Raw genomic sequence first — 102,500 nt, 5'->3', positions numbered from 1 at the left:
GACCGAGCTACCTGATGCTAAGTGTACTTCATGTTTTATTTTACGATCGATAAACTTACACAAACGCTTGGATTGCTTTCGCTGTAAAGCATCATTTCAAAATCTGACATGACATGTGGATTAACAAAAGGCTAAGCTGTATTTTCCTATATTGCACTTGTGATTTCATGAATATAAATATTTATAGTAATATTTATTGTATGTAGCGCTATGCTATTCAGCGGTTGTTGATGACACTTATCCCAATATCGGGATTGCAGCCATAACAAGATAACAGCCTCCACTCTTCTGGGAAGGCTTTCCACCAGATGTTGAGACATTGCTGCTGTGACTTGTTTCCATTCAGACACAAGAGCATTAGTGAGGTCGGGCACTGATGTTGGGCGATTAGGCCTGGCTCACAGTCTGCGTTCCAATTCATCCCAAAGGTGTTCTATGGGGTTGAGGTCAGGGCTCTGTGCAGGCCAGTCAAGTTCTTCAACACTGATCAACAATTTCCGTATGGACCTCGCTTTGTGCATGGGGGAATGTCATACTGAAACAGGAAAGGGCCTTCCACAAAATTTGGAAGCACAGAAACGTCTAGAATGTCATTGTATGCTGTAGTGTTAAGATTCCCCTTTACTGGAACTAAGGGGCCTAACCGAACCATGAAAAACAGCCCCAGGTCATTATTCCTCCTCCACCAAACTTTAGAGTAGACGCTATGCAGTCGGGCAGGTAGCGTTCTCCTGGAGTCCACCAAACCCAGATTTCTCAGTCAGACTGCAAAATGGTGAAACGTGATTCATCACTCCAGAGAACACGTTTCCACTGCTCCAGAATCTAATGGCAGTGAGCTTTACACCACTCCAGCTGAAGCTTGGCATTGCGCATGGTGATCTTTGGCTTGTGTGCAGCTGCTCGGCTATGGAAACCCATTTCATGAAACCTCCGACAAACAGTTCCTGTGCTGATGTTGCAACTGAGGACAGACTATTTCTACACTTGTCAGCAATGGGTGTGGCTAAAATAGCCGAATTCACTAATTTGAAGGAGTGTCCACATACTTTTGTACAGTACAGGTCAAAAGTTTGGACACACCCACTCATTCAAGTTTTTTTCTCATTTCTACTATTTTCTATATTGTAGAATAATAGTGAAGACATCAAAATGATGAAATAACATATGGAATCATGTAGTAACCATAAACCTATTAAACAAATCAAAATATATTTTATATTTGAGATTCTTCAAAGTAGCCACCCTTTGCCTTGATGACAGTTTTGCACACTCTTGGCATTCTCTCAACCAGCTTCATGCACCTGGAATGCATTTCAATGAACAGGGGTGCCTTGTTAAAAGTACATTTGTGGAATTACTTTCCTTCTTAATGCATTTGAGCCAATCAGTTGTGTTGTGACAAGGTAGGGGTGGTATACAGAAGATAGCCCTATTTGGTAAAAGACCAAGCCCATATTATGGAAAGAACAGCTCAAATAAGCAAAGAGAAAAGATAGTTCATCATTACTTTAAATCATGAAGGTCAGTCAATATAGAAAATGTCAAGAACTTTCTTCAAGTGCAGTCGCAAAAACCATCAAGCGCTATGATGAAACTGGCTCTCATGAGAACCGCCACAGGAAAGGAAGACCCGTAGTTAACTCTGCTGCAGAGGATAAGTTCATCAGAGTTACCCGCCTCAGAAATTGCAGCCCAAATAAATGTTCAAGTAACAGACACATCTCAACATCAACTGTTCAGAGGAGACTGCATGAATCAGGCCTTCATGGTCGAATTGCTGCAAAGAAACAACTACTAAAGGACACCAATAAGAAGAGACTTGCTTGGGCCAAGAAACATGAGCAATGGACATTAGACCAGTGGAAATCTGTCCTTTCCAAATTTCAGATTTTTGGTTCCAACCGCCGTGTCTTTGTGAGACTCCGAGTAGGTGAACGGATGATCTCCGCATTTGTGGTTCCCACCATAAAGTATGGAGGAGGTGGTGTGATGGTGTGGGGTGCTTTGCTGGTGACACTGATTTATTTAGAATTCAAGGCACACTTAACCAGCATGGCAACCACAGCATTCTGCAACGATAAGCCCAAACCAGATGGGATGGCGTAACGGGACTATCATTTGTTTTTCAACAGGACAATGACCCCTCACACCTCCAGGCTGTGTAAGCGCTATTTGACCAAGAAGGAGAGTGATTAAGTGCTGCATCAGATGACCTAGCCTTTACAATTAACCGATCTCAACCAAATTGAGATGAGTTGGACCGCAGAGTGAAGAAAAAACAGCCAACAAGTGCTCAGCATATGTGGGAACTCCTTCAAGACTGATGGAAAAGCATTCCAGGTGAAGCTGGTTGAGAGAATGCCAAGGGTGTGAAAAGCTGTCATCAAGGCAAAGGGTGGCTACTTTGAAGAATCTAAAATATATTTAGATTTAAAACTTTTTTGGTTACTACATGATTCCATATGTGTTATTTCATAGTTTTGATGTTTTCACTATTATTCTACAATGTAGAAAATTAGGCCAAATAAAATAAAACACTTGAATGATAGGTGTGTCCAAACTTTTGACTGGTACTCTGTGTGTGTGTGTGTGTGTGTGTGTGTGTGTGTGTGTGTGTGTGTGTGTGTGTGTGTGTGTGTGTGTGTGTGTGTGTGTGTGTGTGTGTGTGTGTGTGTGTGTGTGTGTGTGTGTGTGTGTGTGTGTGTGTGTGTGTGTGTGTGTGTGTGTGTGTGTGTGTGTGTGTGTGTGTGTCCCTCTGAAGGCCTCTCCTTGGTTGTTCTTTGACTATTGTAGCTAACTTAGCCGTCAATCGGTATGTCTCCCTTGTTCTGTGGGTTCCTGCCTGTGACTAGTTGTTCTCTGGCTTACTCCTTAGCTATGTCAACTGTGGTGGTTGGCTAGCTAGGCTAGTAGGCTAAAATAATGAACTTTAGTTGGCTAGCTTAGATAACTGGTTAGATGGTGTTATGTATTTCCTAAACGTTGATTTACTTTAATGTAGCTGTAAGCTAGGTGATTATAGCAACTGTCTGACTTACCCAGTGCTAATGTAACATTAGCAAGCTAGTAGTGCTAACGTTAGCAGGCTAGTTGGCTAGCAACCTTGCAAGATGATTTGTTACAATAAATTCATAAAGTATTTGCTGCAAATTAAATTGAAACCAGTAGTCATGACTATAAATGATTTGGTTTAATCTGAAGTTATACGTCACACCCCGCAAATGTTTTTAATGAAATTACTTCTGCATTCTTATCAGTTTTAGTACACATAACGTTTCTCCTCCAAGAAAGCCAGATTGCTTTCCTCTTAGCTTTGTGTGACAGACAGACCTTAAAAAACACACATTGTAAAGACAACGGTCGACATTCAGTCACAGAATGAAAGACAGACAGGTAATGTGTTGGTCTCCTACCTGTGGGGATGTGGTTGAGGGCAGACGTCTTCAGGACATCCAGCTGCTGCTCCTTGCCCAGGAGTCCTTCTGTGGGAGAGGGAGAGAACTCCGCTTCAAATATGGTCCGCAACATCGAGATAACCCTCCCGCAATCAACCGACAACTCTCCCTCAATCAACCGACAACCGACCGAACTTCACCTCTCTGAGAGGGAGCCACCACGGCATCGAGGCAAACAGCCTAACGGAGCAACCGTCACTTCGCTATGGACCCAGAGAGCCTGAATCGCCTGGAAACAGCAGAGAATCTACGCTGGGAGCTCATGCTGAGATGCCAGGGGTTCTCTGCCCTGAAGGAAGCTTAGTGGAATGGCACCGTTCATTCATCAGACAGTGTGTGTGTGTGTGTGTAGGCTGGTTGTTGGGCTCAGCTGAAACTGGCTGTGCTCAGCATAGCAAGTGTGGGAGAAAGAGATGGAGAGAGAAGGGGAGAGGGTGGGAGAGAAAATGAGGAGGGGAAAGGTAAAAATAACACTCCCTTTGGGTACAGCGAGCACGCACACACACACACACACACACACACACACACACACACACACACACACACACACACACACACACACACACACACACACACACACACACACACACACACACCTAGCTGTGTGCCCATGCCTCTCTCCCGTCTGTGTACGTAGCCACCGAGGCTGAAAGTATAGTGGCAACATGAAAAGGCTTTTGTACCAGCCGAGCCCTGGGAAGACAGGGCTATAAATAGACCAACCAGAGGAGAGGAGGGGGAGACGGAGGGGAAACTGGGTAGGGGCTGAGATGAAGAGAAAAGGAGGGGGAGGGAACAGGGGCTATAGAGAACATGATCAACAAGAAAAAAGGAGGGAAAGGAAAGAATCAGGGAAACGAGAGGCTACGATATTAGAGAGATCAGAGAGCATAATGACATGGCCAGGAGCAACAAAACACCTCAGAAAAGGACATGGCCTACAGATGCAAAAACTAAAAACAAATCTCCCCTCACAAACACAAACACACGTTTGCTGTCCAGATAAGCACACTTGGCAGTGGCGTACATAATGTTGCATCAAGCCATGAAGATGCTTTCTTTAATTTCTATAAAAACAGATAGGTGTCGAAAACAAAATGTGGGGTCCCTTCGGGGGAAAGAAACAGGAAAACAGGCAAGCGTCTTGCTGTGTTTGGTCTATTTCTGGAGCTCTCCCTGGACCAGACACACACAGAGGTTTAATTAGCTACCGGCCTTGGGCTATACCATGCAGTACTAACTCAACCGTCTGTGCGCGCGTGGAGGGGGGTATATTCTCAGCTCTAGCTTTAGGAGCCGTCTGTATGTCTGCTTCACCTTGCAGATCAGGGAGGATGAGGCAAAACATGGTGCAAAAGAGGCCATTTATGACAAATAACAATGTGATCAAAGCCTTGTAGAGTTTTTTACCTTCAGAGTTACAGTGAGCAGTCCAGGTGTGGCCAGTGAGAGAGTGAGAGAGGACAAATGGCAGACCCACACTTTACCTCTCAAATGACCCAGATTGACATCCAATGTTTATAGGACTACACACAGACACACGCCGTTAACACACACAGACACACGCCGTTAACACACACAGACACACGTCGTTAACACACAGACACACAGACACACGCCGTTAACACACAGACACACCGTTAACACGCCGTTAACACACAGACACACGCGTTAACACGCCGTTAACACACAGACACGCCGTTAACTCACAGACACACGCCGTTAACTCACAGACACACGCCGTTAACTCACAGACACACGCCGTTAACTCACAGACACACGCCGTTAACTCACAGACACACGCCGTTAACTCACAGACACACGCCGTTAACTCACAGACACACGCCGTTAACTCACAGACACACGCCGTTAACTCACAGACACACGCCGTTAACTCACAGACACACGCCGTTAACTCACAGACACACGCCGTTAACTCACAGACACACGCCGTTAAATCACACACTGCTAATACACCCAGACACACTGCTAATACACCCAGACACACTGCTAATACACCCAGACACACTTAACTCACAGACACACACTGTTAATACACCCAGACACACACCGTTAACCCAGACACACACCTAATACACCCAGACACACACCTTAATACACCCAGACACAGACACACTGACACACACCGTAATACACCCAGACACACTGCTAATACACCCAGACACACTGCTAATACACCCAGACACACTGCTAATACACCCAGACACACACTGTTAATACACCCAGACACACACTGTTAATACACCCAGAGACACACTGCTAATACACCCAGACACACACTGCTAATACACCCAGACACACACTGCTAATACACCCAGACACACACTGCTAATACACCCAGACACACACTGCTAATACACCCAGACACACAATACACCCAGACACACTGCTAATACACCCAGACACACACTGTTAATACACAGACACAGACAACAATACACACAGACACACATAATAATACACCCAGACACAAACACACACTGTTAATAAACCCAGACACACACTGTTAATACACCCAGACACACACAATGTTAATACACCCAGACACAAACACACACTGTTAATAAACACAGACACAGACACACACAGACACACACAATAATACACACAGACACACACAATAATACACACAGACACACATAATAATACACACACTTAAACACAAACACACACTGTTAATAAACACAGACACACACAATAATACACACAGACACACACAATAATACACACAGACACACACAATAATACACACACTTAAACACAAACACACACTGTTAATAAACACAGACACACACAATAATACACACAGACACACACAGACACAGCACACACTAATACACCCAGACACACACCACAGACACACACAATAATACACCCAGACACACTGCTAATACACCCAGACACACTGCTAATACACCCAGACACACAGCTAATACACCCAGACACACTGCTAATACACCCAGACACACTGCTAATACACCCAGACACACTGCTAATACACCCAGACACACTGCTAATACACCCAGACACAAACACACACTGTTAATAAACACAGACACACACAATAATACACCCAGACACACTGCTAATACACACAGACACACACTTAATACACACAGACACACACTTAATACACACAGACACACACTTAATACACACAGACACACACTTAATACACACAGACACACACTTAATAAACACAGACACATGCAAACCAATGTCAGATGATATCTCCGCAAATCACACCCAAATGATCCAGCTCCCTGCAGCCGGACTTTGCTATGGAAATTAGGTGGGTGTGTGAGATAATATATATATGTGACTATGTTACAGGTCGACCATGTAGAATTGTTAGCATCGCTACTAGAGTGAAGGGCCTGTTTTGCATGGCTGTGTGCTGAGGTTCAGGTAATGACGACACCTGTGTCTGTCTGCAGCCTGTAATGGTACAGCAGCTGAGGGTTATACCAGCTGGCTTAGTCTCACTCTGTAGGCTGTAGTTAGACACACAGAGAGACTCTCACTGGAAACCACAGCTGATACCTGAGACCAACAGACACACTATAAGTGGAAGGAGGAGATGAAGGTAAAGGAACAAACCTCCCCACCCCCTCCCTTCCAGCCCTGAACCAGGGGCTTCCCTACTGCACCTCAAGAGGGCGCTCTGGTCAGGGTATCAGTCTGTGGAGGTGGTGACTGTTCTTCAACACTAGTCCTGAGAACCTGATAGGGTGTACAGGCTTTTGTTCCAGCAAAGCACTAACACTCCTGATTCAAGAAATCACCTGTTCATCAAGACCTTCCACATGAAAAGCATCACATCTCCATGCTGTGCAGACTAAATATGAACACGTGTGTGTGTGTGTGTGTGTGTGTGTGTGTGTGTGTGTGTGTGTGTGTGTGTGTGTGTGTGTGTGTGTGTGTGTGTGTGTGTGTGTGTGTGTGTGTGTGTGTGTGTGTGTGTGTGTGTGTGTGTGTGGAACTGCTGGTAGGGGTTCTATTAAATGATGTGCAATCCTTTAAAGCAGAATTGAACCATGTGTAAAATGAATAGTATTTCAAAGACTGATGGGAGGCCAGAGAGAGATCATAGAGACCAAACTGGTAGTACTGTAGTCTAACTAGACCAAACTGGTAGTACTGTAGTAAAACTAGACCAAACTGGTAGTACCGCAGTCTAACTAGACCACACTGGTAGTACCGCAGTCTAACTAAACCAAACTGGTAGTACCGCAGACTAACTACACCAAACTGGTTGTACCGAAGTCTCTATCTAGACCAAACTGGTAGTACTGTAGTCTAACTAGACCAAACTGGTAGTACTGTAGTAAAACTAGACCACACTGGTAGTACCGCAGTCTAACTAAACCAAACTGGTAGTACCGAAGTCTCTAACTAGACCAAACTGGTAGTACTTTAGTCAAAATAGACCAAACTGGTAGTACTGTAGTCTAACTAGACCAAACGGGTAGTACCAAAGTCTCTAACTAGACCAAACTGGTAGTACTGTAGTCTCTAACTAGACCAAACTGGTAGTACCGCAGTCGAGCTAGACCAAACTGGTAGTACCGTAGTCTCTAACTAGACCAAACAGGTAGTACCGCAGTCTAACTAGACCAAACTGGTAGTACCGAAGTCTCTAACTAGACCAAACTGGTAGTACTGTAGTCTCGAACTAAACCAACGGGTCAGTACCGCAGTCTAACTAGACCAAACTGGTAGTACCGAATTCTCTAACTAGACCAAACAGGTAGTACCGCAGTCTAACTAGACCAAACTGGTAGTACTGTTGTCAAACTAGTAGTACTGTAGTCTCCAACTAAACCAATGGGTTAGTACTGTAGTCTAACTAGACCAAACTGGTAGTACCGTAGTCTCTAACTAGACCAAAATGGTAGTACCGAAGTCTCTAACTAGACCAAAATGGTAGTACCGTAGTCTAACTAGACCAAACTGGTTAGTACCGCAGTCTCTAACTAGACCAAACTGGTTAGTACCGCAGTCTCTAACTAGACCAAACTGGTAGTACCGCAGTCTCTAACTAGACCAAACTGGTAGTACCCAGTCTCTAACTAGACCAAACTGGTAGTACCGCAGTCTCTAACTAGACCAAACTGGTAGTACGCAGTCTCTAACTAGACCAAACTGGTAGTACCGCAGTCTCTAACTAGACCAAACTGGTCGTACCGCAGTCTCTAACTAGACCAGACTGGTAGTACTGCAGACTAACTAGACCAAACTGTCTGCAGTCTCACACATGGGAGGCCACAGCCACACTGTCCACTGTTATGTTTCTTCCCATGGGAAAATAGACTGGTATGGGATGTGTGTTGTACAATAAGTTGGTACTCATTAGGGACAGGACGGTACCAGGATGGCGATACTCTGTAGTATTGTGGCCAGGAAACAAAACAAAGTTGGTTTAAACTTTTTTAGAAAAACAGCCCTAATGTTGGAAACAAACATCATCAGTAACACTGTCCAATCTTAAGCACACAATGTTTTACATACAGCAGTTATTAAAAGACCAAAGAGTTTGATCTGTTCGCAATACTGGTAGCATCACAGCCCCAGTCCTCATGTACCCATTCGCAGTCCACGTTCATGCACTCCACACTCATTAGTAAATCACTCTCTCTCACACACACAGAGTCAGGAAGGATGCTCCTGTCTCATTACACTGGTTGCACTTCCCCTCCCCGCTGTGTGTACCATGGAGAGATCACACACAGAGGAACAATACCATCAACCAGACAGGCCTCTCCTTAGGAGACACTTCCTCTAGGGCCATCCCATTCACTTCCTGGGGTCAGCATCTGACGTCATAGCAACATGCCCACAATCAGTGACCCCTGACTTCTGGGGCAGGCTCTGACGTCCTGTCATAAAGAGAGACCCGTTCTGTGAACAGAGGCGACCTTTAGGTTCCCGTTCACACTGGGAGGAAGAGCAGAGAAAGATTGTGACGGTAATGAGTGGAGGAGTAGGCATGGATCTCTCTGTTTCCCAGCATCACAGAAGCCATTTGACATGGCATAGCATGGTTAGATAACATTTGACCTATATCCAATGCATATGAATGATTTAAGGAAAATTGCTAATATTAATTGAGGAGAAAAGTGAACAGATGTAATTGAAAAGTGTTGCCTTGGAAGACTGGCTCTAACTCTACACGCTTGGCTTGGTCTGAAAAGACCAACTTTGGTTTGACGATCAGAGAAGGGAAGTTTCCTAGTAAATAAGCACATCATTAACCTCACACTTCCAGAACCACCAGAACTCAAGAGGCACGAGCCTTGCAATGCCACTAAGAACCTCCTAGCTTCATGTCAGTCGGGCTTATAAGAGATACCCGCAATGAACAAAGAAAACATTGATAAAAAGTTAGCACTTCAACCAATCACGCATCCAGCCATCCATCCATCCATCCAGCCAGCCAGCCATCCATCCAGCCATCCCACTCACATCCCAGACTTTAACTTGATATCGTCGTCCTCCTCCCCTTGCCTGTCCTAAACAATGACAGGCCGTGTCAAAAGCCAGAATAGGTTTGCTTTCGTCTGTGTAAACTGTAATTGCGGCTGGCAGTACACCCTGTATCCGGTTTCTCTCTGTGTGGAGTTAGGGACATAAAGGCCTCGGGCGGCTCGGACACACAAAGAGACTCTTTCCTCTCATTATCTCCTTTCCCCCGCCACCGTCTCTAGCCTAATGCCAATTAAAAACAGAGCTGAGGAACAGGCAGAGGGACAAGGCCCCAGTATGGAGCCCATAATGGGGTGTTTGTTTAAGGGGGACGGGACGCTCAGTGGAGCCTACTCTGGACAGTCAGGTTGGATGGTAGGGTCCAGGGCGGTTTCACCCAGGCAGGACATAACCCCTGGTCCTGGATGTGTTGGGCTGGGGGAGGCTAGAGTGGACCAGGCCAAAGCAGGCCTAAGCCAATTCTTGGTGAGGGAGAGGACAATCTGTCAGGCTGGAAGGTCTGTCAGAAATGATTGTCAATGGTCATTGGGTGCAATGAGGACATTTGGCAAGAGAAGCTGAAGATGCGCATTTTGACAGAAAAAAATCTGGTTGGACACTTACCAGTACGTACAAATGCACACAAAGTAACAATGGTTCAGTTTCTGAGATGCTGGCCCGGCCATTCCTCAGTTACATCCCAGACTATACCACCTGTCCGAGTACAGCAGGGCCCTCTGTCTGTCCCAACCCACACCCCATTTCCCGGGACTGAATGACCTCACCCAACCACATCACCCTGTCAACGGTGTAACATGTTTATGTTATTCTACGTATACATATTCTCTGTCTTCACCTGTCTCAAGGGCAGACAAGGTGCCATCAGCACTAGACATCCACCAACACACCTGGGCTCCCACTGATAAGAGATGTGTGTCTACAGGGGTTTGACAGAGAGAGAACCATCTCTCCTCTACGGTCCATGCTATTGAAAGCTGTTGAGTTGCATTGACAACAGTTGCAAACAGAAGAGGAGTGTTTCTGTCATGTAGCCTTGTGTTCAGTGTTCTTGTTGTTCCATTTATAGGTCTGCTCTGCAGCACATGGCAGCAGCCACTGACAACTGCTCCATCATGCAGAAAATACACACACACACACACAAAGAAACCAGCAACAATGGTTGTTTGTTCACCATGCATTCACTCATGTGTGTTGCTATAAATAGCCTATGGATAAGTGAATGGCTCTCATGTGCAGAGTGGGAGTGATTTTAACCCCTTCACACTATCCAATCCAACTAGAGGTGAAGGGTTTAAACCACACACACTATCCAATCCAACTAGAGGTGAAGGGGTTAAACCACACACTATCCAATCCAACTAGAGGTGAAGGGTTTAAACCACACACACTATCCAATCCAACTAGAGGTGAAGGGTTTAAACCACACACACTATCCAATCCAACTAGAGGTGAAGGGGTTAAACCACACACTATCCAATCCAACTAGAGGTGAAGGGGTTAATTAGCCCCTTCACCTCTAGTTGGATTGGATAATGGACGGAGAGGGGATGACCGGAGGGTAAGGACACAAAAACAGTGTTTCGCTGTCACACATGCACACTCGCTCTCTTGAACACACAAGCTCACATTTAGACACACACAGTCAGTCTACTAGTTTCACCACTGATTCTATGAGGAAGAAGATAACATGAAGGTCAAACCCTCTGTAGTCTAGACCAGTCTACTCTGATCTGAAGCAGTAAGCCACAACCAGGTGTGCTGCTGTTCACCATATGCCTCATATCAGTGAGCCTATCAGCACCTTAAAGTTGTATAATACTAGAAACCATTTCCTCTTCGAACCCACATCAACAGGAGCCTTGTACTGGAGGACAAGGAGTAGCACGTTAAGTTCACTGGTTCAACCACATAAAACCCCCATGGAAACAGAGATAGGAGAGAATTGAATTACAGTAGGTTAAAGTCCTTTGTCAACGTGAATACATTGGACCAGCTTCACTTATCATCTGCTGGGCCAAAGATGTATTGGCTCAAAAAATGACATCTTTCCCAGGAAAAGATCAAGCTCAAAAAAAGCCACCGCCCAATCACTTACCGACCGTGCCTCTGCTCTGAATGGAACAGTGTGTGTGTCATGACTCAGTGCCGGGCCAGCTCTAGCTATGGTAAACATGTTTGCGGTGGTTCCAGGAAACCCTTAGAATCACTGAGTGGGATAACGTAAAACCTTGCCGGCTAGAGCCCACTGCTATCATTTCCCAACACTATCAATGTGCTGCCTCCTACTCTGCTGAAATATTAAGCCTATTTATGAGGCCCGATGGGATACTCGTTCAATATCTCTTCACGACCGCAAAAACAACGCTAGTCTGTGTGCTTCGACATTACGTTCAGTAGATGGTAAAGCAATCTCTGCACTGCAGGCATCCAACTGTTCCACGAGGAAGCTCTAAAACCTAGGAACAACACAGGATGTAAGGGCTAGGACAGGGGTATAACTCGGTACCAGATTAGAGGGAAACCATGACAATATGCAGTGGAACTAGCGTCGAGGTCCAGAGTTGAGTTTGAAAGGCTTAGGGCTTATGTTTTCTGAATGCGCGTGCATGCTTGCTTTGTGTATGACGAGTATTCAGACTTTTGTCAAAGTAAATCACCAGGAAGAAGACAAAAATCTCCGATAAGTTCTTCCAAACAAATGGAAGAATGGAGGAAGAGAAAACTAATGGGACAGCTACAGAGCTAAGGGAGTGACACACCCACACAGCGCTGTGATTGTGAGCAAGCAGGTCTCTTATCTACCGCCGCTAAACTGACAGGCACTGCACAGGGCAGCCCGGGCAGTCACTGCATCGCCATGGGAACTGATGATAAGCGTGCCCGTCTGACCAGTGACCACAACCACAGAGGGGCCACCGCCGAGGATCATGGGAAAACCACAGGGGCGTGACGGAGAAGACTGACATGTCCTGGCAGAGAACCACTGGGCTGTTTTTTATGTGGGATAACTGCAGCAACAGTCTAAAATACCTGGTAAACCCACTGTTTACACTAGGCCTGCAGATCCATTTCAGAGGCCTGCAGATCCATTTCAGAGGCCTGCAGATCCATTTCAGAGGCCTGCAGATCCATTTCAGAGGCCTGCAGATCCATTTCAGAGGCCTGCAGATCCATTTCAGAGGCCTGCAGATCCATTTCAGAGGCCTGCAGATCCATTTCAGAGGCCTGCAGATCCATTTCAGAGGCCTGCAGAACCCTTTCAGAGGCCTGCAGATCCATTTCAGAGGCCTACATGTCATATTCAGCTGTGTGAAGGTGTGCTCACCATGTGTATTAGTAGCTCCAGTCTAGCAAGGATCTACAAATCACATTGTTGAATGGGTATGGACGGTCTTTTAATGTGTGAGGACACACAAATGGATCTCTGTGTCTGCATCAGCTGATGGTCACCAGGCCAGGCTAAGCAGCTGTGCATATTGTTAACTATTTGTTTTCAGAATGTAGCACTAAGCATCTTTCAATAGAACATGGCTACTGTAGCCTGTGTGCGTTAGTGCAAGCTCAATGTTGAGCAGATGTCAACGGCTAATATGCTAAGTTCTCCGAGCAGATAATCACTTCTATGCAAACAGTCATATTTGTTCTCAGATATACCCTCATACAGACTGCACAGTGAACCAACTATCTGACTGAGCCTATTCCTGAGAACTAGCCTATCGCCCAACTTGTAGAGAGATGGGGGGGGGTTCTGAAAGATTTAGAGGGCCTCCCGGGTGGCGTAGTAGTTAAGGGCGCTGTACTGCAGTGCCAGCTGTGCCACCAGAGACTCTGGGTTAATGTGCGCTGTGTTAAGAAGGTGCGGCTTGGTTGGGTTGTGTATCGGAGGACGCATGACTTTCAACCTTCGTCCCTACCGAGCCCGTACGGGAGTTGTAGCGATGAGACAAGATAGTAGCTACTAAACCACGAAATTGGGGAGAAAACGGGGTAAAATTAAAAATTAAAAAAAGATTTAGAGGAAGTATAACATTTAAACTGAAGAGCCTGCAATTCCACAAATGATCGACAAAAAGGAGCAGTTATGGTAGGTACGAGTGTTTGATCAAATGTTATTTGTCACAAGACCTTACAGTGAAATGCTTACTCTTACAAGCCCCTTAACCAACAATGCAGTTCAGAAAAAAAGTGTTAAGAAAGTATTTACTCAAATAAACGGAAGATAAAAAAAGCCGCTGGAAGTAAAGCTGATAATGGACTCATAATGCCACGCAGATCATAGACATGGGAACAATCACACACATCTACAGTAGTTCAGTTTAAACTGAAAGAAGAATGGAGAGAGAAAAAGAAAGGGTTGGTATCACACCATACTCAGAGAAAAGGATGGAGAATCTCCAACAAGCATTAGGCTGGACTTAAAACTCTAAGTGTTGAGGCTAACTAATCCAGGCATCAACTAACGATGTAATGTGCTTACTTTGGCTTGGCTTCAGCTTGGCTGGGGAGTGGGGACTACCTAGTATGGTGTAGGCCTACCTCGAGGTTTCTCACAACTTAGGACAATCCTATATGGAACCCTATTCCCTATATAGTGACTGTCAAAAGCTAGTGCACTAGGCCTATCTAAGGGTGCCATTTAGAACGCAGACCAGTATGTATTCAGGTCAAATTTAAACATCATGGCCGCCACATGAATTAAGTCCAACTAACAAGACTCTTGAAATAAAATGGCCGATATCATAATATTTGAAGTACTCCAGGTACTGTAAGCCTGCCTTGGGCTCCTAGCAGATGTGGTCTCGGTGTGATTCCTGTATGAAACATTATGGAGTCTTAAAAGGAAGCCTGGGTAAGGCAAAAATGTCATAAATATGCCAACTTTGATTAATTATTTCTCAATTATGCTTTTATATACAAATGTCAAATATATGTCATCAAACCTTCCTCCAAAGGACCATCCTATGAATACAATTTTGAGAAAATCATGACATTTTCTTGTCCTGGTATCGTCAGGAATCATTCATAAGATATACTTCATGGCTAGAGGGGTTACCGCTGAGCCTTTGCAGGGGCACTCCAGATCTTACCTGGGTGATTATATTTATAGTGCACACATCCCCCAGTGTGTTAGGTAAACGCGGCCAATCACACCATGCACAACAGTAGAGACCTTTAGTTAGCCTACCTCTTTGTCATGGACGCAATTTGATGAACACAGGCGGAACAGTAGGACACTCCACAGCATCATACTGTATATTCAATCATGTGCACAAATGACATTTTCTACAGGACAAGCCAAAGAAACAGAAAAGAACCACAAATATTATTTTGAGTGAGTCCACGTCATGGTTTGTTATCGACTTGAATAAGATTCGACAGGGAGGTATTCTGAGATGATACAGCTATACAAAGCACACATTAGGCCTACGTGAGATGGATCCAGTGAGCATGGTAAGGGCTTACCTTGGTGAGTGTGTGATGTCATTGTTGACAGGATGGTCCTCGGAGAATCCACAGTAAAGTTTTAAAATATACGGCCTGGAGAGGAGGAGGACGGGATAGGTGGAGTGTGTGTGTGTGGGTCGGGGGGGTTATAGTGTGTGTGTGTGGGTCGGGGGGGTTATAGTGTGTGTGTGTGGGTCGGGGGTTATAGTGTGTGTGTGTGTGTGTGTGGGTGTTATGTGTGTGTGTGTGTGGTGTGTGTGGGGGTGTTATGTGTGTGTGTGTGTGTGTGTGTGTGTGTGTGTGTGTGTGTGTGTGTGTGTGTGTGGGGAAGGGGGCTGGTCTGATGTGTACCAAGATCAGGGCCACAACAGGAAACACAACCACCCACAAGTGTCTTCACTGGTCAGCAAACAGGAAACAGTCCTCCACCTTACAGCCTACTTTTCAGGTAATCCAATCAGAGACACCCGCTCACTTGTACCAGCCTTTTTTTTTAAACACAAAAAAGAGAGAAAGAATGACGCATTAGCAACATAAATCTGAGTTGGATTCAGAAACAATCATTCATTCTGAATCCCCCTACACTAACACAACATTAAGTGTACAGATGGAATGATTTCCCACAACAAACACAGACTACTAGACCACCCATCATGTGTAGGGCTAAGCTAATGGCCTGGAGGTAGGGAGGGAGGATGTGTGTTGAGAGAGGTGGGGTGGGGGGTTGTGGTAAGGCTTCTCAAGACAGAGGGGCAGAGTGTGGAGCTGCGGGACAAACCTCCAAAAGTCGGTCACAGCTGGCAGAAATTCACGCTTTGTGATGGAAAGGGGTTTGTGTGCGTGTCTGTGTAGAGGAGGGGGTAAACCCCTGGGGCGCTATTCCCCTGCACTCTCTATGGGCTTTGCTTGATGTGTGTGTGTATGTGTATGTGTATGTGTATGTGTATGTGTATGTGTGTGTGTGTGTATGTGTGTGTGTGTGTGTGTGTGCGTGTGCGTGTGCGTGTGCGTGTGTGTGTGTGTGTGTGTGTGTGTGTGTGTGTGTGTGTGTGTGTGTGTGTGTGTGTGTGTGTGTCCACGCTTGTCTGGCCCCATTGTCCCCAAACTGGTTGTGTGATACAGGGTGACAGATTTGCAGAGAGAGTCCCTCTAGCTCAGAGATAGAGGCCCAGGGCGTATAGCTCTAGGACCAATCTACAATATAATTGTTATTCATCTTCAGTACCTGGTAGATTTTTAATAACACGCTACATACACATCCTACACATTATTTAATTATGTATACATTTGGCATGAATGTTTTTAAAAAACTGCTTTCTGATGAATAAATAAAACGTAGGCATACTAAAATAATCAGTAGGATGTTGTACTAAAACACAATAGCTAAAATGCACTCCGTCTTTCGCTCTCTGACCACAATTTTACCAGCACGCCCCCCATTCACAAAAAAAGGTTGACGCATACAGCTACTTCACCACCGCCCATTGACAGACACAGCTGACTTTCCCAGTCATTTCTCCTTTAACATTGCGTAACATTACGATCTAGAACGGCAAAAAAAATTGCCGATACACTATCCCTATCAACATGTATGTGTAGCACTATCCACCGCCATGTTCTAAAAATAGAACACAGGAACAAATCAAGGCACGTCAGAGACTGTGCGTAGCTAGAAATTTCGCGCGCCAGATACGCATTTCGCGATCTAACATACATATTCTTCCGTACGCAGCACGTCGGACAATAATAATAAGCACTCTTTCTATATCCAACATATTGTGCTAATTCAATCTATTTTTTGTAGGAATAAGTATATTATTAGCACGAGCAGCTCAACTGGAAACTTCAGGCAGCAGACATTGTTTTGATAGGATTGTCCCCGCGCCCGTAATCGATGCATCATTGCCTAAGCAACATCCTGAATATTTTCCCACTTCAAAGAGCTACATTCGTCGAAAAGATAAACGATATGCTCACCTAGAAGCTCCAAGAGGCGGCCCTGTCCCGAGAAAGATGCAGAATAAATATGTTGACTTTATCACTAGGGAAGTCTACTGGCGAAATAATCATTTTCTGACAGATTCCGCCATACTTGATTTTGGTTACGGAGTCACGTGTCGCGTCTCTACATTTATCCAAGTATTGAGAGGCGTGGTTTGCTATCAATATCAAATTGTTAAAATGTTGCAGCTGTGATAGCAATAGTGAGCATTTAGAACTGTTCTAATGATATTATATTTAATTTGTTTATATATTGAATGTTATGGATTCAGTACTTAGTGAGTCTACTTACCATAATAGCCTACTTGTGTTATGGGCTGATACGAGAAAGGGCGTGTCTTGTGCCATTGACTACGTATTGTTATGTTATGGTGCCAAAATAGCTGGTATATCTATTGATCTATGGAATTGTAGCCTTTCTCTAGAATTACGTTTATTCATACTTTATCATTAGATTCACATAATCGATATTTATTCAATATGCCGACTAAACCAGTAGCATAACGACGTTTGTATGACAGCATTGTTTAACAATATTAGGCTATAACAGCTGGCTAACGGGAAAGTCTAGTACACCCCCCCTACTCTAATAGATAATACGGTAGTTTTTTTATTGCAATAAAGGTTCCATAACCTACCTGGAACACATCTCTCCGTCTACCTCTGGGATATTGTCACAACAACATTGTGCCGCATTTGACAGCATAAGCAATATGAGTTGGATGATTTATCCAATTCTGGCTCATTGCCAGATGAAAAGTGTTTCTCTCTGCAGCCGTGTAATCTAATAGTGTTTATTTCCATGACTTAATTCTATTTTGCGTCTCATCCACCCACAGACACAACACAAGGAGCGGTCAGCAGAGTTAACCACACTGCTGTTTGACTATTAAGGCCGCTGCTACTGAAACTGCCAACTGGAATCGGTCTATTCCCCATCATCAGACACATTTAGATATAGGACTGCTCAATCAGTATCTGTTTCCAGATCAGTTTTTCTGAGATGGGGAATAACATCCTAAAATCCTTATTTTACAGATGTGTTTATTTTGTTTTACCATTTAGGTGCAGTCCATAAAATGTGCATATTTAAATAACCCTTGTCTACGAAATATTTACAGTTGTTGGGCTCACTAACATGATTATATCATATTCTTCAAAAGAATCCAAGGTTGGGCATATTATAACTAATTACAATACACTATCAACAATCAGCATATCCATTCTGTCATGAAGACAGATTGTGTTATTCCATCTTTAACCCCCCATTTCCGAACACCAGTGATTGAATAGAATAGGACCCCTTTAGTTCAAGTAATTTATCCCGCCCAGCACAAATGAAGGCCTGTTGGGAAGGCTGTATCCATAGTAACGGAGGATTATCATTTCTCTGGATGAGCTACAGTGCATCAGTTATGTAACTGAGCGGTCTTGGAGACATGTCTCATGATGGCGAGCCTGAGAAAGATAAGCTCTTTAGGGGAAAGCCACAGGGATATTTTCCCCAGCCTGAGAAAGTAGATATACCAAAAGGGTTCTCCTTGGAACCAACGAGGGTTCTTCTATGGGGACAGCTTATGAATCCTTTTTGAATCCTCTTTTCTAAGAGTGTATGCTAGTCAGTACTAGCCATCTGGTGGCATTTTACTCACAATTTGCAAGACTTGAGAACTATTAGCAGGCCTAATAAAAATTGATTCTTCATGCACCTATAATTGTTTATCTGTCATCGATGGCTGCACTGGGTAAGGTTCATCACTGTCCTGCTACTGAACTACAGTGAGGCTTACCTCAACATCGTTCACATATCTATGCTATGCATTCTCTACATGGTAAATCAGGTATTTCAAGCAAAACATGACCTACATGTGAGAACATTTATGAAAATGCTATTTCTGTGAGATGTATGGAGGCCAGCTGTACTGTATCCAACCCATGTGACAGTGTTTTCACTATCTGATCATGAGATCAATCTTATCCTTTCAGAGCACTGGCATTAACATGACTTGCAGTAGTAGCCCTGCTTCCTGGAACAGACTGACGAAGAATGTGGAATTAAGTGTGTGTGTGTATATATATGTGTGTGGGCCTGTGGAACTACCTATACATGTGTGCCGGTGTGTAAGTGAGTGAGTGCATGCATGCACGTGTAAGTATGTGTGTGCACGTGTGTGTCTGGGGTAATGCCTCCCAGGTGTGTTGGAGACGTACAGATTGAGAGCAATGACGTCAAAGGAGCATCAAGATTGGTGTATACTATCTGGGGCTCCCTAAACTCAATGAACATCTGATTAGCATTTTGGTTATTATAGCATTAGCTGCTGTAACTGAGACTGCATGGACATCTCCAGCTCTTACCTGGGAGTTGATTGTCTACAATCTTCTTGTTCAGTGGTCCCTTAAAAAGAGATCAGCTGTGCACGTTATTCATATAGATTGTGTCTATATGCCTTGGAGGAAGATGCGTGGACTCATTTGCAAGTTCAGAGACATGCTAGAATTACTATAACATATTCTTACACAAAGTCTGTCAACATGAGAATATTGGTTAATAACAATCTTTTTATAACAAGCTTTCCATTGTTTTATCCAACGTCAACTTTGACATCTCTCTTTACACTGACACACACATACATTTGTAGGATCTTAATTTGAGCCAGTTTGCTACAACAGGAAAATAGTCCTGCAGCAACAGGACATGTGAATTATTACGTGTATTATAATTCATTTTAAAAATGTGTAGGGGTTGATCCATTTTTCGTTAGGGCAAAGTCTGACATTTTAAAGTGGAAATTGCTAACTTTAGAAGCCTTTTTTTTAAACCTCGAATAGACTACAAAATTGCATTCCCTGCTGTGCAGCAACAAAAGAGTGATCAAATGAAGATACTACATCTGTAAATAACCTCCATTTAGACAACAGTGTAAAGGATTTGCCATTTCTTCTGACAGCTAAATAATTTATTTTTTTAATATTTTTATTTCACCTTTATTTAACCAGGTAGGCAAGTTGAGAACAAGTTCTCATTTACAATTGCGACCTGGCCAAGATAAAGCAAAGCAGTTCGACAGATACAACGACACAGAGTTACACATGGAGTAAAACAAACATACAGTCAATAATACAGTATAAACAAGTCTATATACAATGTGAGCAAAAGAGGTGAGAAGGGAGGTAAAGGCAAAAAAGGCCATGGTGGCGGAGTAAATACAATATAGCAAGTAAAACACTGGAATGGTAGTTTTGCAATGGAAGAATGTGCAAAGTAGACATAAAAATAATTGGGTGCAAAGGAACAAAATAAATAAATAAATTAAATACAGTTGGGAAAGAGGTAGTTGTTTGGGCTAAATTATAGGTGGGCTATGTACAGGTGCAGTAATCTGTAAGATGCTCTGACAGTTGGTGCTTAAAGCTAGTGAGGGAGATAAGTGTTTCCAGTTTCAGAGATTTTTGCAGTTCGTTCCAGTCACTGGCAGCAGAGAACTGGAAGGAGAGGCGGCCAAAGAAAGAATTGGTTTTGGGGGTGACCAGAGAGATATACCTGCTGGAGCGTGTGCTACAGGTGGGAGATGCTATGGTGACCAGCGAGCTGAGATAAGGGGGGACTTTACCTAGCAGGGTCTTGTAGATGACATGGAGCCAGTGGGTTTGGCGATGAGTATGAAGCGAGGGCCAGCCAACGAGAGCGTACAGGTCGCAATGGTGGGTAGTATATGGGGCTTTGGTGACAAAACGGATTGCACTGTGATAGACTGCATCCAATTTGTTGAGTAGGGTATTGGAGGCTATTTTGTAAATGACATCGCCAAAGTCGAGGATTGGTAGGATGGTCAGTTTTACAAGGGTATGTTTGGCAGCATGAGTGAAGGATGCTTTGTTGCGAAATAGGAAGCCAATTCTAGATTTAACTTTGGATTGGAGATGTTTGATATGGGTCTGGAAGGAGAGTTTACAGTCTAACCAGACACCTAAGTATTTGTAGTTGTCCACGTATTCTAAGTCAGAGCCGTCCAGAGTAGTGATGTTGGACAGGCGGGTAGGTGCAGGTAGCGATCGGTTGAAGAGCATGGATTTAGTTTTACTTGTATTTAAGAGCAATTGGAGGCCACGGAAGGAGAGTTGTATGGCATTGAAGCTTGCCTGGAGGGTTGTTAACACAGTGTCCAAAGAAGGGCCGGAAGTATACAGAATGGTGTCGTCTGCGTAGAGGTGGATCAGGGACTCACCAACAGCAAGAGCGACCTCATTGATGTATACAGAGAAGAGAGTCGGTCCAATAATTGAACCCTGTGGCACCCCCATAGAGACTGCCAGAGGTTCGGACAGCAGACCCTCCGATTTGACACACTGAACTCTATCAGAGAAGTAGTTGGTGAACCAGGCGAGGCAATCATTTGAGAAACCAAGGCTGTCGAGTCTGCCGATGAGGATGTGGTGGTTGACAGAATCGAAAGCCTTGGCCAGATCAATGAATACGGCTGCACAGTAATGTTTCTTATCGATGGCGGTTAAGATATCGTTTAGGACCTTGAGCGTGGCTGAGGTGCACCCATGACCAGCTCTGAAACCAGATTGCACAGCAGAGAAGGTATGGTTAGATTCAAAATGGTCGGTAATCTGTTTGTTGACTTGGCTTTCGAAGACCTTAGAAAGGCATGGTAGGATAGATATAGGTCTGTAGCAGTTTGGGTCAAGAGTGTCCCCCTCTTTGAAGAGGGGGATGACCGCAGCTGCTTTCCAATCTTTGGGAATCTCAGACGACACGAAAGAGAGGTTGAACAGGCTAGTAATAGGGGTGGCAACAATTTCGGCAGATAATTTTAGAAAGAAAGGGTCCAGATTGTCTAGCCCGGCTGATTTGTAGGGGTCCAGATTTTTCAGCTCTTTCAGAACATCAGCAGAATGGATTTGGGAGAAGGAGAAATGGGGAAGGCTTGGGCGAGTTGCTGTTGGGGGTGCAGTGCTGTTGACCGGGGTAGGAGTAGCCAGGTGGAAAGCATGGCCAGCCGTAGAAAAATGCTTATTGAAATTCTCAATTATGGTGGATTTATCAGTGGTGACAGTGTTTCCTATCTTCAGTGCAGTGGGCAGCTGGGAGGAGGTGTTCTTATTCTCCATGGACTTTAAAGTGTCCCAGAACTTTTTTGAGTTAGTGTTGCAGGAAGCAAATTTCTGCTTGAAAAAGCTAGCCTTGGCTTTTCTAACTGCCTGTGTATAACGGTTTCTAGCTTCCCTGAATAGCTGCATATCACGGGGGCTGTTCGATGCTAATGCAGAACGCCATAGGATGTTTTTGTGTTGGTTAAGGGCAGTCAGGTCTGGGGAGAACCAAGGGCTATATCTGTTCCTGGTTCTAAATTTCTTGAATGGGGCATGTTTATTTAAGATGGTTAGGAAGGCATTTAAAAAAAAAATATCCAGGCATCCTCTACTGACGGGATGAGATCAATATCCTTCCAGGATACCCCGGCCAGGTCGATTAGAAAGGCCTGCTCGCTGAAGTGTTTCAGGGAGCGTTTTACAGTGATGAGTGGAGGTCGTTTGACCGCTGACCCATTACGGATGCAGGCAATGAGGCAGTGATCGCTGAGATCTTGGTTGAAGACAGCAGAGGTGTATTTAGAGGGGAAGTTGGTTAGGATGATATCTATGAGGGTGCCCGTGTTTAAGGCTTTGGGGGGGTACCTGGTAGGTTCATTGATAATTTGAGTGAGATTGAGGGCATAAAGTTTAGATTGTAGGATGGCTGGGGTGTTAAGCATGTTCCAGTTTAGGTCGCCTAGCAGCACGAGCTCTGAAGATAGATGGGGGGCAATCAGTTCACATATGGTGTCCAGAGCACAGCTGGGGGCAGAGGGTGGTCTATAGCAGGCGGCAACGGTGAGAGACTTGTTTTTAGAGAGGTGGATTTTTAGAAGTAGAAGTTCAAATTGTTTGGGTACAGACCTGGATAGTAGGACAGAACTCTGCAGGCTATCTTTGCAGTAGATTGCAACACCGCCCCCTTTGGCAGTTCTATCTTGTCTGAAAATGTTGTAATTTGGAATTAAAATTTCAGAATTTTTGGTGGTCTTCCTAAGCCAGGATTCAGACACAGCTAGAACATCCGGGTTGGCAGAGTGTGCTAAAGCAGTGAATAGAACAAACTTACTGCATGACACAAAAAAACAGACAGAGAGACACTCCCCAAAATGTTCTCTGACCCTGGAAACTAGGCACTCAGGAAAGCTTTATTGTTTACACGTGTGGGAGCCGAGGTTATAATAGTGAACTAAAACTAAAACTACTCATGAAAAACAATAATTAACAAACCCATTCGAAAAAAGAAAACTACACTGAATCTATTATCTTTGACTTCAAAACGAACATAAATTAAATAAAAATCATCATGAATTATGTTCAGTTTTAGTTGTTTTTTTCTAAACTTTGGGCAAAAATTGAAGGGTTCTTTTCAAGCTTTTTGGGTATTTTCAAGCTACTGAATCTGTCGGGTAGAGCCAGCAAGGATATGGCGATGTTTCAAATAGGCTTAGCTTGTGCATCACAAAGATACCGTTTGACGATAGGCAGAAACTGCTTCTACAATAAAAATCCCAGGTAATACTTGCAGGCGATGTCATGTGGACGTTAGCTAGCTATGATCATGCGCAGAACCACACGGTCTAACGGTCATCTCGCGCCGAACTGTACATATGCAGGCCGTCAAATCAAAGACACTCCCTCAATATAGTCGTTTTTTGACGAAAATTAAAACTTTCAGTTTGTCACTATCATAATGTCTTAGTCAAAACATATTTAACTACTGAAGACATTGGCTCGAATAGAGGCTGTGCCTTTAGATTTTGATATAATCTAAAGGCACAGCCTTTAGATTATAATTTTGATTTTTTTTTCACTTCCCTCATTGACTTCTGAAACCCCAACCCCATGCCTGTTCTGTTTGGGCTGTTTCACAAGCATTCCCGGATGTCTCAGGATGTTGCGCCTCTGGGTTTAGAGAAACTCTGTGCTTTTTATTGTGACGAGATTTGTCCTAGAGATAGTACTGAGCGATTTCCCCTTCGGCCAGCTGCTAAGTAAAAGTAGGCTATATTGTAAAACATTTATACAAACAGAAATTCGTTTTTTGGTCTTCATTTAAGGTTAGGTTAAGGCATTCGGGTTAGCAGTATAGTTCAGGTTAGGTTTAAAATCAGATGTTATAACTGGGTGGCTTTGCTAGCTAGAGACCACTCCACAGAGCTGCATCCAGAACAAGATTCATGCCGAAAAACGCTAACCGGTGGAAAAACACGGCTCAGTAGCTAACTTGATTATTCTTACATACTGTACATGTACTACTTAAGTTAAAAAGCATTGGACTGGTGGCAGGTAGTCTAGCGGTTAAGAGTGTTGGGCCAGAGCGACTCGGTGAAAAATCTGCCGATGTGCCCTTGAGCAAGTCACTTAACCCCATTTGGTCCCCTAAGTCGCTCTGGATAACAGCATCTGCCAAATGACTAAAATGTGTAAATATGGGTAAGAGAGTTTCGTCCTATCATATTTATTGCATCAGTCTCTGCACTATTCATTTTAATTCCAAGTCACACAAAAAAAACTGTACAACACAAATGGCGCCTAGCCAACCACACTTGCTTTCTGACCATAACACTAAAACTGAAACTAAATAATAGAAAAACGAAATAAAAATATTTTGATACAACTTAAACTAGAAAAAAACGAGGAAATCAGGTCTGAAAACTAACTGAAATTAAACAGAATTTAAAAACAACTAGAAAAATTCTAACTAATATAAAAACACAACACTATAATAACCTTGGTGGGAGCTATAGAAATAGTTATCAAAGTTAAGAACGGCCGTATCTACGGCCAATACAGTGTTAGATACACTTCAACTTAGCTGTTTCTGTCATAAGGGGTGAGGCCATACTTCTATTCAGTTAAATGTTTATTTTACAGACACGACCGTAGGCTCTTTGAAATGTTGTAGAGACCTTTATATTTGGAAGAAAATGTGTTCTAAATGCATTAGAAGCTCTCAGCTCTTATTAAATATAATAACTGACTTGGGATCAGTTCTTCCCACCACAGCTACGGCCAAACCACACTGAGTGAATAGACCCACAGTGTTCCAGGACCTGTGGTTATGGCTTTAGCAGTTAACCGCAGCAGTGAGAGCAGAGTCTATGGAGGAAACAAGGCCCCGTTTTAGTCTAACTGGCTATAAGTGGTTGCAAAGGGAAGTCTGTTCCTCACCCAACATCAGCCACAAATCACTGTCCCACAGTACACAGACCTCACTGATACTACAAAGGAGTTCACAGCTGAAAAAATACCTGTTTACATACCTTGTTAATATGTCAACTTGTCTTTTTTACAGAGTATGTTTGGCCCAGGAAATTAATATTGAATGAGTATAGTGGGTTATCTCCAAAATACCTATGCCTAGCATTGATGGGCCGGTCAGAGTCATATAGACCCATATCCACTATGTAAGACTGGTGTGAATATGTTTCACACCAACTAAGACAAGGGTTCTAAATTCCACCAACAATTCCCAACACCAGCTTCTGGCCTGCTCACACGTTACTGGCTAAATGTATTCTGTCCAGACATCAACTTGGCTATGACAGCAGTGAAGCAAAGAAGCCACAGTGAACTAGGCCATGCTCATTATTTGTAGCATGTGTCATACAGAACATCATGTGAGTGAAAAAAGGTGCCCTACATCAATAGTTGTCAAACCTCTCCTCAGAGACACCCCCAGCTGTTCCATGTATTTGATCTATTCCAGAGCTAGCACACCTGATTCAACTTGTCAACTAATTATCAAATCCTTCATTAGATGAATCAGGTGAGCTAATACAGGGCTACAAATAGTGAAACGTCTGTGGGTCCCCAGGGAGAGGGTTGAGAACCACTGCCCTACATAACAAGAGAAAATGAAAAAAATCAATCACCTTTATGTTTGCAAATGGAAACTAGGTTTAGAGAGAATGAAAGGGAAATGGGGGGCTGTAATGTGTTGAAACGGCCATAAAGTGTTCTTGTTAAACGAAAGCAGAGCAAGGCTTTTACAGTAGAGGCAACTAGTTCACAAGTTTCCACCAAAGGCTCCCAGACCTGCACACTCATTATGTTTCCCTCCCTCTCTAACAGCTTCCAGGCCCTAGAAAATGAGCCTGGAATTACAGTGTGTGAGTGTGTCTGTGTGTCTGTGTGCGTGTGCGTGTGTACGCGCGCTAGCTTATGTGCATTTGTGTGAGTGTAATGACACTACCGATCAAAAGTTTTAGAACACCTACTCATTCAAGGGTTTTTCTATATTTTTACTATTTTCTACATTGTAGAATAGTGAAGACTCAACACTATGAAATAACACATATGGAATCATGTAGTAACCATAAAAGTGTTAAACAAATTAAAATACATTTTATATTTGAAATTCTTTAAAATAGCCACCCTTTGCCTTGACAGCTTTGCACACTCTCGGCATTCTCTCAACCAGCTTCATGAGGTAGTCACTTTGGTTTAAGAAGTGGGTGGGACACATTTTTCACTCCAAACAGCCTACTGCTCGGAGGCAACCGACCGGTCCTAAAGCACACTATTTCCTTGTTTTGTATCACATTCCGATAAACCTGAGGGGGACAAAAATGCACTTTCAGAATGTGGTGGGACGGACATGTCGTCCCCCCCGTCCCCAGTGAAATTTGCGCCCGTGCTTGAAATGTACTATTAGTGCAAAATGTTTATCAATAGTTATGTCAGCTGTGATATATTTGTGTATGGTAATGAGAGGATTTCCAAAAGCAAAATAAATATAGGCAACATGACATGTATTGTTTCCATGGTTTCTCCTTCCTCTTTCTCAATCCATCTAAATCCCCAATCTGTCTAGAAATCACATGAAACAATGTTTTTCAGGTCTCTACTTTTGTCCTACATGCTCAGACATATGCGATAACTGAACTGTGGGTGGGCTTCTTTTTTAAACTGTCATAGGGAGGACATAACAGTCACACCAGAATCAGTCATAATTGACGTCAGTTTATCACAATTTGCCTGTTTAATATTGACACTGGGATGCTGTACCAACACACACACACACACATACTGTACATGAACATAAGAAAGCGTGCACACACACACTACCGGTCAAAAGTTTTAGAACACCTACTCATAAATGATTTTTCTTTATTTTTACTATTTTCTACATTGTATAATAGTGAAGACAACTATTAACAGGTGTGCCTTGTTAATTCATTTGTGAAATTTCTGACCTTCTTAATGCATTTGAACAAATCAGTTGTGTTGTGAAAAGGTAGGGGGGGGTATACATTTGATAAGACATGAAGGTCAGTCAATACGGAAAATTTCAAGAACTTTGAAAGTTTCTTCAAGTGCAGTCGCAAAAATCATCAAGCGTTATGATGAAACTGGCTCTCATGAGGATCGCCACAAGAAAGGATGACCCAGAGTTACCTCTGCTACAGAGGATAAGTTCATTTGAGTTACCAGCCTCAAAAATTGCAGCCTAAATAAATGCTTCACAGAGTTCAAGTAACAGACACATCTCAACATCAACTGTTCAGAGGAGACTGTGTGAATCAGGGCTTCATGGTCTAATTGCTGCAAAGAAACCACTACTAAAGGACACTACTAAGAGGAAGAGACTTGCTTGGGCCAAGAAACATGAGCAATGGACATTAGACCGGTGGAAATTTGTCCTTCGGTCTGGAGTCACGGTGTGGGTGAATGGACAATCTCTGCATGTGTATTTCCCACCATAAAGCAAGGAGGAGGAGTGGTGTGGGGGTGCTTTGCTGGTGACACTGTTTGTGATTTATTTAGAATTCAAGACAAACTTAACCAGCATGGCTACCACAGCATTCTGCAGCGGTACGCCATCCTATCTGGTTTTGGCTTAATGTGACTATGATTTGTTTTTCAACAGGACAATGACCCAACACACCTCCAGGCTGTGTAAGACCTATTTGCCCAAGAAGGAGAGTGATGGAGTGCTACATCAGATGACCTGGCCTCCACAATTCCCCCGACCACAACCAAATTGAGATGGTTTGGGATGAGACGGACCGCAGAGTGAAGGAAAAGCAGGCAACAAGTGCTCAGCATATGTGGGAACTCCTTCAAGACTGTTGGAAAAGCATTCCAGGTGAAGCAGGTTGAGAGAATACAAAGTGTGCCAAGCTGTCATCAAGGCAAAGGATGGCCATTTGCAAGAATCTCAAATATTTTGATTTGTTTAACACTTTTTTGGTTACTACATGATTCCATGTGTTATTTCATAGTTGTCTTCACTATTATACAATGTAGAAAATAGTAAAAATAAAGAAAAATCATTTATGAGTAGGTGTTCTAAAACTTTTGACCGGTAGTGTGTGTGTGCACGCTTTCTTATGTTCATGTACAGTATGTGTGTGTGTGTGTGTTGGTACAGCATCCCAGTGTCAATATTAAACAGGCAAATTGTGATAAACTGACGTCAATTATGACTGATTCTGGTGTGACTGTTATGTCCTCCCTATGACAGTTTAAAAAGCCCACCCACAGTTCAGTTATCGCATATGTCTGAGCATGTAGGACAAAAGTAGAGACCTGAAAAACATTGTTTCATGTGATTTCTAGACAGATTGGGGATTTAGATGGATTGAGAAAGAGGAAGGAGAAACCATGGAAACAATACATGTCATGTTGCCTATATTTATTTTGCTTTTGGAAATCCTCTCATTACCATACACAAATATATCACAGCTGACATAACTATTGATAAACATTTTGCACTAATAGTACATTTCAAGCACGGGCGCAAATTTCACTGGGGACGGGGGGGACGACATGTCCGTCCCACCACATTCTGAAAGTGCATTTTTGTCCCCCTCAGGTTTATCGGAATGTGATACAAAACAAGGAAATAGTGTGCTTTAGGACCGGTCGGTTGCCTCCGAGCAGTAGGCTGTTTGGAGTGAAAAATGTGTCCCACCCACTTCTTAAACCAAAGTTGTGCCCCTGATTTCATGTAATATTAAGCAATAAGAAAATACAAAATATGCCTCACTTGGTATAGCATTTACCTTGTGTACCAATAACTAGTCTACCCAGGTTACCTTGACTGGTTTTCCTTATCATGGTGCAGTACTGCAGTGTTTGTCCACGCTGAAGGTCTGCTCATCAGTGAAACCCTCCCGGGCAGAATGCCCGCAGGCAACCCCATGCCAGGCCTACCCCCTAGGATCAAAGACTCAGGAGCACAGAGAAGCCCATACAAAATACACAGACCTGAACAGTGAACAGACAAGTGCTTTCATTTATAGTCAATGGCAGCCACTTTTAGACATGAAAAGGAGCTCAATATAAAGTTTAAAAGGTCTGGCTAGCATGCGCAGGGAGAGAATCAAGCCAGGGCCAGTTACTCAATATTGATGCAAATTTCTCCTATTATTCTAAATTCTGTTTCCTCCATCCCAGTGCAACAGGGGTCAGTGTGCTGCTGAGTTTGCCATTGTCTGACTGGCCCATACTGGGCTCGAAACAGTGCTCCTCTGCATCACAACCCCTCTCTAATTAACAGTCCAAACAGGTTGAGCCACACAAAAGGATACAAAATTGGATGGCTCCAGCCATATTTGAAGCTAGCTGAGGGGTGCTCTTAAGTTACTTTAAAAACGCTGTTACACCGGCTTTTGGGTGGAAAAATAAACCATTACGATTCAGTTCGGCAATGCCCTAGTTTTTAAAACTGTCACTAGAACCCAGTTATGCACATGTGTTGGAGCAGCCAGAACACCACAATCCCAGGGTATTGGTTTTAGCTCATGAAACCAGCAGGCCTACCTCATTCCTTGCAGGGTTAGGGTCAATTCAAATTGAAGTCACTCAATTCAAATTCCTAGTCCAGTGAACTGGCATTATTTCTGTAACTTCTCAAACTGAGAAGCATTTTTTAAAAGTGTCAATGATTGAATTGAAAGCACTTCTGAATTGACCCTGATTTATGAGGTGTGAAATTAAACTAATGAAATATTTAAATAAAGCTTAACATAGGCCATGTCTGGACATTGCAGTGCATCAACTGGACAACACTAAAGATATTCTTTAAATTTGTTATTTTATTAAGGAAAACGGTGAAAGGGAGTTTGCGGTAAAAGCTTGTATGTACATTTTAAAACGCTTGAGACTGGACGTCATTGCTGCCGTCGTCTTTAGGTAGCTTGCTCTTCTTGGGAAGTAACACGGCTTGGATGTTTGGAAGGACACCACCCTCCGATATAGTGACCGCACCCAGCAGCGTGTTCAGCTCCTCGTCGTTCCGTACAGCTAGTTGGATGTGCCGTGGAGTAATGCGCGACTTCTTATTGTCACGGGCCGCGTTACCCGACAGCTCCAGGACTTCAGCGCAGAGATACTCCAGTATGGCAGCGAGGTAGACTGCAGCTCCTGTACCAATGCGGGTAGTATAACGTCCCTTCTTCAGCAGACGGTGAATTCGGCCTACAGGAAACTGGAGACCTGCCCTGACAGAGCGACTCGTGGAAGTCTTCGATTTGGAGACAGCTTTCTTTGCACGACCAGACATCTTGTAGAAACAAAGTACATGTTTTAGTGACTGTTGAAATTATTCAAACATTACCTCAAAAAAAAAAGCCAATATACAAGCCCTCCTGGGAAGAGTTGTGGATGCAAAGAAGCTAATGCACCTGCCCTTCAGCTGGTGCCCACTCAATCACTACAATCCCACAGGCACACTATTTACACAGTTAACAGGACTACCAGAAGACTTACACTTTAAATCAAAATATGGACAGTTAAGAGGACAAGGCATTTCACACAAATGAGAAGTTAGCAAAAAACGAAACATGTGTATACTCACGGCGACAGGCTGTTTGCAAGAACTAGAACAGGCCTAAAATGGAAATAACAGCAGCCATGGAGCCTTTTTTTATAGAAGGGAATAACAAGTTGCATTATTGAGGGGACCAGTTTTTCCCAAAGTCACATGTCGTAAATACTTATGTCTGATTGGATAGCCAATTAGATTAAAGATCATTCACATGGGGCCCAATTCCAAAGTGAGCCCTAGGCCCTACTCCTTACAACTCTGGATATATACAGTACGTTAGCAGATCCGATAGGGTAGGTGGAAGTTGTGCCATCTATCTTTCACCTATTATGTGTTCAGATAATTCACATTAGTCTACCAGAAAATATTACATGACAACAGTGTTTCCCAACTCCGGTCCTGAGTACCACAACAGTATATATATGTTTGTTGTACCCGGACAAGCGCAGCCGATTGTACTTGCAAAATAATCATCAAGCCCTTGACAAATTGAAAAAGGTGCTTTTTTCCGGAGCTACAACATAAATGTGTGCTGTTGGAGGGACTCGAGGACCGGGGTTGGGAAACGCTATATCAGAAGAGGGGAAGAATGAAAGCCAGTATGATGATAATGGTGTTATTGTGCCACCTAGTGAACAAGGACGGATGTTACTCTCCGATGAAGTAGTCATGTTGAAGAAGTTCCGCCCACTTTGGCATGGATTGGATGTTACTGGGAAGGGGTATGTCAAGCTTCAGGGCGAAATACCAATCGTATCAAATGTTTAAATGACGTCATCACGGAGCGCCAGAGGATTCCGGAGACTTTCCCACCATGTGAAAAAAACACGAGGACACTATTTAGATGTTTTTCTCTTTAGCTACTATTGGTTCTTCGGTCAGCCCCAAGAAATAACAATCTTTAGCATTTTCTTTGATTGACTTAACATATTTTCTTAACCTGAATTCGACATTTGTCGCGCTAGTAAACTTTTCAGCTCTCAAGTTAGGCAGATAATTTAAGTTAGCCACCTTGGTAACGTCTAACGTTAGCTAGCTATCATGGATAACTCGGACGAAAATTCGGTACAATTCCACGGGGATGAAGAGATTATAGAAGTCATCGACCTTAACGAAACAGAGCAAAACCCAGGTAATGATGGTTGCATGCCTAGCTAGATAACGTTAGTTGGTCAGAATCAGATGCTTCAAGGGGTGTAGTTTAGTTCATGTCCTTATAACTGTATGAGGACTTGCTACATGGACTGTCATTGATTGAGCAAAATAAGTTGTCTCTTGAACGCTTGGGGCATTGTCTTGGTTAGACCTTCTATGAGTTAATGTCGTGGTATAAAACTAAGAGAGGTATATGTGTCAAGTACAGTAATACCTCACTCTGACGGACAGATGATTTGGCGGAGGAGTTCGAGGACGTGGACGTCGGAGAGACTGAGGACGGAGACAATGAACAGGAAGACTGGGATACCGACGACGAGATGGAGCAGGAAAAGGAGCAAGATGACAGCGAACTCACCTTTTCCAAACACACGGGTACTAGCTAGCTAACTATACCACCTCACTTGTGCTTTTCTTTCAGTCTCTAAACAACTCAGTGGCAGTTGCCGGTAGTAGGTCTATCTCATTATCTTGTCCATCACCACCACCACTATGTGGATAGGATTTGACTGTAAAGGGTGGATGACTTTAGTCATTTCATGTAATCCAGGTATTGAAGGGAAGGAGACAGGGTGGAGGCTATTGGATAGGCCAGGGACATGTATGGGTCACTTTTTTTTCTGTTGTCACATTGACTTGTGTTTTCCAGGCTCCGTGTTCTGTGTGAGTCTGGACCCAGCCACAAACAGCTTGGCTGTGACCGGAGGAGAGGATGACAAGGCCTATGTCTGGAGAGTGAGTGACGGGGAAGTGCTTTTTGAATGTACAGGTGAGTCTCCATACTCTCCAAGCTGTCATCAATTAGTTGTTGTGCTTTTAATTTAGCTTTGACATCCCAATAGGACATTTCTTTATGCTACAGGATAGTTGAGCTCAGAATAAACAAGTATTTGTCCTTCTTTTTCCACAACCGTAGGCCATAAGGACTCCGTGACAAGTGTTTTATTCAGCCATGATTCTTCCCTGGTGGCCACGGGGGACATGAGCGGGCTGATCAAGGTCTGGAAGGTGGAGACCAAGCAGGAGGTGTGGTCCTTCGAGGTGGGAGACCTGGAGGTGAGGAAGAACACAGCCCGGCCCAAAACAGGGTGCACATATTTGTTGTAGCTCAGCAGGAACACACTGCCACACCTGATTTAGCCTGATTAAGCTAGGTAGTTAAATCAAGTTTTTTTTATTGTGTGTTAGTGGATGGAGTGGCACCCCTGCGCCCCGGTGCTGCTGGCGGGCATGGCGGACGGTAACGTTTGGATGTGGAAGATCCCAGGGGGTGACTGTAAGACCCTGCAGGGCCCTGGCTGCCAGTCGACCAGTGGAAAGGTCCTGCCAGACGGTGAGACTGTCTCCCCAGCCAAGCATAAAGGACAATTCAGTACAGAACACTCTACCATGATCTGTGCTGCCAGGTTGAACATGTAACAACTTTGTCTTTTCTCCACAGGGAAGAGAGCTGTGGTGGGCTATGAAGATGGGAACGTACGACTTTGGGACCTCAAGCAGGGAAATGCCACCCATGTGATTAAAGGTGAGTTTGGCCAAGTTGTCGCACGCCTGAACACAGTATGTGACCATCCCCACTACTGCCAGACAGCAGGATATGTGTCATGGTCACTGGGAATCAGTGTGGAATGTGTTTATTAGTGTACATAGCTTACTTTATATCTAGAGTAGATGACCAAACCCCAAATCCTAATCTTGACTTTTCTGAGGATAACACAGTAATAACTGCCACTGGACCAGCAGTAAGGAACAACTTCTATCCCCACTCAACTGTCTCCTCGCTTCTCTGGCCACCTCAGGTCATGATGGACACCAGGGGGCGCTGACGTGCCTGGCCTGTAACAAGGACGGCTCTCTGGTGCTGACGGGCTCTGTGGATGGCCGTGCCAAGCTCATCAACACTGCCACTGGCAAGGTGGGCAGCGGGCACTACTGTATTATAGAGAAATAACTACTGTATTATAGAGAACACATACATACATACTGTGTTATAGAGAACACATACATACTGTGTTATAGAGAACACATACATACATACTGTGTTATAGAGAACACATACATACATACTGTGTTATAGAGAACACATACATACATACTGTGTTATAGAGAACACATACATACATACTGTGTTATAGAGAACACATACATACATACTGTGTTATAGAGAACACATACATACTGTGTTATAGAGAACACATACATACTGTGTTATAGAGAACACATACATACTGTGTTGTAGAGTACACATACATACTGTGTTATAGAGTACACATACATACTGTGTTATAGTGAACACATACATACTGTGTTATAGAGAACACATACATACTGTGTTATAGAGAACACATACATACTGTGTTATAGAGAACACATACATACTGTGTTATAGAGAACACGTAACTACTGTAGGGTAGAGGACACATACATACTGTGTTATAGAGAACACATACATACTGTGTTATAGAGAACACATACATACTGTGTTATAGAGAACACATACATACTGTGTTATAGAGAACACGTAACTACTGTGTTATAGAGAACACGTACATACTGTAGGATAGAGGACACATACATACTGTGTTATAGAGAACACGTAACTACTGTAGGATAGAGGACACATACATACTGTGTTATAGAGAACACATACATACTGTGTTATAGAGAACACATACATACTGTGTTATAGAGAACACATACATACTGTGTTATAGAGAACACGTAACTACTGTAGGATAGAGGACACATGCATACTGTGTTATAGAGAACACATACATACTGTGTTATAGAGAACACGTAACTACTGTAGGATAGAGAACACGTAACTACTGTAGGATAGAGGACACATACATACTGTGTTATAGAGAACACGTAACTACTGTAGGATAGAGGACACATACATACTGTGTTATAGAGAACACATACATACTGTGTTATAGAGAACACGTAACTACTGTAGGATAGAGGACACATACATACTGTGTTATAGAGAACACATACATACTGTGTTATAGAGAACACGTAACTACTGTAGGATAGAGGACACATACATACTGTGTTATAGAGAACACGTAACTACTGTAGGATAGAGGACGCATACATACTGTGTTATAGAGAACACATACATACTGTGTTATAGAGAACACGTAACTACTGTAGGATAGAGGACACATACATACTGTGTTATAGAGAACACATACATACTGTGTTATAGAGAACATGTAACTACTGTAGGATAGAGGACACATACATACTGTGTTATAGAGAACACGTAACTACTGTAGGATAGAGGACACATACATACTGTGTTATAGAGAACACATACATACTGTGTTATAGAGAACACGTAACTACTGTAGGATAGAGGACACATGCATACTGTGTTATAGAGAACACATACATACTGTGTTATAGAGAACACGTAACTACTGTAGGATAGAGGACACATGCATACTGTGTTATAGAGAACACATACATACTGTGTTATAGAGAACACGTAACTACTGTAGGATAGAGGACACATACATACTGTGTTATAGAGAATAATAATAATAATATGCCATTTAGCAGACGCTTTTATCCAAAGCGACTTACAGTCATGTGTGCATACATTCTATGTATGGGTGGTCCCGGGAATCGAACCCACTACCCTGGCGTTACAAGCGCCATGCTCCACCAACTGAGCTACAGAAGGACCACACACATACATACTGTGTTATAGAGAACACGTAACTACTGTAGGATAGAGGACACATACATACTGTGTTATAGAGAACACATACATACTGTGTTATAGAGAACACGTAACTACTGTAGGATAGAGGACACATACATACTGTGTTATAGAGAACACATACATACTGTGTTATAGAGAACACGTAACTACTGTAGGATAGAGGACACATACATACTGTGTTATAGAGAACACGTAACTACTGTAGGATAGAGGACACATACATACTGTGTTATAGAGAACACATACATACTGTGTTATAGAGAACACGTAACTACTGTAGGATAGAGGACACATGCAGTTGAAGTCTGAAGTTTACATACACTTAGGTTGGAGTCATTGAAACTCATTTTCAACCACTCCACAAATTTCTTGTTAATCAACTATAGTTTTGGCAAGTTGGTTAGGACATCTACTTCGTGCATGACACAAGTAATTTTTCCAACAATTGTTTACAGACAGATTATTTCACTTATAATTCACTGTATCACAATTCTAGTGGGTCAAAAATTTACATACACTAAGTTGACTGTGCCTTTAAACAGCTTGGAAAATTACAGAAAATTATGTCATGGCTTGGAGGTGTACCTGTGGATGTATTTCAAGGCCTACCTTCAAACTCAGTGCCTCTTTGCTTGACATCATGCGGAAATCAGCCAAGACCTCAGAAAGAAAATTGTAGACCTACACAGGTCTGGTTCATCATTGGGAGCAATTTGAAAACGCCTGAAGGTACCACGTTCATCTGTACAAACAATAGGATGCAAGTATAAACACCATGGGACCAGGCAGCTGTCATACCGCACAGGAAGGAGACACGTTCTGTCTCCTAGAGATGAACGTACTTTGGTGCGAAAAGTGCAAATCAATCCCAGAACAACAGCAAAGGACCTTGTGAAGATGCTGGAGGAAACGGGTACAAAAGTATATATCCACAGTAAAACAAGTCCTATATCGACATAACCTGAAAGGCCGCTCAGCAAGGAAGAAGCCACTGCTCCAAAACCGCCATAAAAAAGCCCAGACTAAGGTTTGCAACTGCACATGGGGACAAAGATTGTACTTTTTGGAGGAATGTCCTCTGTTCTGATGAAACAAAAATATAACTGTTTGGCCCTAATCGTTATGTTTGGAGGAAAAAGGGGGAGGCTTGCAAGCCAAAGAACACCATCCCAACCATGAAGCACGGGGGTGGCAGCATCATGTTGTGGAAGTGCTTTGCTGCCGGAGGGACTGGTGCACTTCACAAAATACATGGTGTCATGAGGCAGGAAAATTATGTGGATATATTCAAGCAACATCTCAGGACATCAGTCAGGAAGTTTGGTTGCAAATGGATGATGACCCCAAGCATACTTCTAAAGTTGTGTCAAAATGGCTTAAGGACAACAAAGTCAAGGTAATGGAGGTATTGGAGTGGCCATCATAAAGCCCTGACCTCAATCCTATAGAAAAATTTGTGGGCAGAACTGAAAAGGCTTGTGCGAGCAAGGAGGCCTACAAACCTGACTTAGTTACACCATCTCCGTCAGGAGGAATGGGCCAAAATTCACCCAACTTATTGTGGGAAGCTTGTGAAAGGCTACCCGACACGTTTGACCCAAGTGAAACAATTTAAAGGCAATGCTACCAAATACTAATTGAGTGTGTAAACTTTTGACCTACTGGGAATGTGATGAAAGAAATAAAAGCTTAAATAAATCATTCTCTCTACTATTATTCCGACATTTCACATTCTTAAAATAAAGTGATCCTAACTGACCCAAGACAGGGAATTCTTACCGGGATTAAGTGTTAGGAATTGTAAAAACTGAGTTTAAATGTATTTGGCTAAGGTGTATGTTAACTTCCAACTTCAACTGTAACTACTGTAGGATAGAGTCCACGTAAGTACTGGAGCTACGGTAGAGACCACTTAACTGCTGGAGCTACGGTAGAGACCACGTAACTGCTGGAGCTACGGTAGAGACCACGTAACTGCTGGAGCTACGGTAGAGACCACGTAACTGCTGGAGCTACGGTAGAGACCACGTAACTGCTGGAGCTACGGTAGAGACCACGTAACTGCTGGAGCTACGGTAGAGACCACGTAACTGCTGGAGCTACGGTAGAGACCACGTACCTGCTGGAGCTACGGTAGGGACCACGTAACTGCTGGAGCTACGGTAGGGACCACGTAACTGCTGGAGCTACGGTAGGGACCACGTAACTGCTGGAGCTACGGTAGGGACCACGTAACTGCTGGAGCTACGGTAGGGACCACGTAACTGCTGGAGCTACGGTAGGGACCACGTAACTGCTGGAGCTACGGTAGGGACCACGTAACTGCTGGAGCTACGGTAGGGACCACGTAACTGCTGGAGCTACGGTAGGGACCACGTAACTGCTGGAGCTGGTAGGGACCACGTAACTGCTGGAGCTACGGTAGGGACCACGTAACTGCTGGAGCTACGGTAGGGACCACGTAACTGCTGGAGCTACGGTAGGGACCACGTAACTGCTGGAGCTACGGTAGGGACCACGTAACTGCTGGAGCTACGGTAGGGACCACGTAACTGCTGGAGCTACGGTAGGGACCACGTAACTGCTGGAGCTACGGTAGGGACCACGTAACTGCTGGAGCTACGGTAGGGACCACGTAACTGCTGGAGCTACGGTAGGGACCACGTAACTGCTGGAGCTACGGTAGGGACCACGTAACTGCTGGAGCTACGGTAGGGACCACGTAACTGCTGGAGCTACGGACCACGTAGGGACCACGGTAACCACGTACTGCTGGAGCTACGGTAGGGACCACGTAACTGCTGGAGCTACGGTAGGGACCACGTAACTGCTGGAGCTACGGTAGGGACCACGTAACTGCTGGAGCTACGGTAGGGACCACGTAACTGCTGGAGCTACGGTAGGGACCACGTAACTGCTGGAGCTACGGTAGGGACCACGTAACTGCTGGAGCTACGGTAGAGACCACGTAACTGCTGGAGCTACGGTAGAGACCACGTAACTGCTGGAGCTACGGTAGAGACCACGTAACTGCTGGAGCTACGGTAGAGACCACGTAACTGCTGGAGCTACGGTAGAGACCACGTAACTGCTGGAGCTACGGTAGAGACCACGTAACTGCTGGAGCTACGGTAGAGACCACGTAACTGCTGGAGCTACGGTAGAGACCACGTAACTGCTGGAGCTACGGTAGAGACCACGTAACTGCTGGAGCTACGGTAGAGACCACGTAACTGCTGGAGCTACGGTAGAGACCACGTAACTGCTGGAGCTACGGTAGAGACCACGTAACTGCTGGAGCTACGGTAGAGACCACGTAACTGCTGGAGCTACGGTAGAGACCACGTAACTGCTGGAGCTACGGTAGAGACCACGTAACTGCTGGAGCTAGCCACGTAACTGCTGGTAGAGACCACGTAACTGCTGGAGCTACGGTAGAGACCACGTAACTGCTGGAGCTACGGTAGAGACCACGTAACTGCTGGAGCTACGGTAGAGACCACGTAACTGCTGGAGCTACGGTAGAGACCACGTAACTGCTGGAGCTACGGTAGAGACCACGTAACTGCTGGGGCTACGGTAGAGACCACGTAACTGCTGGAGCTACGGTAGAGACCACTTAACTACTGGGGCTACGGTAGAGACCACTTAACTACTGGGGCTACGGTAGAGACCACGTAACTACTGGAGCTACGGTAGAGACCACGTAACTACTGGAGCTACGGTAGAGGCACCGTAACTACTGGAGCTACGGTAGAGGCACCGTAACTACTGGAGCTACGGTAGAGGCACCGTAACTACTGGAGCTACGGTAGAGGCACCGTAACTACTGGAGCTACGGTAGAGGCACCGTAACTACTGGAGCTACGGTAGAGGCACCGTAACTACTGGAGCTACGGTAGAGGCACCGTAACTACTGGAGCTACGGTAGAGGCACCGTAACTACTGGAGCTACGGTAGAGACAGCGTACAGAGGATAGTGGGAATGAAAACAGTACTTCTGGGTTTACATGGTGGGACAGATGACATGGGGAGATTGACATGCATTACTCACAAGAAAATGTTCTGTCATGTGTTCAATTGACCAACATGGTATGGGTTTTCGAGATGTGGTGTCCTGCTACTTATCAGTTGGTATATGCTGTCTAACTGGAATGTATCTAATGGGGTGTGTAGGTGTTGGGTGTGTTCTCTGTGGACGGGGGCAAAGCCAAAGCCTCTCAGGAGGATGCTGAGGAGACCAACTCGGTGGAGTCAGTGGGGTTCTGCAATGTGTAAGACTTGATGTTTTTAACATAAGACCAGAATCACAAATTAACCTTACATGAACTGCATGGCATACGGTGTGTAACAGTTGCCATGTTTTGAATGATGCTGTGTTCTCTGTTGTCCAGGTTGCCTCTGATAGCGGTGGCGTATCTGCATGGGACCCTGGCTATCTATGACCTCTCCTCACAGGTCCTCAGACACAAGTGTCAGCACCAGGTAAGAAACCAGCCATCCAACAGACTCAACCAAACCCACAATAATCCTCTGATCATGGATTGTAGAGACGTGTTGCTCTGCTATTTTCAAATGCCTTGTTATATGCTCTATAAACAACTATTTGTGTGTGTCAGGCTGGCATTGTTAAACTACAGTGGGAGGAGTCATCCTCTGTGGTGTCCACCTGTAGTCTGGACGGGGCGGTGAGGCTGTGGGATGCCCGCTCGGGAACCATGGTGTCAGAGTACCGTGGCCACCAGGCGGAGATCCTCGACTTCACACTCAACAGGTACACACACCCCTAAGTTTCCGCTAATCACAGATCCTAACCTTTTCAAGTAGGCTAATGAACAAAACGTCTGACCCTGTATCAGTGGTTATGGGGAACTTGTATTCTACTTGAGCCAGAAAGGCTCCTAATTCTCATCTGACTCTCTCTCCTCCTCCCACAGAGAAGCCTCTATGGCGGTCACTGCCTCTGGAGATCACCAGGCCAAACTCTTCTGCCTCCAACGGCCAGACCGTTAATAAGAGGAGCAGAGGGAGAAAGAGCGAGAGAAATTGGGATGGACTCAACCCCGATCGCGCTTTGTCGACAATGCACCTTAAAGGCAATATTCCCGTTTTTGTGGAGACCGTTTTAACAGTGGACACTGCATATATCGGCTCAATCCGAAGTGGTCACTTAACCTCTCTGGGAAATGTGGGACGGTAGCCAACAGCCAGTGAAAATCTCATAATTAAAATTCCTCAAGCATACACGTATTTTACACCATTTTAAAGATCAAATTCTTGTTAATCCAGCCACAGTGTCTGATTTCAAAAAGGCTTTACAGCGAAAGCACCACAAACGATTATGTTAGGTCACCACCAAGTCACAGAAAAACAGCCATTTTTCCAGCCAAAGAGAGGAGTCACAAAAAGCACAAATTGAGATAAAAATGAATCACTAACCTTGATGGTCTTCATCAGATGACAGTCATAGGACTTCATGTTACACAATAAATGTATGTTTTGTTTGGTCAAGTTCATATTTATATCAAAACAATCATTTTACTTACTCATTTCATTTTTACTTTGATCCAACATCGGATGAAGCAATTCTGAGGCTATTCAACTCCGACACCGAAGGAGATGGCTTCAGTGGTTTCAGTGCACAGGAGGAGGAAGATAGTGACCAATGACTTTCTTGGTAGGCCACTGTTTAATTTGTTACAAGCCGTGTTTCGTTTAAAGGCTGTGTAAAGTTCATTTGTTTCAATGTACCGGTAGGCACCTGCAGCTTATAGACATGTGCGGCTTATTTATGTACAAAATACATATTTTTGAATAATTCAGTGGGTGCGGTTTATATTCAGGTGTGCTTAATAGTCCAGCAATTACGGTACATTTACATTTACATTTAAGTCATTTAGCAGACGCTCTTATCCAGAGCGACTTACAAATTGGTGCATTCACCTTATGACATCCAGTGGAACAGTCACTTTACAATAGTGCATCTAAATCTTAAAGGGGGGGGGTGAGAAGGATTACTTATCCTTTCCTAGGTATTCCTTAAAGAGGTGGGGTTTCAGGTGTCTCCGGAAGGTGGTGATTGACTCCGCTGTCCTGGCGTCGTGAGGGAGTTTGTTCCACCATTGGGGGGCCAGAGCAGCGAACAGTTTTGACTGGGCTGAGCGGGAGCTGTACTTCCTCAGTGGTAGGGAGGCGAGCAGGCCAGAGGTGGATGAACGCAGTGCCCTTGTTTGGGTGTAGGGCCTGATCAGAGCCTGGAGGTACTGAGGTGCCGTTCCCCTCACAGCTCCGTAGGCAAGCACCATGGTCTTGTAGCGGATGCGAGCTTCAACTGGAAGCCAGTGGAGAGAGCAGAGGAGCGGGGTGACGTGAGAGAACTTGGTATTGTGTAGTCAACATTAGTCAGAAATAGCATTATAAATTTGTACTTACATTTGATGATCTTCATCAGAATGCACTCCCAGGAATCCCAGTTCCATAATAAATGTTTGATTTGTTCGATAAGGTTAATAATTTATGTCCAAATGGCTTCTTTTGTTAGGGAGTTTGGTAAACAAATGCAAGTCCAGCCGAACGTCAAAGAAAAGTTCAAAAAGTTATATTACAGGTCATAGAAACATGTCAAACTAAGTATAGAATCAATCTTTAGGATGTTTTTATCATAAATCTTCAATAATGTTCCAAATTGGAGAATTCCTATGTCTGTAGAAAAGCAATGGAACGAGAGCTAACTCTCTTGTGACCGTGCGTCACGAGACGCACTCTGACAGACACCTGGCTCAATCCCCTCTCATTCAGCCCCCCTTCACAGTAGAAGCCTGAAACAAAGTTCTAAAGACTGTTGACATCTAGTGGAAGCCTTAGGAAGTGCAACATAACCAATATCCCACTGCGTATTGGAATGGCAAAGAGTTAAACTACAAACCTCAGATTTCCCATTTCCTGGTTGGATTTTTCTCTGGTTTTCGCCTGCCATATGAGTTCTGTCATACTCACAGACAGTTTTAGAAACTTCAGAGTGTTTTCTATCCAATACTACTAATAATATGCATATATTAGCATCTAGGACAGAGTAGCAGGCAGTTTACTCTGGGCACCTTATTCATCCAAGCTACTCAATACTGCCCCCCTGTCACCAAGTAGTTAAATGGCGCATTGTCAACAAAGCGCGATCAGATTGAATCCCGGCCTTTCATTGTGTTTTCTCACAACTGAGGGTTTTTGAACTGTCTTGTATCGATTGTGGTCTGTCTGATCTATAGTAGACCTGCAGTGTTCTAGAAGGGACGGATAATATCTGGTGATTTGTGGAGTGTAATCTTCACTTTCTCCCTAAATCACCCCAAAATATATCAACTCAACGTTATGTACAGTGGGGCAAAAAAAGTAGACCTGCAGTGTTCTAGAAGGGAAAATAAGTATTTGGTCAATAACAAAAGTTTATCTCAATACCTTTGTTGGCAATGACAGAGGTCGGATAATATTTTCTGGGGTGATTTGTGGAGTGTAATCTTCACTTTCTCCCTAAATCACCCCAAAATATGTCAACTCAACGTTATGTACAGTGGGGCAAAAAAAGTATTTATTTAGTTAGCCACCAATTGTGAAAGATGAGAAGCGTGTCATTTTCATCATAGGTACACTTCAACTATGACAGACAAAGGGGGACACGTGAGGGGGAAAAATTTGTTACCTGAAAATCACATTTTTGTAGGATTTTTGAATGAATTTATTTGAGGGAAATGTGTGGAAAATAAGTATTTGGTCAATAACAAAAGTTTATCTCAATACCTTTGTTGGCAATGACAGAGGTCAAGCGTTTTCTGTAAGTCATAGTTAAAGTGTACCTATGATGAAAATTATAGTTCTCTCATCTTTTTAAGTGGGAGAAATTGCACAATTGGTGGCTGACTAAATACTTTTTTCCCCCACTGTAAATATATTGGGCCCTGTTGAAATACTTTAGAAATGCATCCGTCCTTCCTTTTCTGAAGTAATCACGAATCTGGATTGGTGGAAATAATGTGATAACTTTGCTTTCCCCTGCCCCATCACTGACCTTAAGGAAACATGGAAGGAAGGGTGCATCTCTGAAGTATTGGGACAGAGCCATGGGCTTTGTTCTGCTGTTTGTTGGAACCATTAAAGACGTTTTCAACCCAAGTCTCTAGGTTGTCCTGGTTCATTCCCAGCATCAGCTCTGCCTGAGAAGGCTTTGTGCAGACCGTCATTGAGTCACATATTGTCTCACAAATGGCACCCTATTCTCTATAGTGGTCTTCTTTTGACTAGGGCTGTGGTCAAAAGTAGTGCACTATATAGGGAATAGGGTGCGATTTGTTACACACTGTAGGGACCAGAACACTGCTGTGATTAGATGTATGATAAGCATACTACAAAGTCAACTGCATCATCAAGAGATGACCTAATTTGTTGTAAACTTGGATCTGTGTGCTTGATCTAATGCATTCAGCCACGCTACAGGGTGCCCTAGCCAAAATAGCTTCTAGGCTAATCTAACATTATACAGATATGACTCAGACACAGTGCATTTGGAAAGTATTCAGACCCCTTGACTTTTTCCACATTTTTGTTACAGCCCTTATTCAAAAATGTATTAAATAAATGTTCCTCAATCTACGCACTACCCCATAATGACAAAGTGAAAACAGGTTTTTAGTTTTTTTGGTGGAAGTGTATTAAAATAAAACTGATACTGTATTTACATAAGTGTTCAGACCAAATTTATTTATATAGCCCTTCGTACATCAGCTGATATCTCAAAGTGCTGTACAGAAACCCAGCCTAAAACCCCAAACAGCAAACAATGCAGGTGTAAAAGCACGGTGGCTAGGAAAAACTCCCTAGAAAGGCCAAAACCTAGGAAGAAACCTAGAGAGGAACCAGGCTATGTGGGGTGGCCAGTCCTCTTCTGGCTGTGCCGGGTGGAGATTATAACAGAACGTGGCCAAGATGTTCAAATGTTCATAAATTACCAGCATGGTTGAATAATAGTAAGGCAGAACAGTTGAAACTAGAGCAGCAGCATGGCCAGGTGGACTGGGGACAGCAAGGAGTCATCATGTCAGGTAGTCCTGGGACATGGTCCTAGGGCCCAGGCCAGTTGAAACTGGAGCAGCAGCATGGCCAGGTGGACTGGGGACAGCAAGGAGTCATCATGTCAGGTAGTCCTGGGGCATGGTCCTAGGGCTCATGTCCTCCGAGAGAGAGAAAGAAAGAGAGGAGAGAATTAGAGAACGCACACTTAGATTCACACAGGACACCGAATAGGACAGGAGAAGTACTCCAGATATAACAAACTGACCCTAGCCCCCCGACACAAAACTACTGCAGCATAAATACTGGAGGCTGAGACAGGAGGGGTCAGGAGACACTGTGGCCCCATCCGAGGACACCCGCGGACAGGGCCAAACAGGAAGGATATAACCCCACCCACTGCTATGAGACTCGTAATTGAGTTCAGGTGCATCCTGTTTCCATTGATCATCCTTGATGTTTCTACAACTTGATTGGAGTCCACCTGCGGTAAAATCAATTGATTGGACATGATTTGGAAAGACACACACCTGTCTATATAAGGTCCCACAGTTGACAGTGCATGTCAGAGCAAAAACCAAGCAATGTGGTCAAAGGAATTGTCTGTAGAGTTCTGAGACAGAATTGTGTCAAGCAACAGATCTGGGGAAGGGTACCAAAAATGTATGCAGCATTGAAGGTCCCCAAGAGATGCTAAGCTACAGGACTGTCTGTAATACCAACATGTTTCAAGCAGACCACCATAGTCCCTGTGCTCAAGAACACTAAGGTAACCTGCCTAAATGACTACCGACCTGAAGCACTCACGTCTGTAGCCATGAAGTGCTTTGAAAGGCTGGTCATGGCTCACATCAACACCATTATTCCAGAAACCCTAGACCCACTCCAATTTGCAAACCGCCCCAACAGATCCACAGATGATGCACTCTCTATTGCACTCCACACTGCCCTTTCCCACCTGGACAAAATGAACACCTATGTGAGAGTGCTATTCATTGACTACAGCTCAGCGTTCAACACCATAGTGCCCTCAAAGCTCATCACTAAGCTAAGGACCCTGGGACTAAACACCTCCCTCTGCAACTAGATCCATGGACTTCCTGATGGGCCACCCCCAGGTGGTAACGCTAGGTAACAACACATCTGCCACGCTGATCTTCAACACAGGAGCCCCTCTGGGGTGCGTGCTCAGTCCCCTCCTGTACTCCCTGTTCTCTCATGACTGCACGGCCAGACACGACTCCAATACCATCATTAAGTTTGCCGATGATACAACAGTGGTAGGCCTGATCCCCCACAACGACGAGACAGCCTATAGGGAGGAGGTCAGAGACCTGGCTGTGTGGTGCCAGGACAACAACTTTTCCCTCAACATGATCAAGACAAAGGAGATGATTGTGGTCCTTCTGTCGCTCAGTTGGTAGAGCATGGCGCTTGTAACGCCAGGGTAGTGGGTTCGATTCCCGGGACCACCCATACGTAGAATGTATGCACACATGACTGTAAGTCGCTTTGGATAAAAGCGTCTGCTAAATGGCATATATTATTATATATTATTGTGGACTATAGGAAAAGGAAGACCGAGCACACCCCCATTCTCATCAACGGGGCTGTAGTGGAGCAGGTTGAGAGCTTCAAGTTCCTTGGTGTCCACATCACCAACAAACTAACATGGTCCAAGCACACCAAGACAGTCGGAAGAGGGCACGACAAAACCTATTCCGCCTCAGGAGACTGAAAAGATTTGGCATTGGTCCTCAGATCCTCAAAAGGTTCTACAGCTGCACCATCGAGTGCATCCTGGCTGGTTGCATCACTGCCTGGTATGGCAACAACAGTGTCCTCCATCATTCTTAAATGGAAGAAGTTTGGGAACCACCAAGACACTTCCTAGAGCTTGCCTCCTGGCCAAACTGAGCAATAGGGGGAGAAGGGCCTTGGTCAGGTAGGTGACCAAGAACCCGATGATCACTCTGACAGAGCTCCAGAGTTCTTCTGTGGAGATTGAAGAACCTTCCAGAAGGACAACCATCTCTGCAGCACTCCACCAATCAGGCCTTTATGGTAATGGCCAGATGGAATCCACTAAAAGGCACATGACAGCCCGCTTGGAGTTTGCCAAATGGCACCTAAAGGACTCTCAGACCATGAGAAACAAGATTCTCTGGCCTGAATGCCAATTGCCACGTCTGGAGGAAACCAGGTACCGCTCATCACCTGCCCAATACCATCCCTATGGTGAAGCATGGTGGTTGCAGCATCATGCTGTGGGGATGTTTTTCAGTGGCAGAGACTGGGAGACTAGTCAGGATTGAAGGATAGATGATCAGAGGAAAGTGCAAGATCTTTGATGAAAACCTGCTCCAGAGTGCTCAGGACCACCGACTGGGGTGACGGTTCACCTTCCAACAGGACAACGACCCTAAGCACACAGCCAAGACAACCCAGGATTGGCTTCGGGACAAGTCTCTGAATGTCCTTGAGTGGCCCAGCCAGAACCCAGACTTGAACCCCATCGAACATCTCTGGAGAGACCTGATAATGTGTGCAGCGACGCTCCCCATCCAACCTTACAGAGCTTGAGAGGACCTTAAGAGAAGAATGGGAGTAAAACATGTTTATGTTTTGGGTTCTAATGGGGGTACGACAGTAGAACTAAGCTGATGGGGCATTTTAAGTTATATTCTTCAAGAATCAGTGCTATATATCTTGATTTTATTCATCAAATGTATTCTCACTTTAAAAGGGGAAAGCACATAAAGTGTAGGAAAATCTAGGTGAGGATAACCTCCTTTCTAGGAAGAGGCAGTGGCCACTAGTCCAGTGTTTCCCAACTCCATTCCTCCAGTGCCCCCAAGTAACAGTATATATTTCTGTTGTAGTAGACCTCATTTTCTTCTTGTCAACTAATCATAAAGCCCTTTTAATGAGTTGAATCAGGTGATGTTTTTTTTGGGGGGGGCTACAACAAAAATGTGTGCTGCTGGTGGTTCTGGAGGACTGGAGTTGAGAAAGTTAGGCTACCATATTTTCCTGTGAACCCGAGGAGCTAAAATGATCTCCTGTGTCATGACAAGCCCTTTCCTCTAGGAAATGCCTCATAAGCAGATGTTTATGTCCTGTAAGAATGTAATGATATTGCTGTTTTATTGCAGTGGCCTATATATTCTACCCAGCAGGAAAGGCATTAGCCAAGTAGCTACTGTTTTGTTGCTATGCCAATGCTTGTGAAATGTCTACCTCTTTACCAAACTGGTCTTTAGAGAGAGTGTGTGGGAGGGACAGAGCTAGTATAACAGAAAGACCAAAGGCATTATCACATTTTATAGGTGTGTTTAGTAGTTGTTTGTCGGGATTTGCAATAGCCCTCCTCCTTCCATCCATAGCCCTCCTCCTTCCATCACTCCATTCCATCCATAGCCCTCCTCCTCCCATCACTCCATTCCATCCATAGCCCTCCTCCTTCCATCCCTCCATTCCATCCATAGCCCTCCTCCTTCCATCACTCCATTCCATCCATAGCCCTCCTCCTTCCATCCCTCCATTCCATCCATAGCCCTCCTTCCATCACTCCATTCCATCCATAGCCCTGCTCCTTCCATCCTTCCATTCCATCCATAGCCCCCCTTCTTCCATCCCTCCATTCCATCCATAGCCCTCCTCCTTCCATCACTCCATTCCATCCATATCCCTCCATTCCATCCATAGCCCTCCTCCTTCCATCCCTCCATTCCATCCATAGCCCTCCTCCTTCCATCCCTCCATTCCATCCATAGCCCTCCTCCTTCCATCCCTCCATTCCATCCATAGCCCTCCTCCTTCCATCCCTCCATTCCATCCATAGCCCTCCTCCTTCCATCCCTCCATTCCATCCATAGCCCTCCTCCTTCCATCCCTCCATTCCATCCATAGCCCTCCTTCCATCACTCCATTCCATCCATAGCCCTCCTCCTTCCATCCTTCCATTCCATCCATAGCCCCCCTTCTTCCATCCCTCCATTCCATCCATAGCCCTCCTCCTTCCATCACTCCATTCCATCCATAGCCCTCCTTCCATCCCTCCATTCCATCCATAGCCCTCCTCCTTCCATCCCTCCATTCCATCCATAGCCCCCCTTCTTCCATCCCTCCATTCCATCCATAGCCCTCCTCCTTCCATCCCTCCATTCCATCCATAGCCCCCCTTCTTCCATCCCTCCATTCCATCCATAGCCCTCCTTCCATCCCTCCATTCCATCCATAGCCCTCCTTCCATCCCTCCATTCCATCCATAGCCCCCCTTCTTCCATCCCTCCATTCCATCCATAGCCCTCCTCCTTCCATCACTCCATTCCATCCATAGCCCTCCTTCCATCCTTCCATTCCATCCATAGCCCCCCTTCTTCCATCCCTCCATTCCATCCATAGCCCTCCTCCTTCCATCACTCCATTCCATCCATAGCCCTCCTCCTTCCATCCCTCCATTCCATCCATAGCCCTCCTCCTTCCATCCCTCCATTCCATCCATAGCCCTCCTCCTTCCATCCCTCCATTCCATCCATAGCCCTCCTCCTTCCATCACTCCATTCCATCCATAGCCCTCCTCCTTCCATCACTCCATTCCATCCATAGCCCTCCTCCTCCCCAATCGCTCCTTTTACCAGTCACCTGCTTTCTTTTCTCTATTCCATCCATCACCTCCCTCCTGTCCTTTCTCTATTCCCCCTCTTCCACACCTCCGTTTCTCATCTCCATCAGCAGGGAAACAAAACAACGGTCTCCCAGGACAGTGTGCCCAAGCGCTTATTTCCTACATCTGGATATCTCAAACCAGCCCAACTGTGATGCTGTTGACACACTCGTTCTGAGTGCACCTGCACGCGCCGTGTGCCAATGTGCTTTAAATACCCAGTGTGACATGACATTCATATTTCATGTCAGTCACACAACTAAGAGACCCCTTTTGCTACAAACATACAAACGTTCACACAACATCCTCTCAACGTTACCTCAGCTTATGGGCATGGCTGGGGTAGGTTGGAGCTGTCCTGGCGACCTGGTAAAAGTAACACCTGCGATGATTGTAATTGGTCTTTGAGCGGTATGAGGATTTTATATGTTTGTCTGTCGCAGTGCCACTGCTAACGTTAGTGTTCTTGGCCTCAAAGGTTAATGTGTGTGTGTGTGTGTGTGTGTGTGTGTGTGTGTGTGTGTGTGTGTGTGTGTGTGTGTGTGTGTGTGTGTGTGTGTGTGTGTGTGTGTGTGTGTGTGTGTGTGTGTGTGTGTGTGTGTGTGTGTGTGTGTGTGTGTGTGTGTGTGTGTGTTTATCACAAAAGGAGCTGCCCAGGGATTTAGCACCAGCCTGTCTCTAAGGATTTACAGCCTGTGAGAGGTAGTTAGTGGAATTCAATAGGGGTCGACCACAAAGAGGGAATAGGCTCCTGTAGCAAACCGATACAGTGAGAAAGAGGTGGTTATACTACATGTAAAAGTCAACACATTTATTATTACAGCATGTTTATCACCCTTTACTAAGTCAGTGGTCTAAGAACACCTTGATTCCTGGGAGATATGGGGAGAGTTGTGGCTGATAGCTTTGGAGAACCATATTATTTAGAGAAGTTTCTAGAGAACTAGAAAAAAGGAGAATCATTTCTACTATTTTAGTGTTTTGCTCTTGTATTTCCGAGAAGATAGAAATCCTAAAAGTGAGGCAGCCTTTTGGTTTATGTCTGAGTTCTCTGTCATCTTCCTCTTTCAACTGACTGATAACCCTCCATATTGTGTTATATGTGTGTGTGCTTGTGCATGTTTGTATTGTGTGTCGTCCCTGCACAATGTCTCGTGAGCTAGCAGGATTTGGAGAAGAGTTGTGTTTAAAAGCATTATCACATTGGAAGCTACGGCCCCCCAGTGCTACGGACCAATCCATCTCATTGCCAAGTCCAAACTATTGCTGAGGGAGTCTGTGTTTATACAGCATAACTGGCGGACTGGAAGCCGGGCCGTCCAACTACAGAGATGATTAAAGATGACACTTATTTGACCAGCTCTATGGATTAATATACTGTATATACCATTAGGTGTAAATGTTTGCAAGGACATACATTCATAGGAATGTTGTGTTGGATACAGGAGCATCTGTGTATTGAGAAGTAAGGAATGTGTGCTTGGATACAGGAGCATCTGTGTATTCAGAAGTAAGGAACGTGTGCTTGCGTTGGGGTCCGGTGGAAAAGGAACATACCGAAGAGGATCGTTGTAGACATGTAGTTCATCACGTGATCTTCATTCATAATGGCCAGTAAGTTCTTCATTTAAGATGGCCAATAAGGCATCATTTCATAAACACATCCGCAGTCCACACATTTCCCAAATGTATAACGTGAATACTCCCTTTAGCTCTGTTGTGGCACCTGACTGACAGCAACTCACTGCTTTACAGGCCGTGCTCCCACTTCCCCTCTCTGAGTGTACTTCCCCTTTAAGACCCAGCATCTGTTAGGAAGCCCCTGCACTCAGCTCCTCTCTGCCTCACCGCAAGGGCTTTCTGAGGGGCAGCAGGACAGTTCTCTGTAGCGTTGGCTAGATTCACCACAGGGAATATGTGTAGTGTGGCAAGTGATTTAGAGACTGTGGAAGGTCACAGAGGAGAAAGGGTGTTATTTGGGATCTACATGTTGTTGATATAAGCAATACCTGTCTGTGGCATACACCTGTTCTCTAATCAAACGATGATACAGCGTTTCTCCTTCACAGGGAACCGACGACTGAATCTCTTGTCCTACAAAGGTGAGCCTTGTTTTCAACACCATTTTCTTCTAATGTACATATGAATCAAGACATATGAATCACATGAGCATGTAGGGTTCTTCAACCTCTGAGGAGTTGGAGCTCAGTTAAAAGTAGACTTGACTAAACCTTAATTATAATTATCAAATTACTATAAAATGAAAATGTACATTTTCCATTTTTACTGTAAAATGGTCAAAAGTAAATGAGTATTTTGTTATAGAAGGATTTTCTAATAGGAGAAACACAGTTACATCCGGCTATAACCCAGTGTTTTGTAATCCTGGTCCTGTTTTAGCACTACACACCTGATTCAAATGATCAACTCATCATCGAGCTTTGATGATTTTAATCAGGTGTGTTAGTGGTAAGGCAAACACTAAAATGTGCACTCCTTTGGATCCACAGGACCAGGATTAAGAAACACTCCTCTCTCACCTACCATTTTATTCAGGGTTGGGCAACTCCAGTCCTCAGGGGTCGGAGTAGTGTCACACTTTATCCACATCCCCAGTAAACACAGCTGATTTAAACTAATTGAATTCTAAACTGAAGATCATGATTAGTTGATTATTGGAGTCAGGTGTGTTAGATGGGGCTGGGGCAAAAGTGTGACACCTATCAGGCCCCCGAGGACTGGAGTTGCCCATCCCTGATCGAAATGAACACTCCATTTTGAAAGAATGGAAGCCATTCATTTAACCCTTTTGTATAGGGTTGACAAGGGAGTACACGTTATGCTTTAGTCCATTAACCCACTGTCTCTTGCAAGGACATCTGTTACCACGCCACTGTCAAACTGCATGGAGTCTGTTCTAAAGCAGTTTTTTACTTGATCCTCTAAGCAAAGGAGTCAAAAGTTTGGCTTTGTACAAATCAAATTTTATTGGTCACATACACATGCAGATGTTATTGTGAGTGTAGCGAAATGCTTCTACATCCGACAGTGCAGCAGTATCTAACAGCTAATATCTAACAATTCCACAACAAAACCTAATACACACAATCTAGTAAAGGAATGGGATGAGAATATGTAAGTATAAAATATATGGATGAGCAGTGACAGAGCGGCTAAGATGCAATAGATAGTAAAGAATAGATAGTGAAGGATACCGTTTCTAGAGATGAGTAATGTGAGATATGTAAACATTCTTAAAGGGGCGTTATTAAAGTGACTAGTAGTAATGATCATAGTATATGCCATTAAGCGGATGCTTTTATCCAAAGCGACTTGGAGTCATGCGTGTTCCCAGGTGGTCCCGGGAATCAACATATATTCTGGCATGTTGGTTTATTACCTTTAGGCACATTACAGCACATTATTAAGAACAGCTTCAACTCGTAAAGTAGGGCTACAGATGTAGGATCTTAATCTGAGCCAATTTTCTACAGCAGGAGGATAATCCTGCAGCAACAGGAAATGTGAATTATGTGGACTATAATTGAATTAAAAGATTAAATAATTGTAGAGGTTAGTACGTTTTTCGTTGGTATTTTATTAGGGTCCATGTTTGTTACAGCCAAAGCTGCAGCTCCTCTTCCTGGGGTCCAACACAAAACATCAAATATGACATAATACAGAACACCAACAGACAATTACAGCTGAAGGACAGAACTACATAAAATGACAATACAAAGCATTAATAGACAGGTACAGAGCTACATTTTTAAAAATAAGAATACACACTCATATTATTATGTTTTAGCAATCCATGAAAACACCATAGTGGCTACACTGCAGTCATCCATTTTGTTACAGTTGCTTAACGTTACAATTGCAGCTCCTGATCCTAATCTCTCAGAACCAGTTGTTCTGTAAACACTGGCGAGAATCTCACAACATTAGAAACCACCCGTGTACAATAGGATTCATAGATACTACTGAATGCAAGTGCAACGAAAAAACAACAATGGAAAAGCAACGGTTCTTCAACCACTGTTTTCACCATAGCAGCCGGGCCATTCAGCTCATAAATGAGCTATAAATGAAGTTGTCTCCCCGCTAAGGCTTCAACCACTGTTTTCACCATAGCAGCCGGGCCATTCAGCTCATAAATGAGCTACAAATGAAATCGTCTCCCCGCTAAGGCTTCAATTTAATCCTTCAGCAATCGTGGTGGAGTTTTCTGAGGCTAACATTTCAATTTAGTCCTTCACTTTAGCTGCATACGTGGTCTTTTTAGAGAGCTATCTGTTCAAATCAAGTCTGGCATTTTAAAGTGGAAATTACATACTTTAGAAGCCTTTTAAAACTTTGAATACACTACAGGTTTGCATTTTCTGCTTTGCAAGAAAATTCTCAGCTACAAATGCGTGATCAAATTAAAATCCTACATTTGTACATGAGGGTGTTACTGTATGTGAGACAATGTATCTCACATAGAAATGTGTCTAGGAACGCTTAGCTTTTTCCAGTGTGGTGTCACTTTCTGCAACCCTGCATTAGTTGTGCTTGTCTAGATACTGGACCCTCAGCCAGCTGGGTCCAGAAATGACAGAAGCCTAAAGAAGGCGTTTGATAACTAACCACAGAGTCTGACCTGATGGGGTCTGTTCAGTACACTCTTGGAAAAAAGGGTTCCAAAAGGGTTCTTTGGTTGTCCTCATAGGAAAACCCTTTTTGGTTCCATGTAGAACCCTCTGTGGAAAGGGTCTTACCTGGAACTCAAAGGGGTTCTACCTGGAAGCAAAAGGGTTCTTCAAAGGGTTTGCCTATGAGGACAGTCCAATAACCCCTGTAGGTTCAAGCCAGTACATTTCTTTGTAAGAGTGAGAGAGAGAGAGATAGATTATATAGAGAGATAGAGAGATAGATTATAAGAGAGATAGATTATATGCAATTGCTTGTCATATAGAATATATCCATTATATTTCTATCAAAACATTCAGATAGAAATGTATAGCATATACAGTAATATAGGGGTTTCATTGTGTCAACTCTACCCCCCCTCCCCCAAATAAGATTACCTGTCATTTACAGTAATATAGGGCTTTCATTTTGTCAACTCCCTCCCTGTTGTTGTCCTTCTCTCTTCCTGCCTATTCAAACCAAAGGCTTGATATTACATTTCCTTTGGGATCAATCTACGTGAACCGCAGCAGTCTGCAGGAAGAAAACAAAGACACTCGTCTTTTAAACATTCCTCTCTCTTATGCTGGGGCAATGGGGAGGAAACGGCAATCCTGCGGCCATGATGACTGTTGTAATTGTGTCTAAAGAGATAACATCTGGGAGACACGTGATGCCGCGGAGCTGAGCAGACGTTGACAAACCAAGCTCTTCAAAGTTATTCTATTTTTACCTAAATAACATCGTTGAAACAATATTCTAACATCGGCTGATAAATTGTCAAGTACTTACCTTCCCAAAGAGCCATGGACCTCCGACCGAGAGGCAAGAAGGACGACCAAAACGTTGTTGATTCCCAAGATAACGATAACGCTACAGCTAGCAAGATTAGCATTAGCCCTCACAACTCAGACGACAGTTCCAGACTGTTGCTCTCAGCAGCCTCTTGCGAGCCTGCCGACATGCTGGCTACTGTCCTCCGGGAAATTCAGGATGGTAACAGAGGTCTTTCTCTGAAAATCGATAAGAAATCGGCTGAACTCCATTCTTCCATTGACGACCTGAAATCCTCCATGAATGATCTCCTTTTGAGAACGACTGAGGCAGAGCTGCGCATTAGCACAGTTGAAGATACCATTGCTAGACATGACCAGGTCTTGACACAACTGCAAAAGGACAATTGCCTACCTCAAAAACAAAGTAGATCAGATGGAGAACCAGAGTAGACGTTGTAATATCCGTGTGGTGGGATTGAAAGAGGACAGCGAGGGCTGTGACCCGGTCCGTTTCTTCACTCAATGGATCCCGGAGGTCCTAGGCATAATCAACTTCACCAAGCCACTGGAAATCGAACGCGCCCACAGAACATCAGCGCCGAAACCCCGGCCAGATGAGCCCCCACGAGCCGTCCTGATCAGGTTCCTCCGTTTCCAAGACAGAGAGAAGATACTGCAACTCGCAAGAGCCAAAGCCTTTTCCCGGATATGAGCGCGGACCTCGCCAGACGCCGCAAGCAGTTCAGACCTGCCGCCAAAGCACTGAAGGAGAAGAACATCACCGGCTATCTCATCCACCCTGCGCGGATGAAAGTTCAGTACAAAGGCCGAAGCCATCTCTTCAACACACCGGGAGAAGTGCACACTTTTCTCAAAGAACTGAGCAACGTCTGAGTCTGAGCCAGGACTGTCTCTCTGGGCGATAAAATGCAGTTTGTTTGTTTTCTCTTATCCGGATTGAACTGCTGGTATCTCCCGGTCACTTTAATTGATTTGTACATTTTGAACTAACCGTATCTTCCCGGGGTGAGTTCTATTACATTTACAGGAGAGTATATTTTGGTTTAGTCCATATCTACTGGGCGAAGCAATAAGTGGGTTTAGGCCCACTGCTTTCCCCCTCATTTATGTTCATCTTTCGTAAAGAGACTCAAGCAGCCCTTACCGTGGGCAGTAAATATTCAGCCATAAATATCTATTCACAATGTTTGTTTTCAATTTAGAGAGCTTGCAGGTTTTAGTTTACGCCAAGGTTTAGCTAGTAAGAGCAAGATGGAAAGCGAGCAGCAACGTATCTCTACAAGTGTATTCATGTTTGATTGTTGGGACTGTTGTTCTAGTCTGACAATCGGGGTGGGTGGGATTTTTATGAGTTTTTTTTTTCCTTTTTTCTATGTTTATTGTTTCCTCCCTAAAGAGACACACAGGTCACTTTTGTGCTCAAACCAAAGTTGAAACATTTCCTCTGCATATGATAGATTTCTATTCAGTTACATATTTGAAACCCAACCTATGCTTAATCCACTAAAATATGTCACATTCAACGTAAAAGGTCTTAACAGCCCGATTAAAAGGAAAAGAGTCTATACATACCTTAAGAAATTAAAGGCTGACATTGTATTTTTACAAGAAACACATCTTACAGCCAGTGAACACAAGAAATTGAAAAGGGAATGTTAGGACAAGTTTTTGCATCCTCTTTTAACTCCAAAGCAAGAGGAACTGCAATTTTGATTAGTAGACACATCCCCTTCTGTGTCAACAACACCATCTCTGATCCCTCTGGCAGGTTTGTTTTGGTGCAGGGGCATATGTTTTCAGAGTCTTGGACCCTATTGAATATTTATGCTCCTAACTTCGATGACCATATGTTTATTCAGAATGTCTTCCTTCAGGTCGCTCAAGCACCACCAGGATGGCTACTGGTTGGAGGAGATTTTAATTTTTGCTTAGATACAGTTCTTGATAGGTCTTCTGACAAACCCTCACTTCTTAACAAAGCCGGCAAGCTCACCATGTCATTCATGAAAGATCTCAATTTACTAGACATCTGGAGACAGTTGCACCCACAGGATAGGGACTACTCTTTTTATTCACACCCACACAAAACACACACACACATAGATTTACATTTACATTTAAGTCATTTAGCAGACGCTCTTATCCAGAGCGACTTACAATAGATAACTTTTTACTTTCGACACAACTGTTTCATAGAGTGTTAGATGTCGAGTATCTCCCCAGATTGCTTAGTGACCATTCTCCTCTGGTATTATCAATCTCCATTCCTACCAAGGTAAATGGAGCATATAGATGGAGACTAAATTCTACACTTCTAAAGCAACCTGAATTTTGTGCATTCATCAAAGATGCAGATCAATATTTTTACTTTGACAAACAAACCCTCTGCCCCTGACAGCTTCATTCTTTGGGACACATTGAAGGCCTACCTGAGGGGACAGATTATTTCCTATACTAAAGGGCTGAAGAAAAAACACGGTGCGGAACTGAGTGCTCTTGAATCTGAAATCTCCGAGCTAGAGAGAACCTACCAAAGAGGCCCGACTAAAGATCTATACAGGCTTTTGGTAAATAAAAAACTTAAATATAATATTCTGAACACATATCAAGCTGAGAGGGCCATCACTAAATCAAAACAGCGTTATTATGAGCGTGGAGAGAAAGCTCACAAAGTATTGGCATGGCAACTGAAAGCAGAGGAAAGTAAGAGGACAATTAATGACTTAGAAACTCTCACTAAAGAGATATCTTTCGACCCTACTGACATTAATAATACTTTTAAGAAATACTATGAAGACCTCTACACTTCCCAATCAAGCGATGATCTATCAGAGATAGACTCCTTTCTCTCCTCTCCTCCCATGCCTGTCAGGGGAAGACAGCGAGCGCCTGAGTGAACACTTCTCAGTCCCTGAATTGTTGGAGGCCATTAAATCCTTACCTTCTAATAAATCTCCTGGGGAGGATGGCTTCCCTCCAGAGTTCTATAAAGAATTTAGGGAGCTGTTGGTCCCCTACCTTATGGAGGTACTTAAAAAAGCCAGGGAAGACAACTGCTTTCCAGAGTCCTCTCTCAAGCAGTGATTACTGTAATCCACAAGAAAGGGAAAAACCCGCTAAAGTGCGCCTCCTATAGACCAATCTCTCTCCTTAACACAGATTGTAAACTGGTCACCAAGATGCTATCTAAGAAACTGGAGTCATGTCTTCCCCTGTTGGTCAACCCAGATCAGACTGGCTTCATAATTAATAGATTGTCCTCCAATAATCTCAGAAGGTTCTTTGATATAATTCACCTTTTTATGTAACGGTTTTGACTTGAGGTTATTATTTATAGGGGTGCCAGGTAGGTTGCGCCTACCAGAAAAAACATTGGTTTCTCCTTTTAGTTTGGGTGGGAATGACCTGGTGTCGCAGTCTCCCTCGACGCTGAAAAGGCCTTTGATAGGGTTGAATGGCCATACCTCTTTCGCGTCTTGGAAAAGTTCGGTTTAGGTACCGTGTTTGTAAATTTGATAAAATCACTCTACAAATCTCCTAAAGCTAGGATTGCTACCAATGGGATTACTTCCTCCTCTTTCCCTCTTTATAGGGGGAACAGACAAGGTTGCCCAATTAGCCCCCACCTCTTTGCCCTCGCCATCGAACCGTTAGCTGAGGCTATTAGAACGTGCCCTGACATACATGGCTTTGAGGTGGGCCCCCATACCCATAAATTATCACTCTTTGCGGACGACCTTATCTTATTCCTAACAAACCCAGAACACTCCCTCTCTCAGATCCTACTACAGTGTTATAGTTCTTTCTCTGGATATAAGGTCAATCTTGATAAAAGTGAAATCCTACCGTTGTCTGTCTTTGACCATCATACCATCAAGCACAAGTTTCCTTTTAGATGGTCTCCTATGGCCTTCACATATTTGGGCATAATGGTGGCTGGTAATCTGAACAACCTCTATAAACTCAATCTGGCCAGTTTGTTGCAAAAGGTGGAGGTTGACCTTTGTAAATGGATGGACTTACCTCTCACTCTACTGGGTAGAATCAATATAACTAAAATGAATGTCCTGCCCAGGTTTCTATATCTGTTTCAATCTCTCCCTATCCCTGTTTCCGCAGCATTTTTTTCCTCTCTCGACAAGCTGACCAGACGGTTTATCTGGCACGGCAAAACCCCTAGGGTTGGCCTGGATAAACTGACCCTTGACTACAGTCAAGGGGGCTTAAACCTCCCCAATTTTAGAATGTACTACTGGGCTGCACAGTCTAGGTTTCTGGCTCAGAGGTTTGACAATGGTCCCTCTCCCTCATGGTTGAACATTGAAAAGCTTGAGGTAAATGATGACACTGGGGCAGATTTGTTTTACAAATGGGACAGAAAATCTATAAAAACCATCACAGACAACCCTTTAATCATACATTCTGTCCTGGCATGGTGCAAACTGCATGAGCTGTTCGGACGAGGGGGATTCCTTTCCCCTAAAACCCCTTTATGGAACAATAGATTGATCCCTATGTTTTTCCAGAATAGTAACTTTAGACCATGGTCTAATAAGGGGATCACTCTTCTGGAACATTGTTACGAGGAGGGAGTTCTTATGTCTTTTGATCAGCTGAAACAGAAATACCACTTGCCTAACCGGGACTTCTTTTGCTACCTACAACTACGAAACTTTATTAGGGTGACTCTCAAGGGACAATGGAACCTACCTAAGATGTCATCTATTGAACAACTCTGCCACGCAGACCAACCACTGTTCAAGACCATTTCCCGTGTTTACAATGCTCTTATGTCAGGACTAACACTGCCTGGGCTAGATAAACCCAGACTTAGATGGGAGAGAGATCTGGGTATTGATCTTGATGAGGATCTATGGAGTGACCTATGCAGGGAAGGGGTTACATCCACATTGAACTCCAGATACAGACTGATCCAGTTTAATTTCCTCCATCAGCTCTATATCACCCCATCTAGACTGCACAGGTTCAACCCAGATATCTCCTCCCTATGTTTTAGATGTGGCTCAGATGAAGGAACATTACTCCATTCCACTTGGCAGTGTTCAAAACTACACGGTTTCTGGCAGGGGGTATGCGATACCATATCCTCAATTCACGGGGTTGCATTCCCTTTAGACCCGGAGGTCACTTTACTAACTCCAATCTTAGGCAAAGCCATACTACAAAGCTAACAGAAATATTGCTAGCGATTGCCAAGAAATGTATTGCCTTGAAATGGATATTGGATTCCTCCCTGCCAGTTGCAATGTGGCTTTCGGAAGTTAATAGTTGTATCCCTTTGGAGAAAATCACTTACTGCTTGAGGAATTTGGCAACCTTTTATTGACTATATGGAGAATCTCCCCCCACATCTCATTGATTGAATCTATATATAATCCTCACATAATGTTTCACACGTAATGTATAATATGTAGCCTACGGCAGGTGATCCAATGTCTCGTTATTTTTTAGAATTTTTAGAATTTTTAAAACTTTTTTTATTATTGCATGTTTGTTTATATAACTATAATTATAATTTATTTTTGTCACTTTGTCCTATCGTTGTCTAATATCTTTTCACTTTTGTTTTGAATGTTCTTAATTGGAAAATGCAAAAATAAAATATTTTTAAAAAGAGAGATAACATCTACGTACATCTATCTACAAGTGGAGAGACAGAACACGAAGACACTGTGTTTTACCTAAATAGGCCATTTAACCAAAAAACTAGGGTTCAATTACAGACCCTCAAGCCCTGATGTACTGCTGGGAATCTTTTCTGCCTGATTTGTTGATCAATTAATACCATTGATACTTGATGCTAGAGACAGAGGCTATTTCAGGGGTCCAAGCCTGTCTTCTTGATAAACTGGATTTACAGCTTCATATGGTCTCTAGACCAGAGAGCAGTTTGCGTTTACATTTATATGTCGGTCATTTAGCCAACATTCTTATCCAGATCGACTAACTGGCAGTTTGTTTTTGAGCTCTGAATATATCATGCTCCATGGTCTCACTGTATTCTGTCTGTCTGTCTGTCTGTCTTCACCCAGGCTTCCTGCAGTTTAATGGGAGCTGTGGAAGTCTCCGTAGCAGTGGGGGCAAAGGTCTGGCACACTAAGGACAACTGTGGAGGAACACAACCACCGCCATGGATGACCTGGCCAATGACTCTGCTGTGCGGCCGCTGCTGTCGGAGGCACGTCTCATCTACGCCATCACCGTGCCCCTGTCCACCGCCATCATCCTGGCCAACCTGGTCATCATCCTGGGCATCTCCTGTAACCGTCAGCTCTACAACACCACAAACTACTTCTTCCTGAGCCTGCTAGTGGCTGACCTGTGTACGGGCGTGGCTCTGCCGTTCATCCCCTGGATGGGACTCAACCGTCCGCTGAGTTTTAGCTCCTGTCTCCTGGTTCATATTTTTCCTAATTTCTTGTTCCTGGCGTTCCTGTTTAACCTGGTGATAGTTCATTATGAGAGGTACATGTGCATCATGAGTCCGTTACATTATAGTAGCTTCTGGGTTCACCGCCACTTCCCGCTGGTGCTGCTCGCCGTGTGGGCGCCGCCACTGCTCTACGCCTCCCTGCCCGCCTTCGGATGGAACAACCGGGCCGGCCCAGGGTGGAACGGCTGCTGCTCGTTTAACGACACGGGCGCGCCGGGTGCGCCGGTGAACTGTTCCACCGTGGTGGCAGCGGTAGCGGCACCGGTCGGCTCTGAGTGCTGCTCTTACAGACGGGTCTTCCCCAACGCCTTCATCTACCTCGAGGTGTACGGGCTGCTGGCGCCTGCCATCCTGTCCATCGCGGCCATGACGGGACGTGTGCTGTGGATCACCCGGGGCCAGATGAAGGATATCTGTCGGCTGCACCGCTCTGTGGCGACCAGGGGGGGCGGTCAGGCCATGGAACGGGAGCAGCGGCTCAACCTCCGCTACACGCGGTGTGTGGCCGCCGTGTCGCTGACCTTCCTGGTCTGCTGGGTGCCCTACATCATCTACATACATGTCTGCGTGGCGTTTCTGCTCAGCAAGGAGACGCGCGGGAACTCCACCACACACATCGTGCTGTCGTGCACGGGGATCGGGAGCATGGCAGTGATGCCGCTGGTCCTGGGGCTGGCCAACAGGCAGTACACGGACCCGGTGAGGAAACTCCTCCATAAACTCAGAGACAGATGGAGGAGGAGACAGGACTCTGAGGATATGGCTCCCTGAGTAGCCAGGACAGGGCTGCTCTCACTTTGGGGATGGACGTGTGGGATTATAAATGGGGATTATAGCATATGGATGATGAAGCATCCTCTGCTCCTGGATGAGGGCAGTGGCGCCCCGAGTCTGTGGACTCTAGCTGTAAGGGAGTCGCAGAAAGACCCCATTTGAGGTGCAGGACTGGTAGGGTTGCCCCACCTCTCCCATGTCTGTCAGTTTATAGTCACAGCATGTGTGACTCTTGCCATTGGGGCCGTTATGTTTAAAGCCATCAGTATACATGTGTACACTACTTGGGTAGTCATAATAAATTCAAAACAATCACTGTAGAAGTCACCAATCTTTCTATTTTTCAAGTTGATTGAATCCATTAGAGAGAAACATAATGTTGTGAATTATCAACAGAGACCTCTATGATGATGAACTGGTCTCATTTGGATATGAAAGAGCAGATGGGACGAATTAAGATGGATCTAATTGACTACTCCATCAATCACTACAGCATCTCATCTCCTCACCCTCTCTTTCTCACTCGCTCTCTCTCTCTCTCTCTCTCTCTCTCTCTCTCTCTCTCTCTCTCTCTCTCTCTCTCTCTCTCTCTCTCTCTCATCTCTCCCATCCCTCCCATCTCCCCTCCCTCCCTCCCTCCCTCCCTCCCTCCCTCCCTCCCTCCCTCCCTCCCCCTCCCTCCCTCCCTCCCTCCCTCCCTTTCCCTCCCTCCCCCTCCCTCACACACTTTCTCTCCCTCCATATTCTTTATCTGGTGCTGGTATGTGCTCTGAACAGGGGAGGGAGGGGTGTGCTCTGTGCTCCTCCGCAGTCCAAAATACATCTGGAACACAGGGGAGTGATTAGAACTCTGAGATTCTAACATTTAGATCACATTTGAAAAGAGCCAGACAGGAACTGAAGTTCTTTAGGTTACACCATATCTGGGAAGATAATCATCTTTCCAAAATTGAAGTGAAAACAAGAATGGTTCTTTCATTGTCTGCCTATTTGTAAGTCTGTATCAGTGTGCTAAGAATCCTTGAAGCAAGACTGTTTTATCTACTGATTTCTAATAGCCCTCAAACAGGGTTGGTCATATTCACAGTTTAATGTGCAAAGTTTATAACGCTACTTTATTGCCTACTCGGCAAATCAAGTATACATTTTCTATGTCTTTGTTGAAACTATAACTCGTGCATATGGGGAAAACAAGAGAACTTTAGTGTGACTATTCACACTAACTATTTCACGTGTAAACATCTTTTCAACTAGACTAGAGCGTGAGAGAGAGTCCGGGTAAGAGCCAGCCATGTGTAACTATAAAAGGTCTGAATTTTTACATGACGTTGAGAGAGACAGATTATTAACATGGGGTCAAAAAAAATTATGTACAATACTGTGTGTGTGTGTTGCATTTGTCTGGGTGTGTGTGTTGCATTTGTCTGGGTGTGTGTGTTGCATTTGTCTGGGTGTGTGTGTTGCATTTGTCTGGGTGTGTGTGTTGCATTTGTCTGGGTGTGTGTGTTGCATTTGTCTGGGTGTGTGTGTTGCATTTGTCTGGGTGTGTGTGTTGCATTTGTCTGGGTGTGTGTGTTGCATTTGTCTGGGTGTGTGTGTGAGAGAGGGAGGAGTGATGGAGTGAAATATGGTAAGAGACCAGGCAGTCTCCCAGACATCCTGCTATCCATCATATCCCTGTCTCATCATCAGCTGGTGTTCCCAACAAGCATCTCTCTCTTTCTTTCTTTGTCTCTCTGTGTCTCTGTCTCTCTGTGTCTGTCTCTCTGTGTGTGTGTGTGTCTCCCTATCTGTGTCTCTCTCTCTCTGTGTCTCTCTCTCTGTCGCTCTCTCTGTGTTTCTTTCTCTGTGTCGCTCTCTCTCTGTGTGTCTCTCTCTCTGTGTGTCTCTCTCTCTGCATGTGTCTCTCTCTCTCTCTCTCTGTGTGTCTCTTTCTCTGTGTCGCTCTCTCTCTGTGTGTCTGTCTCTCTGTGTCCCTCTCTCTCTGCATGTGTCTCTCTCTCTGTGTCCCTCTCTCTCTGCATGTCTCTCTCTCTCGGTCGCTCTCTTATCTCCATCCACCCAGAACAGTCTGTATACCACATGGAACTACAGTCTTTACTTTGAACACTAAATGAGAAAGGGTCCTCATGCTAGTGTTTAACATTACCATTGTCAAATTAGACAGTTGTGTTTAACATGACCATTGTCAAATTAGACAGTTGTGTTTGACATGACCATTGTCAAATTAGACAGTTGTGTTTAACATTTGACCATTGTCAAATTAGACAGTTGTGTTTAACATGACCATTGTCAAATTAGACTGTTGTGTTTAACATTACCATTGTCAAATTGACTGTTGTGTTTAACATGACCATTGTCAAATTAGACAGTTGTGTTTAACATGACCATTGTCAAATTAGACAGTTGTGTTTAACATGACCATTGTCAAATTAGACAGTTGTGTTTAACATGACCATTGTCAAATTAGACAGTTGTGTTTAACATTACCATTGTCAAATTAGACAGTTGTGTTTAACATGACCATTGTCAAATTAGACAGTTGTGTTTAACATGACCATTGTCAAATTAGACAGTTGTGTTTAACATGACCGTTGTCAAATTAGACAGTTGTGTTTAACATGACCGTTGTCAAACTAGACAGTTGTGTTTAACATGACAGTTGTCAAACTAGACAGTTGTGTTTAACATGACAGTTGTCAAATTAGACAGTTGTGTTTAACATGACCGTTGTCAAATTAGACAGTTGTGTTTAACATGACCGTTGTCAAATTAGACAGTTGTGTTTAACATGACAGTTGTCAAATTAGACAGTTGTGTTTAACATGACAGTTGTCAAATTAGACAGTTGTGTTTAACATGACCGTTGTCAAATTAGACAGTTGTGTTTAACATGACAGTTGTCAAATTAGACAGTTGTGTTTAACAATTAGACAAATTAGACAGTTGTGTTTTAACATGACTGTTGTCGGTGGCCCGTTCCGGTGGCCCGTTCCTGTAGGTTCATGCTCTACAACATCCGCAGAGTACGACCCTGTCTCACACAGGAAGCGGCGCAGGTCCTAATCCAGGCACTTGTCATCTCCCGTCTGAATTACTCAACTGGCTGTTGGCTGGGCTCCTGCCTGTGCCATTAAACCCTTCAACTCATCCAGAACTGTCCTCAGCCCGTCTGGTGTTCAACCTTCCCAAGTTCTCTCACGTCACCCCGCTCCTCCGTTCTCTCCACTGGCTTCCAGTTGAAGCTCGTATCCGCTACAAGACCATGGTGCTCTGCCTCGGAGCTGTGAGAGGAACGGCACCTCAGTACCTCCAGGCTCTGATCAGGCCCTACACCCAAACAAGGGCACTGCGTTCATCCACCTCTGGCCTGCTCGCCTCCCTACCACTGAGTACAGCTCCCGCTCAGCCCAGTCAAAACTGTTCGCTGCTCTGGCCCCCAATGGTGGAACAAACTCCCTCACGACGCCAGGACAGCGGAGTCAATCACCACCTTCCGGAGACACCTGAAACCCCACCTCTTTAAGGAATACCTAGGATAGGATAAGTAATCCCTCTCACCCCCCGCTCTTTAAGATTTAGATGCACTATTGTAAAGTGACTGTTCCACTGGATGTCATAAGGTGAGTGCACCAATTTGTAAGTAGCTCTGGATAAGAGCGTCTGCTAAATGACTTAAATGTAAATGTAAATGTTGTCAAATTAGACAGTTGTGTTTAACATGACAGTTGTCAAATTAGACAGTTGTGTTTAACATGACCGTTGTCAAATTAGACAGTTGTGTTTAACATGACAGTAGTCAAATTAGACAGTTGTGTTTAACATGACCGTTGTCAAATTAGACAGTTGTGTTTAACAAGACAGTTGTCAAATTAGACAGTTGTGTTTAACATGACCGTTGTCAAATTAGACAGTTGTGTTTAACATGACAGTTGTCAAATTAGACAGTTGTGTTTAACATGACCGTTGTCAAATTAGACAGTTGTGTTTAACATGACAGTTGTCAAATTAGACAGTTGTGTTTAACATGACCGTTGTCAAATTAGACAGTTGTGTTTAACATGACCGTTGTCAAATTAGACAGTTGTGTTTAACATGACCATTGTCAAATTAGACAGTTGTGTTTAACATGACCATTGTCAAATTAGACAGTTGTGTTTAACATGACCATTGTCAAATTAGACAGTTGTGTTTAACATGACCATTGTCAAATTAGACAGTTGTGTTTAACATGACCATTGTCAAATTAGACAGTTGTGTTTAACATGACAGTAGTCAAATTAGACAGTTGTGTTTAACATGACAGTTGTCAAATTAGACAGTTGTGTTTAACATGACCGTTGTCAAATTAGACAGTTGTGTTTAACATGACCGTTGTCAAATTAGACAGTTGTGTTTAACATGACCGTTGTCAAATTAGACAGTTGTGTTTAACATGACAGTAGTCAAATTAGACAGTTGTGTTTAACATGACAGTTGTCAAATTAGACAGTTGTGTTTAACATGACCGTTGTCCCGCTAATTAGACAGTTGTGTTTAACATGACCGTTGTCAAATTAGACAGTTGTGTTTAACAAACAAGACCGTTGTCAAATTAGACAGTTGTGTTTAACAAGACAGTTGTCAAATTAGACAGTTGTGTTTAACAAGACAGTTGTCAAATTAGACAGTTGTGTTTAACATGACCGTTGTCAAATTAGACAGTTGTTTTAACATGACAGTAGTCAAATTAGACAGTTGTGTTTAACATGACAGTTGTCAAATTAGACAGTTGTGTTTAAAGGTGATGACCAATTGTCAAATTAGACAGTTGTGTTTAAAAGTATGACCGTTGTCAAATTAGACAGTTGTGTTTAACATGACCGTTGTCAAATTAGACAGTTGTGTTTAACAAGACAGTTGTCAAATTAGACAGTTGTGTTTAACAAGACAGTTGTCAAATTAGACAGCTGTGTTTAACATGACAGTAGTCAAATTAGACAGTTGTGTTTAACATGACCGTTGTCAAATTAGACAGTTGTGTTTAACATGACAGTTGTCAAATTAGACAGTTGTGTTTAACATGACCGTTGTCAAATTAGACAGTTGTGTTTAACATGACAGTTGTCAAATTAGACAGTTGTGTTTAACATGACAGTTGTCAAATTAGACAGTTGTGTTTAACATGACAGTTGTCAAATTAGACAGTTGTGTTTAACATGACAGTAGTCAAATTAGACAGTTGTGTTTAACATGACCGTTGTCAAATTAGACAGTTGTGTTTAACATGACAGTTGTCAAATTAGACAGTTGTGTTTAACATGACCGTTGTCAAATTAGACAGTTGTGTTTAACATGACAGTTGTCAAATTAGACAGTTGTGTTTAACATGACAGTTGTCAAATTAGACAGTTGTGTTTAACATGACAGTTGTCAAATTAGACAGTTGTGTTTAACATGACAGTAGTCAAATTAGACAGTTGTGTTTAACATGACCGTTGTCAAATTAGACAGTTGTGTTTAACATGACCGTTGTCAAATTAGACAGTTGTGTTTAACATGACCATTGTCAAATTAGACAGCTGTGTTTATCAAAAGGTACTTATATGACAGTGGTGGTCCCGGGGTTCTAGGAAGTGTATCTCTGTCTGTGTGGTGACAATAGGCCCATGTATATGACTTATATGACAGTGCTGGTCCCGGGGTCTAGGAAGTATATCTCTGTCTGTGTGGTGACAATAGGCCCATGTATATGACGACAGTGCTGGTCCCGGGGTTCTAGGAAGTGTATCTCTGTCTGTGTGGTGACAATAGGCCCATGTATATGACAACAGTGGTGGTCCCGGGGTTCTAGGAAGTGTATCTCTGTCTGTGTGGTGACAATAGGCCCATGTATATGACAACAGTGCTGGTCCCGGGGTTCTAGGAAGTGTATCTCTGTCTGTGTGGTGACAATAGGCCCATGTATATGACAACAGTGCTGGTCCCGGGGTTCTAGGAAGTATATCTCTGTCTGTGTGGTGACAATAGGCCCATGTATATGACAACAGTGCTGGTCCCGGGGTTCTAGGAAGTGTATCTCTGTCTGTGTGGTGACAATAGGCCCATGTATATGACAACAGTGCTGGTCCCGGGGTTCTAGGAAGTGTATCTCTGTCTGTGTGGTGACAATAGGCCCATGTATATGACAACAGTGCTGGTCCCGGGGTTCTAGGAAGTGTATCTCTGTCTGTGTGGTGACAATAGGCCCATGTATATGACAACAGTGCTGGTCCCGGGGTTCTAGGAAGTGTATCTCTGTCTGTGTGGTGACAATAGGCCCATGTATATGACAACAGTGCTGGTCCCGGGGTTCTAGGAAGTGTATCTCTGTCTGTGTGGTGACAATAGGCCCATGTATATGACAACAGTGCTGGTCCCGGGGTTCTAGGAAGTGTATCTCTGTCTGTGTGGTGACAATAGGCCCATGTATATGACAACAGTGGTGGTCCCGGGGTTCTAGGAAGTGTATCTCTGTCTGTGTGGTGACAATAGGCCCATGTATATGACAACAGTGCTGGTCCCGGGTTCTAGGAAGTGTATCTCTGTCTGTGTGGTGACAATAGGCCCATGTATATGACAACAGTGCTGGTCCCGGGGTTCTAGGAAGTGTATCTCTGTCTGTGTGGTGACAATAGGCCCATGTATATGACAACAGTGCTGGTCCCGGGGTTCTAGGAAGTGTATCTCTGTCTGTGTGGTGACAATAGGCCCATGTATATGACAACAGTGGTGGTCCCGGGGTTCTAGGAAGTGTATCTCTGTCTGTGTGGTGACAATAGGCCCATGTATATGACAACAGTGGTGGTCCCGGGGTTCTAGGAAGTATATCTCTGTCTGTGTGGTGACAATAGGCCCATGTATATGACAACAGTGGTGGTCCCGGGGTTCTAGGAAGTATATCTCTGTCTGTGTGGTGACAATAGGCCCATGTATATGACAACAGTGGTGGTCCCGGGGTTCTAGGAAGTATATCTCTGTCTGTGTGGTGACAATAGGCCCATGTATATGACGACAGTGGTGGTCCCGGGGTTCTAGGAAGTGTATCTCTGTCTGTGTGGTGACAATAGGCCCATGTATATGACAACAGTGGTGGTCCCGGGGTTCTAGGAAGTATATCTCTGTCTGTGTGGTGACAATAGGCCCATGTATTCCTTGAGTTCAGGTCTGAGTTGTATTGGGTGACAGACAGACTCCTTAAACAAACCATACACATATTTGGTTCCTTAATATTTTGTCTTTTTATTTTGGACCTGGTTCAGTGACATTCGAGCTTTGGAGGACATGGCCTTCCCAGTCACACGAGCACAAGAGAGCACAGATAAATTCTCCCACCACAAACGTAATGAAAAAGAGCACAGGACACATTTTGTAAGAGCTCCTGTTACTGTCGCACATGGTCTTCAAACTGCAGTTGAAAACAAAGTGTGTAAGTTTAACACCGTAGCTTATTAAACAATGACCTTAATGTAAAACAAAAGACTCAGCAATGTTTTTAGATGGAAAAGAGAGAGAGAGAGAGAAAGTGGTACAACGCCGTGTTACTATAGCGACAGCAGAGTGACGGTGAGCTTGGTTAATTGTCGGAGTAGTGTAAGCTCTTGGACATGACCCTGCCCGCCTCCACCTCAATTCTGATCAGCAGACGCTTCCTGGGGCTGTTTGGGGGGCCACCGGCATCTAATGAGAGGGGTTTCAGAGTCAGGAGGGGCTTCGATGGCAAATCAATGTCTGCGTGTAAGCAAGGACTGGGATTGGTCGGTTTGTTTTAGTAATCTGAGCAAAAGAGATATGATTTGATTTTAGTTGGACACACAGATCATGACACAACACAGGTCCTTCCTATCAGATCTTTCTCTTACTCACCCTTCTACACATTTACTGAGGATGGGAAAGAACTACTTGGCAGTGGTGTGAAGTACTTAAGTAAAAATACTTTTAAGTACTACTTAATTAGTTGTTTGCGGTATCTGTACTTTTTTTTTTTTTTTTACAACTTTTACATTTACTCAACTACATTCCTAAAGAAAATCATGTACTTTTTACTCCTTACATTTACCTTGACACCCAAAAGTACTTGTTACGTGTTTAATGCTTCGCAGGACAGGAAAATGGTCTAATTCACGGACTTAACAAGAGGACATCCCTGGTCATCCCTACTGCCTCTGATCTGGAGGACTCACTAAACAGAGAACATCCCTGGTCATCCCTACTGCCTCTGATCTGGAGGACTCACTAAACAGAGAACATCCCTGGTCATCCCTACTGCCTCTGATCTGGAGGACTCACTAAACAGAGAACATCCCTGGTCATCCCTACTGCCTCTGATCTGGAGGACTCACTAAACAGAGAACATCCCTGGTCATCCCTACTGCCTCTGATCTGGAGGACTCACTAAACTCACTATATTATTATTATTATTATTATTATTATATATTAAACAGAGAACATCCCTGGTCATCCCTACTGCCTCTGATCTGGAGGACTCACTAAACTCACTATATTATTATTATTATTATTATTATTATATATTAAACAGAGAACATCCCTGGTCATCCCTACTGCCTCTGATCTGGAGGACTCACTAAACAGAGAACATCCCTGGTCATCCCTACTGCCTACTATTGATACTTAAGTACATTTAAAAGCAAAAACTTTTACTCAAGTAGTGTTTTACTGGGGGACCTTTACTTTTACTTTAGTTATTTTCTTTTAAGGTATCTTTACTTTGACTCAAGTATGAAAATGTGGAACTTTTTCCACCACTGCTACTCTGAAGAGGAAAGTATCATGTAGATGCTACCTAGAGGCTCTAAGGTTAAATAAACTAATGAAGAAGAGAGTGAATCACTGGAGGGAATAAGAAGAGCTCTTACCTTGATGACGTTTGTGGTCATTCATTCTGAAAGGACAGAGAGAATAGGGGCTAAGTATAGGCAGGATCTCACTCACTCACTCACTCACTCACTCACTCACTCACTCACTCACTCACTCACTCACTCACCACTCACTCACTCACTCACTCACTCACTCACTCACTCACTCACTCACTCACTCACACATAACCCACCTACATCCCCCATCACCACACACACTTCCCTCCCCCGGTCCCACCGCTCCACTGTGCCATTTACCATTTACCATCTACTCTCCCGCCAGTAGCTTCCTGTAGGTGGCGATGTCTAGAGAGGGGAGGGAGGGAGTCAGGATAGAGGGGAATCAGTGAATATATTTAGGATAGTCATCACTCTTGTTGCAATCTCAACATCATTTACTGTGATACATAATGTTGGTGTGTGTGGCTCTGATGTGTAACTGTGATTAAGTTGCGAAACAAAAGTTATTCTTGACGGACAATAGATACCACTGATCACCACCACTCACCTCACCACCACCACCCACCATTCCCACCACCCTTCACCCCCATCACTCCTCACCACTCACCACCACCCACTCCTCACCACCACACCACTCATCCCAGCCACTCACCACCACCACCACTCACCACAAGTCACCCCCACCACTCCTCACCACTCACCCCCACCACCACTCACCACTCACCCCAAGTCACCCCCACCACTCCCACCACCATCACCCCTCACCACTCACCCCACCTCACCACTTACCCCACCACCCCTCACCACTCACCACTCACCACCGGTTGAGAGTGTTGGGCCAGTTACCGAAAGGTCGCTGGTTCAAATCCCAGAGCCGACCAGGTGAGAAATATGCCAATGTGCCCTTGAGCAAGGCATTTAACCTTAATTGCTCCTGTAAGTCTCTCTGAATTAGAGTGTCTGCTAAATGACCTAAAATATAAAAAATCCTCACCTTTTTCTGGTTCCACAGCTCTGCCTCCTCTCTGGCACGGGAGGCCATGTCTGCGTACTGTTTCTTGACGTTGTCGATGATCTCGTCCATGTCTAGAGATCTCTTGTTGCTCTCCTTCACGACCACCGTCTCATTCTGTCACACCACAGCCAGGACAACAATACTACATTAGACAAGGAGATCTGGGCCTCCCGAGTGGCGCACTGGTCTAAGGCACTTCATTGCAATGCTAGCTGTGCCTCTAGAGATCCTGGCTCGAGTCCAGGCTCTGTCACAGCAGGCCGGGATCGGGAGAGCCATGGGGCGGCGCACAATTAGGGCTTCCGGGTTAAGTGGGCATTGTGTCCAATAGCAGTGCCGCTTGGCAGGGTCGTATTTTGGAGGACGCACGGCTCTCGACCTTCACCTCTCCCGAGTCCATACAGGAGTTGCAGCGATGGGACAAGACTGTAACTACCAATTGGATACCACAAAATTGGGGAGAAAAAGGGGTAAAGAGAAGGAGATCTGGGCTGCGTCTCATTCCAGGTAACTGCCTCCTTCGCTCTGCCCTAGTTGGCAGATTTGAGATGGTTTGTGCATTGGGTAGGTGTAAGTTGCAATAGTTCCACACAGCGCCATGCAGTAAAGAGAGTTTGGCAAACTTTTACACTGGACTCCATGTTAGCTATATATGGTTCTGGTTCCACCTAGCCTCTGATTGGCCGATGGGTGTGTCAGTCAGCCTACCTCATCATAGCCCCACCTCAGGAAGTCCAGTTCTCCCATCAGGTCCCCCAGTTCCAGAGCCAGATCCACGGCTGCCAGGTGGCCCTCATCCACACCCTTCTTGTTGATCACAAAGTCATTCTCCAGATCCAACTTCTTCTGGATCTCATCCTGGTACCTGGAGAACCACAGAGTGGATAATGAAGAGGATGTTGTTTTGATATTTGACATTTTAGTCATTTAGCAGATGCTCTTATCCAGAGCGACTTACAGGAGAAATTAGGGTTAAGTGCCTTGCTCAAGGGCACAGACAGATGTTTCACCTAATTGTCTTGGAGATTCAAACTAGCAACCTTTTGGTTACAGGCCCAATGCTCTTAACCTCTAGGCTACCTGCCGCCCAGGTATGATATGACTGAGATGGGAGCTCAGATGAGCGCACACACTTGCGCGCACGGCACGACACACCATACCAACACACACCACGACCACACGCATCCCCAAACCCTTTTGACTGACGTGTCAATTTATCATCCTACTGTCAGACCATCTGTAGCTTTGTTTCCCTCTCACACCCCCAAGTCAGACAGACACCCTAGCATAGCATGCTTGTGTTGACCTGATCCAGACTGGGTAAGAGCCCAGGATGGATGGGATGAATGGGCCCAGATCCCTAAAGGTTCCACATTTTCTCCACTCTCAGAGCCATGTCTGTGGGTACTGTGTAAACACAGAGGCCCATGGTTAGGGGGTAGAGGGGCGTAGAGGGGCGTAGAGGGGCTGGGGAGTGTACACTGACTACAGTACATTTACCTCTCCCCACAGACATAGTGCAGGGCACACCAGAGCTCCCCTGTATATACTTAACTCAACCCAGTGGACAGAGGCTTATGTAAGGATAAAGAATTAGCACCTTCGACTCTTGAGGCCTGGGGATCCAGGTGGAAAAATGCTCCGTAGCCTAGCGTGAGAAAACGCTGTTTGTCACTTTAGACTGATGAGGTTCCTGTTGTGGACTGTGGCATTTCCTGGAGGCCTGGTGACCTGTACAATATCTAAACTCTGATTGATATTATACCATTGACTGTCCTAGTTGTCTCCCTAGGCCTGCTTCACAGGAATCAGGTGTTGGGTGGTTTGTTAGGGCTTTCTGAAATGGTCGATACATTCATCATTTAGATCTCTCTCTAGCAGTGCATGTTGTCCAATTCAATGTCATTCTATTGTATTCCATTATATTCTGTTCTATTTGATTCTATTACCTCTTAACTACGAAAGGCTCTGTGAAGTAACTGTGAAGGCTATGTGAAGTCACTGTGTAGTCAATATGAAGGCTCTGTGAAGTCACTGACTTGTTGCGTGTCTGGTCCACTTCGTCCTGGCAGTGGGCCAGCTCCTGCTTCAGTTTCTGTTTGTCCCGGGCCAGTTTCTGGATCTGCTGCTGCAACTCGTTGGCCAGCTGTTGGACCACAGCGTCCACGTTGCCTTGGTAGTCCTCCTGCTCCTTCAGGATCTTCAGACGCGTGTCCAGGACCTTGTTCTGCTGCTCCAGGTTTTGCACCTAAAGGGAGAGGGAGAGAGAGTATATTGGATCAGAAACTCAATCAAGATTGTTGCATCTGAAACCAGTCAGAGTAAACTACAATGATTTATAGAAGGAAAAAACTCCTATCCATTTTTATTCATGTCACTGGGGGATTGTGGGTTAAGATTTGTAAGCCTCCACTTCTCTGCTAGCAGGAATTGAACAGATATTGAAAAAGTGACTCTACAAACTGTTGGTCTTGTGGGATGCCATTGTTGTGTGTGTGTGTGTGTGTGTGTGTGTGCGTACATATGTGGAGCCTCAGTGATGAAGGGTCTCATTACACTAACTGGGCAACACCAGATCTGCCCACAGCTATAATTCCACTGTGTGGGTTTGTGTGTGTGTGGCAAGCACACTTTATGGCTGCTTGGTGGCAGCAACATGCATTAGGTTTACACCCAGACTCTCATGGCCGTTAAATATAGAACCAATGTGTGATTCACTACAACATATGTCTGTTAACAACAAATAGGCCCCCACACTCTCAAATGTAACCCAACAAAAATATTATATAATATTGACTATATCCAAGTCCAAAAATCTATATAAGAAAATAGGTTTGGAAAATTTGCAAGAGATTAGATTCCATTTTGAAATAGTATTATATTATTGGCCACAAGGTGGCACCTTAGCAGTTGAAAACGCCCTATGATCAACCGATCAATCAATATTATTATTATTATTATATTATTATATTATTATTATTATATTATTATTATTATTATTATTATTATTATTATTATTATTATTATTATTATTATTATTATTATTATTATTAACCGAGAGAGAAAGAATGAAAGAGAGAGAGGGAGAGAGAGAAGAGATAATGAAAGTGAGAGAAAGAATGAAAGAGAGAGAGAGAAGAGATAATGAAAGTGAGAGAAAGAATGAAAGAGAGAGAGAGAGAAGAGATAATGAAAGTGAGAGAAAGAATGAAAGAGAGAGAGAGAAGAGATAATGAAAGTGAGAGAAAGAATGAAAGAGAGAGAGAGAAGAGATAATGAAAGTGAGAGAAAGAATGAAAGAGAGAGAGAGAGAAGAGATAATGAAAGTGAGAGAAAGAATGAAAGAGAGAGAGAGAAGAGATAATGAAAGTGAGAGAAAGAATGAAAGAGAGAGAGAGAAGAGAATGAAAGTGAGAGAAAGAATGAAAGAGAGAGAGAGAAGAGATAATGAAAGTGAGAGAAAGAATGAAAGAGAGAGAGAGAAGAGATAATGAAAGTGAGAGAAAGAATGAAAGAGAGAGAGAGAAGAGAATGAAAGTGAGAGAAAGAATGAAAGAGAGAGAGAGAAGAGATAATGAAAGTGAGAGAAAGAATGAAAGAGAGAGAGAGAAGAGAATGAAAGTGAGAGAAAGAATGAAAGAGAGAGAGAGAAGAGATAATGAAAGTGAGAGAAAGAATGAAAGAGAGAGAGAGAGAAGAGATAATGAAAGTGAGAGAAAGAATGAAAGAGAGAGAGAGAAGAGAATGAAAGTGAGAGAAAGAATGAAAGAGAGAGAGAGAAGAGATAATGAAAGTGAGAGAAAGAATGAAAGAGAGAGAAGAGATAATGAAAGTGAGAGAAAGAATGAAAGAGAGAGAGAGAAGAGATAATGAAAGTGAGAGAAAGAATGAAAGAGAGAGAGAGAAGAGAATGAAAGTGAGAGAAAGAATGAAAGAGAGAGAGAGATGAGATAATGAATGTGAGAGAAAGAATGAAAGAGAGAGAGAGAAGAGATAATGAAAGTGAGAGAAAGAATGAAAGAGAGAGAGAGAAGAGATAATGAAAGTGAGAGAAAGAATGAAAGAGAGAGGCTCAGAACGCAGAGCAGAGAGCAGGAGACTCTATGTCTAACAGGTTTTCTTTACAGCTGTGAGTGATGGTGATGAGATTGCTAGAGCACCTCTCTCTGGGTAGGATGTTTTGGCTACATAAACCCCGCTGCTGGGATGATTACAGAGGCTCTTATTTTAGTGAAGGCTTCTAATTATGTAAAGGTGGTAATGAAGTATAATGACAGTTAAGTAGAATGTATAAAAACGTAGGCCTGTAGATAATTAGAAATATACATTTGTTTTATCTCAAGATGTGTTTTGGGTCTATCTAATGGAATTATTACACAATGAACTGGAAGAAAATGCATAAATTAAGCATCAAATCAAATATCATATGGCTGAAATAATTACGTAGGAGTGCCATACATGTGTTTCTCTATTACCAGCAGACTTCAGACAGACGTATTGCATCAATGTATTGATTTTGTAAAATGATCAATCCAATCAATAATAATAATAATAAAATAACACACCTTGTCAATGAACGCTAATAAACTTGTTGAGTCCAACCATCTGGTCCTTCTCCTGGCTCTTGGCTGACTGGTCCTTCCGGTCCACCTTGGGGTTGTTGGGCTCTAGAAGGTCCTTGTTAGTGGCGGCGTTCGGGTAGCTTTTGGGCTTGTTACCCGAGGGAGTGTCGGACTGGCTGCTGTATCCGCCTGGTTTGGACATCTTGTCTTTGTGTTCTTGTCAGAATAGAGAGAAGGAGTCTCAAGTATCAGACTCAGAGTTTAGGGAAAGGCACCTCTTCTCAGGTTACCACCCGATTTTAAGGTGGGCAAGGACCAACCCTCACCACTCAGGTGTCTGCCTCTGTCCAATCAGCTGAGGTGGAACTCCAAATTTCATAGTAAAAACAACAAAGTCACAAAGCAAAACTTGAATGTTTACTCTAAACCTGTTTGCCCGGGGGTGTGCTGGACGTACTACAGCCAATCGTATCTTTGGGGCCGGTTTCAGGTGTTGAGCAGTGGTATAACAACAGTCCCTCACATCTCTCAATCACTACCTGTACAGGTGACTATCGATTCTACACTTCTCTGTTTTCTTTCTCAACTCACCCAATCAACCAACTACTGCCATGTCTAGGAACAGAGCCTTCAGCATGTTCGGTGGGGCCGGGGGAAGATGCTCCAGGGTGTCTGTGGCCAGTCTGGAGGGGCTACTGAACACCATGCGCGCTGACCCGGAGAATTCGAAGGAGGTCTCTCCTGCCCCCGGGCCCACCCCGGATGATAAGAAGACCATGAAAGGTCTCAACGAGCGTCTGTCCGGCTACCTGGGCAGGGTGAGGAACCTGGAGGAACCAACAAACATCTAGAGGACCAGATTCAGGACATCTTGGACAAGAGACCCCAATGGCCACGACTGGGATGTGGTTGAGAAACCATAGGAAGAAGGTGATTTTTCACTCAGTTAATTATTTAATATGATTAATTAGACTGATTTATTCTGCATTTTTGCCATTAAATGATCATTGTACAGTACTGTATGTCTATGTCAACTGAGCTTATTCACCTGATAGTCACTCGATCGCTGTCTGTGAATCATTTGGTGTGTTTACTGGATTCTCAATAACTGGCCCATGTTCCCTTGGTTTCAGCTCCGTGATATGACCATGGATAATGCACGTTTGTTACTGCAAATGGACAACACTAAACTGGCCAATGATGACTTCAAAAACAAGTGAGACATGATATGCTATCACCTGGAGATGTATTTAAAGTACTTAGTAGTACCTTCAATTCATTAAAACAAAATAGGACAAAAATACACAAAATAAAATGTATATTATTGGATTATTATGACATTATAATAAACAATTTTATGAAAATAGTGCTCATTTACATATAGCAGTCTTTGCTAAAACCCAATGTCGCTTTTTACATTGTATGGTGCTAAGAGAGACTGATACATGCTCCTGTCATCTCCTCTGCAGGCTGGACAACGAGAAGCAGGCCAGGAAGACTGTGGAGAAGGACCTGATTGGTCTGAAGAAGGTGATTGACGACACCAACCTGAACCGCATGCAGCTGGAGAGCCAGATCGAGTCTGTGAAGGAAGAGCTCGCCTTCCTCAAGAAGGACCATAAGGATGTAAGGGCACACACTCATTCACCCACTGTTCCCGGAACAGTTTTGAAATTTACCTCATAATGGTTAGGTTTATAGCTGGGAATGGGAGAGATGATCCTAGATGACATTTAAAATCAGATTCTGTGAAACAAGGACTGGAGTTCTAAGGAATTGTGACTATGACATGAGGCCAGGTATCAGCAGGTAGCCAAGTCAAGACAGACGTGTACAGCCATAAGACATTTTGGTGACCTTTTCTGCTGCTTTTCAGACACGGTTGGATCCCACCTTGAAGCACTACTTGTGTACTAATTAAAACTCTAAACAATCACAACACAGTCACTATTGGTCACTCTAAAAAGAGTGGATTATGGATGTTGCTTCAATATATCCACATAATTTTCCTGCGTCATGATGCCATCTATTTTGTGAAGTGCACCAGTCCCTCCTGCAGCAAAGCACCCCCACAACAGGATGATGCCACCCCCGTGCTTCATGGTTGGGATGGTGTTCTTCGGCTTGCAAACATCCCCCTTTTTCCTTGAAACATATTGATGGTCATTATGGCCAAACAGTTCTATTTTTGTTTCATCAGACCAGAGGACATTTCTCCAAAAAGTACAATCTTTGTCCCTGTGTGCAGTTGCAAACCGTAGTCTGGCTTTTTGTATGGAGGTTTTGGAGCAGTGGCTTCTTCCTTGCTGAGCGGCCTTTCAGGTTATGTCGATATAGGACTCGTTTTACTGTGGATATAGATACTTTTGTACCCGTTTCCTCCAGCATCTTCACAAGGTCCTTTGCTGTTGTTCTGGGATTGATTTGCACGTTTCGCACCAAAGTACATTCATCTCTAGGAGACAGAACGCGTCTCCTTCCTGAGCGGTATGGCGGCTGCGTGGTCCCATGGTGTTTATACTTGCGTACTATTGTTTGTACAGATGAATGTGGTACCTTCAGGCGTTTTCAAATTGCTCCCAATGATGAACCAGACTTGAGGTCTATAATTATTTTCTGAGGTCTTGGCTGATTTTCCCATGATGTCAAGCAAAAAGGCACTGAGTTTGAAGGTAGGCCTTGAAATACATCCACAGGTACACCTCCAATTGACTCAAATGATGTCAATTAGCATATCAGAAGCTTCTAAAGCCAACGCAACTCAGGGTTTTCACAAAAGCACCACTCTCTGCGTGAACGTCTCGCACGTGTCGTGGAGAATTGTCTCAGAAATATAATACTCTTACAAGAACTTGTGAATTCAATATAGACTTTAATACAGAGTAGCAGAACTGAGCCCCTCCATGGAAGGACCCTATCACAAACATAACAGGGCCGAGCCCCTCCATGGAAGGACCCTATCATAAACATAACACGGCCGAGCCCCTCCATGGAAGGACCCTATCACAAACATAACAGGGCCGAGCCCCTCCATGGAAGGACCCTATCACAAACATAACAGAGCCGCCCCTCCATGGAAGCCCACAAACTCCATGGAAGGACCCTATCACAAACATAACAGAGCCGAGCCCCTCCATGGAAGGACCCTATCACAAACATAACAGAGCCGAGCCCCTCCATGGAAGGACCCTATCACAAACATAACAGAGCCGAGCCCCTCCATGGAAGGACCCTATCACAAACATAACAGAGCCGAGCCCCTCCATGGAAGGACCCTATCACAAACATAACAGAGCCGAGCCCCTCCATGGAAGGACCCTATCACAAACATAACAGAGCCGAGCCCCTCCATGGAAGGACCCTATCACAAACATAACAGAGCCGAGCCCCTCCATGGAAGGACCCTATCACAAACATAACAGAGCCGAGCCCCCTCCATGGAAGGACCCTATCACAAACATAACAGAGGCCGAGCCCCCATGGAAGGACCATCACAAACATAACAGGAATGGAAGGACCCTATCACAAACATAACAAACATAACAGGCCGAGCCCCTCCATGGAAGGACCCTATCACAAACATAACAGGCCGAGCCCCTCCATGGAAGGACCCTATCACAAACATAACAGAGCCGAGCCCCTCCATGGAAGGACCCTATCACAAACATAACAGAGCCCCTCCATGGAAGGACCCTATCACAAACCATGGAAGGACCCTATCACAAACATAACAGAGCCGAGCCCCTCCATGGAAGGACCCTATCACAAACATAACAGAGCATCCATGGAAGGACCCTATCACAAACATAACAGAGCCGAGCCCCTCCATGGAAGGACCCTATCACAAACATAACAGAGCCGAGCCCCTCCATGGAAGGACCCTATCACAAACATAACAGAGCCGAGCCCCTCCATGGAAGGACCCTATCACAAACATAACAGAGCCGAGCCCCTCCATGGAAGGACCCTATCACAAACATAACAGAGCCGAGCCCCTCCATGGAAGGACCCTATCACAAACATAACAGGGCCATCCATGGAAGGACCCTATCACAAACATAACAGAGCCGAGCCCCTCCATGGAAGGACCCTATCACAAACATAACAGAGCCGAGCCCCTCCATGGAAGGACCCTATCACAAACATAACAGAGCCGAGCCCCTCCATGGAAGGACCCTATCACAAACATAACAGAGCCGAGCCCCTCCATGGAAGGACCCTATCACAAACATAACAGAGCCGAGCCCCTCCATGGAAGGACCCTATCACAAACATAACAGGCCGCCGAAGGACCCCTCCATGGAAGGACCCTATCACAAACATAACAGAGCCGAGCCCCTCCATGGAAGGACCCTATCACAAACATAACAGAGCCGAGCCCCTCCATGGAAGGACCCTATCACAAACATAACAGGGCCGAGCCCCTCCATGGAAGGACCCTATCACAAACATAACAGAGCCGAGCCCCTCCATGGAAGGACCCTATCACAAACATAACAGAGCCGAGCCCCTCCATGGAAGGACCCTATCACAAACATAACAGAGCCGAGCCCCTCCATGGAAGGACCCTATCACAAACATAACACGGCCGAGCCCCTCCATGGAAGGACCCTATCACAAACATAACAGAGCCGAGCCCCTCCATGGAAGGACCCTATCACAAACATAACAGAGCCGAGCCCCTCCATGGAAGGACCCTATCACAAACATAACAGAGCCGAGCCCCTCCATGGAAGGACCCTATCACAAACATATGGAAGGACCCTATCACAAACATAACAGAGCCGAGCCCCAAACATCCATGGAAGGACCCTATCACAAACATAACAGAGCCGAGCCCCTCCATGGAAGGACCCTATCACAAACATAACAGGGCCGAGCCCCTCCATGGAAGGACCCTATCACAAACATAACAGGGCCGAGCCCCTCCATGGAAGGACCCTATCACAAACATAACAGAGCCGAGCCCCTCCATGGAAGGACCCTATCACAAACATAACAGAGCCGAGCCCCTCCATGGAAGGACCCTATCACAAACATAACAGAGCCGAGCCCCTCCATGGAAGGACCCTATCACAAACATAACAGAGCCGAGCCCCTCCATGGAAGGACCCTATCACAAACATAACAGAGCCGAGCCCCTCCATGGAAGGACCCTATCACAAACATAACAGAGCCGAGCCCCTCCATGGAAGGACCCTATCACAAACATAACAGGAAGCCGAGCCCCTCCATGGAAGGACCCTATCACAAACATAACAGAGCCGAGCCCCTCCATGGAAGGACCCTATCACAAACATAACAGAGCCGAGCCCCTCCATGGAAGGACCCTATCACAAACATAACAGGCCGAGCCCCTCCATGGAAGGACCCTATCACAAACATAACAGAGCCGAGCCCCTCCATGGAAGGACCCTATCACAAACATAACAGAAGGACCCTATCACAAACATAACAGAGCCCCTCCATGGAAGGACCCTATCACAAACATAACAGAGCCGAGCCCCTCCATGGAAGGACCCTATCACAAACATAACAGAGCCGAGCCCCTCCATGGAAGGACCCTATCACAAACATAACAGGCCGAGCCCCTCCATGGAAGGACCCTATCACAAACATAACAGAGCCGAGCCCCTCCATGGAAGGACCCTATCACAAACATAACAGGCCGAGCCCCTCCATGGAAGGACCCTATCACAAACATAACAGAGCCGAGCCCCTCCATGGAAGGACCCTATCACAAACATAACAGGACCGAGCCCCTCCATGGAAGGACCCTATCACAAACATAACAGAGCCGAGCCCCTCCATGGAAGGACCCTATCACAAACATAACAGGGCCGAGCCCCTCCATGGAAGGACCCTATCACAAACATAACAGAGCCGAGCCCCTCCATGGAAGGACCCTATCACAAACATAACAGAGCCGAGCCCCTCCATGGAAGGACCCTATCACAAACATAACAGAGCCGAGCCCCTCCATGGAAGGACCCTATCACAAACATAACAGAGCCGAGCCCCTCCATGGAAGGACCCTATCACAAACATAACAGAGCCGAGCCCCTCCATGGAAGGACCCTATCACAAACATAACAGAGCCGAGCCCCTCCATGGAAGGACCCTATCACAAACATAACAGAGCCGAGCCCCTCCATGGAAGGACCCTATCACAAACATAACAGAGCCGAGCCCCTCCATGGAAGGACCCTATCACAAACATAACAAACATGGAAGGACCCTATCACAAACATAACAGAGCCGAGCCCCTCCATGGAAGGACCCTATCACAAACATAACAGGCCGAGCCCCTCCATGGAAGGACCCTATCACAAACATAACAGAGCCGAGCCCCTCCATGGAAGGACCCTATCACAAACATAACAGAGCCCCTCCATGGAAGGACCCTATCACAAACATAACAGAGCCGAGCCCCTCCATGGAAGGACCCTATCACAAACATAACAGAGCCGAGCCCCTCCATGGAAGGACCCTATCACAAACATAACAGAGCCGAGCCCCTCCATGGAAGGACCCTATCACAAACATAACAGAGCCGAGCCCCTCCATGGAAGGACCCTATCACAAACATAACAGAGCCGAGCCCCTCCATGGAAGGACCCTATCACAAACATAACAGAGCCGAGCCCCTCCATGGAAGGACCCTATCACAAACATAACAGAGCCGAGCCCCTCCATGGAAGGACCCTATCACAAACATAACAGAGCCGAGCCCCTCCATGGAAGGACCCTATCACAAACATAACAGAGCCGAGCCCCTCCATGGAAGGACCCTATCACAAACATAACAGAGCCGAGCCCCTCCATGGAAGGACCCTATCACAAACATAACAGAGCCGAGCCCCTCCATGGAAGGACCCTATCACAAACATAACAGAGCCGAGCCCCTCCATGGAAGGACCCTATCACAAACATAACAGAGCCGAGCCCCTCCATGGAAGGACCCTATCACAAACATAACAGAGCCCCCTCCATGGAAGGACCCTATCACAAACATAACAGAGCCGAGCCCCTCCATGGAAGGACCCTATCACAAACCCTAACAGACATAACGAGCCCCCCTCCATGGAAGGACCCTATCACAAACATAACAGAGCCGAGCCCCTCCATGGAAGGACCCTATCACAAACATAACAGAGCCGAGCCCCTCCATGGCCCTATCACAAACATAACAGAAGGACCCTATCCATGGAAGGAACACAAACATAACAGAGCCGAGCCCCTCCATGGAAGGACCCTATCACAAACATAACAGAGCCGAGCCCCTCCATGGAAGGACCCTATCACAAACATAACAGAGCCGAGCCCCTCCATGGAAGGACCCTATCACAAACATAACAGAGCCCATGGAAGGACCCACAAACCATGGAAGGACCCTATCACAAACATAACAGAGCCGAGCCCCTCCATGGAAGGACCCTATCACAAACATAACAGAGCCGAGCCCCTCCATGGAAGGACCCTATCACAAACATAACAGAGCCGAGCCCCTCCATGGAAGGACCCTATCACAAACATAACAGAGCCGAGCCCCTCCATGGAAGGACCCTATCACAAACATAACAGAGCCGAGCCCCTCCATGGAAGGACCCTATCACAAACATAACAGAGCCGAGCCCCTCCATGGAAGGACCCTATCACAAACATAACAGAGCCGAGCCCCTCCATGGAAGGACCCTATCACAAACATAACAGAGCCGAGCCCCTCCATGGAAGGACCCTATCACAAACATAACAGAGCCGAGCCCCTCCATGGAAGGACCCTATCACAAACATAACAGAGCCGCCCCTCCATGGAAGGACCCTATCCATGGAAAGGACCCTATCACAAACATAACAGAGCCGAGCCCCTCCATGGAAGGACCCTATCACAAACATAACAGAGCCGAGCCCCTCCATGGAAGGACCCTATCACAAACATAACAGAGCCGAGCCCCTCCATGGAAGGACCCTATCACAAACATAACAGAGCCGAGCCCCTCCATGGAAGGACCCTATCACAAACATAACAGAGCCGAGCCCCTCCATGGAAGGACCCTATCACAAACATAACAGGAAGGACCCTATCACAAACATAGCCCCTATCACAAACATAACCATGGAAGGACCCTATCACAAACATAACAGAGCCGAGCCCCTCCATGGAAGGACCCTATCACAAACATAACAGGGCCGAGCCCCTCCATGGAAGGACCCTATCACAAACATAACAGAGCCGAGCCCCTCCATGGAAGGACCCTATCACAAACATAACAGAGCCGAGCCCCTCCATGGAAGGACCCTATCACAAACATAACAGGCCGAGCCCATGGAAGGACCCACAAACATAACAGGGCAGCCCCTCCATGGAAGGACCCTATCACAAACATAACAGAGCCGAGCCCCTCCATGGAAGGACCCTATCACAAACATAACAGGGCCGAGCCCCTCCATGGAAGGACCCTATCACAAACATAACAGGGCCGAGCCCCTCCATGGAAGGACCCTATCACAAACATAACAGGGCCGAGCCCCTCCATGGAAGGACCCTATCACAAACATAACAGGGCCGAGCCCCTCCATGGAAGGACCCTATCACAAACATAACAGGCCGAGCCCCTCCATGGAAGGACCCTATCACAAACATAACAGGGCCGAGCCCCCATGGAAGGACCCTATCACAAACATAACAGAGCCGAGCCCCTCCATGGAAGGACCCTATCACAAACATAACAGGACCGAGCCCCTCCATGGAAGGACCCTATCACAAACATAACAGAGCCGAGCCCCTCCATGGAAGGACCCTATCACAAACATCCATGGAAGGACCCTATCACAAACATAACAGGGCCGGAAGGACCCTCCATGGAAGGACCCTATCACAAACATAACAGGGCCGAGCCCCTCCATGGAAGGACCCTATCACAAACATAACAGGGCCGAGCCCCTCCATGGAAGGACCCTATCACAAACATAACAGGCCGAGCCCCTCCATGGAAGGACCCTATCACAAACATAACAGAGCCGAGCCCCTCCATGGAAGGACCCTATCACAAACATAACAGGACCGAGCCCCTCCATGGAAGGACCCTATCACAAACATAACAGAGCCGAGCCCCTCCATGGAAGGACCCTATCACAAACATAACAGGGCCGAGCCCCTCCATGGAAGGACCCTATCACAAACATAACAGGGCCGAGCCCCTCCATGGAAGGACCCTATCACAAACATAACAGAGCCGAGCCCCTCCATGGAAGGACCCTATCACAAACATAACAGAGCCGAGCCCCTCCATGGAAGGACCCTATCACAAACATAACAGAGCCGAGCCCCTCCATGGAAGGACCCTATCACAAACATAACAGGGCCGAGCCCCTCCATGGAAGGACCCTATCACAAACATAACAGGCCGAGCCCCTCCATGGAAGGACCCTATCACAAACATAACAGAGCATGGAAGGACCCTATCACAAACATAACAGAGCCGAGCCCCTCCATGGAAGGACCCTATCACAAACATAACAGGCCGAGCCCCTCCATGGAAGGACCCTATCACAAACATAACAGAGCCGAGCCCCTCCATGGAAGGACCCTATCACAAACATAACAGAGCCGAGCCCCTCCATGGAAGGACCCTATCACAAACATAACAGAGCCGAGCCCCTCCATGGAAGGACCCTATCACAAACATAACAGAGGCCGAGCCCCTCCATGGAAGGACCCTATCACAAACATAACAGAGCCGAGCCCCTCCATGGAAGGACCCTATCACAAACATAACAGAGGAGCCGGAGCCCCTCCATGGAAGGACCCTATCACAAACATAACAGGACCGAGCCCCTCCATGGAAGGACCCTATCACAAACATAACAGGGCCGAGCCCCTCCATGGAAGGACCCTATCACAAACATAACAGAGCCGAGCCCCTCCATGGAAGGACCCTATCACAAACATAACAGAGCCGAGCCCCTCCATGGAAGGACCCTATCACAAACATAACAGGACCGAGCCCCTCCATGGAAGGACCCTATCACAAACATAACAGAGCCGAGCCCTCCATGGAAGGACCCTATCACAAACATAACAGAGCCGAGCCCCTCCATGGAAGGACCCTATCACAAACATAACAGAGCCGAGCCCCTCCATGGAAGGACCCTATCACAAACATAACAGAGCCGAGCCCCTCCATGGAAGGACCCTATCACAAACATAACAGAGCCGAGCCCCTCCATGGAAGGACCCTATCACAAACATAACAGGAGCCGAGCCCTCCATGGAAGGACAAAAACATAACAGAGCCGAGCCCCTCCATGGAAGGACCCTATCACAAACATAACAGAGCCGAGCCCTCCATGGAAGGACCCTATCACAAACATAACAGGCCGAGCCCCTCCATGGAAGGACCCTCCATGGAAGGACCCTATCACAAACATAACAGGACCGAGCCCCTCCATGGAAGGACCCTATCACAAACATAACAGGCCGAGCCCCTCCATGGAAGGACCCTATCACAAACATAACAGAGCCGAGCCCCTCCATGGAAGGACCCTATCACAAACATAACAGGACCGAGCCCCTCCATGGAAGGACCCTATCACAAACATAACAGAGCCGAGCCCCTCCATGGAAGGACCCTATCACAAACATAACAGGACCGAGCCCTCCATGGAAGGACCCTATCACAAACATAACAGAGCCGAGCCCCTCCATGGAAGGACCCTATCACAAACATAACAGAGCCGAGCCCCTCCATGGAAGGACCCTATCACAAACATAACAGAGCCGAGCCCCTCCATGGAAGGACCCTATCACAAACATAACAGAGAGCCCCTATCACAAACATAACAGAGCCGAGCCCCTCCATGGAAGGACCCTATCACAAACATAACAGAGCCGAGCCCCTCCATGGAAGGACCCTATCACAAACATAACAGAGCCGAGCCCCTCCATGGAAGGACCCTCACAAACATAACAGGAAGGAAGGACCCTATCACAAACATAACAGGGCCGAGCCCTCCATGGAAGGACCCTATCACAAACATAACAGGGCCGAGCCCCTCCATGGAAGGACCCACAAATAACATATCACAAACATAACAGAGCCGAGCCCCTCCATGGAAGGACCCTATCACAAACATAACATGGAAGGACCCTATCACAAACATAACAGGGAGCCCCTCCATGGAAGGACCCTATCACAAACCATGGAAGGACCCTATCACAAACATAACAGGACCGAGCCCCTCCATGGAAGGACCCTATCACAAACATAACAGAGCCGAGCCCCTCCATGGAAGGACCCTATCACAAACATAACAGAGCCGAGCCCCTCCATGGAAGGACCCTATCACAAACATAACAGGGCCGAGCCCCTCCATGGAAGGACCCTATCACAAACATAACAGGGCCGAGCCCCTCCATGGAAGGACCCTATCACAAACATAACAGAGCCGAGCCCTCCATGGAAGGACCCTATCACAAACATAACAGGCCGAGCCCCTCCATGGAAGGACCCTATCACAAACATAACAGGGCCGAGCCCCTCCATGGAAGGACCCTATCACAAACATAACAGGGCCGAGCCCCTCCATGGAAGGACCCTATCACAAACATAACAGAGCCGAGCCGGAAGGACCCCTCAAACATGGCCGAGCCCTCCATGGAAGGACCCTATCACAAACATAACAGAGCCGAGCCCCTCCATGGAAGGACCCTATCACAAACATAACAGAGCCGAGCCCCTCCATGGAAGGACCCTATCACAAACATAACAGGCCGAGCCCCTCCATGGAAGGACCCTATCACAAACATAACAGAGCCGAGCCCCTCCATGGAAGGACCCTATCACAAACATAACAGGACCGAGCCCCTCCATGGAAGGACCCTATCACAAACATAACAGAGCCGAGCCCCTCCATGGAAGGACCCTATCACAAACATAACAGGAGGACCGAGCCCCTCCATGGAAGGACCCTATCACAAACATAACAGGGCCCCTCCATGGAAGGACCCTATCACAAACATAACAGGGCCGAGCCCCTCCATGGAAGGACCCTATCACAAACATAACAGAGCCGAGCCCCTCCATGGAAGGACCCTATCACAAACATAACAGAGCCGGAGCCCCTCCATGGAAGGACCCTATCACAAACATAACAGAGCCGAGCCCCTCCATGGAAGGACCCTATCACAAACATAACAGGGCCGAGCCCCTCCATGGAAGGACCCTATCACAAACATAACAGAGGAAGGACCCTATCAGCATAACAGGCCGAGCCCCTCCATGGAAGGACCCTATCACAAACATAACAGAGCCGAGCCCCTCCATGGAAGGACCCTATCACAAACATAACAGAGCCGAAGGACCCTATCACAAACATAACAGGACCGAGCCCTCCATGGAAGGACCCTATCACAAACATAACAGAGCCGAGCCCCTCCATGGAAGGACCCTATCACAAACATAACAGAGCCGAGCCCCTCCATGGAAGGACCCTATCACAAACATAACAGAGGAAGGACCCTATCACAAACCAGGCCTCCATGGAAGGACCCTATCACAAACATAACAGGCCGAGCCCCTCCATGGAAGGACCCTATCACAAACATAACAGAGCCGAGCCCCTCCATGGAAGGACCCTATCACAAACATAACAGAGCCGAGCCCCTCCATGGAAGGACCCTATCACAAACATAACAGAGCCGAGCCCCTCCATGGAAGGACCCTATCACAAACATAACAGAGCCGAGCCCCTCCATGGAAGGACCCTATCACAAACATAACAGAGCCGAGCCCTCCATGGAAGGACCCTATCACAAACATAACAGAGCCGAGCCCCTCCATGGAAGGACCCTATCACAAACATAACAGGACCGAGCCCTCCATGGAAGGACCCTATCACAAACATAACAGAGCCGAGCCCCTCCATGGAAGGACCCTATCACAAACATAACAGAGCCGAGCCCCTCCATGGAAGGACCCTATCACAAACATAACAGAGCCGAGCCCCTCCATGGAAGGACCCTATCACAAACATAACAGAGCCGAGCCCCTCCATGGAAGGACCCTATCACAAACATAACAGAGCCGAGCCCCTCCATGGAAGGACCCTATCACAAACATAACAGAGCCGGAAGGACCCTATCACAAACATAACAGAGCCCCTCCATGGAAGGACCCTATCACAAACATAACAGAGCCGAGCCCCTCCATGGAAGGACCCTATCACAAACATAACAGAGCCGAGCCCCTCCATGGAAGGACCCTATCACAAACATAACAGAGCCGAGCCCCTCCATGGAAGGACCCTATCACAAACATAACAGAGCCGAGCCCCTCCATGGAAGGACCCTATCACAAACATAACAGAGCCGAGCCCCTCCATGGAAGGACCCTATCACAAACATAACAGAGCCGAGCCCCTCCATGGAAGGACCCTATCACAAACATAACAGAGCCGAGCCCCTCCATGGAAGGACCCTATCACAAACATAACAGAGCCGAGCCCCTCCATGGAAGGACCCTATCACAAACATAACAGAGCCGAGCCCCTCCATGGAAGGACCCTATCACAAACATAACAGAGCCGAGCCCTCCATGGAAGGACCCTATCACAAACATAACAGAGCCGAGCCCTCCATGGAAGGACCCTATCACAAACATAACAGAGCCGAGCCCCTCCATGGAAGGACCCTATCACAAACATAACAGAGCCGAGCCCCTCCATGGAAGGACCCTATCACAAACATAACAGGATGGAAGGACCAGGACCGAGCCCCTCCATGGAAGGACCCTACAAAACATAACAGAGCCGAGCCCCTCCATGGAAGGACCCTATCACAAACATAACAGAGCCGAGCCCCTCCATGGAAGGACCCTATCACAAACATAACAGAGCCGAGCCCCTCCATGGAAGGACCCTATCACAAACATAACAGAGCCGAGCCCCTCCATGGAAGGACCCTATCACAAACATAACAGAGCCGAGCCCCTCCATGGAAGGACCCTATCACAAACATAACAGAGCCCCCTCCATGGAGCCCCTCCATGGAAGGACCCTATCACAAACATAACAGAGCCGAGCCCCTCCATGGAAGGACCCTATCACAAACATAACAGAGCCGAGCCCCTCCATGGAAGGACCCTATCACAAACATAACAGAGCCGAGCCCCTCCATGGAAGGACCCTATCACAAACATAACAGAGCGAGCCCCTCCATGGAAGGACCCTATCACAAACATAACAGAGCCGAGCCCCTCCATGGAAGGACCCTATCACAAACATAACAGAGCCCCTCCATGGAAGGACCCTATCACAAACATAACAGGAGCCCCTCCATGGAAGGACCCTATCACAAACATAAAGGACAGAGCCGAGCCTCCATGGAAGGACCCTATCACAAACATAACAGAGCCGAGCCCCTCCATGGAAGGACCCTATCACAAACATAACAGAGCCGAGCCCCTCCATGGAAGGACCCTATCACAAACATAACAGAGCCGAGCCCCTCCATGGAAGGACCCTATCACAAACATAACAGAGCCGAGCCCCTCCATGGAAGGACCCTATCACAAACATAACAGAGCCGAGCCCCTCCATGGAAGGACCCTATCACAAACATAACAGAGCCGAGCCCCTCCATGGAAGGACCCTATCACAAACATAACAGAGCCGAGCCCCTCCATGGAAGGACCCTATCACAAACATAACAGGACCGAGCCCCTCCATGGAAGGACCCTATCACAAACATAACAGAGCCGAGCCCCTCCATGGAAGGACCCTATCACAAACATAACAGAGCCGAGCCCCTCCATGGAAGGACCCTATCACAAACATAACAGGACCGAGCCCCTCCATGGAAGGACCCTATCACAAACATAACAGAGCCGAGCCCCTCCATGGAAGGACCCTATCACAAACATAACAGGACCGAGCCCCTCCATGGAAGGACCCTATCACAAACATAACAGAGCCGAGCCCCTCCATGGAAGGACCCTATCACAAACATAACAGAGCCGAGCCCCTCCATGGAAGGACCCACAAACATCCATGGAAGGACCCTATCACAAACATAACAGAGCCGAGCCCCTCCATGGAAGGACCCTATCACAAACATAACAGAGCCGAGCCCCTCCATGGAAGGACCCTATCACAAACATAACAGAGCCGAGCCCCTCCATGGAAGGACCCTATCACAAACATAACAGAGCCGAGCCCTCCATGGAAGGACCCTATCACAAACATAACAGAGCCGAGCCCCTCCATGGAAGGACCCTATCACAAACATAACAGAGCCGAGCCCCCCATGGAAGGACCCTATCACAAACATAACCCGATCCATGGAAGGACCCTATCACAAACATAACAGAGCCGAGCCCCCTCCATGGAAGGACCCTATCACAAACATAACAGAGCCGAGCCCCTCCATGGAAGGACCCTATCACAAACATAACAGAGCCGAGCCCTCCATGGAAGGACCCTATCACAAACATAACAGAGCCGAGCCCCTCCATGGAAGGACCCTATCACAAACATAACAGAGGAAGGACCGGAAGGACCCTATCACAAACATCCATGGAAGGACCCTATCACAAACATAACAGAGCCCTATCACAAACATAACAGAGCCCCTCCATGGAAGGACCCTATCACAAACATAACAGAGCCGAGCCCCTCCATGGAAGGACCCTATCACAAACATAACAGAGCCGAGCCCTCCATGGAAGGACCCTATCACAAACATAACAGAGCCGAGCCCCTCCATGGAAGGACCCTATCACAAACATAACAGGACCGAGCCCTCCATGGAAGGACCCTATCACAAACATAACAGAGCCGAGCCCCTCCATGGAAGGACCCTATCACAAACATAACAGAGCCGAGCCCTCCATGGAAGGACCCTATCACAAACATAACAGGACCGCCGAGCCCCTCCATGGAAGGACCCTATCACAAACATAACAGAGCCGAGCCCCTCCATGGAAGGACCCTATCACAAACATAACAGAGCCGAGCCCCTCCATGGAAGGACCCTATCACAAACATAACAGAGCCGAGCCCCTCCATGGAAGGACCCTATCACAAACATAACAGAGCCGAGCCCTCCATGGAAGGACCCCTCACAAACATGGAAGGCCGAGCCCTCCATGGAAGGACCCTATCACAAACATAACAGAGCCGAGCCCCTCCATGGAAGGACCCTATCACAAACATAACAGAGCCGAGCCCCTCCATGGAAGGACCCTATCACAAACATAACAGAGCCGAGCCCCTCCATGGAAGGACCCTATCACAAACATAACAGAGCCGAGCCCCTCCATGGAAGGACCCTATCACAAACATAACAGAGCCGAGCCCCTCCATGGAAGGACCCTATCACAAACATAACAGGAATGGAAGGACCCTATCACAAACATAACAGAGCCGAGCCCCTCCATGGAAGGACCCTATCACAAACATAACAGAGCCGAGCCCCTCCATGGAAGGACCCTATCACAAACATAACAGGGCCGAGCCCCTCCATGGAAGGACCCTATCACAAACATAACAGGCCGAGCCCCTCCATGGAAGGACCCTATCACAAACATAACAGGCCGAGCCCTCCATGGAAGGACCCTATCACAAACATAACAGGGCCGAGCCCTCCATGGAAGGACCCTATCACAAACATAACAGGGCCGAGCCCTCCATGGAAGGACCCTATCACAAACATAACAGGGCCGAGCCCCTCCATGGAAGGACCCTATCACAAACATAACAGGGCCGAAGCCCTCCATGGAAGGACCCTATCACAAACATAACAGAGCCGAGCCCTCCATGGAAGGACCCTATCACAAACATAACAGGGCCGAGCCCCTCCATGGAAGGACCCTATCACAAACATAACAGGGCCGAGCCCTCCATGGAAGGACCCTATCAAACAAACATCCATGGAAGGACCCTAGGGCCGAGAGCCCCTCCATGGAAGGACCCTATCACAAACATAACAGGCCGAGCCCCTCCATGGAAGGACCCTATCACAAACATAACAGGGCCGAGCCCCTCCATGGAAGGACCCTATCACAAACATAACAGGCCGAGCCCCTCCATGGAAGGACCCTATCACAAACATAACAGAGCCGAGCCCCTCCATGGAAGGACCCTATCACAAACATAACAGGGCCGAGCCCTCCATGGAAGGACCCTATCACAAACATAACAGGCCGAGCCCCTCCATGGAAGGACCCTATCACAAACATAACAGGGCCGAGCCCCTCCATGGAAGGACCCTATCACAAACATAACAGGGCCGAGCCCTCCATGGAAGGACCCTATCACAAACATAACAGAGCCGAGCCCTCCATGGAAGGACCCTATCACAAACATAACAGAGCCGAGCCCCTCCATGGAAGGACCCTATCACAAACATAACAGGACCGAGCCCCTCCATGGAAGGACCCTATCACAAACATAACAGAGGAAGGACCCTATCACAAACATAACAGGCCGAGCCCTCCATGGAAGGACCCTATCACAAACATAACAGAGCCGAGCCCCTCCATGGAAGGACCCTATCACAAACATAACAGGGACCGAGCCCCTCCATGGAAGGACCCTATCACAAACATAACAGGCCCTCCATGGAGGACCCACAAACATCCATGGAAGGACCCTATCACAAACATAACAGAGCCGAGCCCCTCCATGGAAGGACCCTATCACAAACATAACAGGACCGAGCCGAAGCCCCTCCAAACATAACAGAAGGACCCTCCATGGAAGGACCCTACAAACATAACAGAGCCGAGCCCCTCCATGGAAGGACCCTATCACAAACATAACAGAGCCGAGCCCCTCCATGGAAGGACCCTATCACAAACATAACAGAGCCGAGCCCCTCCATGGAAGGACCCTATCACAAACATAACAGGACCGAGCCCCTCCATGGAAGGACCCTATCACAAACATAACAGAGCCGAGCCCCTCCATGGAAGGACCCTATCACAAACATAACAGAGCCGAGCCCCTCCATGGAAGGACCCTAAACATAACAGAGCCGAGCCCTCCACCTATACAAACAGGCCGAGCCCCTCCATGGAAGGACCCTATCACAAACATAACAGGACCGAGCCCCTCCATGGAAGGACCCTATCACAAACATAACAGAGCCGAGCCCCTCCATGGAAGGACCCTATCACAAACATAACAGGACCGAGCCCCTCCATGGAAGGACCCTATCACAAACATAACAGAGCCGAGCCCCTCCATGGAAGGACCCTATCACAAACATAACAGAGCCGAGCCCCTCCATGGAAGGACCCTATCACAAACATAACAGAGCCGAGCCCCTCCATGGAAGGACCCTATCACAAACATAACAGAGCCGAGCCCCTCCATGGAAGGACCCTATCACAAACATAACAGAGCCGAGCCCCTCCATGGAAGGACCCTATCACAAACATAACCCCTCCAGGAAGGACCCTATCACAAACATAACAGAGCCGAGCCCCTCCATGGAAGGACCCTATCACAAACATAACAGAGCCGCCCCTCCATGGAAGGACCCTATCACAAACATAACAGAGCCGAGCCCTCCATGGAAGGACCCTATCACAAACATAACAGAGCCGAGCCCCTCCATGGAAGGACCCTATCACAAACATAACAGAGCCGAGCCCCTCCATGGAAGGACCCTATCACAAACATAACAGAGCCGAGCCCCTCCATGGAAGGACCCTATCACAAACATAACAGAGAGCCCCTCCATGGAAGGACCCTATCACAAACATAACAGGACCGAGCCCATGGAAGGACCCTATCACAAACATAACAGAGCCGAGTCCCATGGAAGGACCCTATCACAAACATAACAGGACCGAGCCCCTCCATGGAAGGACCCTATCACAAACATAACAGAGCCGAGCCCCTCCATGGAAGGACCCTATCACAAACATAACAGAGCCGAGCCCCTCCATGGAAGGACCCTATCACAAACATAACAGGAGCCGAGCCCTCCATGGAGCCCCACAAACATCCATGGAAGGACCCTATCACAAACATAACAGAGCCGAGCCCCTCCATGGAAGGACCCTATCACAAACATAACAGAGCCGAGCCCCTCCATGGAAGGACCCTATCACAAACATAACAGAGCCGAGCCCCTCCATGGAAGGACCCTATCACAAACATAACAGAGCCGAGCCCCTCCATGGAAGGACCCTATCACAAACATAACAGAGCCGAGCCCCTCCATGGAAGGACCCTATCACAAACATAACAGAGCCGAGCCCCTCCATGGAAGGACCCTATCACAAACATAACAGAGCCGAGCCCCTCCATGGAAGGACCCTATCACAAACATAACAGAGCCGAGCCCCTCCATGGAAGGACCCTATCACAAACATAACAGAGCCGAGCCCCTCCATGGAAGGACCCTATCACAAACATAACAGAGCCGAGCCCCTCCATGGAAGGACCCTATCACAAACATAACAGAGCCGAGCCCCTCCATGGAAGGACCCTATCACAAACATAACAGAGCCGAGCCCCTCCATGGAAGGACCCTATCACAAACATAACAGAGCCGAGCCCCTCCATGGAAGGACCCTATCACAAACATAACAGAGCCGAGCCCCTCCATGGAAGGACCCTATCACAAACATAACAGAGCCGAGCCCCTCCATGGAAGGACCCTATCACAAACATAACAGAGCCGAGCCCCTCCATGGAAGGACCCTATCACAAACATAACAGAGCCGAGCCCTCCATGGAAGGACCCTATCACAAACATAACAGAGCCGAGCCCTCCATGGAAGGACCCTATCACAAACATAACAGAGCCGAGCCCCTCCATGGAAGGACCCTATCACAAACATAACAGAGCCGAGCCCCTCCATGGAAGGACCCTATCACAAACATAACAGGACCGAGCCCCTCCATGGAAGGACCCTATCACAAACATAACAGAGCCGAGCCCCTCCATGGAAGGACCCTATCACAAACATAACAGAGCGAGCCCCTCCATGGAAGGACCCTATCACAAACATAACAGGACCGAGCCCCTCCATGGAAGGACCCTATCACAAACATAACAGAGCCGAGCCCTCCATGGAAGGACCCTATCACAAACATAACAGAGCCGAGCCCCTCCATGGAAGGACCCTATCACAAACATAACAGAGCCGAGCCCCTCCATGGAAGGACCCTATCACAAACATAACAGAGCCGAGCCCCTCCATGGAAGGACCCTATCACAAACATAACAGAGCCGAGCCCCTCCATGGAAGGACCCTATCACAAACATAACAGAGACCGAGCCCCTCCATGGAAGGACCCTATCACAAACATAACAGAGCCGAGCCCCTCCATGGAAGGACCCTATCACAAACATAACAGAGCCGAGCCCCTCCATGGAAGGACCCTATCACAAACATAACAGAGCCGAGCCCCTCCATGGAAGGACCCTATCACAAACATAACAGAGCCGAGCCCCTCCATGGAAGGACCCTATCACAAACATAACAGAGAGCCTCCATGGAAGGACCCTATCACAAACATAACAGAGAGCCCTCCATGGAAGGACCCTATCACAAACATAACAGAGCCGAGCCCCTCCATGGAAGGACCCTATCACAAACATAACAGAGCCGAGCCCCTCCATGGAAGGACCCTATCACAAACATAACAGAGCCGAGCCCTCCATGGAAGGACCCTATCACAAACATAACAGAGCCGAGCCCCTCCATGGAAGGACCCTATCACAAACATAACAGAGCCGAGCCCCTCCATGGAAGGACCCTATCACAAACATAACAGAGCCGAGCCCCTCCATGGAAGGACCCTATCACAAACATAACAGAGCCGAGCCCTCCATGGAAGGACCCTATCACAAACATAACAGAGCCGAGCCCCTCCATGGAAGGACCCTATCACAAACATAACAGAGCCGAGCCCCTCCATGGAAGGACCCTATCACAAACATAACAGAGCCGAGCCCCTCCATGGAAGGACCCTATCACAAACATAACAGAGCCGAGCCCCTCCATGGAAGGACCCTATCACAAACATAACAGAGCCGAGCCCCTCCATGGAAGGACCCTATCACAAACATAACAGAGCCGAGCCCTCCATGGAAGGACCCTATCACAAACATAACAGAGCCGAGCCCCTCCATGGAAGGACCCTATCACAAACATAACAGAGCCGAGCCCCTCCATGGAAGGACCCTATCACAAACATAACAGGAAGCCCTCCATGGAAGGACCCTATCACAAACATAACAGAGCCGAGCCCCTCCATGGAAGGACCCTATCACAAACATAACAGAGCCGAGCCCCTCCATGGAAGGACCCTATCACAAACATAACAGAGCCGAGCCCCTCCATGGAAGGACCCTATCACAAACATAACAGAGCCGAGCCCCTCCATGGAAGGACCCTATCACAAACATAACAGAGCCGAGCCCCTCCATGGAAGGACCCTATCACAAACATAACAGAGCCGAGCCCCTCCATGGAAGGACCCTATCACAAACATAACAGAGCCGAGCCCCTCCATGGAAGGACCCTATCACAAACATAACAGAGCCGAGCCCCTCCATGGAAGGACCCTATCACAAACATAACAGAGCCGAGCCCCTCCATGGAAGGACCCTATCAAACAAAGAGCCGAGCCCCTCCATGGAAGGACCCTATCACAAACATAACAGCCGAGCCCCTCCATGGAAGGACCCTATCACAAACATAACAGCCCCTCCATGGAAGGACCCTATCACAAACATAACAGAGCCGAGCCCCTCCAAAGGACTCCATGGAAGGACCCTATCACAAACATAACAGAGCCGAGCCCCTCCATGGAAGGACCCTATCACAAACATAACAGGGACCGAGCCCCTCCATGGAAGGACCCTATCACAAACATAACAGAGCCGGAAGGACCCTAGCACAAACATAACAGAGCCGAGGGAAGGACCCTATCACAAACATAACAGGACCGAGCCCCTCCATGGAAGGACCCTATCACAAACATAACAGAGCCGAGCCCCTCCATGGAAGGACCCTATCACAAACATAACAGGGCCGAGCCCCTCCATGGAAGGACCCTATCACAAACATAACAGGGCCGAGCCCCTCCATGGAAGGACCCTATCACAAACATAACAGGGCCGAGCCCCTCCATGGAAGGACCCTATCACAAACATAACAGGGCCGAGCCCCTCCATGGAAGGACCCTATCACAAACATAACAGGGCCGAGCCCCTCCATGGAAGGACCCTATCACAAACATAACAGGGCCGAGCCCCTCCATGGAAGGACCCTATCACAAACATAACAGGGCCGAGCCCCTCCATGGAAGGACCCTATCACAAACATAACAGGGCCGAGCCCCTCCATGGAAGGACCCTATCACAAACATAACAGGGCCGAGCCCCTCCATGAGGACCCTATCACAAACATAACAGGGCCGAGCCCCTCCATGGAAGGACCCTATCACAAACATAACAGGGCCGAGCCCCTCCATGGAAGGACCCTATCACAAACATAACAGGGCCGAGCCCCTCCATGGAAGGACCCTATCACAAACATAACAGAGCCGAGCCCCTCCATGGAAGGACCCTATCACAAACATAACAGGGCCGAGCTCCTCCATGGAAGGACCCTATCACAAACATAACAGAGCCGAGCCCCTCCATGGAAGGACCCTATCACAAACATAACAGAGCCGAGCCCCTCCATGGAAGGACCCTATCACAAACATAACAGGGCCGAGCCCCTCCATGGAAGGACCCTATCACAAACATAACAGAGCCGAGCCCCTCCATGGAAGGACCCTATCACAAACATAACAGAGCCGAGCCCCTCCATGGAAGGACCCTATCACAAACATAACAGAGCCGAGCCCCTCCCCTATCACAAACATAACAGGGAAGGACCCTATCACAAACATAACAGACCCTATCACAAACATAACAGGCCGAGCCCCTCCATGGAAGGACCCTATCACAAACATAACAGGGCCGAGCCCTCCATGGAAGGACCCTATCACAAACATAACAGGGCCGAGCCCTCCATGGAAGGACCCTATCACAAACATAACAGGGCCGAGCCCCTCCATGGAAGGACCCTATCACAAACATAACAGGGCCGGAGGACCCCTCCATGGAAGGACCCTATCACAAACATAACAGGGCCGAGCCCTCCATGGAAGGACCCTATCACAAACATAACAGGGCCGAGCCCCTCCATGGAAGGACCCTATCACAAACATAACAGGGCCGAGCCCCTCCATGGAAGGACCCTATCACAAACATAACAGGGCCGAGCCCCTCCATGGAAGGACCCTATCACAAACATAACAGGGCCGAGCCCTCCATGGAAGGACCCCACAAACATAACCATGGAAGGACCCTATCACAAACATAACAGGGCCGAGCCCCTCCATGGAAGGACCCTATCACAAACATAACAGGGCCGAGCCCCTCCATGGAAGGACCCTATCACAAACATAACAGGGCCGAGCCCCTCCATGGAAGGACCCTATCACAAACATAACAGGGCCGAGCCCCTCCATGGAAGGACCCTATCACAAACATAACAGGGCCGAGCCCCTCCATGGAAGGACCCTATCACAAACATAACAGGGCCGAGCCCCTCCATGGAAGGACCCTATCACAAACATAACAGGGCCGAGCCCCTCCATGGAAGGACCCTATCACAAACATAACAGGGCCGAGCCCCTCCATGGAAGGACAGGGCCGAGCCCCTCCATGGAAGGACCCTATCACAAACATAACAGGGCCGAGCCCCTCCATGGAAGGACCCTATCACAAACATAACAGGGCCGAGCCCCTCCATGGAAGGACCCTATCACAAACATAACAGGGCCGAGCCCCTCCATGGAAGGACCCTATCACAAACATAACAGGGCCGAGCCCCTCCATGGAAGGACCCTATCACAAACATAACAGGGCCGAGCTCCTCCATGGAAGGACCCTATCACAAACATAACACGGCCGAGCCCCTCCATGGAAGGACCCTATCACAAACATAACAGGGCCGAGCTCCTCCATGGAAGGACCCTATCACAAACCTAACAGGGCCGAGCTCCTCCATGGAAGGACCCTATCACAAACCTAACAGGGCCAAGCCCCTCCATGGAAGGACCCTATCACAAACATAACACGGCCGAGCCCCTCCATGGAAGGACCCTATCACAAACATAACAGGGCCGAGCCCCTCCATGAAAGGACCCTATCACAAACATAACAGGGCCGAGCCACTCCATGGAAGGACCCTATCACAAACATAACAGAGCCGAGCCCCTCCATGGAAGGACCCTATCACAAACATAACACGGCCAAGCCCTTCCATGGAAGGACCCTATTACAAGCGTAACAGGGCCGAGCCCCTCCATGGAAAGAGACTAAATTCTCATATTACAGAGTCCTGCCTCTATAGGATTCTGTCTTTACATAAAGTATAGAGTCGCCACCCTCTATATGAAAATAGTTTCCCTTGACCTTTATCCATTATTTTCTTCTCATCTCAGAGCTAGTTCACACCCACTAACGCTCATATCTGCTTTTGGTTAGGTTATAACGATGGTTAAACCCTTTTCACGTCCTAAAAATAATGTATGCATTGCATGCTTATGTTTCACGTGTTAGTCATCAGTTATCTTGCTTCCATCCTTCTTCCTGTATCCTTCTGAACATAGTACGTCCAGCCGTCATACATGTACGTATGGTCTTGGTTAATGTACTCTTTCAAAAATAGAGTATAGCCTGGGTGTCATATGGACTGGGTGTCATCTTTTCTTAATGTGCATGTCCTTGCTACTTCAGCCTGGCAACTAGACCTATATAATGCTCAGCTCTCCTTAATGGTTCGCGCCAACACACGATACCAGGGCAAACGTCCTGATCATACTCCACCACACACACCACTGGATAAACAGAGCTGTTTTCAGTGAAGCTAAAGTGAAATCAAAGACAACGCAACAGTAAAATGTCGTCTCCCATGAATGACAACTACAGTTTCTGAAGTGTAAGATTAGGTTCTTTGTAAGACGTGTGGCATGACAGAGTTGGCAAGAACACAAGCAAACAGATGTACCATTTCTGCTGTACTGATGATAAAATAAAGTAGCCAGGCCTCTCCACAGTATTACTCCTCACCAGTTTGACAGCTATACATAACATTCCACCAATCCCTCAGTGGTGCCAACTTGTAACGAGTGCAACTTGACTGAACTCTCTCAAATCTCCACCATTGTCATGTTCCCTAGCAACAGGTAAAATTCCATGTTTTTGTTATCGCAAGATAATGGGTTGTCAAGGGAGATGCAGCTACCCCTGGAAAAGAAACTCATGGCTGACAATGATCTAAGGAAACGAGGTCTGGAGTTGTAAGGAACGGTACCTAGATGAAACGGCAAAAAACAAACAAGAAAACAACTTTGGTTGATGACGTGAGATGAATTTGTCAAACAAGTGTCAGGATTT

The 102,500-nt window shown here is 45.9% G+C and overlaps 5 protein-coding genes and 1 long non-coding RNA gene across 6 annotated transcripts in view; 2 read left to right on the top strand and 4 right to left on the bottom strand.

Annotated features, from left to right (window-relative positions):
* The window catches only part of LOC124007987 (histone deacetylase 4-like), a 66,317-nt gene extending 50,698 nt beyond the window's left edge, over positions 1-15,619 (bottom strand). Inside the window, exons 1-2 of the mRNA XM_046318907.1 lie at positions 15,429-15,619; positions 3,417-3,485 (exon numbers count right to left, since the gene is read on the bottom strand). Of these exons, the coding sequence (XP_046174863.1) occupies positions 3,417-3,485; positions 15,429-15,450 (91 nt within the window). The 5' untranslated portion in view covers positions 15,451-15,619. The remainder of the gene's footprint in view (positions 1-3,416; positions 3,486-15,428) is intronic.
* Positions 15,620-29,193: 13,574 nt separating this feature from the next.
* Positions 29,194-31,543, bottom strand: LOC124008471 (late histone H2A.2.2-like). The gene is made up of 2 exons (XM_046319766.1): positions 31,306-31,543; positions 29,194-31,011 (listed from the first exon to the last, which is right to left on the bottom strand). The coding sequence occupies exon 2, from the start codon at positions 31,009-31,011 to the stop codon at positions 30,598-30,600; it is 414 nt and encodes a 137-aa protein (XP_046175722.1). The 5' UTR covers positions 31,306-31,543; the 3' UTR covers positions 29,194-30,597.
* A 505-nt stretch (positions 31,544-32,048) lies between these two features.
* On the top strand, positions 32,049-41,493 carry LOC124008258 (angio-associated migratory cell protein-like). Its single transcript, XM_046319402.1, has 11 exons — positions 32,049-32,407; positions 32,662-32,805; positions 33,080-33,199; positions 33,347-33,486; positions 33,619-33,763; positions 33,872-33,955; positions 34,230-34,345; positions 40,343-40,440; positions 40,561-40,651; positions 40,786-40,940; positions 41,104-41,493. The coding sequence occupies exons 1-11, from the start codon at positions 32,317-32,319 to the stop codon at positions 41,177-41,179; spliced, it is 1,260 nt and encodes a 419-aa protein (XP_046175358.1). The 5' UTR covers positions 32,049-32,316; the 3' UTR covers positions 41,180-41,493.
* A 76-nt stretch (positions 41,494-41,569) lies between these two features.
* Positions 41,570-62,902, top strand: LOC124008366 (G-protein coupled bile acid receptor 1-like). The gene is made up of 4 exons (XM_046319591.1): positions 41,570-41,843; positions 51,383-51,506; positions 51,962-51,994; positions 61,414-62,902. Exon 4 carries the CDS (start codon positions 61,512-61,514, stop codon positions 62,583-62,585), a length of 1,074 nt encoding a protein of 357 aa, XP_046175547.1. The 5' UTR covers positions 41,570-41,843; positions 51,383-51,506; positions 51,962-51,994; positions 61,414-61,511; the 3' UTR covers positions 62,586-62,902.
* Positions 62,903-70,279: 7,377 nt separating this feature from the next.
* Positions 70,280-73,000, bottom strand: LOC124007864. Its single transcript, XR_006834031.1, has 4 exons — positions 72,438-73,000; positions 71,741-71,788; positions 71,483-71,508; positions 70,280-70,382 (listed from the first exon to the last, which is right to left on the bottom strand). It is a non-coding gene; the product is annotated as an uncharacterized LOC124007864 (long non-coding RNA).
* A 157-nt stretch (positions 73,001-73,157) lies between these two features.
* On the bottom strand, positions 73,158-77,222 carry LOC124008057 (keratin, type II cytoskeletal 8-like). Its single transcript, XM_046318961.1, has 4 exons — positions 77,194-77,222; positions 77,024-77,108; positions 74,498-74,706; positions 73,158-73,323 (listed from the first exon to the last, which is right to left on the bottom strand). The coding sequence occupies exons 1-4, from the start codon at positions 77,220-77,222 to the stop codon at positions 73,158-73,160; spliced, it is 489 nt and encodes a 162-aa protein (XP_046174917.1).
* Positions 77,223-102,500: the final 25,278 nt, after the last annotated feature.

This window comes from Oncorhynchus gorbuscha, linkage group LG21 (assembly GCF_021184085.1).
Source record: "Oncorhynchus gorbuscha isolate QuinsamMale2020 ecotype Even-year linkage group LG21, OgorEven_v1.0, whole genome shotgun sequence".
Lineage (NCBI taxonomy): Eukaryota > Metazoa > Chordata > Actinopteri > Salmoniformes > Salmonidae > Oncorhynchus > Oncorhynchus gorbuscha.
The sequence above is the reverse complement of the archived record's forward strand: the minus strand, read 5'-3'. Positions and strand labels throughout refer to the sequence as shown.

What these genes read in the sequence shown, in the direction of transcription:
- LOC124008057 (XM_046318961.1), bottom strand. Translation starts at nt 77,222, where the DNA reads ATGTCCAAACCAGGCGGATACAGCAGCCA. An exon ending in TATTAGCGTTCATTGACAAG is followed by an intron (nt 74,707 to 77,023) that starts GTGTGTTATTTT and finishes CTCTCCCTTTAG; the next exon opens with GTGCAAAACCTGGAGCAGCA. An exon ending in GTGGACCAGACACGCAACAA is followed by an intron (nt 73,324 to 74,497) that starts GTCAGTGACTTC and finishes GTGGTTCTCCAG; the next exon opens with GTACCAGGATGAGATCCAGA.
- LOC124008471 (XM_046319766.1), bottom strand. Translation starts at nt 31,011, where the DNA reads ATGTCTGGTCGTGCAAAGAAAGCTGTCTCCAAATCGAAGACTTCCACG.
- LOC124008258 (XM_046319402.1), top strand. Translation starts at nt 32,317, where the DNA reads ATGGATAACTCGGACGAAAATTCGGTACAATTCCACGGGGATGAAGAG. An exon ending in CGAAACAGAGCAAAACCCAG is followed by an intron (nt 32,408 to 32,661) that starts GTAATGATGGTT and finishes TCTGACGGACAG; the next exon opens with ATGATTTGGCGGAGGAGTTC. An exon ending in TGCCACCCATGTGATTAAAG is followed by an intron (nt 33,956 to 34,229) that starts GTGAGTTTGGCC and finishes TGGCCACCTCAG; the next exon opens with GTCATGATGGACACCAGGGG.
- LOC124008366 (XM_046319591.1), top strand. Translation starts at nt 61,512, where the DNA reads ATGGATGACCTGGCCAATGACTCTGCTGTGCGGCCGCTGCTGTCGGAG.